At 39.1% G+C, this 126010-nt stretch overlaps 7 protein-coding genes across 12 annotated transcripts in view; 3 read left to right on the plus strand and 4 right to left on the minus strand.

Annotated features, from left to right (window-relative positions):
- The first annotated feature begins 9138 nt into the window (after positions 1-9138).
- ccn4a (cellular communication network factor 4a) lies at positions 9139-20412 on the plus strand. Its single transcript, XM_042506666.2, has 5 exons — positions 9139-9454; positions 14493-14781; positions 16352-16606; positions 19030-19223; positions 19331-20412. The coding sequence occupies exons 1-5, from the start codon at positions 9407-9409 to the stop codon at positions 19628-19630; spliced, it is 1086 nt and encodes a 361-aa protein (XP_042362600.2). The 5' UTR covers positions 9139-9406; the 3' UTR covers positions 19631-20412.
- Positions 20120-37905, minus strand: ndrg1a (N-myc downstream regulated 1a). 2 transcript variants are annotated; one of them, XM_042506665.2, is made up of 16 exons: positions 37750-37905; positions 31867-31941; positions 30469-30504; positions 27680-27785; positions 27300-27420; positions 26939-27001; positions 26778-26838; positions 26030-26116; positions 25405-25461; positions 25204-25307; positions 25031-25087; positions 24856-24907; positions 23861-23908; positions 23358-23393; positions 22960-23011; positions 20120-21643 (listed from the first exon to the last, which is right to left on the minus strand). In XM_042506665.2, the coding sequence occupies exons 2-16, from the start codon at positions 31921-31923 to the stop codon at positions 21384-21386; spliced, it is 1197 nt and encodes a 398-aa protein (XP_042362599.1). In that variant the 5' UTR covers positions 31924-31941; positions 37750-37905; the 3' UTR covers positions 20120-21383. The 2 variants fall into 2 exon arrangements, with proteins under 2 accessions (XP_042362599.1, XP_087947014.1); XM_088090888.1 differs by lacking the exons at positions 30469-30504; positions 31867-31941; positions 37750-37905 and adding an exon at positions 28529-28686.
- Positions 37906-52079: 14174 nt separating this feature from the next.
- Positions 52080-55324, minus strand: LOC121957980 (uncharacterized). Of its 2 annotated transcripts, XM_042506815.2 has the most exons (5): positions 55195-55324; positions 54831-55013; positions 53408-53680; positions 53206-53301; positions 52080-53116 (listed from the first exon to the last, which is right to left on the minus strand). In XM_042506815.2, the coding sequence occupies exons 3-5, from the start codon at positions 53561-53563 to the stop codon at positions 52475-52477; spliced, it is 894 nt and encodes a 297-aa protein (XP_042362749.1). In that variant the 5' UTR covers positions 53564-53680; positions 54831-55013; positions 55195-55324; the 3' UTR covers positions 52080-52474. The 2 variants fall into 2 exon arrangements, with proteins under 2 accessions (XP_042362749.1, XP_087946699.1); XM_088090573.1 differs by lacking the exon at positions 55195-55324 and having other exon boundaries at positions 53408-53511; positions 54831-55188.
- A 4329-nt stretch (positions 55325-59653) lies between these two features.
- Positions 59654-71239, minus strand: LOC121957504 (catenin beta-1-like). 3 transcript variants are annotated; one of them, XM_042506106.2, is made up of 17 exons: positions 71082-71239; positions 70048-70097; positions 68337-68546; positions 67962-68212; positions 67570-67808; positions 65878-66079; positions 65615-65759; positions 65299-65402; positions 64176-64310; positions 63833-64036; positions 63533-63691; positions 62852-62971; positions 62299-62449; positions 62070-62191; positions 61554-61614; positions 60715-60910; positions 59654-60610 (listed from the first exon to the last, which is right to left on the minus strand). In XM_042506106.2, exons 2-16 carry the CDS (start codon positions 70058-70060, stop codon positions 60720-60722), a joined length of 2307 nt encoding a protein of 768 aa, XP_042362040.1. In that variant the 5' UTR covers positions 70061-70097; positions 71082-71239; the 3' UTR covers positions 59654-60610; positions 60715-60719. The 3 variants fall into 3 exon arrangements, with proteins under 3 accessions (XP_042362040.1, XP_042362041.1, XP_087946282.1); XM_042506107.2 differs by lacking the exon at positions 71082-71239 and adding an exon at positions 70829-70940; XM_088090156.1 differs by lacking the exon at positions 71082-71239 and adding an exon at positions 70245-70338.
- Positions 71240-75432: 4193 nt separating this feature from the next.
- dync1li1 (dynein, cytoplasmic 1, light intermediate chain 1) lies at positions 75433-86623 on the minus strand. 2 transcript variants are annotated; one of them, XM_042506960.2, is made up of 14 exons: positions 86431-86623; positions 86120-86193; positions 83192-83308; positions 82854-83084; positions 82404-82558; positions 81788-81881; positions 80988-81123; positions 80788-80899; positions 80483-80542; positions 80314-80358; positions 80116-80203; positions 79881-80003; positions 79658-79675; positions 75433-76820 (listed from the first exon to the last, which is right to left on the minus strand). In XM_042506960.2, exons 1-14 carry the CDS (start codon positions 86532-86534, stop codon positions 76702-76704), a joined length of 1476 nt encoding a protein of 491 aa, XP_042362894.1. In that variant the 5' UTR covers positions 86535-86623; the 3' UTR covers positions 75433-76701. The 2 variants fall into 2 exon arrangements, with proteins under 2 accessions (XP_042362894.1, XP_042362895.1); XM_042506961.2 differs by lacking the exon at positions 79658-79675 and having other exon boundaries at positions 86431-86617.
- Positions 86624-89254: 2631 nt separating this feature from the next.
- On the plus strand, positions 89255-117987 carry cpne4b (copine IVb). The gene is made up of 17 exons (XM_042506160.2): positions 89255-89445; positions 89802-90510; positions 94992-95182; positions 99804-99983; positions 102917-102988; positions 103233-103307; positions 103932-104015; positions 104108-104197; positions 107221-107319; positions 108750-108836; positions 109602-109661; positions 109756-109889; positions 110044-110098; positions 110325-110376; positions 111432-111565; positions 111972-112208; positions 117009-117987. The coding sequence occupies exons 3-17, from the start codon at positions 95012-95014 to the stop codon at positions 117138-117140; spliced, it is 1662 nt and encodes a 553-aa protein (XP_042362094.1). The 5' UTR covers positions 89255-89445; positions 89802-90510; positions 94992-95011; the 3' UTR covers positions 117141-117987.
- Positions 117988-120307: 2320 nt separating this feature from the next.
- mrpl3 (mitochondrial ribosomal protein L3) overlaps positions 120308-126010 on the plus strand; it is a 9578-nt gene continuing 3875 nt past the window's right edge. The window contains exons 1-4 of the mRNA XM_042506616.2: positions 120308-120531; positions 121984-122165; positions 122257-122348; positions 123279-123377. Of these exons, the coding sequence (XP_042362550.1) occupies positions 120458-120531; positions 121984-122165; positions 122257-122348; positions 123279-123377 (447 nt within the window). The 5' untranslated portion in view covers positions 120308-120457. The remainder of the gene's footprint in view (positions 120532-121983; positions 122166-122256; positions 122349-123278; positions 123378-126010) is intronic.

Below are 126010 nucleotides of genomic sequence, written 5' to 3' on the forward strand. Positions count from 1 at the left end.
AAACAACCACCGCAGAAAAATGTTACATCTTATTTCTACTCAAAACATTACTAGTTACGTAATCGTTGTCATCTGACAGAAAAACATTGTCAATAGATTGTTATCATTTATGTAATATGTAACCAGTATGTGTTACCACTAAGTACAGAAAAGGGATGTTACAGGTACATGTAAAGATTGGACCAGATTTAAAAAACACTCCATGAATAATGTGAGCCAAGAGGACGGAAGACCACAGAGAACAGAAACACAACATAACAGAACATTATGATATCACAGTTGACCTTTGACCTCTTGGATATGAACTGTCAAAACTGATTGTTTTATTCTGTTAGACATTTTTGTGAAATTTGAGCATATGAATTCTTGAGTTACGGCCAAAGACATGTTTTATGAGGCCACCGTGACCTTTACCACCAAAATCTAATCAGTTCAACTTCGAGTCCAAAGACCAAATTTGTAGAAATTTCCTCAAAGCATTTTTGAGATATGACGTTGACAAGAACATGCTGGACAGACGGACGGACAACCCAAAAATATAATGCCTCCTGCCTTGACTATCGCTGGTGTGGAGGCATAAAAATAAACCGTGTGCACATTTAAAAATGAAAGACTCAAGTATGTGATTCAATATCTCTTTAAGAAGTGGGACTGCTACGAAGGAAGGTATGTATGTTGTCTTTCCTCTGAGCTGTGTGTGTGTGTGTGTGTGTGTGTGTGTGTGTGTGTGTGTTTGTGTGTGTGTACAGTTAAACTCTACCACGCTTGATGTAGGTGTTAACCTTACAGCCTCCTCACTGTGGTGGCAGGTTCAGGGCTCTTGTGGGCTGGAGTCTCCATCCAGCACTTGAAAATGGTTCTCTGACATTGTCTCCAAATCTCTGAAATCTCGTCTAATGACCCTGAGATTTTCTCCAAAGTCTTGACTCGTCTTCGAGGAACTCCAAAAAAAAAAAAAAAACGACCTATAAATGAGAAGAGATTGTTACCTTTATGCTGATTCTAAGAACTAGAGAAAACAGCCAATGAAATCAACGTAATATTCCATTAACAACTTCTGTTGTACAACATCTGTAGTTCAAGGGGCGTAGCTTTTGTTTCAACATTTGGGGGGGGGGGGTGTATTCATATCCACTAATTTTGACATTTCAAACTTTTTTGCATCAATTTACAGTGAAAACTAGGGATGCACGACAATGGACTTTTGGCAATGCTCAATATGTCAATATGTGACAATTTATTTGGCCGATATCCGATGCCAATATCACTATATACACTTTTTATCCCCCCTCCTAATTTTAATGATTTTCAAATCTCTTGTGTAGTGAAATTCATATTATGCATCATGATGACCTGCCAGCAGATAGATATAAAACACAATGCCTTTAAGTGTATGTAATATTCACTCCTTGTGCAAGAAAGATACTTCAGTTTAGGATTGATTGTATTGTACATCTTCACTTTGTCAGTAAAAAAGAGTCGGCTTGTTGGTTTGTGTTAGGCGGATATCATCATGTGTTGATGATTTGCTCTTACAATCATGCATCCCTATTAAACTTAAGTCTCAAAAACCACTATTTTACTCATATCCTAACAAAATAAATAGTTTAGAAGGCTACACTTGTAGTAAATACTCAATCGCAGTTATGGTACATAATATAAAACACAAACAGTATACATTTAGTAAATACAACACACCTTTGAAATATTTATGAATTACCTTTTGGCAGTAAACAAAAATCCCCATGTTAATGGTATAACTCACAAGCAAAATATCTTAACCAGCAGCCAAACTATAGCTATTAACTCAAGAAAGCATAAAAAATGTGCATGAAAGCAAAACAATATTTTTACTATACCAACATAACAAAACATACTGCTTACTGGAAGTATTTTTAAACGGATTAAATGTCATGCTTTCCTGTCGCCCACAGCCATAATTTAGCACTGGAGCTAGCGGACGTTAATCGCTAATGTTTTTAGCACATGTGAATGGAGTTTAACACAACGAAAATTAGCATCAGGACTAGCGGATGATTCAACTCACCTGAGGGCAAATCCGCATTGAAAAAGGCGTCTGGCCTGGTGCACAGACAGCGCACTCTTTTTTTTTAAATCCACAAAGTAGTTTATATTGTCAACACAGAACACAAATTCACTCATGAAAACGGGTTTCTGCTGCTTTAAACCGCATTTCTTTCAACTTTAATTACCATGTTTTTCGCTCAAATTCAACCAAACCCGATCTATTATAAAGCCTCACCAACGAAATCTAACCTGATTTATGATGGGCGGGATAAACAATCTCATTGGACAACGATAACGATACCAGATTATAATTGGTTGCTCATCAAAATCAACAATGGACAATCATTTTCTACATAATAATATTTTAATAAAGTTAAATTAAGTGTTGTTGTTTTTTTATCTTTTACATTTTAAGTATTTAATCACATATTACCATTATTATGGATAAATTATCAAGGCTTAATTTATCAATTAACTTTTTAATCCTTTTTTACCATGGCAAAAAGTTACAGTTGATTTGCATAACTTGTAAAACCAAAATAAAAACTTTTCTGTAATACAAGTAGGCTTACAGTCCAACAAGTAGAAAATGAAGTACCTGAAAGCCACACTTGAATAAAAGTACAGATATCTTACAAGAATAGTCTGACAGTGTCTGATATTTACTGTCATTCTATCATTGAAATAATTTCTGAACAAAAGTGCATGAAACTGTGATGCAATCAGCCTTTGCAAACCAAAAGCTGACACAAACCAGAGACAAAACTATTACAATTTTTTTTTTTTTTTTTTTTAAATGGCTTGGACTAAAGATTGCACTCCTGATTAATCTGTTATTGTCAAGGTGTAGTTAAGAGGAGATATTAATGCAGGAAATGGAAATGTAAGATAAAAATGTTTCCCTAGAATTATAGATCTGGCCACGCTGGGTCAGCCAGAGGAAATTAACTGCTTGGCAGAGAATAATGATAGACATTAAAGGCCCTAAATCATTTTAATCACAAGCAAATTATTATTCAGCTTTTGTGTGGAAATGTCTGCATGCATTTGCACAAAACACACCACTTTTCATACAAAGTCTATTATACAGAGCCGACAGCATTGGAACAAAAAGTAATATAAAAGTTGTTTTTGGCAGGGTGGTGACTTGCTAAATGTTTGCAGGATGTGTTTGGATTTTCCACTTCACAACAAACACAGATGTGGAAACTTCATTTTTATATAAACATTTCTCCTCAACTGCACAGGTGGGGAGTCTTTCACAAGTTAATTGTGTAAGGAATAATGTCAAAGGAACAATACATCTATTATTAATATGTATTTTTTCACCCAACCCAAGGCAATAAAACATGCTGCAAGCATTTCATGTAATCAATCAAATGTTTAAATAGCTGACTGTCATTATTGTAAGCTTAGTTTTATTTGAACTGTACCTGAGTGCTTTTAGCTTTACAGGGCCAACAATGTTAGAAGTACAGTATTAACTATAAGGCCACCATGGTAAACAGTGTAAGAAGCAAAAGTATGGACACACATCCAATCCAAACTTGGCGCACATGCTGAACCCAAACATGAGTGAAAATTAAAAAGGCAAAAAATGTCTCACACACTGAAGGGCTCCAGTTATCGCTTATTTAATTCATCAAAGTTTCGAGAACAACCAATTTTCATCAGACACATGATAATCAGTGTTAGCATATACCTGCAAGCTGCATATGGAATCGCTCACCATTAAACCGCTTGGAGTTCATGTAGGATTCTCATATCTGTGAGAGCCCAGCAGATGTTTTCCTCAGTCCATGAGACCACAGCTATATAAAGGCAGTATAATTACTGGACTGGTCTGAGAACAGCTTGCCATGCCCTTTCTCTGACACACACACACACACACACACACACACACACACACACACACACACACAAATACAAACAGGCCACTCACACAGTTTCAGCACAAAGGCCTACATATGGCTCAATCAAGTTTAAAGTTATAGTTTGAGATTTGAGGAAACACGCAAATGTGCTTTCTTGCTGAGTTGAGTTGAATTGAGTTACATGAGAAGATCACAATGCTCATGTCTGTATGGTGAATAGAGCTTAACATACAGACTGTTTGAGGTAACAAAAGTTTTGTTTGCCAACCAGCGCCTCTTGTGCTTGTTTGTTTAATTTGCGCAATAACTAAAGTGCACAAACAACATGTGGTTTTACAGAGACTTTTTTTGCAGTCACTTCCTGATGAATTTAGGAGATATACTAACTATTTCATCACATGGACCTTAAATTAACTTTGAAAAACCCCTTTTTGGAGGACTGATTGTTCTGAACTTGAGCTATTTCAAGCTGCAGAGAAAATACACTCCACTGTTTTAAAAAGTTTACAGTCTATTACGAGGCCACTGGCTGAAGAGGGAAAAGAAGATCACACATCTTTCCCACACTAGTGGTGTGCGGTGGAGGAACTCTTTTTTTTTAAGTATCACCTCAGCAGTTTTTGGTCGCCTCAAGGTGTTGTAAATTCAGTCTCCCATTCTAAGGAGGATTACCGACTCCACTTGACTTTGAAGCTCGAAGATTTCCAAAACACTGTTTGACTTCAAGGCTTCTCTGTGAGTTGAGGGGATTTTAATGAGGGGATTTTGACTCAAGTCATAGATGGTCGGCTCCCATAATCAGGCCATCTATCACACTTTTATACCTGGAGTGCTCTACTGGCTCTTTCACTCTCATGGGACCAATAGTGCACAGTGCTCAGGGTCTGTTTTATTCTGCGTTTCATACAAAAATGTGATGCATCCAAAGAGTGAAGTGGTGCAAATGCTAACAATGTGTGACCCACTGAGTCGAAACAATTGACCTCACGTTTGAAGCTTTTGTGGGTGCAGACCATGAGCGTTTAAACAGAAGTGGATTCAGCATTTGAGGCGACCCCGTTCATTTCCATGGAAGTTGCTTTGTATTTTGGTCCTGCGCCATTGTTCTGGCCCAAAATTCCAAAGCCCCACTGGTCTGAAAAACATCTCATTGGACCAAAAGGTCATTTCTCAGACAGCCCATCATTCAAAAAACAAACAGCCATTCCTCCAAAGTGTGTTCTCCAAAAATACACACTCTCTGTAGTTAGTTTCAGTTTCCCAGTGGCCCAGTCTTTGGTTTTTTCACTGCCTCTTTGTGTTGTCTCCCAGCTGCGTTACAGCCAACGATCCCAGGTGTTTTAACTGACCCTTCGTAGTTTTTCCCAGCAGCATTTGAGCCACCATACCTGGATGTTTTTCACTGACTCATCCTTGCTTCTTCAGCGGCTTTTGTGCTACAAAACAGGGATGTTTTAATCCAAAACATGATCTTTTCCTAATCATCAATAATATGTCTTTGGTGCCTAAACCTAACCTCAGTGTTGTCAAGAAATGTAAAGTTTCAATGTAATAATGTACAAATATAATGTATCTGTGGTTTACAGAAATGTATAATGCTGATGTTTTTGCCATTGGGTTGTTTAACTGCAGGGAGAGTGCATTTTTGGAAAAACATTAAGTTTGAGAAATGGGTGTCTGTTTTTAGGATAATGGGCTGCTGGAGAAATGGGCTTTTGGTCCAGCTGAACATTTTTTGGACTTAAGGGAACTTCAGAATTTTGGGCTGGCGGGCAGTAAATGGGTATGGTCCTCTATGTTTTGTTTTCTAACTTTTGCCAAGAAACCAAATAATCAGATAATAAATTAAATCATGATTTGCTACACTAGTGCTCTTTGTTTCTGCTCTTACATGCTGTTAAGCCTTTCCTTTAAACAACCTTCACCTTTAAACTTTGACTAAATCATCAAACACTTTCAGTCAGCTGACAAACTGAGCCCTATATCCAGCTCATGTGAGAACAAAGCAGTAGTTGCCCCAGATCTGGCTTTCATTAAGAGATATTTTTGCCAAAAGCACCACAACAGACACATGAAAAACACAGAGGAGTTGGCACGCAGCGCGACTTTGATTGACGTCACCTAATGATGCATATAGGTCCATGTGAAGCCAAGCAGTTAACACGAACTACCGCTGTCGTATCAGAGCAGAAAATGGAGGACAGACGCTGACATGAGCGTGAATGATATCACCTGTGGTTTGAAACGTTTCGTTCCTGTCTCTGTATGGTTTCAGTGGAGGAATGGCAAGGCCGTTGGTGTGTAAGAGAGCCAGTTTGTGACAGATAAGAGAGAGGTTATAAGATTAAGGAGAGAAGGAAACATACAGACTGAGATAATGAGTAATGCACATGAATCATATATGACAAAACGCAAAATTTCAAGATCACAAAATGAGCTCACTGACCTTGCAGATATATTACTGACATATTACTAGGATGAACTTATTGGATGGTCAAAGCTTAATGTCACTGTGACGTAACAAAACATGCTTTTGGCTATAAGTCAAGAATTCATATGCAAATTATGGCAAATTTCATACGTGTAATACGATACAATTATTAAGCGATGACATTTTGTATCCAAAAGGTCAAAGGTCAACTTCATTGTGATTATAACATAACATAATGCTGTAAAAAACACTTTTCTGGCCTTTTTTCATAAATGAGGAACAGAAGGGGGGACATTTGTTCAGATACTGAATCGGTGACACTAATCCTGGGTGCCCACCTTGAAACTGTGCTGATTGTATAGATCTTCTGTGCTGCTGAAGGGAAGATGTGTATGAGGCACCCATGTTTTCACAGATATGGATGTTAACCTTGACCAGTTTGCAAAATCAAAAGCAAATCAAATAGGGTTAATGACATTCAATAGCACAGAAAAGCATACAATTATAAAACGTATGCTGTCTTAATTACAGTCCCAGGGGATTCCTAGTTTACAATGGAAGACATCACCACTGTTACATTAAGAGCATTTACATTAGGATTTTAAAAATATCACTAATGAAACAAAAAAATCAAACATTGAGGAATTATACTAAATATTAGATTGCACAGGAGAGGGGAATACAAATGTTACAAATATACCAGTGAACTGAAGTGAACTGAAGTGAGGTGGATGGAAATGGATTGCAGTGGGGGAAAGAAAGAGAGCAATAGAAAGTGACAGAAATGGAAAAGTAAAGATGGGGAGAAATTGAGCATGAGAGAAAGAGAGTAGCAGAGACAGACAGAGTGGGTACATTGTGCTGTGGAGTCGGATCGGGTCGTCCCGGTCAGAGCAGAGAGAGAAGCGCTGCTCAGATCAGCTCCGAGGCTGACAGCTCTGTGACAGGGATTAGAGGACTGCCTGTAAATAATAGGGGTTCAGACCTGGGGCACCTTGCTCCTTGACAAAGTGCTCATTTCTCATCTGTCACTCTTTCCCTCTTTCTCTTGCTCTGTTGCCTACAGTGCCTATAATTCTTAGAGTTTAGATTATTTTCAGTGATACTTTCATCAGCACAGCAGTGACATGAGAGGTCCAGCAGAACTGGAGTAAGAGACAGTTTCCATATGGTTTAACACCAACATAAAGTGGAATTCTTTTGGCAATCATTTGCGTCATCTCAAAGAGAAACATTCAAATTTCCAGGAAAATGAAAGACAAGCAAAGTAGCAGACTTTGAGATAGATGACATCATTGATTTAAACTCAACATCTGTTGGCCAGACGTGGCTCCAGCCTTAAAATAGGTTCTGTAGGTAGGAGGTAGGCAACCTGTGGGGTGTATTTGTTCACTCCTTTTAAAAGCAAATGTTCATTTGAAGAATTTATGTGCAGTTGAGATAATTTGTGGTGTGGTTTAAAAGGGACCCCTCAACCCAATATCAAAAATGCACATCTTTTGGTGTGAGTTGCCAAGTATTAGATATCAGCCATACAGATATCTGCCTTCTCTTGAATATATTGGAACTTGATGGTACTCGGCTTGTGGTGCTCAAAGCGCCAAAAAATACATTTGAAAAACTCAACAGCAATGACTCTTTCCAAAAATCATGACCTGGTTTCTTGAGATAGTCAACAGACCTTATTGTGAGCAGTTTAATGTAGGAACTATTGTCTTCCTTACAAACTTCACCCATTGATCGTATCACTGTGTAGAAGGAATCATGCATTTACTGCTAGCTTCCCCCCCAGCACTGAACTATCTATAACACTGTAGCTCAGCAGAGGAGGATGTCATAATGTTTACATTTCACACTGTCTCGAGCACAAGCCCCTTATCCATAAATAGATGCACACTTCCTTATGCCCAATGATACGGTCAGCGGGTGAAGTTTGGTAGAAAGAAAATAGTCACTGCATGAAACTGCTCAAAACACGGTCTGTGAATTATCTTGGGTAACTAGGTCATGATTACTGGAAAGAGAAATTCCTGTTGAGTATTTCAAAAGTATCATTTTGGCGCTTTGAGCACCACAAGCCAAGTGCCATTTAGTTCCATCATATTAAAAAAAGGCAGACATCTTCACAGACAATATTTCAAACAATTGGCAACTCACATCAAAACATTCTGGATTGATAAACAGCATTACAGGAAAGAAGAAAAATATGTATTTTGGATTTGGGGTTGAACTGTCCCTTTAAAGTGCAAACAAAGAATGCATAGCCTACTCCAGGACTTGACTCCAGCCAACAATCAACAATAGGTAGATTGCAATTTAGCGCAATAATTACAATACAGTGAGAAAAGTTAAAGAAGGGATCCATTTTTGGCTTGGATTATACCATTATTGGGCATTTATACCACAAAACACATTATATGCAAGACCAACAGTCAAGTCCACTGTGAGACGTATTAATAGAGTATAAGATGTGCAGATGCCCATTTGTACTAGACATTTAAGAGTTGTTGAAGAGGGAATTGAGCATTGTAAAGAATATAAATGAATGTTTTTTTTAATGTAGGCCTATTTTTGCGCAAAACGAGGACTGTGGTTTTGTGAGCCTATCACTTAGGTTACTCTGAAATCATGAAAGGATATCTCAGGGCTAACATGGGGATGAGAAGTCATTAAAGCAACCAACAACTCTTTGAATATACATGTGTGCATATGAATAACACGTGTGTCAAAGGGACCTCTGCCCGGCCCGCAGTGTCTTTGCGTTTCCAGACACGCCCTGTAACCACCGCGGCTGCCAGTGCTGCTGCTGAGGAGGAGGATCGGGTGAAAGTGGAGCGGAGGGAAAGAAAAGGAGAAACCGTCCCCTGTCAGAAGTATGCGGGGCTCGTCCTCTCAGACCTTACGTCAGCCCGGACTCTTTATCAGGCTGTCAGCCCCGGTCAGGACGCAGACAGAGGTGAATGAGGATGACTGCGACGGGACGAGGATGTAGCTCACCTGCGGAGAGCGGCGTGTCGCGCGTTTAAAACGGGACTAATTCTGGATTCAATGCATTTGCAGTTCCGCACCAGTGATGAGTTGGCTCCTGTTGTGGATTCTAACTGCAGCCGGGATTCAACAGGTGGGATGGAGGATATGTTTTAAAAAATACTTTATATTGTGCAGTTTGCGTACTTGGCTCACTTTGAGGATGAAGAGGACGAAAATACGCATCTCTGTGCTCATTTAGTAGTGTCATTGTTCCCATTATACAACCGAAAGCTACTATAAACTGCCTGTGTGGACTTCACAGTAAGTTTTAGTGGCTTTTTTTGATATCTTATTCTACCAAAACTATGCACTGTAACATCTGACAAGTTTATTTTACTTTGAAAATATACAATATACAATATACTTATTTCCAGGAAACATGTAATTAGCCTATAACTATTCATCTTAATTTATGTTATTGGCCTACGTTGTATCTAATTTTTACGTTTACTTAAAATTTTGTTATACTTAGGCTACTTAATTTTATGAAGTTTTTGCAACATAAAATGACAAGTTTAATAAAAATCAATCTTTCTACGTTTTAGAAACTTCAGTAATCCAGTATTACTTTATTCAGTAAATAAAGTAAGGTTTACTGTGCTTTATATCTCTATTCTGTTGGCTGCATGCTAGTCAAGCATATTTGCATTTTCTTAAACATGTGAAGGAAACAGAACTTGCAGATCGCTTTACTTCATCATTTGGAAAATCTTTGTGATGATCAAGTTAAGTCAGACTAACTCGCTTGACTGAAGTAGCAAACACTTTGAAAAGACAATGTCATATCACTTGTCATTTTTATGTTGCAACAACTTCACAAAATTAAGTAAATATAGCTAAATTTCAAATAAAGTAAACATGAATTAAGATTTATAGGTATATTACTTTCCTTTTACAAGGCAATCGTTTTCAAAGACTATTTTAAGTAAGATCAACCTGTCCGATTTCACAGTTTAGGAGGCTTTAGGAGGCTATTTGATATCCTTGTAGAGACTTTTGGGACGCTCAATGGCGAGTTACAGTGTCTGTGTCGTCTGTCAAGGTAACCTAAATTAATGTAATGACATGAAAACTTAGTTGGCCATAGATTTGTGGATGTGGCAGTTTTCTAAATGGCAAGTTTTCTTGACTTGTGAGAAGGTAATTTTGGTTGAATGAACCGCATTATTCCCTATGAATGTTTCTGAAAAGAAGTCGTTTTGTCATCAATCATCGCGCTGTTTAACTTGCAGTGAGATGTTGGCAGTTGCCACACTGCAGCTTCACATTCCCATCGTTTGTTATATTTCAGTGCCCCCTCGTGGTTACATAGGAAACTGCTTTTTAATGGCTTCATTAATGCATCATGTATTTCCACAGACCCCCACCTATTAGTCTGTGGATCAGCTTTTGGAAATTGCGGATAGCGTGAAAGAAAAAAAAAGAAGCTAAAACAATCAAAGAAACAAAGAATAAAACAAAACAAGCAAACACCCAAAAAAAAATAATAATAAAAAAACAGCCATTTTTAAAAGACATTTAGCAACTGGGAAAGTTAGCAACTCAGTGTTGGAAAGGCTACTTTTGAAATGTAATAGGTTACAGATTACAAGTTAACCTGTTAAAAATGTAAATAATTTAACCATTTTAAATACTCCATAAAGTCATATTACAACATTAGAATGCTTTTTGGTACCTTTTCAAACTTTTTAAACTGGGTTTTAAAACTTAAAATGTCAGAAAAAAGGCTACACAAAAGAAGGCATCCCTGCACAATACTTACATGTATCTAGTTACTCCCCAACAATGGTAATACTGGTTAAAATATACTGAAAATATCCATCCAAATGATGACATTGTGTAAAAATTAGGTCATAATAATGCATTATTTCATATGGGATGTCATTACTTTGAGTTTAGACAATATAATAATTTTGTCACAATACTGGAATTTCTAACATCATTGAAATACCTTGAAAATATCAATATTCAATACTATTTTCAAAAATTTGACAGTGAGGGCATACAAATAAAACATTTCATGGTCAGATATATATAAGAAGGGCATAACATAACAACAACTTCTCTTCTTGGTTAGTGACAAAGAAAAGCAGAATGACTGTAGAAAACATCAACAATAAGAGAGAGCGAGAAAGTGCAGCTGATACCAATGTATCAAACTGTTGAAAATGAATGCGATAACTGTTAATATTCAGAATCAGCATAAACTGGTAGATATGTTTGACAATACTATAATGTAATGCAATGTAGCAATGCTATTTTTTACATTCTTATTATTTTCATGTAATTTTTTGAAGTATGAACATGTTTTACACTGTTTATTGCCACGTTCCATGATGCCTCCTTTAAGTGACACAAGCTTTTGGAGGCAAATTTAAGAAGAAAATACCCAAGTGACAGTTTGTCCATTTACTTTCTGGCCTTTTTTTCTCTTGAGAAAGTGATCATAGTTCATCCAACCTGACAGGTCGAAAAAGATCAAACCAGCACGAAAAGGATGATCATCAGTCTTTGTCACTTCTCATAACAGAGAAAAGAAAACACTATTAACTAGCCATCACCAAAATATAACAGCTATTCAAGGTCACACTGGAAAATGTGAAAGAGATGATGACATTAAAAAGTAATGTCACAAATAGCTAAATGTAAATATGAATATTTTTAGGCCACCAAATAATTTGAGCGTCTTCCTCTCTTTGCAGTCTTGCTAGTTTTCTCAAATATCTGTTTCTCTAATTCAGTTAGTGCTCTGTTACTCTGCCCTTTTCCCAACAGTGATTAAATACTTTTGAAATAAAATAACGAATTTAGTCAGCAAAGATAAACAATGTCAGGCTGATGATTGCATTAGGTTTAGCCCATGTTTTCATAATTAACTTAAAAATTCCCGCCTCCCTCTCTCTCTCTGTCTCTCTCAGCTTTTGAGCTGTGTTTGTTTTTTTGTTTTTTGTTTTTTTACAATTGTCTTTAAATTAGCCTGATAGCTGTGGGCTAAATTAACTCTTCTGATGAATGACTTAGTGGCACGGCCATGATTAAAACTCATTTATCTGCAATGGCATTCAACACTGTGCACAGCGGTTATTAATATAGCCATAATTCCATTTAAGTGCCAAGAACAAACTCAGGGATGTGACAAAGGGTATACAGCTGGCATGAGATTATTAAGCATGTTTCCTCAAAATTAATTGCAGATAAAGTGTGCATACACATATGTGTGTATGTATGCGCCTTTTATGGGTCAGAGGCTCCTCACTAAAGTGTAGCGCACTGAGCATATTGATGATATCATGATTTATGAGTATACAGACAGTATTGGACCTGCAGTGTGTTGTTTGCCTCCCTGTCTCGACCGTTCACAATGTGACAGTAATGATGGACATGTTAACGTGTCTGCTACAGCTTCACTGTGTCATAATCATTGCGACTTTATGGTGTCAATTTCTTAGTTACACCCTATGTATTTCGGCTTCTAAATTAATTTGAGATAGCCGCCCACAGACACCATGGGATTTGACCAACTCGCTGTATTACTTACTGTTTTTGTTTGATGATCCCGCCTTCTTAGGGCGTCGTTTGACTGCAGGATGTTAGGAGAGTTAATGTGTGAGGCTCAACTGATTTGCCAGGTTGTCACATTCAAACGAAATTAAAATACAACAAAGTTTAAATCAATGGGGGAAAAAAAACCTTGGATTTATCAAACAATAAAACAGATTTGACCAAAAACATGGTGGTTGAAAACTGTATCCTCTTCCACACCTTCCCTATTGACTAATTTGACACACCTGTCTTTAATGAGAGGATCCTGAGATGCCAGGTGAGGTGATGCATTCAAGTGATCCTCCAAAAAAGCTTATTAGTAATAGTATGCATGTTTAACAACAAGTTCTGCCTACCACACAATACATTTCTTTTCAATGCATTACTCTGAATGCACCATTGGCCTTGACCGGCAAAGCTTTGACTCGAGTCTGATTTAATCTATCCTTGCTCATTCATTCAGTGCCTTTGCAGCTTTACATTATGACACGTAGGGATTCATGAACCGGCCGACATTCAGCAGGCCTTGTACATACCAGACGTTGAAAAAAATCAGTCAAAAAGATCGGTTAGTTCATTTTCAGCCATCACTAATGTATTTAGAGTCAACTCTCCTTTGTCTGAGAAACGAATCTCAGCGTCTCACTCACTCAACGATGACCCAGAGACAATGATCTCCTGGCATTTTCTCAAGCACACCATGTTCTCAAAACAAGCAGGATTAAATTTGGCTCCTAAAGAGTGATCTCTGTTGTCAGAAAGAAAAAACACATTCTAATTCAAAATAACACAAGCTTCCTCTGCTGAGACTCCTGCATCCACTGTCCAAAGCTAACCTCCAAGTGCTAGGCTGTTAATGTGGCTCATGTGGCCTGTTTCAGCGAAAACATCTGCCTTTAAGAGCCGCAGAGCTGTTTGCTGTGTCATCTGGTCGTCACATAGCAGCATGAGTCAAAACACACAGAGGTGGGGACTTCGTTGATTAAGTTTCATTGGCAGGATTTTGTGACTGTTCAGCACAGTTTCAGTTTTTAAAATTTGATGATGGAACACTTCCAGAGTGTTAAGTACGTACAAGACTCGACTGTGTCATGATTTAATAAGATTATCTCCACTGGGTGTTTAATTAATTTTTATAGGCTTAATTGATTTATTACACAGCGTGAGCAGACGTTAGTGACTACGTTTCACCCGTGTGAAACAATGGTGTTTAGGATCAGCAGCTTTCTGAAACGGGGTTACCAAAGAGGGCAGGATATGAAAGAATTCAGGATTAAGGATATTAAGAATATTGCCTCGCCACATGTGGTCAAATACCTTTCATGTAATAAAAAATGGCATTTTGATCTTGCACAAACAAAGAGAAGGAGGAGCTTCGGAAGCCCATGACTTTGTGTGACCAAAGCTGATATTGTATTTTCAATGTACTGAAGGTTTATTCATGAACTGATTGCATAATGAAGAAACAATTGATCATATTGTGAACAAAAACAAAATATTTTGGTTAAATTGGCTAGTTAAACTGCATGTATTTTTGTTGTTAAGCCTGTCTTTTAGGCCTAATTTGTCCCCTCTCCTCTCTCCAGGCCTACTCCCAGAATTCCACTGCCATGCCGCCTGCCATAGCCTTCACATCCCCAGCTGTGGACCAGTACAACCGCACGCAGTACTGCAAGTGGCCCTGCGAGTGCCCCAAGGTCACCCCTGTCTGTCCGCCGGGCGTGAGCCTCCTCATGGACGGCTGTGACTGCTGCAAGACTTGCGCACGGCAGGTGGGCGAGGTGTGCAACGAGGCAGACACATGTGACTATCACAAGGGACTGTACTGTGACTACAGCTCGGACAAGCCTAGGTACGAAAAAGGAGTGTGTGCATGTAAGTGTCACTCACCAAAACCGACAAAACAACAACAACAACAGGTTTTAGCATATTTTCTGAGGTTTTCAGTTACACTGTCCACACAGTGGCATCGACTGCAAATTAACACACTGTATTTGTGTAGAGCAGGTGTTTGCTGTGGTACAAGTACTGGTTGTCCTAGCAACACTACAGGTGTCACTTGACCAGAATACTGATGTTTTTTTTAATGATGTTTACTTGGTACCACAGGCAGCAGCATGCAAGCCACTCTTTTAATATCTCAGATTTTTGTTTGTTATTTCAGTAGTTTGTAGTTGAATTTTGACTGCATATTTTAATGTGCAGAGCTCTGTTTGTTGATGTTACAAAAAGGGCCATACAGATCATTTGTAATAGCTAGTTACCATATATTGTCAGACAGATATTTCTTGTGGTGGTAGTAATTATGACAGGAGCAAAGAGCAACAACGTTGCTAAAGAGCCACGTTGGCAGGAGTTTGGGGTGGATGGATGGATCTGTCACCAACCGATCATCACTGGAAACCCGATTTGTCCTATTCTCTGGCTAAGGGGCTATCCTGACCCTAACCATTCAAGGTCAGTGTCAAGCCCTAATTTTTTTTTTTCCAAATAGGATGGCAAAGGCATGACATACCTTACTCTGCCTCTGATTGGTTCGCCCTAATATTCTTAGAAATATGTATTATTCTAGTAGTAGGGCAGGTTATGCCTTCGCCATCCAAGGGGGAAAAAAAGTCAACCCCAACCATATTTGCAAATGTGAGGAACAAATCAGATTTCCAGTGTGGATCTGGTAGCCACATGGTCAAACAAACACATGACTTTCACAGAGGAGAACCACTGTTTGTGTCCAGTGTGACACCAAAAATCAATGCTGACTTATTTTTATAACGTACTGAACCTATGTCATGTAAGCTGCATAGTGTAAGGTACAGAACAGACATACTTTTTTTTAACCCACACCTTGATCTTCTCCTAAACCTAACCAAGATGTTAACAAGATACTAACCACATGTTTTAAGCTGACACTGTTAAAAGAAGGTATGAGGACATGTTGTCATTACTGCTGAATTTCATCACTTCAAACACAATGCCAACAGTTTAATGTCCACATATGTAATGTGGATTGTATTATAAACCACATATGGAAGTAACTTGTTAACATCAAAAGCCTGACTTCCATATGTTTTTGGGGCTACTTACACATGGGAAATAATATCCAACTCCCAGGCATACAAGAAAAGACTTTCGTATTCAGAATATTGTTTGAAAACATCACTAGTCTTGGACTTAGCCATAATATGAGCCAAAAATTATGCCTAAATCTATTTTAGACATTCCATATATTTCACTTTCACACCAAAATAAAAATTGTTGGATTACACATTACAATATAGTCACTTGAATTGTTTTTTATATTTTATCACTTTATTACTCATAGCAATGCTAATGTGCTATATCAGCCTGCAACATAACTGCTTTTTACCTCTATTGCTTCCAATTGTTTGCAGTTTGCCTTTCATTTCTCTATAATATGTGACTGCCTGTCGTTCCTCTCCGCCAGATATGGTGGGTACAGGCTGCGAGCATGATGGTGTGATCTACCGCAACGGGCAGAGCTTCAAGCCCAGCTGTAAATACCAGTGTGTGTGTGTGAACGGTGCCATTGGCTGCGTGGCACTGTGTACCGAGTCCCAGCCTCCGCGGGTGTGGTGCCAAACCCCACGGCGGGTCAAAGTCAAGGGACAATGCTGTGAGCGATGGATCTGTGATGAACCCAAAAGAGGGCGCAAGACGGCGCCACGACATGCAGTAGAGGGTAGGACGCCTTTGATATAAACACACTAGAGTGGGGTGGGGAGTACTGCATTCTGTTGTTTTATCTTGCAAAAGCTCTTTTTTTTTACAATTCCCAATAGCACTGCCAAATCACCTAATTTCCCTCCAGCGCATTGAAATGCATCACAGTTGAGTCTGAAAACATCAAGGCAAGCTAAATCAAAGGGAATGCTTCAAGTATTGTAAGAGAACACAAAACGTAGGTAATGCTGGGTAAACTAGGGAATCGTTCATTTGCGTTATAATAATGCTTTTGCAAACTTATTTTTAGGTTCAGGAGGCTTTTTAAAGCACTGTGATGTGGAGAATATAGTTTACTTCATTCATAAGTAGATACAGTTCTCTGAGAGCTAAATCAAGTTTTAAGAGGCCAGTCAGCGGTGGAAGAAGTATTTAGATCCCTTACTTAAAGAAAAGTACTAATGCCACCCTGTGAAAACACTCTGTTAAAAGCAAAAGTCCTGCATTGGAAATGGCACTTAAGTAAAAGTATGTATAATCAGGAAAATGTACTTAAAGTATTAAAAGTAAAAGTACGCAAAGCAGAGAAAAACATCTAAAAAAAAACCGTCAAAATTATAAAAAAGATAAAACACTCAAAAAACCTCAAAAATATATTTTTTAAAAAGGCTCAAATATTTATCAAAATAGTTGGCTAGTAATTTTCCGTGAATCAACAGATTAGGTTAATCAACTAATTGTTGCGGGTGTGCTTATATAGCCTGTTTGGTCACTTAATTAACAACAAAACACCATATAAACATGACGGTGAGATAACTATAGCAAATTTATGAGTACAATACTTCTCTCTGAAATGTAGTGGAGTAAATGTATAAAGTAGCATGAAAATAAAGTTAAGTACAAGTACTTCACATAATACTTAAGTATAGTACTTCAGTAAATATACTTAAATTCCACCACTGAGGCCAAAAAATGCAAAGTGTGGCCTTGTGTTTACTTCACAAAGTTTCAGCTCTCTGGATTTTACTGACAAAACATTAATGTTAGTTTCTAAGTTTATATTTTGTAGAAGAAAGAATTTATATTGTTTTTCAGTAGTGGGTGGATATGATTGGATTTGATAAGTAGCAGCAGCTGTGTTTGACACTGACAGTACAAACATCTGCAGTTATGCGAGTACAGTTTGCAGTCCAGGAGGATCATGTGGTCTGTGTGTGTGTGTGTGTGTGTGTGTGTGTGTGTGTGTGTGTGTGTGTGTGTGTGTGTGTGTGTGTGTGCAGGGACAGACCAATCCCTTCCTGTGGAAGCCCTCACACTGTTTTTTGGGTCATGTCCAGTTTCCAGTCATTTACTGCAGCAGTGCTGTGGAGGGATCAATGTGAACGAAGGTCTCTTTGTGTTGCATTAGAATACAAATCAGATCCAGATTAAGAAACTAACATGCTTTAAAGGTTGAGATTAAAAACAGGGACAGTAGGGGGCGGTGAAGTGTTCCTGTGCTTCTCTAGAGGGCTGTTGAGTTGGGTTTTTTTTTTTTTTTGGTTTTTTTTGGTCAGTTTAAATAATTCTGTTGATATCTTTACCATTATAAAGGTCCAGTGTGTAATATTTAGTGGAATCTAGTGGTCAGGATTGCAGTTTGTAACCAGCTGAAACTTCTTCTGGTTATAATTCCTTCAGTGTTCATTGGTTAAGAGGTTTTTACTGGGAGCTGAATTATCTGCAGAGGTCTCTTCCTCTGCAAAACACATGGACGATTTAAACCAGTTAAAACACTAAATAAAGCAGCTTCACTTTAAAAATTAGTGTTTTCCAACACTGATATTGGCAGAGGGTCACAGAAGGAACCCTTTAAATTAGAGTGAAGGGTAATATAAATTACTTAAGAGAGAAGCTGGGAGAGGGAAAAACAAGGACACTTATCTGATGGCCACAGCGAAGAAGTCCACCACTGCCTCCAAACAGGCTCAAGATTAAGATGAAGAATTGCTCCATTTCACCTGCTCCAGGGATCAGCACACCTTTAGAATCCTTGGTTTACTCCATCCAGCTGGTCTTTGTCTTAACAGCTGCTCACTTTACTTTTGACTTTATATGTTTGAGCAAAGATGACCAAAACTGAATTAAGCTTTGAATTTCTTCACCTTGAGCCACTCTCACTCCTGTTTTCCAGAATGCTGCTTAGTTGATTTTTCCTTCTCCCAGGTCACAGGTGTGCCTCATTTATCTCCTTTCACTCCACCCACTGCCTTACTCTCCTGCAAATAGCTGTTATGCACTTTTCAGTCATTTTCCCCTTTCTACACCCTAAAATCCTACTGGACCTTTAAGTTGGCATGACACAATGTTTGCAATCAAAACAAGATGCATCAGTATGTATCAAAAATTAAATGTAGCAGTGCAGACGCAGTGTATTTATTTTACTTCTCTGTGCTGATCCAGCCCTCCCAGCTGAGACCAGGAGCTGGCACAAGAACTGCATCACCCAGACTACCTCATGGAGCCCCTGCTCAAAGACCTGTGGCCGTGGCCTGTCCCTGAGGATCTCCAATGCCAACGAGCAGTGTGAACTGGTCAAAGAGTCACGCCTTTGCAACCTGCGGCCCTGTGAGGTCGACATCACCAAACACATCAAGGTAGGAATTCTGTTTAATATCTTAAACATGATGATTCGATTGCTGAAAAATGGATGTTAAAAAAAGTTTCCCAGACTTTAAATCTTTATGCTTCCTTCCTCAATCAGCCGGGAAAGAAATGTCTGAACATCTACAGGGAAGAACTGCCCTCAAACCTCACCATCTCTGGCTGCACCAGCAGGAAGCAGTACAGGCCCAAATACTGCGGCGTCTGCACAGACGAGCGCTGCTGCATCCCCTACAAATCCAAAACTATTGACGTGGAGTTCGAATGCCCCAACGGGACAGGATTCACCTGGAAGATGCTGTGGGTCCAAGCCTGCTTCTGCAATCTCAGCTGCAAAAACCCAAACGACATCTTCGCCGATCTGGAGAGTTACTATGGTTACCCAGAAGTAGTGAACTAACAGGTGCCAATTGAATCAAATTTAAAAAACATTTTCAATGTAATATTTCATATTTGTGATGTGTATGTACAAGGGATTTTCTATGGTCTTTTTTTCCTATTGGAAAAATCTGTAAATATGAAATATATATGTGTCTCCAGATTGGATTCATAAAGCATGGTGTGCTTTTGAAGAATATTTGAAGAACTGCTTTGCAAATGAAAAAAAAAAAAACAGCCAGTGAGTGTGTGAAACATTGAGGGCTTAATTTATTCATAGTGTTTTGTGACTACATATGTAATGTTCTTGAGATGCTTTCGAGAGCAGTCAACATTGTCTGTCTTTAAACTCACATGTTAAATAATAAGGCTTTATTGTAGATATTTTCCTTCATATTTTATAATATTTACTTTATAATAAATGTTAAAAGGACAAAAATGGACTGGGATGCCAAAGCCTTATTCTAGGACCATGTGTCCAAATATGCAATAATGACAGGGTCAAGGAAGATCAGTTACAAGTTTTTTTATTGTCATTTTTTTAATAAATACAAACTGTTATGTCATTTTAATGCTTTTCTACAGCATTAGACGGTTGTGCATCGCATCTTTACAAAGCTGTGTATGTGTCCTACAAAGCAAAAATGTTGCTGTAGTGCAAGTAAAATACAGGAGTAGAAGGTGTCGGGTAAGTTCTATGGCTATCCTCGTGTTAACATGTGGACCTATCACTTCACTCACCCAAAAAAATCCACAACCACATAGGAGCATCATGTCTAAAAAAAAAACAAAAGAAACTCCATGGCACATCTTTGTTCCATTGTGCTTGATTGCATAGAAATCATCATTAAAAAAAAGAAAAAAAAAGTCTGAAGCCATGATCCATTAATAAAGCATACAATGTAAAAGCTTTTGAATTTTGTATTTCATAGTGTGTTTTGATTAAGCCTACAGCCTTTTTGGAATGTACTAAAAATGATCATTTGATTCCTGAAAATCATTAAAATGACAGATGGTTTGATAAAAACTCAAGGGTAATGGATATTGGCATGGTGAAACAATATTATTTGCTGTATATACATGATATACTTGAAGCCTGTCCCTTAATCTTCAAAGTGACATAGCAATTTGTGAGACAAACTGCTATTTCCATTTATCCAAGTGCCTCTCCATTCCCTCGCCACATCTACAAATCTGCTCCTACGTTCATACAACAACACTTCAGACATGGAAAAAATAAAGAATAAATGATCAAACAATTACAGTGAGAACAGAAAACAGTCATTTACAGTCAGGTATATTTGAGAAAGCTTTGTCAATATGGTAAAAATGGATAAAAACAGGATGAGGGAACGCAGAAATGCAAATTAAAACTTTTTTTTATATGAATGAGAGATTATGAGATACATGTACAAGCTGGTGTAACCACAGCTTTCTCCAACATTCTCCGTTTTGGTGTCCCAAAATGCTGCGTTGCCCCTAACTACACACTCACCTGACCAAGGAGTTCAGGAGCATTTTTTTCATTCAGATGTGTTTAAGTCCCTCAGACAAAACATCTCACATCATATTTTCAAATTGTTGCATCTCAGCTGCACTGAATCATCCGCGCCCATTGTGCGTTTTTAAAATTCCAGGTAAGCTATCTTAATGTCCCTCTCCACATCAGTGTATGTGCGTAGGAATGTGTGTGTCTGTGTGTCTGTTAGAGGCAGCGCAGCACAAACCAAAGGGACCTTGAGAGGTTTGGGGTGCCTGAACAGTGAAGGGTCAGCTTAGCAGGACACTTCAGTGGACTTGGGCACGGCTTGGTCCACGCTGCTGTTGCCTGTGCCGTCCATGGAGCCGTCCGTGTGGGAGCGGCCGCGCTGGTTGTCGGCCGTGTGGCTGCGGCTGCGGCTGCCCTCGTTGGTGTGCGAACGGGAGCGGTTGCCCTCGCTGGTGTGGGAGCGGGAGCGGTTGCCCTCAAAGGAGGTGACGCTGGAGCCAGAGGCGGTGCGGGAGCGGGCCAGGCGGGTCATGCTGGCAGAGGGCACTGAGGAGAGAGTAAAAAGTATTACGCAGAGTATTTTGTAAATGCGCTGAATAACCCCTTTAAAACGTAAGCAAATTGATTTGATTTCTCTAAAAAACATGGGGAGAAGGCAATGAGCAACTAAACAAGAAATGGCCCATACATTAGCAAGAAATGATCAATAAATTACAAGAAAATAACCTAAAACTAAGCAAAATAACAATAGTAGTAAAAAGGAAAGTAAAAATTAAAAAGAAAAAGGACCAAGAAAAATGCTGAAGATTGAAAAAAAATACACGTGTACATTTTTTTCCTGTAACATAATTTGAAAATATAAAATATAATTATAATGCCTCTATATATATTCGTAATTCCCCCTTTTTTAAAAGTAATTTTTAGGGCTTTTTTGACACTTTTTACTAATTTATTGCAGTGTGTAGGACATTTGTTGCAGATGCCCAATGCCTTTTCACAAATGCTTTTGAAAGAAATAAATTCGATTGTGAATAATTTTTTCTCAATTTTTAAAAAAATTCTTACAATTCTATCTCTCTCCCTTTTTTATAAGCAAATTTTAAGGAATATGCTGAACATTTCTTACCAAGTTGCTCACTGCCTTTTTTCCGTGTTTTCGAAAGAAATCAAACCAATTTGTTCAGGATTTTAAACATTTTAAATGCTTAAAAGACATCTGAACACAGCACAAGAAAACCAATGTCGATCCAGGTTACAATGTCTTAAAGTTAAAGTTAATAGTTTTTAAAACCGACAATAATCCTACAAAGTACAATTCATTGTGATAAAGTTCATATAACCACCTAAAAATATATAATATATCTAGAATCAGTTACAACCAACTACGACATTGAAATGCTATTTATATGTTTATGTATAAGTGATGAATATCCAATAATTTAACATGAAACACCATAACTGTGACACAGGTCACTGTACACTGTAATAGTGGGTATTTTTACTTTCAAAATTTAAATACATTTTTTCTGATAATATCTGATTACTTTTTCTTAAGTTCTGTTTTAAATGCATCATTTTGACTCCGGTGATACTACTTTTAATCTTTTTCCACTGCTGTACATACTATGCTGCATACTAGTACAACAAACATCCTGAATAACCTTAAGCTGAGTTCAAGTTAGACCCCAGTAAGCACAAGAGTCATTTATTAACCAGTACCGAAGGGTGAAGAAGAATGTGGGTAAAACTCTGCTTACACTCACGGCACCAGAAATTTTGAAGTGCAATGTTTGAAAAAAATCTATCTTAACATTCCTGAGAAGTACACCAAAGTAAAAACACAGCATGTCTTGAATACTTACTGTATCCCATGCCCTGAATGAAGTACTTGAAAGCTTCTGTCAGTTTGGCAGGCTGCAGACAAAGAAAAAAAACACAAGTACGGAGATAATTAGTCCTCTTGTCATTAATTATCACACTTGTTTACATAACACTGGCAGACTCAATCTCTCATCCTGCAGCTTACTGCTCAGGGTCTGAGATATGACAGCTGCTATGAGCAGGTGCTGCGCAGGGCGGAGGATTACAACCTGACAACTGCGGTTCATGTCTGCTACTTGCTAATGCTCTTAAGTGCAACCTTCTTATGCCATCCACTCCATCCACCTGACCCTCTGCACCGATTATCGAGCCCCGTCGAGCCTGCTCTACAACACTAACAGCGTCTCTGTGTATGTCACACAAACACAGACATACACACCTGGTCAACCTGGGGCATGCCTCCGCAGTCGGCCATCTGGAGAGAGGAGGAGAAACACAAAAAGAGGCTATTAGCATTTAGCACGTTGGCACTTGTACATTCGCACAGCACACGCCCCATTACCCACCATTACAGAGTCCCATTTAAACACCTTGTTCTTGCTACCTCCAATCAGTGTTCCTCTGGACCCTGAACTGTTAACCCCAATAAATGGCGCCCATTTTAGCTCTAACAGACATTTGGTTTCAGTTGTGGGTCATAAAAGGTTGCCAGGGGCCAACACAAGTAGGTCAGTTGCAGCAGATTGCGTCCTCAGAGGCGATATGCATACGCACGGCGACTCTGAGGATGCATTCAGCTCTCCTACCTCTGGTTAATGTGTCACCAGGTAAATGCTGAGCCACTGGAATCTTATCAGCTGATGCGTTTCCATCAAGGCTATTATAATCTGAATGAGGATATGGGACAGGTGTAGGAGGAGGGGGACAAACAGACCCTTTTACCTTGAGTAAGGTGGTCTTTGTTGGGTCCAGTTTGGTGTTGCATTCAACCTGTGGGCACAATTATCACACTTTTATTCAGTAAATCATCTTATCTGATTAGTCATATTTTTTGCAGGCTGAATATATACATTGATTTTCAAATGTAAAATTATCTGGAAATCAGGGTTTAATATAATGATATAATATAATATAATATAGTCCTCTATGGCAAATAAATGCCAACAAATCAGTAACAGTTTTGGGGGTTTGGGGCACGAAGTTACAACAGTCACACAAATCTCTCAACCTGCAACCCTTTGAAACCTGGATCGACATCACTGTTCGTGTGCTGCATTCAGACGCCATTCACAAGTATTTAAACATTGGAAGACGGAGCAAATTAGCAAATTCGTTTGATTTCTTTCAAGAACATGGAAAAAAGGCAATGGGCAAATTGGCAAGAAATGTCCTGCAAAGTGCAAGAAATTAGTAGATTTAGAAAAATCTTTTTTAAAAAGTTAGGGAAAATTTTCCAGAAAACTATATTTTAGATTATCATACTTTTATATTTAAAATTATTTTAGAGAAAACCCATATTTTTTTAGGTAATTTCTATGTTGCAGCTATCTTTTTTTAAAAAAATCTATTTTTTCATTTTTTTGTTAGGTTGTTTTGGTGGGGGGTTGTGCTAATTTTCAGGTCATTTTTCTGTACTAATTTCTTGCTTATTTCTGAGTCATTTCTTATGAAGTTTCTCATTGCCTTCATCCCATGTTTTTTTTTAAGAAGTCAAACAATTTTGTCCAAGTTTCAAAGGGTTAACAGATTAAATCTACGTTGTGTCTCTTAATTTCTGTTCTAAACTTTGCTCTTGCCTATATCATGTTAAACTGTTGTCCATGAGTATTTAATGTTGCATATGTCTTAGACTCAAACAGGTGACTGGAGGGAACAGAAAACACATCCAGCACAAGTTAGCTAGGTTAGACTGTGATTGAGATTGTGTCTTAACTCACCACAGCCTCCACAGCAGGAGAGCTGTCACCAACCATCAGCAGAGAAGGGCACCTGAATAAGAAAGACACATACAATTACATATTTAAAATAAATTTAAAAATTAACTGTGATTTAATCGTTCATAAAATAGTAGTAGTTGTTAATGTTGATGATTGACGCATGATGACAACTTACTTGAGGGTTCTGACGTTGCTTCCAGGGATCGGCCTCTCAATTTCCAAATCCCTCCGACTGTAGAGGGAGACATATGTTTTAGAAAATCTTCTTATTTTAGTTGTTAAAAGTTGAGTCAACCAGTTCAATCTTTGCTTTTACTTTACTTTTTTTCTTTGATGCTTTTGCTTTACCTTTCGTAGGACTTGACAAAGAGATGCAGGTTGAACTGGTTCATGTCATTTAAAATGTGGTGGCGGTATGTTCCAATTAGGTCCTGGTTGTTGTGGATCTCCTCCTGTGGTGACCAAACACAAAATCTGTTACAGTCACCGAGACCTCAAGACCTAGAAGAGCGAGTGAACTGCCCTCTTACTCAAAGGGTTTTTAAATACCTTTCCAAAGAGGTGGGTGATGATCATGTCAGCCATGTCATGGGTCAAGCCGCTGAGCTGAAATCACACATAAGATCTACATTTAGCTTTAAAGCAGCGTTTATGTTCTTGTTAGCTCTGCTAGTCCAAAATTCTCAGTTTCCAGTGGGTTATTGATCTGTAACGCTATGAAGTGTTGGAGATATCGGTCATGAGCTGTAATGTTAGCTAACTCTCTTGTGCTTGGATGATCGGGCAGTATGCACGCTTCCTTTTGTGCAGTGATACAGTTTGTGGGTGTAGTTTGGTAGAAAGAAAATGGTTCCTACATGGAACTGCTCATAAAAAGGTCTGTGGATTATCTTGAGTAATTGGGTCATGATTTCTGGAAAGAGACATTGCTGCTGAGTTTTGTTTTGGGTGTTTTTCATGCACTTTTTGGAGCTTTGAGCACCACAAGCTGAGTGCCATCTAGCTCCACTATAATAGAGACGTCTCTATGACTGATATCTCCCAACACTCGGTTAATAAATAGCACTACAGGTAAGAAGAAAAACATGTATTTTTCATTTTTTGATGGTTTGGGTAAGATAATTATTTGAAAGGTGTTTTCTGTATGTTTATTTTAGTTATTAATGTGTGTTACCTTGTGTGCAGCCCAGTCCATCCATCCCTCAGCACATGGGTTGATGTTAATGAGTAGCAGCCCTTCCACCATGTTCGGGTAGTCCAGCTGAAAACACACACAAAATGAAATAAGTGATTTGTTACTGTATCACAAAATACCATTTTTAGTTAAATATATGTGCGAAAACTGAGTGCTCTCAGTGTTTAGGCTGCCAATGTTTGGGGGTATTCTAAAATCTTAATATGTGTTAATCTTATTAAGGCATGTTCTGGATTAGGATTAGTTTTGTTTTAATGCTTTTAGACAGCTCTGAAGTTTTTTATGTTGCCATTTCAGTTGCTTATAGGATTACATCTTTATTATGATTGCGTAAACGATTTTATAATTGAATTTTTTATTTGTTTTTTAGACATTTTCCATGTGACAAGGAGGCTTTCCTTGTTAAATATGTTTTAAATTTTAAAAAATAACTTATTTTACAATGATGCAAACTAGATTTAGTTGCAGAGAAGGTTGCTGCAAGGAGTTAAAAGCTGTATCTCTGTCAGCCTCGTGTCAACAGAGTGAGACTTCCCACTGCGCACAGTGTTAGTGTTGAGCTGATCTAGAACATTCCTAAGGCTTTTATGGCTCAGCAGGCTCAAGCAATAAGCAGCGTTATATTGCCAAAATCAGCAAAAAGAAGTAACACATTAGCTGGCTCTGGTAATCCTAAAATGATTAAAACTCATAATTATTAAGCCTGATTGAGAGGGGCGAAACTTACAGCGAATCTGGTCAGAATGTAGGCCCCGGCTCCGATGCCCATTCCGATGACACTCTTCAGCCTGCAGCCAAACATATGTGGATACTGTTAGGACAACAGGTTAGAAAAAATCTTAAATTTGAGTGTGAAGGGGTCGGAGTGAAAACTGAAGCTCAACTTACCCAAAGTGCTTCAATACCAGAGGGAGGGTCTCAGAAATCTGGTCCATCGATGGGTACTCATATCTGGGAAACAAAAAGCATATTGTTATAATTAATAGTTAACAGTTTAATAATAACCACTATCTAATCATTGTCCTACTTCTCTGTAGTGTTGATATCAGCCTATAATAGTCAACTGTTATTCACTATCTGCTTTCATATATCATGTTCAGCTCAGGTAGCGTTAACATGAGACGAAGTCCCACCATCAAAGCAGAGATTTAGGTCGCCTTAAGTACATCCGCAGTGATCTACCTGCCGAGTCAAAGGTCGCAGACTGTTTGACATACATTAAGTGTTTGTGTATGTGTGTTTGGCTCACCCAGTGGAAAAGGTGTTAGCTCCCTCATGCTGCCCGGGGGCGTCGACGTGACAAACGGCAAAGTGCTGCATGATCTCTGACATGTCTTCATGGCTGAAGAGTGTGTTCCAGCAGGTTTTGTCTGGAAGGAAAAAGGAAGGAAAAAAGAGTGAGCAATACTTGGCTGATGAGCAGAAATGACCTTTTGTGCAACATGCAGGTGTGGTGACTCATCGTATCACAATATTTGACAAAATGTAATGTAATAGCCTTAACAATATAAAGTTAGCTGGGTGAACCTAATCTGGTCCCACGTGGTACGGTAATTCAAAACACCACAGGCTTTAGGCACAACAACAGATGTTTCACCTAGATTGAGCTGAATAAGGAGCTGAGCTTACGGTTCAGTCCAATGTCATGGTAGGTGAGGATGACGGGTCTGTCCGCCTTGGGGACCCCCTTCATTGTACAACGGACTCTTCCATAAGGAGTCTCCACATCATGCTCCTAGAGATGAAAAGCATGACCAAAATTAGTTATGTGTGGATAACAAAAAACAGTTTAACAAAATGCCAAGTAAACATATCAGGGAATTCATTTTTAAACAAAAAAATGCTGCATGTCAACATTGATACATATCTAAAATCTGTATACATACAATGCACCACATTAAACTAATTGACCAAACAGGATTTTTCATTCTTGCATTTTAGTTTGCAATAATGCATTAATTTTTCCTTTTTTTGCACTATACTTGTTATTATAGTTTCTTATCCTTGATCTGTGCCTTTGTCCTTCCCCAACCCGTTCATAACTGGTAATTTAGAAAGTTGCATATGGCATTTATCCTATTATTTTTAAACCATTGTTGTTTTGTTGTGTATTGTTGTGTTATTTCAATACTTTTATACACCGACACTCAAGATCATATGGCAGAATTGACAATAAAAAGTTGACACTGACTTTTCATTATTGCCTCATCTAGTTGTAAAAATGTTCTTAATGCCATGAAAATGCTTTTTTATTTAGATTTTAAAAACTCCAGCCAAACTAATGAACAGCCAAAACACTATAAAGATTGCCCACATATTAAAATCTGGTCCATTCTTTCCTGTAAGCCACAACACAGAAGTATAAACATATCCTCCATTCAGCACTGACACCTGTTCTACAATTCACGCAGGGAGCATAATCCCACAATCCACTTGAAACTACTCAAACATTTTCAATAAAGCCTTTAGTGTACTCACGCTGACTTCAATCTCAGCAACAATCATTTCCACATCAGAATCCTCCAGAACCATGTTTGCAGGAGTGGAGTTTAACGCTTCTCGCTACTAAAACAAAAGAGTAGTCGCTGCAGTGGCTCCCTGAGCTATAGATCCAAATGGTGTAAGCCTCTTCCCTGCTCTGAGAGCTGAGTTTTATACCCCCGCTGCTTACCAGTTGGCCTAAGCTCCCTGCCTCCCATGGTGCCTTGCAGGCTGGTCAAAACAAGCTAACTCTAGATGAAGAGATCCCTAAATTGGATCAACCAATGTCAGACAGAGGGGCATTGACTACTGTGTTGACATGATGAGTATGTACGGCTTTGGGAAAACATGCTGAATGACTGAGGGAGGGGAAGTCAGCAGCCGTTATTCGATGATGGCTCGGGATTGCCAAACGAATGGCTGAACTAAGGAACTTTCAACTGAAGAATCCTAAAATCTAACATAGCAGCAAAGGCTAGAAAGAGATAAACAATGACAGTAAATGTCCAATATGCTTACATAACCTGTCAGAGAGAATAATACATATCTAAATATAAAAGCTTAGAATCTATTTGTTGGTATTTTCCATAATTGCAGATTTGGGGGCAAAACATTGGACACACCCCCCTCAATATTCTCAGTATATTCCTTTTTGACATGCTTTACATGACAGTGGTTTTATTTTGAAGACATTTATTTACACCATAAACTGACGCAGAAAGGGTGCATTGATGAAAAAAAAAGTTGGTGCATGAAAATTCACCATAATGCAGAAAATTAAGTGTTTGATGCTCAAACTTTGATGATGTTTGATGTTTTCATCTCACTTCAATTATTTTTATTGCAGCAAACTGTAACTTGTGGACTGAAAAAACTTATTGATTTTTTCCCTCCAACTCTTCTGAATGATTCACTCTCATGAATATATATATATATATACACACACACACACACACACACACACACACACACACACACAGGTGACTATGTCAGAACAGTGTTGTTATAGCAGAAAAATGCTTTCCATGCAATTTTATATTTTCACCAAAACAACATTTTGAAATCAAACTGTTTGTGTGCAGACTGAGTCTTAATAAGAAAAATAAAACAATTTGCCCTGTGGTGACCTGACCTGCAGGTTTAGCACACTGTAAACATCTAAGATGATCTCTTGGATGTTTTTCAAACCTGTTTTAACTGCATGGGATCTGCTCTGGAGGAGCGTCCAAGGAGGCGTATAACCTATTTACTGGACACAAGGTAAACATCTAAGGATTCACAGCGCCTCGCTCCGCCCACCCTCCACCTCCAGTGGACACACTTGCACACGTAGGTTACTCGAGCAAGATAATCCCACATCGCGACATGTGCACGTATAAATGCATATGCATTTACTATGAATGTAAGGATATTGTCACCCTCAACTAATCTTACGTCACTAATAGCTAGAAGCTTAGTCCCCGCTGAGATACAGACAATTGCCCTGAATACTTCCGATTAGTCAGCGCTGTCCAAGGTGCTGAGAGGCCCCGACACTCAGCAGCACCCACATACCATCCAAAATGTGTATGTGTTGTAAGTGAAAGGGTTGATGCACTAAAGCTGTGTCATCTGTCCAAAGTGTGTTTCATTACTTTCAGTAGCCGACTAAATTAGTGTTGGTCCAATTAGATTTCAGTCCTAATAAAATCACAGCGGATGAAAGGTCATCACTGAGACAGATGAGCTATTGCAGCAACAGTGTTATTTAGTATTTCTTTTAATCCACCACTAGATGGTACCAAACAAGCTGAACACAAAATACAGAATAAAAATGTCTGCATACGCAAGCAGTAATTGGCATCATTTGGCGACACAAGCTTCAAATACTAAAGCCGGCTCTACAGCTGGTGGGAATGATGACTGCTGGATCTTATTTCGTGTGTCTGCAGACGTACCTTGACAACAAGCTGCTGCACAGCCTCTCTGAGACCCTGCAAGGAAAGAACAGAGTAATGAAAATACTAAACTAATGCGATTACAATGCAACATGCTCTAATTTAATATCCTGAGGGCGCCATCCTGTCACTGAATGTATTTTCACATCCTTACAGTATGGCCTCAGTCATATGAGGCACTGAGTTTCATTTCAAATGCAAAGTTGCTCATTATGTTTTTTTCCTATGTTTTTGAAAAAAACTGAACCAAGTGTTCTCAGGTTTCAGAGGTTTAAATGCCTGTGAAAGTCATCTGAATGCAGCACAAGAAAAGTTCACTTCAATCCCTGTTCTAAGGGGTTTTTTGAATGCCCATCTGGAAAAAAAGAAAAGCATTTTGAGAGTGATTTTCTATAATCATGACTGGAAAACTGTTTCTTTAGTTTTGATGGGGGGATTATGCTTTAACTAAAGACTGGGAAATATATCAATATTATAGCAAAGTGTGTCATGAGAATAGACATCGTCTTAGAATTTGGATATACAGTAAGTGTTGTCTATTCCTGCTTTTAAAGGGTGCATTAAAGTAAAGTGATGTAATTTTCTGAACTTATCAGACTGTTCTAGCTGTTTTATTATTTGCCTTTACTCAGTTATTCATTGTATCCACTTCACTGACAATTGTTCATCAAAAATCTCATGTAAATTTTTGGTGAAGGCACCAATAGTCAACCCTAAAATGCCATCCCAATATCAATGTCTAAGTATTTTGTCAAAATTGTTATTATTATTATTATTATTATTATTATTATTATTATTATTATTATTATTACTTGATTTTCTCTTAATTTCGCCCCGCCATACACAATTATGAAAAGGTAATTGTGAGATGAAGCATTATATTTCTATTTTCTAGTGAACTGCTACACTTGCTTGTACAAAACCAACTTGACACATGTATCCCACAATTGCATATCACTGATTATATATTTTTTTTTAAAAAAAAAAGATGATTAAACATTTCTATTACTCTCTTTAGTGCTCTCTGAATTCTTCCTACTGTAATCTCCTTAAAAAAAAATTCAGTGTTTTAATTACCAAAATAATTAGCCTCAAAATGTGTTTTGTTTCACTTATATTATATTTTGACAGAACTATGTTGTAAATTGTAACAATTGTAATTATAGAGACATGTTATTGTGTATTTCTTTGCAAACAGCACCTGCAGTTTTCCTTTAAAATCTTAACAAATTCTTTTATGCAGCAACCTGATTAAACCAATTGTGTTTAAATGAACTGCAAAAGCAACTTTTGTCAGGTATAAAAATAATGCAAAACTGAGTGATACATTGGACTCAAGCAGGTTTCTGAGAATTCTTTTCCAACACTGTTTGTCTTGGCTCTGTTCAGAGTACCTACCGGCAGTTCCCTGTCCACCAGCAGGGGTTTGGACTCAACAACCTGGATGTCATCCATTTCAAAGAGCTGCAGAGCCTGGGTATCAGAGAGATGACAATGAGATTAGTGCGTGACTGGTTCAACCTGTGTTTCAGACTTTTCCAAATGGAAGATGCTTCAGGTTATATTGGATAATGTGTGGGAAAATATTTGGCTTTACTTAACTCTAGAAAATGCTTAGGCATGTTCTTTTCATTGAACTAACATGAATTTATATTACTCAAACTTCTTTTACAAAAGGTGCAGCAAAGGTTGATTTGCAGACAATAAAATTAAAGATTGCGCAAACACTGGGGTGGGCGTGTTTCTTATTTACACAAAGCTCATAAAAAAAAAGTACCAGACATGATCAAACTCACGTACACACACCCATACACACACCCATACAAGTAAAGAGACACAGGAACAGGCAGAGACTGGTGATCTGATCTGCACTAACATGTGGACCATGTTACAGGCCACACCTGTGAACCGCCTTCAAAAGAGAAAGTCTCACAGACAACCTGGCAGACAGGGTGCACAGGCCAGGGGGCTTATGTGTCTCACTGACAGATAAAGGGAAAATGTGATGTAAATCATTTTTCGCCCTCCTGAATAGGACTGTAAAAAAATATCAATACACTTGAGTTTACAAATATTATGTTTGTGAAACTATATTGATTCTCAAAAATAAAGTATTAATTGTCAATGGTTTACAATTGTATATTTCTTTAACTTGTTTACTTGTGGACCTTTGTCCAGTACTTCTGTACAGCACTTTCGTCAACCTTAGTTGTTTTTAAATATGCTATATAAATAAATTTGACCTTGACCTAAAGAATTCTGCAAGCACTTTTCTGTTTATTTTTTACTGATATAGGAAAATGTTAATTCCTTTGCTCATATTGCGTGAAAGTAGTGCTATAGTGTTGGATGTTCTAACTGCATAAAAAGTCAACTTTTTTTTTTACATATACGGCATCATGATGTCTGTCTACAATAACTTCCCGGTAGAAATCCCCAGTATCACGTACATAAAATCAAATGGTGCTGAGCAAACACTGCCTCAGTTGATTTGTTTTCAGCCACCTATAAAAAGGCACACCTAGGATTTTTTTTAAAGTGTACGCTATATTTAGAATATTTTCACCTCTTTAGCTTACTGTCAGACAGCCTTTTCCAATGAGGAACTGAAGCCGTTATCTTAAAGCCACCCAGCTTTACTTACAAAAACAATAATTTTAATTTGCAGAACTTGGGAGTTGCTGGTCTACCACTGCTATTGTTGGGTAAGGTAAAACAGAGACAATATTCAATATTAATATAATGTACTCTTACACTGATTTACTTAATTTTGGGGTGGTTGTTTTTTGTGGCTAAAATATGTTTTGCTGCAGCCTGTCAACAGCAGTGCATTGCTTAGCATGCTGGTGGATTTAGTTTATCAAAGATGCTAGCAGCAACACAGTAGATAAAATAAGCACAGTAGAAACATCAGACAGGTCGAACCAATGTGTTTGATTGTGTAACAAACATTACAGTGACATCGGAAAATGATAACAGAAATAAACAAGTTTGCAGATTTCACAAATCTCTGCTATTCTAATTAATGGCCAGTTGTCTACCAGGAAGTGATTTTTGTTGTTAGCATGTCTCAAGTGACTCAAGTGACGCAAGTGACTCAAGTGTTTGAGTCTAAAAGTTATTGCTCTTTATTATATGACAGCTCTCCTAACATCAGATTAGCAAAATCATGACGTATTGCCTTGCTTACAATGTTGCAATATATTGAACTGTGACCCCTGTATGATGACACATATCGAATCACCAGATTAGTGTCAGTACACAGACCTACTACTTAAACATGCCTAAAATACCGTGTTGTGGCCTAAATCTTCTACACATTCTTTTTGAAAACAGAGAGCTGCCAGAACTGAATACTGAAGCAGTCCCTCCCTGATAATAGTTTCAAGATTGGGAGCAGTTTTTCTTTAAAAAAAAGAAGAATGTCCTGTCCAAAGATTCATGAGGGAAAAAATAGAAAAGAGGGAGAGACAAACAGAGAAAAATAAAGAAAGGAAAGGGGGAGGATGAAGAGAAGCCAGGCGTACATATTGTGCTGTTGGTCATGTTGGAGGAGAGCGAGCAGGCTGCGGCCCTGCATGCAAATCAAATTAGCCAGTTAAGAGGGCTCTTTGTGCACTGGCACCGGTGGCTCCTGAGAGCCAGGGGCCTGCTCTCCTTCACTGACCCGCACAGACAGGAAGCAGCAGACACTCTGGTTTCCATCAATACACCCCAGCCTCTTTTCAACCCTCTGCTGGCTTTCCCGCTCTGTGTATTCTGCCACTTTTTCTCTGTTTGTCTTGGTTTCTGCTTGGTTGCTATGTTTGCTCTTTACAGACTCATTCCATGTGTTTTGTGCTCTCCGTCTTTCCGTCTGTCTTTGTATACAGCCACAGCAGACAACTAATCAACATCATGACTGCAGAGTGGCTGTCAGAGCAAGAAGTCTTTTCAAGGAAATGATTCATTGCACTTTAAATGTGCAGATGTCTGTCAGAACACGCCTTCAACACACACACACACACACACACACACACACACACACACACACACACACACACACACACACACACACACACACACACACACACACACACACACACACAAGTGCACACATGCTCCTCTGACTGGGAGAAAAGAGACTGGAGCCAGCCGGATCTCACAATAGCTCAGAGGAAGAGGAGTATCAAACAACAGGTTCATTTTTCTGCTGAGGCCTTCAGAAACATGGCCGTCATCGCACTGCAGGAGCTTTGTTGAGGAGGACAAGAGGTCATACCCCATTGAGATTCCACAGCCATGAGAGAGAAGTCATGTTCATGATGCCGAGAAATGAAAGGCCATTTCAGATTAGAAGATAAGGGTGAAAAAAATCAGCAAATGCATCAACACTGGGGGAATCCTCTAAGCTTATTTTCAAACACTACTACGTAAAACCAGACTAGAGAGCTCATTAACAACAAAAACAGAGTGCAGACTTCCTCTGAACTTGGCCACAAATGCCACATGTTAGCAGGTTGGCAGCAGAGACAGAGCCTGGCACGACAGCAGACTGAGACAACTAGGTCACCTGCTGTTTACACCAGCAGTGTGCCTCAAACTGTTGGCCTCACTGAGCTAATGTTTCACCTGGCCAAGAGGAGCGGAGGGAGGGAGGTGTTCGACCTCACAGGATCCTAATCCCAAGCAACCAGACATGAGAGCTGGCTTCTGAAACGTCTTATGTAATGATTTGTCAAATTAATTTCATGGATGTGGAATAACTGGCATGGAAAAACATTCAAAATATACATATAAGTGAGTTTTATGTTGTTTCTTAGATTATCACACATTTAGAAAAACACATTACATAAAAAAGGGAAGTGCTGTTTTTGCAGAGCGTCTTTTTCTCACAGGGATTTTATGTGGCTGCTGCAGCAGGGGGCTCTCTTTAAACTGGCTTCACTCCAAAACTGGCTTGGTGTCATGGCATGGCAACAGTCACACATTGTTTATAACCAAGTCAAACCAGTTTCTGCATGCATATTCACAATTGAAACTAGTGTCTTTTTTTTTTTTTATTATTTAGAAAATGTCAAGCTGTGGGGAAGAAAGCAGACTATTCAGTGAGACAGCTTTGGCCTGGCAGAAGTGAGACTGAGTTATGCAATCATGAACAGGATACTGTGGGAGGATATAGGCTCAGGATGATCCGAAATGTGTAGCCCAAAAGAATACTTTTCGGTTTCACTATTTCTGAAACAAGATTTGGAAATGAATATTTGTTGGCCGATGGTCCCGTGGCAAGATACAATATAATAAAGCCTTTACATGCTCTTGGCATCCAACTGATAATCCATCTTTAAACTGACAATAATTCTCGTGATTAGGTTTTATATGTTGATTCCTGAAAAGCGGACTTTTCGAAAATCCAATGTTTTCACTTGAATGAATAAGAAAGTAGCTTGAGCTTTAGAGAAAAACAACAACAATGATGTGGGCCTACGTAACACATTGGTGCGTGTTTTGCTGCTGTAAATCCACAGATATGACACACTACTTTAAGCCAGAACATCCAAGTTACAAAACAGCATGAGCCCAAACTCTTTCTCTGTTCACCGAGAGAGAGAGGAACATATGCACTGATTAGATTTGGACAGTCTCAATTTTAGGGAGCCAGAATCAAGGCTAGGCCATCCTTCCTCCATTGCCTCCATATAGTTTTAAATCCACGAGGCCGCGGCTTTCCATCTGCAGAAACAATGATTGCTTCCCTAATCTTTGGGAACTCGCTTAATCTGTCAAATCCCTGGTTCTGAAATATCAGCACTGCGGCAGCAGGCCTGCTGGACTAAGCTGTTACAGACCTACATTTTCAGATAGTAAAAAGATATCAAAATGTGGGTGTCTCCATTGCTGCAGTTAGTTGGTGAGTTGGGGGGGGGGTTCAGGGTGGTTTGAGGGGATCACACCATCACCACTTCAAGCAGCTGTTGTTGTTTATTGTGCGATGTATCCTCCTGTATCACCATAGCTAAGCAGACCTCCTGAGATCAGGTTCATAATCTTTTAGATTGAAGTCTGGATTTTACATTAGAATTAGCTGGGAAAGTAAACACGCCCTGAAAACAGGTCAGGATGTTGTTTTGGTAGCATATCTGGGCAGACTGCCAATAAGCTCTAAAATTAATAAAAAACATTTTTTCATATTTTGACTTAACAAGCGCTAACCCCCTCCTTTCCCTCCTCCACCCACCCGCATGTATTTTCTTGTTTGTTTTCTTTATATGGAGGCTAGAAAGCAAAGAGGATTTGTAATGCAATTATGGCTCTCATAATATTTGTAATATTTGCCATAAAAGCTTTCTGCCTCTGTGCGCACGCGTTTACAGCGTCGCTGTGTGAAAAGCATGTTGATTTAGGATAAGGTTTCTCTAGCATTCTTCATACAGGTGTGACCTACCTTAATATAAAACTAAATGCACAGGTGTCGATTTCAAGGGTGAGAATATGTGCTTTTTGTGCCCTCTCAATAAAAACACTGGAGTGACAGAGGACTTTTATCTTGACTATATATATATATATATATATATATATATATATATATATATATATATATAAACTGGCAAGTGAACAGGTTCAAAACATCAACCCAAGTTAAAGTATTTTTCTTATTTTGTATGATAAATGAGTATAACATACATTACTTAAAACATTGCATTTTATGTCTCCATTTACTGGAGGGCCATCGTGATAAGAGCATGCATAACATGAATAAATTATTTGTTTTTATATCAGCATATTCGATATCGGTCAAGAACCCAGTCTCATGGATCCCAAGTTTACACTGTAAATGATGCAAAAAAAAAAAAAAAAAGTTGGAAATGTCAAAATTGATGCACAGAAATTCACTGGAGTGCAGGAAATTAGGTGCTTCATGCTTAAAAATGTCTGGCAGAAGACCCCCAAAGTCCCTCTTGAAAATGTGCCCCCACAAATGTTGAAACAAAAGCTACGCCCCTGAGTCCATGCCACATAAGTTTAAATAAATAAACACAATAAAGTATATATGCGTGTAATTCTCGTGTTTTGCAATTCCTTATATACACAGAAAACACACTCTGAAACATATGTTAAATATTCTTGCTCTGTGTGGTCGAATAAAATCAGCACACATGGACCGAAACTTCAAAATCGTGCTTCAGCAGAGAAAAACAACGTGCTGAGACATGCTGCGAAACTAACACGCAACTAGGAAGTAATCGCCCAGTTCCCTATAAAATAATGAAAACAAGTTAAACATTTGGAGCAGAAACCTACCTGTGGATTAAACTTCTGATTGTCCTTTGATAAACACTCGCGAAATGTGAAAAAAAGTCCACAAAAAAACTTTTTCTCCCTCTTTTCAAACAGCACAAACAGTTGCAGTAACAGACAGACGCGTTGCTTTGTTTATAACGTGCAGTACAAGGCGGACGTATGAGGGAAATTTATAAAGCCTTGGGGGTGTGCAGCCCGGCCCACTTTCCCCCGCTGCTCTCTCTATTGGGCAACAGCAGCTGTGGGATTGATAACGCAGCTTGACTCTTTCCAGCGGTTGCATGATGGGGAAGTTGATGACAGGGACTCGTGGGTGAAAATGCTCGATACGAGTCGATTCCCTCCTCCATGATAAATCACCACAACTGTCACAGTGTTGCCAAACTGCATGTGGATTCCTAGTGACTTCTGTGACTTTCTTTTAAGCATTAAGGCATTTTAAGCACTCACTTTCCTTTTATTATAATTTAAATTAAATACATTTTAATACTTTTTCGTATGGAGTCTGGTAGCTGTTTTCACAATGGTGCTGATGAAACAGTTTAACTGCAAGAGAAATGTGTCTAATTTCATTAATCTCTCTCCGCTATGTGCATTGTGACTGTCATCTTCACACCGTCTCATGTAATACATTTTATTTTCATGGTTAGGTGGTAATTACTTTGGTAGGACAGAGCTTCTTCTTTCCACACTAGACAGACAGGGCGTGGACAGGAATCTTGACATGGCTGTTTGTCTTTTTTACATCGGTGCACTATAATTCACCACGCTCTGACTGAGGACTACAAGTCATCGTGGTATTTTTACACGCTTGCATCCAAGCAGCAGACTTTTTTTTAAAGGTGCGTCTGAGCCATTGTCTGCTGTGGTTGTATGAGGCTGAGGGGGTTAGGAATGCAGCCAGGCCTACAACCTTGATTTGAGGCCAAGAGGAGATAAGTCTGTACAAAGGGAAGCCCTTCCCTCTCCCTGGATCAAACCACTTTTCCTTGATAGCGCACGGCTATTGTCTAATCAAAGTCCGCTAGTCCTACAGAAGCAATAGTCAATATCACAATATGCTACCGTGTTAGCTGAGGTGCAGATTTTATTTGAGGGAAAGCACGAAAGACATGTTATCTGCAACAACCCTCTCCACAAGTGACCTCAAAGAGATATCTAATCTGAAATAAAGCCTGTGTTGAGTGGCCACTTTGTGTTTTGACACCATTCAGCAACAGACGTAATGTGAGGTGTGTGCATAAATGCAGGCCTCAGCATCTTCTAAACATGTTTGGGATTTCAGATCCATTCATTTTACTTACTAAGCATCAACTTCAGTGCTGTGGAAATTTCCACACCTGCAAGTGGCTGACTGTTACACTGCGAATCTGCTAATAAGTGCTAGTATTGGCAATGAGTGTGTGAAAGGTCCTTGTCAGGACACAATAGCCGCACTGTGGGCTTGTAATGTGAGGCCCACGATAGGAACACATCGGACAATAGGCGCGTTTGAGGGGGAAAATATAACCACTATGCTAATGACATGGTCAGTCACTTAGTACAAAACATGGGGAGCAATACTGATGGACAAAAGTCAAACAAAAATATTCGGATCTAAATCGGGTGTCAAACATACGGCCTGCGGGCCAGAGCCGGCCTGCCAAAGGGTCCAGTTCAGCCCTCTTTGCAAAGTGTTAAATTTCAAAGAAGTCCTTAATACTAGAGCCCGACTGATTTTACCTTTAACAAATTAAAAAGTAAACACCATTAAATTGTGAGGAAATTGGCTTTATTCTTTGATTTTTTGGGGGGGTTGCCAGAAATAAAAATTAAATAGATAATAACTGACGTCAGCTGAGGATATCTCTGAGTATATACAGACACAAAAATCGAGCATTTTTATTGTATAGATTTAGAACTACTCCAAAGTAAAAGTTTCACATTTCCATCTTGAAATGACTTCGAATCTGAAAAATGAGGTATTATTAAAAAAACAAAAAAACAAAAAAGGTTCAGGGCATCTCACTTAATCAAAGTTTTCTGTAAAAAAAAAAACTAATGATTTTACTGGTGCGGCCCACTTGACATCAAACTGGGCTATATGTAGCCCCCGAACTAAAATGAGTTTGACCTAAATTAATAAAAACACTACATAGTGACATACGCACATGTGTGTGAGTGAGTTCCTGACCTGACAGACCCTGTTCGGCTATCATTGTGAAACAAAGATAGCATTTGCAGATCTGCCAACTGTGAGAGGTTTAGTGCAGCATACGTAGGTCACAGAGTGTCTCAATACTTGATAAATCGGTGGACTTTCACCTGGCTGATTGCAGTATTTGCTGGCAGCCTCTACAAGGCATTTTAAATGAGGCCAGTGCTCCTCAGGTCCTCAGGGATGGGCTTCACCCATCCACACCTCTCAAGACAAATGATATTGTGAGGAACCTCGGTAAACTGGTATGGGTTGGGACCCTATGGAAATGCTTCAGGTCAGGGAATACTTTTGTTGTATGAATGCTTGTCTCCAAATCTGGGTTGAAAATAGATGTAGCTCCTGTCCTGTTAAGGCCCTGACAAACTAAACTGACATCAGACAAACTACTGGCGACAAAAGCCAGTGAGTTGCCAAGGTAAGCCAAGTTGCCTTACGTTGCCTCTGTTGGCCTTAAAGTTGTACCTGAACACAAAGACTACAGCCGACGGCCAACCAGTGCGTACACTCTGCGTCTGTGTAAGAGGGAAATAAGTGTCTGTAGTCTGAATTTGTCATTATCACAAAGGGAAATGCAAGACCGACAAGAGAGATTCAAGACGCTTGAATAAGAGAACAAATAATATTTACCACACAGTTAATGCAAACAATAGCAAACAGTTATGAACAGTTTCTGCTAAAGAGCCCAATGACTAAAAACTTGGTCCCACCTCTGTGTTATGCACATTATAACGTCTTATTTTAGCCTATTATGTCCTTTTATTTTTATGCACAGTCTTTGAAGCACTTATTTTTTTATTTGATATACAAATAAAGCTATTATTATTTCTATTTATATCATGTGTAGTGAGTTCTGGGAGCTAGGTATTATGTGAAGAGAAATAAGATGAGGTGATGTAAACACAGAACATGTTAGACCTGTCATACTTTAAACAGAAACAGGAAAATACCACGTTTGAAATCTTCTAGAACATTAGAGCAAATTGGATCCTTATTTTTGTGTCCTTAAATTGTCACTTCTTTTTCCTTCTTCTCTTCCTCTAATACAATAGAACCACACTGGACATCCAGCAGTAGCTAAAACTGTCTCCTGCCCTCTGTGTCTGCTCTCTGCCAGTCAGGGGTCACTGTTTGATCTCTAAGTTCATGACCACAATGTTCACCGCAAACAGAGCAGATAATACAAGACAGACAGATTAGGTAGCACCAAAGGTCAAAGCAAGTCCATATCACTGACTACGGCTGAATTGTGTTACAGCAGAAGTATTTAGATAAAAAAAAATACCATTGCGAGCTGTTTTCCTGAAACCTGCTTGTTGCTCACCTTTATTCAATACACACACCCATCCCAGAGTCTTTGTGTTGCCTTCCTCTGAGGCAGATTCAGTCAGTCATGACGGTGACGGTGATGCAACAGGCTTGAAACAGGAATGGGTGATTCAGACGCACATGACATGCAATGTGTCTTTCAGTCACGTAGTAAATGGTGTGTAAATTGAAGTGTGACCAATTCAGAAAGGTATGCCTGCATTGTAGGCCGATCACCAGTTTAAAGAAGAACAGCATTAATGTGGCACTGACACTGTCTGCTGAGGTTAATCTTTACAAACTTTTTTTTTAGTTTAACAAAGAAGTTGAAAAGTTACTTTCTAAAGTTTCCTGTGATGTCCAGATAAGTCATCATGTGCGATTTGTGTTATTTCTTGTTAATGACATCAAAGAACTAGTGGTGACGAAGGCTGACTGTTGCCTCATGTTACTTGTGTCTTGGCCTAAAAGTTGCACGTAAACACACCTTAAAGACTACAGCCAATGGCCAAACAGCATGTATGTTCTGCACCTGCGTAAAAAGAAATGACTTTCCATACCAGCAGGCGGTGGAAGAAAATTAGAAGACCAACAGGATGATTTCAGGATACTTGTTAGCCAGTTTGCACATTAAAAAAACAACCTCATGTAAAAGAATAAACTATATTTAGACCTACTGTGTGCTAACGAGCAATAACAAAAACAAATATGAATCCAAGAGCTAAAAAAACAATCTCATCTAATGTAACTGTTTTGACTTCACGCCCTCTGACTTAAGCTGTTTGCTGGCTTTCCTCACTTCTGTTTTTCTTCTTGTGCACTGGGCTGAACTGCAAATCAGAGTGACTTCATTTGCTGATGGGCTCTGTTGTCTCTGACACTAATTTAACATGCCAAACTGGCCAGCAAAAAAGACAAAGGCATTGTTGTGCAGATGGAAAGGAATACACTGCAAAAATGCTCACAGACGTCCAAACATTCACCAACTGCTAACCGTCAAACTGGTGTGTCAGGGCCCTAAGCTACCTCTCTCGTACTGCTAATTTAATATGATCGTAAACATCCAGTTAGCTTAGTTTAGCATAAATGTTGCAAACATGAGGAAACAGCTCCATCTGGAGGTAACAAAATACACAAACCAGCACCTGCAAAGCTAACAGATTAAGACATTTTATCTCATTTGTTTAGGATGTACAAAAAACGAAATTTCCTGCCTTGCATTTAATGGACAATATTGATCAGACAGATTCTGTTATCATCAAATATGGCCAAGCTCGCTGTTCGCCCCTTTCCCCTTCATACTGAGCAAAGCCAAGATAATTGTCTGCTGATGGGAGGTTTAAATATTTACTGGACAGACATTAGAGTGGCATCAATCTTCTCATCTAACTTTTAGTAAGAAAGTAAAGAACAGTATGTCCCAGTGTGTAAAACAATTCCTTTAAAAAATAAAAAAAAAATGTGTCATACATAAATCACCTTTTCTATATCACGTTTTATTTATTCATGCTTATCGAAACTGACGTACCCTGCTCCTTTCATGGATGATTATAACTAATTGTTTCTGCATTTTGTGGTTTTCTAGCTTAAAAACATATTGTTTTAATCCCTATCAGACAGGACTCAGGTGTTTATGAATTTATGTAACATCTAATTATTACACCGTATTATAGGTCAACAGACAAACAAAGCTTGTGGGTTTTTATTTGGCTGTACAGTCAATTTGGTGGAGGTGTGAGCGCCTGCACGGGCCTGGCTGGCCTATATTCAGTATTGATTATATCTCTAAAAGGTGCAGTAACTGCTATGATAAGACTGTCCTGTTTTCTCTTGATGTTGATAAGGCTGTTACTGAGTGACTAACCAAGCTGGGTGGTAAATGTTACTGTTGTATATGGGTCATTATTGAAGCCTTAATAATATTGTAAGCTTTATTTGTGAGCTCCAGGGGACAAAGGTTAAACTAAGCAGATACCCACAAAATGTGAATGCTGCTTAGGTCTTTACTGTTGACTGAATTTTTACTGCTGTCTGGGGAGAGCTGTAAACTAGGATAAAGAAAATAAATCTGCCTTGCTTCGATAAAGACAGTTCAGAGCCACATAACTACAGGGACAGTCAGCTGACACATTCTCAAAGCAGTGAGACAAACAAGTCTGTGTAATTATTACCGCATCTTACAAAATGAACAGCCCTGTGCCTGTTCTAATGCAAAAAGCAAAGGCACAAGACTAGTGAAACATTAAAGCATGTTCATTCATGTATTCACACTGTTTAACTGATTTGATACAAATTCTTATCTACAATGCAGTCAAGTGACAAGCTCATATGCACACTTGCCCTTTATGTCCCATTTAAAATCCAGTAAATCATTCAGATAAAGGGGGGGAAATCCCCTTTCAGCTATGCAGTGCAGTGGGGTTTGTGGCTGTGTGAATGACCATGCATGCATCTGACTGCGCGCTTTCTGTGTTGCATAAGTAATGAAGATAAACAAACAGTCAGCTAACCTAATCCTCCCAGAGCCACAGTCTGTGTTCATGGCAGTAATGTCTTTATCACCAGCACCAATTTTAGACACAGTAAACATGCAGTGTGGGTGCTGATGACACACTCAAATGAAGCTGGAGTAGCATGCTCAGTGGGCGTCATGTGTAAATCTGTACTACTCTGCTGTGTTGTGTGCTAGAGTTAGGGCACTCGAATCACATGACTTGATATGAGTCAGGCTTAAGTTAAAAAAATTTGAGGAGTTGAGACTTGACTTTGACTCGGTATTCATGACTTGATTTAGACTTGAGACAGATGATTCAAAAAGACATTTGGAAGTTCTATTTTGTTTTTGGAACATAACTGATCTTTTTTTTTGCATTTTAAGAAATTATACAACATAGTAACACTGGAGTTACAGATCATTTAAAAAAAAGAGGGAAAAAAAACAGAAAGCTTAAGATACAAAACAAAACAAAATATATAATATACAAATATTATTATGGACAAATTCTTGTGCAAACCTTGCAATTATTAGGACGCGGCAGACCAGCAGAGGCCAACACATGAGGCAGCTATCATGGAGGGAGCTAGTGCAAAAGAAAATAAAATGTTGGATTCAAGGCTTATGTTGCTGATGAAGGCAGTGAGAAGGGAGCAGCAAGATCTGCACCTCAAAAATCACTGACATGACTGCCACAACATCCAGCTTCATCCATTACTACAAAACCCACAAATATAAGCACATGGATGTTTTATTTTATCAGATTTATTTGCTTACTGGTAGGTCAGTTGTTGGCTAGAAAGTATGACTCATAGCAGGACCTTGACTTGACTTGCCTGAGACTTAAAGGTTTAAGACTTGCTTGTGACTTGCACGTTTGACTTAGACTTCTGCCACTTCTGCCTTGCACAGGTTTGACATCAGTGCTACAAAGGAGTCGCTCAGATGAATACAGATGAGATAAAAATGTAATTGTAACAGGCACAATGAAACAAAGTCATCAATTTGTTGCCAATGTAACTAGTATTTCCCACAGAGTAATAATATTACTTCCTTTCTACACTGTTCACTTTTTCCACGCATGTGGAAATCCCACCTACTTTCAAAGTTATTTTTCTGCATTTACACTTGGCAGGACCAACACATTCCTACAGCAGCAGGTCAGCCAGCGCAGATAAAGTTGGACCGGTTGTAATAGCGGAAGCTGCACCTAGCCAGCCTCTGTTTTGGTTCCTGAGGAAAATATGTGAGGTCAGGATGACAGGACGTCAGCTGGTGGGTGAGACTGCATCAAATATGAACTCAGTGCAGGATCGTTATTGGAGTAAAACATAATCCTGATCACAGGCCTCTTCCTGGATGTATTAAAGGGGCGGTGTGTGCGCTGTGGCATACAGGGGGAAAACTGTGAGTTCCTGCTGTGTTGCAGGTGGGGCCGTGTTTTCACCCAACACAGTTAAAATTAGAGAATGTAGTCTGGAATAATAGGGTTTATGTAGAAATGATGGACTCAGTTGTTTTGATTAGGGGTGAGGGGGGATCCGATATAACAGATATAAGGGATGGTAGTATGTTGTGGATGGAGGAATGGGGTCATCAGCGGGAATAAGGAGGAGAGAGGAGTCACACATTAGGGCAGGGACACTCAATTTACTTTCTCAGATTTTAGGACATTTCCAGGACATCTTTGGGAGTTTAGAAGAATTCTAGGATATTAGGACGTCTCTAGAATTTTAGGAAATTTTAAGATGTTTCTAGGGTTTTTGGATGTTTGGGGGATTTTAGGACAGTAGGGGCTGTGAACCTCTGTCAGGAGATGCAAGGGTTCCTCCACTGTTTTTGTTTTTTTAATAAACAAGCTCTATTTTGATGCTATTTAGCACACTCTTGCATCTTATGTTTACTAAAAGTACAAAAACAATTCCCAGTGTGAATAACTTGATTTTTATTGTGAATTAGAAAATGGTCGAGAGGCCACCCGGCACCCTATTGGGGTGCAGATTTGACCCACAGGCCGTAAATTTAGTATCACTGCTCTAAGGGAAAAGCACATCTCAAAACAGAAAGACAGAAAACTCTAACTCTCAGCACAAAAGTAAATTAAAAGTAAATTAACTCCCACTCTTGCTTTAAAAGATATCTTAGGGGTCAGGGCAGGCGACACTTAATATGGAGACCAAAGCACAACTGTGTGCATATGTGTGTGACGGATGTTTGGACTGACCATGTGTCCTCAAAGTCACAGATTCATTCACGGCCAAGGAAAAGTTACAGTTGATTAACTCAGTGCAGGCTGGAGCACACTGCACTGCTCCAAGGAGTGAATACTGCAATGTACTTTCAATGATTGACAGTTTGTTTTGGGAAAAATTTAGAACAGTGTGATATTGTGTTACATACTTGACTGTCTGGGTTGTTGTTGAAAAACTACTGACCCAGATAGACAAGCTGTCAATTATTCCTTATTAATCATAAAGTGGGGATAAACAAATAGCACACTCTTAAAAAGCAGATAATAAAATCGTACAATATCACTGCTGTAAATCAAAGGTTGCTTCTACACCGCCTGAGGATTCTGTTGGTAAAAGTTATCAAAAGTACTATAAAGTGAATATTGTAAATTATGATTGGCATATTTAAAGGGGCTATCAAAGGCCCAACGATAAGACTGCTCTTTTTTTACTTTGATAAATCATAAAGCACATGTGTTACATAAAGACACAGTTATAAGAGGAAATATCCTTCAGTATAACTATGTGTTCATTAAAAACACAAGCGTAAGTGAACTTTAAAAGCACGTTCAAAGTACACACCGTAAAGGCTTAATTATTGTGTGTAATGATGCCTTCACGGGATTTTGTATGGCTTCTGTCATCAGGCACAAAATTCAATGAATTGGAAAAGGGTAGTTGAGGAGGGAGTAAAGTAACAATACAACATTGTAAAAATACTTAGTTACAGTTCAAAGGCATGCATTTAAATGATTAAAAATACATAATTATAATTAGCAAAATATACTTAATGTATCAAAAGTAAAAGTGCTCTGTGAAGAGATTGAATTGGGTATCATTGATAATAATAATAGTAATAGTAATAATAATAATTTACAGAGATAAAAAAGAAAAATGATGTCACATTTTTAAAACAGTTTAAAACTTAAACAACATGGGACAAAGGGAACTACACATGTGTATTATACTTTTTTATATCATACTGGTATTGCAGAGGCATTCATATGTAAGTGGCTTTAACTGCTTTAATTTGTTGAGTTGAAGCTAATCTTAAAATTTCATATACTTTTGCATGTTTTAATTCATGTGTAAAATCTTAATTTTAAGATGGTAACTAGTTGTTTTTTTTAAAGCAAGTGAGTAATAAATTACAATATTTCCATTTGAAACACAATGGAGTAGAAGTACCTCAAATTATTTTTTAGGTACTTTAAGTAAAAATTCCACCTCTGTAAAAAAATAAGAAATTTGTGATGAACAAATGTGGTGTTGATTGATGATTGATGTTGATTGATAGATATAATAGATTAGAGCAGAGAGAATAGAAATTATAATACAATTTCAAAACAATATACTGTCACTGGTTTAAGTTCAAAATACTATGCATTTAATATAATGAAAATGCCTTTTTAATTGTTTTTATTGATAACAGCTTTCAAAATAAAACATCAACTACAACAAAAACGGGGTTGTGTGGTGTCTGTTGTGCACGGCTCTTGAACGCAGCACAGCCCGCAGGCTGAATGAACAGGCTGTAACCACAGACTGTAAATACTCTTTGGCTGTAACGATGATCTGGTAGTTTGAGGATGACAGCAGCTGCTGTGGGCGGTGCAGGGCGGACCCGGACGAGGAAGACGAGCGAGACGTGACTGGCCCGATTGTTGTTTATTGTGAACGGACGTCAGGGTGGTGCCTGTTTTTATCCCTTGGGTCTGAGTACAGCACCTTTAGGGCTGCTCCTTACTCAGGACATCATGTCATGAGTTCAGTACAGCCTGCAATTAGCTAAGAGGTTATAATCTACTTCTCTTTCCGTTAAGAAAAATCAGCACAACAAAGCCTATACCTGTGTGATAATTTACATTACTCATTTGTTGTATGTATTCAAGGTTCTACATGCTTTAAGGTATATGTGTTTCTCACGGTGTAGTGCTGTAAAGTAACAAAAGTTCACTTTTAATATAAAGTATATTAAACAGAAATAACAATACTATAAAACTATACAATAAAACAATAACATGAAAATAACAACAGGGATCATTCAGCTGCATAATTAGTATTTTTACTTTTGATGCTTAGCATACATTTTATATTTTAACTTCTGAACTTTTATTTGTAATTGAGTGCCTATATTTTGTGGTATTATTACTTTTACTTGAGTATAAGATCTGAGTACTTCCATTTTTCTACCACTGGGTGCTACTGTAATACTCCCTCTGCATTCACAAAGATGTATGGTCTAAAACATTAAATCATAGTAGGCTATTTCTTGTAGTATTTGCTGTAATAGTACAAAGGACCACATGAAGTAATAAAGACTAATGAAATTTTGTTAATTACTCTAGAGACTATATTGTTAAATGGGAGGAAATGGAAGTTTGAGGCTAATATTAGTGCATTTGTCCTCAGTGCAGCAGGTTTCCATGGTGTCTCCCAGCTTACATGTAAACATGCTGGAAAAAAATATCTAGAGTTTAGCCTGAAGCTTGCACATAAACACACACACACACACACTCATACAATGGGTCATGCTAAGAGTTGAGGGCTTGAACACAATTTGATCTTCATTTTTTAATGCAGAGAGGCATATTTTATTTCAGGGGCAACAACTAGCAACAGAACTGCAGTTAGACTGAGGTTAAGGATTTATGTAACCAGTTCACAAACAACGTGACATACATAAAGAGACACTCAAACACAGGATGAGGTCAGGAAATCTTTGACATCCAGAGCAATACTGGCCTGTACAGTAAACACAGTAAGGATCCTCTGTACAATACAGCATGCAGGGGGATTAATGCTTGAACCAGTTTACTCAATCAGTAAACACAAACCAGCAACTCAAGTTAATCCACAACAGTACAACAGTAGACAGACAGACAAGCTCCAGTTTTGTGCAATTAAAGGAAATCAACTCCCTCTGTGGGTACCATTTTCACATATATGTAAAATCTGGGTCTTGTAAACTTTCAAAACAATGTTGTTTGTGTGCCTGGAAGAGGCCTTCACATTGTAAAATAAGACTTGATAAAATGTCCCTAAAGAAGCTGCTCTGAGGGATGAACGGTGGTGTGTAAATGACACAAACACATGTAGAATAGAGTAGAGGAGAGGAAAATGAGTGAAGAAAAGGAAAGACAAGTGTTTTTGTCTCCCGTCCCTCAGTGTGTCACTCAGTCAGTCACATGCTGAGCCCTTCTGTCTGACTGCCAGGCTCTTCTCTCAGAGTGTAATCTCTGTTGACCAGTCAGCGGTGGGAGGGAGGGAGGGAGGGGAAAAAAGATGGAGGGCTGCATCACAATCTAGGTCGTCCACTAGTAATCCCACAGGGTGGAAGTATGTCGTGGGCATACGATGCCAATGCTGAGCTCACCCAACTCCTCTTCCTTGCTCTGTGTCCAGCCAAGTTCTCGACTCATGACAGACCTCCCTCAGTTTGCCTGCGACCGCGAGACTCACATGTTGTGATGTTATCTGTGAGAAATTCCTGACCTTGATAAGGGCTGTCGAGTAGGGCGACGAAATGAATAAGAATGAACATCTGGACTTGACTTCAGATCACTCAACCTACTGAGTTATTTGCTTCATAACACTGAGGCACACAGTGTTTAAAGTTTGCACACACACTGTATGAATTTCAGGCCTATTTACAGCCAATGAGCTGTGGCCACGAGGTTTCAATAAAGGGGAGAAGTTGCACTGCATCATCTGGTAATTATTATTTTATGTTATGTTGGGGCTTTGTGATGTAACAATATGGAATCTGGATCGACATCAGTTTGTGTGTGTTACATTTAGGCACTTTCGCAAACATTTTGTCAACCTTTTAAACCTGAGGGGATTGCTTAAGCTTCCTTTGAAAACATGGCTAAAAAGGCAACAAGCAACTTTGCAAGAAATGTCCTGCATGTGGCAAGATATTTGGAAAAGCTGGCAAGAAAATGAACTGACAATTAGTAATTTAAAAAAAATACAAGACAGAGAAAAGGACAATATTACAGAGAAAAATAGTTTTTACACTTCTAGAAAATATTATAAAATTATTAATAATTACTTTTATTGTAAGGTTTTACTAATTCCATGTTAATTGGGGGTAATTTATTGTAAAGTTGTTCAAAGCCTTACATGTTTTAGATTTGAGATTAAGCCAATTTGTTCAGGTTTCAAAGGGTTAATTGATCGCCTCTAAATTGAGCTTCAGACCATTCAAACTCCTTATATCTAATGTTTGATTGTTATGCTTGGGATAAAAAGAATTGGATAAACTTTGATATGAAAGTTTGATTTGCTAGACAACATAAATCTGACTTTAGACTTCTCAGGTAATCCCTGGCACTTACACACTACTTACAGTCTTCCTTTCCACTTGCTGCTAAGCCTGTCTCGGCGGTATTCATCATGAATGGATTATTGAGCTGGCCTAATGGGCACAGGCCCAGAGGCCCAAAGTGTAAGGGCCTCACCTGGCCTTTACCTGCAAAGTGCCGCTAAAAGTAACACGTGCTGACCAGGAAGAGACTCAAAACGGCCACAAAGAAACACAAAATAACTACAAAAAGGAGCAAAACAACTACAAAAAGAGACAAAATGACAACAGAGAGAAGCAAATTGACCACAAAAAAGATGCATAAGCATGACAAAGAGATGCAAAATGACAAAAAAACAAGCAACACCACAAAGTCTGTAGGCATTTTTCCACTGCTGCTATGTCGCTTCACTGTTCTGTATAAGAGGTACAATGGTGGATTAAAGGGACAAAGTTTTCTCACCTTTCAGCCAGTGGAGGTAGTCTGATACAGTAGAAAGGGACAACCAGTAGGACAGGACTATGGACAGGTGTGACGTTTTGATGGTATGTTGTGCATGCCAACCCACTGCAGGACATTTAAATAGCAGCAGTTAGCAGCAAACTCAAACAAAAAAAAAAAGAGTAACAGCAACTGAAAATATTTGCAAATTGGAAAGAGTGAGATTTGGGAGCTTTTTGCCCTCTGAAAAGAGGACATGATCAGCTGCACTATAACAGACAGTAATGCCATGTTAAGCAATTGTTATTGTTAAGAAAACACTGCTGATGCACAATATATGTCACACTGGAGGCCAAAGCTGTTGTGTCTCGTCTTCCACACCTCTTGATTCCAAGATGCCGTCATGCTGTCTAAATGCAGAGGCAGCATTAGGAAGGGACTTTGTGGTGGCACTATAGCATGATTTCTGTGTTTAAAGAGTTTGTGTGTCCTGCTCTTTATGTGGGAGAGGTGCTGGGGCTTTTTGCATATTTGTGCCCAGGGGCCCATTGTCTCATAATCCTCCCATGCTGCAGTCAAATTCTTGGTGACTTGAGAACAAGACATGGTGATGGAAAGTGAGACACTCTTATGCTTAGCCACCCTCCCTCATGTCCAGGAGAGTTTGTACTCTGAAAGTGTGTCAGTATAATATGTAAAGGGCTACTGTGCAAGCAGAAGTTAATGTTTTTTCTTCATAATCCCCAACTCTGGGCCTTTGTATCCTCACTAAATCCTATACTGTATGGCTGAACGGTCAACTAATGTGATTCTACCCCACATAACCCACAAACTGTTCCAGTATTGATGCATTAGATGCTCTTGCTAAAGGGAAGAAAACATTCTGCTTCTAATTCATCGTTATGCAATTTTGACCATCTATTATTAGCAGTGCAGTGTAATTGTACCAAAGATGTTCAGATGGACTAAGTGGGTCAAGACAATGTACACTGCAGTGCAGATGTACTGCAAATAGAAAAGCAAACAGATGTCAGCCATTACATATTTGCACACTATAACCTTGCCACAGTGGTCAGTCAACTCAGTATTATGTCAACCACTAAACAGAGCATCAAGGAAAAAGGCTGAAGTACAAAATGTTCAAATTTAACAACTGAACCCACAGTTCATAGGGTTTGTAGTTTTTGGAGAGGATAATAATGGCATGCACTATTGAATGTTGTTGTCTGGCTCTGTACACTTTAAACATGGCATGATCTGGACTTTTAGGTGGGTTTAGGGGGAAAATAAAACTATTACAAGACAATCCCAAAATGATTATCGTCAACAAAATCATACTGAAGTCCCAGGACGCATAAGAAACACCTTTAATCATGCTTAGTTTGTCACAAGAGTGTGTTGACATTGCTGTATTTTAAGCTAAACTTTGAAACACCATGCCGCCCTCTTGTGGTCACATGCTGACCTCAAACACAAAATGAAACAAATGGAAAAACTTTCTAAAATGTTCCACTAACCACAAAACACACAGATCATCACAGTAGAGCTTCAGGAGATTTTAACCATTAGCTGTCTGCCTACAGCCATAATTAAATGACACAAAGAGACACACATGAGACCAGTTATGGGCCTTGTGTGATTTGAAAGTGTGTCGGATTTTTAAAAGAAAAATCTTGATGTGTACAGTCTACTCAAAAATGCATAACATATAAAAGTGCAATTCAGAAGTAGGAAAAATGCTTTTTTACAAACGAAAACGGAAAGCCTCATGGGTAAATGCTGAGTAAGTGATGTAATTGCTGTGTGTGCTGGTGAAATAAGGAGCAGCACTGACTCGTGTGTAGACAGGGAGCGAGGACTCAGTACACACATGCATTCTCTTGATGGGCTGAGCAGCTCCGGTCGCAGTGAGTCCATGGTGTGTGTTGCCCTCTGTTGAGCAGATGGGGGAACTTCCAGCATAAGCTTGAAGGAGGAGAGGCTCCTCGGAGTCGCAGCTGAAGCTCCTCTTTGTCCCACCGGGTGTGTGTGTGGAGGGAGGCTGCTGTCCCACTCTGAGCGGCACACTGGACAGAGGAGAAGCTCTGGAGGCCCGAGCAGAGGGACTGTCTCTCTTCAGGAGGGATTCAATGGAGAAGGGACTGCTGAACTTCACCTCACATCTGAGCTGAACAGCTCTGCAGGCTGCAGGTTGAGGAGAGTGCAGAGCTGAGCTGCAGTGCTCTGATGCTCTGCTCCTGTTCTCCGTTTCCACCTTGGAGGCCAACTCAGGGAAGAGATGCAGGATTCCTTTGAAGTGACGACGCACCATCTTTGCTGTGATCTGAATGGGGTCCAGTTTCCAGTAGTTTCTCTTACTGTCCAGAGAATCTGGAACCACTGGGATCTGATGAATACAACACGGGGTCAGAGGTTAAGTGGCTTGATACAATTGTGTTCATTAGAAATATCAAAAGTTGTGGAATGAAAACTCACCTTGACAAAACATTTGTTGGTCGATAAACAAACTCTAATGTTGTTCTCAACAGATTTTCTGTCTTCTGAGATTAAAGGTGCCAGTCTGTCCATCAGCTACAAAACAACAAGTTGAAATTAGAGGTTGGAAATGACAATTGTTGTTGTGACAATTTTCTTAAAGATTTTTCTTAAATTTTGGTAAAAGACAAATCTGTCTTACCTGAGTAAAAGTGAGCATCTTGCCTGGAGCGTCTTGGAGGACAACAGCGATTTTAGCCAGGTAGGTGGTGCTCTTTCTGAACAGACCTCGCTGAGAGCTGCTGGCTGCAACAAAGAGAGGCAGCTGAGCTCCAAACTTCTCAGTCCTGTTCTGCATCTTGTTTGTTGAAGAATCGAAGGAGTCAGGTCCCACAAACACACACACACAGTAGTGTGATCACACCGTCACTGAGAGCAAATGTGGACCTGAAGTGCTCAGCTCTGGATATAAGTCCTGTTGGGACAATAGGACATTAGAGGGTGTGCACTGCAGGTTAATGAGGACCTTTTGAAAAGTCGATGAGCCATTTCAGCCGGAGGTGGAGCCAGCGATCACAGAGAGAGTCCATTTCCAAAAGTTCATCAGCATGTCTATGAGGGTGTTCTGAGAGACTGATCTGTCTCTTTGTTCACATTAGCAGTTTAAGTACCAGACTTTATAACTTTGAATGAGGTAATAGAAGTCTACCACTGCATACACGTTCTTTGTATATCAAGTACTAACCCTGTGTCACACTAAATTCAAGAGGAAAACTTGTTTTGTTTTTTTGCATGCCTCCCAATTGAACAAAGAATCCAAAAAACAAGAAAATTCTTAAACAATTGAAGTTGCATTTAACCACAATAAAACTTTCTAAAGTTTTTGTATATTTGTAAAGTGCTTTGATGATTTACTGTGGACTGGACTGTACTTCTTTTGTACATAACTTTAGATAAAAGTTTCAAATTTAATACATGTGAATATTTGTTTAATGTTACTTTGAATGAATCTGCAAAGCCAAATAAAACTAAATGCCATTACAAGGTCCTAAATAGATAAATAGATGTTTATATATAAAAAAAAAAACATGGAATGATCCCCCAAAATTGAGAGAATTCTTGCTGAATTTGAGTAAATGCTGTCTGCGTTTCACAACAGCAAAACTATTTCTCAAATTCAACATAACATGGGGTGCCTGATATACAAATGAATCATTTGGTGCTGAAGTATTCCTTTAATATTATATATATATATATATTAGAAACATTTATTTATTAGAAGACATTCTGATGGCATTCATGTTTTGTTTGACTTTTGGGCCCCATTAAAAGAAACACCATCAAAAATATACATTTTTTAAATTGGAAGAGGCTTTTATCAAAGTAATACAGAAATAAAATCCAGGCAATAAATCAACAAACTATTACCAAAGAATGTACAAAGTAAAGTCAACTTTTTAAGCTATATTGACATAGTTTGAACAAAGGCAACAAATTCTAAAAAAAAAAAAAAAAAAAAAGCCTAAAAAATGATTAATAGTATATATTTCATTGGTTAACTTTCAAATGTATCTTGAAAGTGCCCTCAAACTTGAACATTTTGGGGTGAAATGTGCAGTACTCACATTGAAGTTGCAGTGGAGAAGCAGGCAAACTCAACTATCTGCAGATGATCCTCCTTCAATTTGTAATACTATGGAAATTTTAACTCCAGAAATGATTACATAAACTTGAACCTACACGATTCCATCTTTCATTTTCTTCGAGCTTGATCCTTGATGTTGTATTTCAGCCTTTCAAAGGCTGCTCTGATAATACACAACACAAAGCTCAGTGACACTGACATTCCAATGAGCAATCTAATCACATTCCAGCAGTTTACACATCCCTCATCACTCCTTTAGTCAAACCCATCACTGCCCTTTGTCCCACACAATGACGGAGGTCATTTACATCACTGATCCCCACTCAGAAGCATTAACATATTACCTTTGCTGAATGCATTGAAAATAAGTTCTGAAGTGACTCTAGTGGAGGGCTGTGAGTCTGCAGAGCAGCTGACTTCACTTGTCTCTGATTGAAGCTGAGCTACTCAGCTGCTCTGGGGTCTGTTCTAAGAGGCAGGTTAGGGGTTAATTATCAATCTATTTATTTTACTCTTTTTCTATTTATAGGTTTTATCCAGCCTATGGTATTCTCAGTTCGTGGTTTTAATGAGTTCTGGTTTTGTTTTTTGTGTTTTTATTCACATGCCTTTGTGCTTGTGTCAATTAAAAAATTTGGGGGTGGAGGTGAAGTCAGGGAAATTGTAAAATAACAATATACCACTAATATGATGCTAGAAACTCACTGACCTAAACCATCAACTGAGAGATGTGAAGATTTTTTTTTTTTTTATCTATCATGCAGCAGGTGAGTAGTGAGTTGCTAATGCAAATGTTGTGCAGTGTGTGGCAGCTGCAGTGTGGCCCCCAAGGAGATGAGAGACTGCAAAAAGGGGCCGAGGGTGAGGTACATCATACTACAATGAACGGGCGTGCGGGACCGTGAGGTGTTTATAGACAGGAATGAGGAGTGCTTGAGGTGTGGTCGTGTTCCTGAACTAAATGTATCGCCCAACAGAAAAAGACCCAGTGTTCGTCTATTGTAATTGTTATTCCCCTCATGAATCACAATGTGCCTTCTGTTAATTGAAAACAGACTGATTATTAGCTGTATTGACATTTTAATTGTACTTTGTTTAGTCTGGCATTGTCAAACTCATTTTAGTTCATGAGACACATACAGCCCAATTTGATTTCAAGTGCCGCACCAGTAAAACCATTGAATAATAACCTATAAAACAACAATGACTGCTGATTATTAGTATAAAGAAGTATATTATGAAAATATTTATCCATTAAAAACCATTTAGATACCTTGGGTTCCACCAACATTGTTTAAAGATAGAAGTCTGATGCAGATTGTTTTGAAGAAAAGCAGCCGATCAACAATATTTCACACATTGTTCAGTATTGGTTAATATGACCACAATAAAGATATGTAACATCTATGTTATGAGTGTGATGATAAACGTTTGTGGAATCAATGTCTAGTGTGTGGACTCTATTTACATTTCTGAATTATGTCAAGGCATTTTGATCATCATTTTATGTAAGCATGTGTAGAAAAAACTGGGGTGGTGGATGGATATGGAAATATGACTGTATGGAATATTTTTATTAAAAGGTACGCTTGAGTTATCGGGCAAGAGCAACAATGACAGTGATCAAGAGGCAATATACTGGTGCAAACACAGTGACATTTATTTGTACAGTGCACCAAGTCAAGCCCACAACATTACAGAGATTAAATAGTCTTAAAATGTTTCTTGGTAAAAGTGGGCTAAAAATAAAGGAAGGTAGAGGGTAGATTTATTGGTCATTTTATAGACAAAGTTTAAATTTTACAAATTAAAAAATAAATAAATAAATAAATAAAGTCATGGCATGGATATAACCCCAAACACAAAAACATGCTTAAATAATGTGCAATAAATAAATAACAGAATAAAAAATCAAATAATAAAAAGTATATATATATATATATATATATATATATATATATATATATATATATAGTATGTCTAATACAAGATCAGTAAACAATGCATATATATATATATTACATTTCTATCCATTTGGATGTAGTAAGAATAAGGATGTTTGCCATAGTCTGTGTAGAACAGCTTGCACTATTAAATAAAACTCAAACTGTGTATTTTAAAACCTGCTGTGTATCAGTGAAATACCACAGTCGTCTGTTCAGTCTGTGTCACTGAATGTGAATGTCGCTCAGATGAGGTGTAAATTACTGGAATGTGACCAAAGACTTACATCCCACTCAGAGCCATTGTGTTCAGTGTATTCAGATATTTAAATGGTTATATTCCAGTGATCACTACAGCCTTACTCTGTCACAGCGATTTACTGTGAAGAGGCAAACTACAGCAGTTTAATCTATTAAATATTTATTATGTATTCTTTCAGTCACCTCTGTGCACAATATTAGAGAAAGTAAAAATATTACATAATAAATTAAAACCGTAGTTTATAAGGAATGCCTTTTACCTTAGTTTTTTTTTTTAGTTTATTAAAAAAGGGAAATGTTAGATTGTGTTAGTAACTAATGTTTGACAGACTGGTATCAAGGCCACTTTTTAAAGGTTTTGATCTAGTCCTGACTCAACCACATTTTTACTCAATCTAGTCTCAAACAAAGAGGGCCCTGGGATTTCTCATAGCACACCTATACACATACATACACATGAACATTATGGCAATAAAAGAGGTGAACGCAGCGCAAACTTAATTTGTTTTCTGTGACAACACACATTACAGCCGGAAACTGCATGCATCGTGGGTAAATGCTGAGTAAGTGATGTAACTGCTGTGTGTGCTGGTGAAATAAGGAGCAGCACTGACTCGTGTGTGGACAGGGAGAGAGGACTCAGTACACACATGCATCTCTTTGATGTGCTGAGCAGCTCCATCAGCAGTGAGTCCATGGTGTGTGCTGCCCCCTGCTGAGCACATGGGGGAAACTTCCAGCTAAAGCTTGAAGGACACACACACACACACACACACACACACACACACAGGACAGTAGAGGGTGTGCACTGCAGGTTAATGAGGCCCTTTGTTCCGTTAATGGGGTGAAAGCATCAGGGTGGGGGCCAAAGGACCGCTGACCACAGGTTTTCAACCGTTAAAATAACTGCTCCTTTTTTGGGAGGTTAATTTAACAATTACTTGCAGAAATAAACAACTGGCTTTGTGCATAAGTCCCACCTCCTATACTGATATTTACTCACATTTTCAGTTAATTTTAGTATAAGACAACTAATATCATGACATAAATAAAGGGAGTAGTTATCTTAGTAATGTCCTTTTCTGTTCATGGTATGTTATCATTTACTGTCTTGACTGGATAGCGTTGATATTTAAAGTCAGACAGAGTGTGTGCGTCTAAGAAAAGTTGAAGTATCATAGCATGATATTAAGATTTTCCTGTACCGCAGATGACTAAGAACATGCATGTTCACACTATTATAGTGTGAAAAGTGTGTGAAAGGCCTGTTTTTAGAGCCTTTTATACTGTATCACCTCCAGGCAGGCTGTTTTTAAAGGAATGACACTTATTCTTAACCTTTTGAAACCTGAGTACCTGGCTTGATTTCTTTCAATAACATGAAATAAGGCAATGAGCATCTTTACAAGAAATTACCTAAAAATAAACAAAAAAAAAATTAATAAAAAGTTAGGCCTACAAGAAACAAAATTAGCAACAAAAAACTTAAAAATAAATAGTAAATTAAAATAGGAAATGGCCTGAAAAAAGTGCTAAATCAAAATAATATAAGATATTTTTCTATATTATAATTTTAAATATATAATTCTAACAATTTTATATACAATCTTCTTGATATTTTTCACTTTTTTCATACCTGTCAAGTTATTTTCTCTGTCTCTTCATTAATTTAAGGGCATTTTTTGCCACCTGTTACTGATTTCTTGTAATTTTCTGGACATTTCATGCCAAGTTTCTTATCACCTTTTTCCAATGTTTTCAAAAGAAATCAAATCAATGTGCTCATATTTGAAAGGTTTCAATGGTTGTGAAAGGCATCTGAACACAGCGCAAGAAACTGATGTCCACCCAGGTTTCAGAGGGTTAACCCTCTGAACCCTGAGCGAATTGGCTTGTTTTGAAAACATGGGGAAAATAAGACATGTTCTGCAAATTGCAAGAAATTTGTAGATTTGGAGAAATTACCAAAAAACTAGAATTCTAATACTCATAATTATATATTTAAAAACACGGCACCATGTGCATCCACACAGGGAATCTATTTTATTGCCAAATACAAAATACCTTACAAATACCTGGTTTCATCTATGATGATAATATTGATCAAGCAAATTCCGCCTCATTTTAAACTTTTATGTATCGCAGCTTTGATATTTTGTCTGTGGTCATACGAGAGCTACGACTGTAAAGACTGGAAGTGGCAAACATGGACAAATACACAAACCTTTCTACGCTAAGAATTACTGCTAGAATTTAGTTAGATTGATTTCAAAATAGTAACTAAAGTAGCACTTTCACATTATAATTTCATTAATGCCCCATCACTTTGTAAAACACATGCACATGCACTTCTGTAAAACAGAACATGGGCACTCACAGATATACTCTCTTTTTAGTTCCTGTGGCCAAAAAAACCCAAATTTGTTTCAGCTAGAAGCCACTGTGAGTTTTTCTGAGTGCTGACCGTTTGTTTTGATCTCTGACACAACTGTGCACCTCAAGCTTTGCATCTGTGCACGCTGCTGTATCTCACCATATCAAAGAGGTAAACAAGCACTACGTCACACGGAAGGACAGAAGACACAGGACAGAGACTAAATCAAATAAAATGCCATTTTATTGTTCAGCCGTGTCACAACCTCGTCTCCAAAATAAGCACAGCAGGACTACAACTGGTTCATCAACCTAGCTACCCTTGATAGCACATAAAACTGGGTTTTATTAGACCACCAATGATAGCATTAAAGACTTTTCTATCAGACATCCAATGATAGCATACAAAATAGTTGTTAACCTACCAGTGATACTGTATATAAAACACTTGTCTCTAGATTTATCCCCAACCCACCCTCAATTTCACCCCTCTCCCTCTTTAGAACATTTGTGACACTGACATACTTTATGCTTAAACAAGCACATATTAAGAATGCATAATTCTCCATTTTTGAGATTATAAAAAAAACTACACAATGTTACACTTTAAGTCAGAGTACAATTCAACTGATTATTAGTGTTCTACACATTCGGCCATAAACCAAAGGAACATTGTATAATATCACTATAACTTAACACTACATGTAATATACGTTTAAAAAAAAAAATTACAAATGATTAGCATTGAAGAGAATATGAAGATGGCTAGTGCGAAGGCAAGCTGGGTCAGTACCATAACAGAGAATGAGTAATACAAAAAGAAATAAAAAAATAGAATAAGAAAAATAGAAACAAAAAACTGATAAGAATACAGGCAAGGCTAAAACATATGTGTTTCAAACTTTTAAGATCCACCTCATGTGCACTCATCCATATAGGTAACCTGCTCCAAGACCTCCATTGTGTGATTCCACATCTCTCTGATACTTTAACCCCTTCTTATCCCCCCCCCGCTTCAACTTGCTTTAACATTCCCATGGCAACCATCTTCTTTGTTTTCTTGTGTCAGGCACTTTCCAAGACCTCTTATTTCTCTCTTTACCTTCAACAACTCTACAGGCCAATCATAATGCTGCTTCAGACAATACAGGCCAATCACAATGCAGGTTCTATCAGAATACAACTGCAAAAGAGCACAGGACAAAACGTTCAGAACGTTGCTATTTACAGCAATAATTAATTTACTGTGAACTTGAAAATTGCATCTTCTGTGGGAGTCTTTCTTACCAATCCTACAGGTCGGTGTCAAACCAGGCCAGCTGGTTGCTGTCCATCAGGTCTTGGGTGTGGCCAAGGTCTGGCAATGGATCAGTGTGGTGACCCAGGTCGGGCAGAGTGTCAGCATGGTAGTCAGCACCTTCCATCATGGGGTCCAAAAGGGAGTCCTGGCCGTAAGCTGCTGGGTAGGCCCGGTAAGCTCCATCTGAAAAAAGGCAAATGAAAAAAACAAACAACTTATTAAATTGGTGAAAGCGGTTTCAATAACACATCAACACTCAAATAGATTTTGTTTTATTCTTAAAAAAATGCAGAGTTATCACAGTCATTGCTGGGTGGCACAAATTGAAAAATTCAGGGTTCCCACAGATTTTTCCAATGATTTAAAAACAAAAAATTCCAATTTATTTTACCCAATTAACAACTTAATTTTAGTATTTTAAAAGATGTAGACCTAGAAAGTCACACTTCCGAGGCCTTTGTGAATAAGCAAACGGCCAATGCTTGCCATCTTTACTCGGGAAGAAGACAATCCTGCCATCAACCAGCTGGTTATGCTTAAAGAGCAGACCAGCAAAATGGGTGCTTTTAAAACATTAAGGTCATCCCTCTTCTTGCAGGACCGATAACGATCTAGTTAACTGTCACACAATGGCATTTTTATATTCTAAACACTAAATAAAACAATGTATATTCAAAACTTTGGATATTGCAAGATAGAGACAGGATGCCATAAAAATAAGTTTAAATAAACCCATAAAGAAATAGCATAAACCAAAAGATGATGAAATATTAGGCGAGAAAAAGCGTAGGGATTTCATTTCATTAGAGATGAAGCAGGCACTCACCATCCTGCCTGTATGCCAGAGGGTCTCCCTGAGCTCCCATATCCAGTCCCAGGTCCCCAGTCTGTAAAAGGCAAAAAAGTGATGAGTAAAGCCCGACATAAGCCAGCCGACGCAGAGCAGTAGATGTCTTTGTCTCAATTCTACAGGACATTACTAATTGTAACCAGTTGTATCCTTAGCCAACATTAAGTACACATTTTACATTTGGCTAATGTATGAAGATATTAGACTCAAAAATCTGCTAAGAAGTCTGTATGTTTGTGACCACTGCTAATTGATATTCAGAACACTTTATTGCCTGTTGTGACAGAAAACCATCTTAGACATGGCTCAACATACACTGCAAAACAAACTCTGACAATAAACATACTGCATTTGTTCCTAAAAAAACTGAATAAATAACTAATACAATCATTTAGACAGAATAAAAACCACAATATACTACCGTATGTACAGTGGCACAGTACACAGAATATACATTTATCTGATTATCAACTTGTGCGTGCATGTGTGTACCTCGTTCCAGGCCATGGGCTCAGTTCTGAACAAGGAGCTGGTCAGCTCCACTGACAGACGTTTCTTGTAGTCCTGGGGCTTGTCCTCAGACATGCGGAAAAGGACAGCTGCAGCATAGGTTGCTACAACAGACAATGCACAGCAACACAAGTCAAGTACGCTCAGTGTCAGCGGGACCACCGACAATCAGACTTGTGTGCACAGTCTGCGTTTGTGCATGTGTACTCACCGACGCCCTCGTTGCGGGAGTGCAGCAGCTCGGTGAGGGGCGCGGTGGCTCCTTCAGCTTCGATTGCCTCGGCAGCTTCTTTGTCCTGAGCCAGTTCACACAGCACACCTGCTGCCACACGCTGGATGTTCTCCACTGGAGAATACAGCAACTGGAGACAGTTGAGAGGAAGGTAAGATGTTTGATAAACACAAACATGAGTTGGTGACATGTATGTGGTGAAAGCATAAGACCGAGGGAGATATGGGAGAACTGAAGTTGGTAACTTACAGATTTAGTATTTTCAACAATTTCATTTCAATTTGAAAGAAAAGTTCACCCTAAAATGCTATAAAAAGTCTTAAACTGAATGTCTTTCATTTTTTTGGCTGTCCCACTCTTCTTAACATTAATTAATTTAAAAATTTCTGGGAACATAAAAAGTCTTTGAAAGTGAGTTCTGTATACAATTACTTTTACTTTTAGGTGAACTATTCATTTGATTGCTAAAAGTTTTAAACTAAGAAACTAACAGACAGTCAGTGTTTGTCTGTAATAAGACTGGGAGATTTACCTGGACAAAGAGTGGAATGGTGTTGAGCCCTCTGATCACAATTCTGTTGTGGACGTCCCGGGCCAGGATGTGCAGAGCTCCTGTGCAGCCTTCCACTATTTCCTCCATACGCACACCCTCCTGTATGTGTTTAAGTGCGGAAAAAAGACAAATCAAACACACAAACAATTCAAAATGTCAGGGACCCCACAGACAGAATTGTTTGTTTTTTTTTTTAAAGAAAAAAATTAAGAAAAAAAACTCGATTTCTATAAAAAACAGCAAAAAAAAAAATACACAAGAAAAAAGGCCATTTAAAAAGTGGACAAAAACAGCCATTAGAAAAAAAGAGAACATGCCTGTTTCTTTGAAAATGGCAGGTAAAATAAATATAAAATACAGCCATTAAAAGTTGTATGCCTCTCCCCTACCAAAATGGCTGAAAAAAACCCAACAATAACCGATAAACCTCGTGGGCTACATGAAGGGACAGACAGAACGCAGGGAGAAAAAGAAGACACGTCACAAAAACAACCAAAACGCTGTCACACCTTGACACATATTAGAGCTACATTATATTGTCAGCTATAGAAAATAGATTCAACGTAAAGTTACACTAATGTAGTTTAATTTTCCAGTAATTCCATGATCCTGAGGAATTTAAACAAAGAAACTTGAAGGGCTGTTGGCTTAGTTACACACCACAAACTGCTGCTGGTTGCCTCCCATGCTGGTGCGCCTCTGGGTGTCCTGGTGAGCCCTGACAAGCAGTTGGACCAGTCTGGGAATGGCTCCCTGCTCCCGCAGAGCACTGTGGTTGGCTGGGCAAAGAGCCAGATTGCGGATAAGACCAACTGTGGCCTAGACGGGGAACATTAAAGATAGTTTATTTAGTTAGAATTAAGTGATTTTTTAATCGACAATGTCAGCATATGCAAAGCTGATCCACGGTATGTTCTGGGATAAATGTGCGGTTGCGGAGAAACTGAGATGGTTAATGACCTTGATTAGTGGCCAGTGGGACGGAGGGTGCAGTAGTTTGACCACCACAGGCAGGCCGTAATGAAGGCGCACAGCATTCTGGGCCATCTCAGCATCCTGGTGGCGGGAGGTCAGGTGACGCAGGGCACAGACTGCTGGCTCTGTGATGTCCTCTCTGTCACCAGCCCGGAGCACTGTTCGCACCAGAGCCTCAATGCCTCCAACCTGATGACAACGTGATGAGATCAGTAAGTGCTATTACGTCACAACAAAAACAAGACCGTGGCCGAAGAATTTGTACCAGAATATACAGTCTACATCCCACAGAGACACAGTTCAAAGAGGTTGCGTGTAGAACGTGTACCTGGCAGACCATGAGTTTGTTACTATAGTTGTTGCAGGTCAGATTGGAGAGGATGCCAGCAGCACATGTCACTACATTGATGTCATCACTGCCCAGCAGCTGGACCAGGGTCCCCAGGAGACCCTCCATTCCCTCCTGGAGAGAGCAGAGGACACATTGGAAGGGACAGAAGAAAACAAGTGAGGAGAGCAGAATGGATGCATCCTGAAAGACTTAAGATTTTTTTGGTATCTTATAAGTGGATTTCATGAGTGAGTTAAACTGTCCAAACACAACTAGAGGCTCCTGTATGTTGTATGTATGTAGTTGTCATACTTCATATTATTGAGAAATTGATGTCCTACGGTGTGTATTGGTACTTTTAGCTACACACCTTGGACATTTGATACATAGATTACTGAGCAAGTGTTCTTATCATTGAACCTGAGGAAATCATAAGTTGTTGGCATTTGTGACTACTGAGAGTGTGTTGAACCTCAGGATTTCTACAACTGAAGGAAAGGTTATATCTAAGACTTTTTTAAAAATCAGTCAGAGCAAAACCAAATATCAACTTTACAATAACCAAAACTGAAGAAACTAAAAACATGAACCGTACCAGTTACTTAGGTGATTGACAATTTTGCCCAATGTAGCTTAGTGAGGAGGGGGTAGAGCAGAACAAGGAAATACCTGGCATTTGGTGGCTTTTGTTGGGTGATTTTAAGTTTCTTACTCTGCATCTGGGATTCAACTGTCTTGATTTCCATCGTGCTGAATTTGAAAAGCTTTTTGCATTAAATACACACAGCCTCCTTGCATGACTTGTACTAGTTTCAGCCATGCTGTAAAATCTTGGTTAAATAGACAATTTGATTGACTTTGCACTTATCCATGTCATCCAGTTATGATAGAGGCATTTGGTAAATTATATTAAAATACCAGTCTGACATTTTATATCGTAATGTCAGAAAAACATGATACATAAAATCCTACTTCCCCCTCTCTGCCCCAGCCCCCTTAGCATTTTTAAGACTTTTGAAAGATTGAGTTATGACATTTTAATACCAATTAAGACCTTATTTGTAGATTAATGAATTCAATGCCATTTAAAACTTTTTAAGGATCCACAGGAACCCTGTACCTGTTTAGTGGCAGCATCTGAAAGATTCCTCAGAGTCCAGAGGCAGTTCTGGACCAGACGCTGGCTGGGGTCTGTCAGGTGAAGTCCCAAAGCCTGCATGCCACCTGCGCACGCACACACGCACACGCACACACACAAAAGCCACAGCACCACAAACAAATTTATTACGTCAGAGGACTTTCCCCGTAGTGAAAACCCACAACAACAAAATGTATCAAACACCTGTAATAATGCCCACAGCTGTACTGCAACAAGTTAGACCAAAACACTCTGTATTTTTGATTGTATTGTGTTTCCGTTCCATTTCTGTACGTACCAGCCTCTACAATGGCAGGCTTGTTGCTTGAGCAAACAGAGAGCACCTTGAGCACTCTGCTTGTGGTCCACAGCAGTTTCTCATATGTGAAGGTCCTCATGATGTTGACCAGGGCCTGGGGACCACCACTGGCCAGAATGATCAGCTAAAACAAAACAAAATTATGTTTATACATGCTAAAAAGATCAGCTACACATCAAGGGATTTACAACCTGGATAGAGTGAAAGTGAATGCATGCAAACATATATTTATCTGCCAATACCTTGCTTTCTTGGTTGCCATATGCAAGAATCTGCAGACAGTCAGTAGTGATTGCCAGGAACTTGACATTGGTATTAGACAACAGTGCCACCATCTTCTGCAGTCCTCCAGCCAGGCGCACTGCCATCTTTGCCCCTTCCTGATGCAACAACAGGTTGTGGAGTGTGGTGATGGCGTAGAACAGCACACTGTCCACTGGTGAGCTAGGAAATAATCCAAATAATATCAAGTAATCAGACAACAGTCCAAAACATCTTTTAAAGCCATTTCTTAGGGACAAATTCGCTTATTTGTCACATAAATTTGAATTTTACGGTTCAAGTCATCAGTCAGCTGTGAATGTGGGTGCAGCAGTGTTGTTGGGAGGAATTCACATTTTAAATAAATAGTTAGAATAAAATTAGCTATAAACATCTACATCTTAAGTCCCCGGGAGAGCGCGGTGCCCAGACTGTTGTTGCTGTGAAGCACTGTAAGAGTACAACACAATTTGTCATACTCTATTCTAATCTGCTTTACTAATACAACATTCAATGAATAATGGACACATTAACAACATTTTGAGAGTACTCAAAGTAGAACAAAGGAACTCAAATCACAGCAGATTTGATGGAAACCATAAAATAACTTTATAATGTAGACCATCAAAAATGTTTTTCAGCCATTTTTCACTCATGGTAGATTAATCATCTATACTGCCGCCTGCATTCACATCTATTTTGTGATCACCTGTTTGTAGTCCAATAAAATCAGGTACTTTATCATCCGCTCTCGTTCAACCGTTCCATCCTGTATTTGAAGTGTTGTAATATGATCCCAGGTGCAAAATCAAACACAGCACATGTAATATCCAACATGTTGCTACTTGCCAGCCAGCTTACTGTAGTGGCTGTGTATTGCTGCTTATCAGAGATAAAAAAAGACTTAGGTAAGGAAGGAATACATTTTAGAAGTTTCAAATTTGCAACATTTTGGAGTATTCTGTTCTTTGAAGATGTAGCTGGTTAGTGAAGATTTGGAGTTATTTGAAGAAATTTATCACCGTGCTTTTCTCACATCAAAGTAAAGCGGCGATTAGCCAGTTTTGGTTTCACGCCGTCTCATACTTGCTCTTTTGTTATGACTGTTAAGGTGTGCTCCTCAATGCAGGTGATGGTTGGCAAACCAGGCCCATGCTTTGTGAAAGCTATACATTTAATATTAATTTTTATTTACAGTTGACTCACTATTTGCTTAATCCTGCCTGACTGGCTCAGAGCTGTTGCAGCAGTATGATTGTTGCATTTTATTTTTTCACCAGTGTCCAGCCTTCACTGGTAACATATTCAGAGAAAGGGAAAAAGGGGCAGTGAGGGAGTGTGTGAGACACACAAAATGAACACATTTTAGTTTATTCATGCCACTGTCTTAAAGGCCTATGTAAGAACACTGCAGCCTGCTGGATAGATTTGAGCCTATACAACAAACATATCTTGCCAATAAGTAGCCAATAGGACGCAGTCAACAGTCATTTCATACAGTGCAGTATTTTATACCAACACTAATTTTAGCAACAGACATCTAACAAATAACTGTATGCCACTTTTTTTGCACTCACTGCAAAATCCTTTTTTCTAGTTGCTAGCTTCGGACACTGACACTGTTTGGACACTGATACTGCACATATACAGATAAGAGCAGCACAAATTCTTACCCCAGCATCTTGACCAGGGCAGGAATTCCTCCAGACTTGAAGATTGCAAGAAGCCCCTCACGATGGTGGGAAAGGTTGTGCAGGGTGCCAGCGGAGCAGCGAGCTGTCTCCACGTCACCAGTGTTCTGCATGGCACGAACAACGGCTGAAACCATTTGTGGGGAGCGCATCAGGGCGTGGCGCGATGCCTCCTTCTTTGACAACTGATGCACCATTACAGCTGCTTTATTCACAACAACCTGGGACAGAGACAATGTTTGTTAGGTATAAATGGTAAAGCACATATTGTAAACTACATTGCAGATAACTTCCATGATATAACATGCTACTCAACAGGCACCATTTGGGCTTTGAGTGTGTTCATGTTATAATTCACTCATTAGTATACGTACCTGGTCCTCGTCATTGAGCAGTTTGGTAAGCTCAGGGATGGCACGAGTGGCCAATTCAGCATCATCTTGATAGTTAATGAGATTGACCACAGCATGTTTCAGCATCTGCGAAGGTTCTGCCAGGCGCTGCACGGCTGTCGGGTGGGCAGCATCCAGCTGGGTAGGTGGAATCTGAATACCCTCTTCCAAGGTCTCGGGGAACATGGCAGCACGCACACGCTGGGCCCGGGTCATGGCGTACCCCTCAATGTCTGAAAATATAGCAATATGACAAAAAATATCATCAAAGAAATGTTTCAATCATCTCAGATTTATGCCATAGCAGCTATCCCAATGTTGCGAACATCATGATAATTATATCAGTATTTCATGTACCTGTAGGCTCAGGAGTGAAGGGCTGGTTGAATTCCCAGTCGTAGAGAGTTGGATCATCCTCCTCAGCATCAGGGTTTCCCTTGCCACTCAGAGACGGTGCTGTGGTGGTGACTCCAGACTGGATGCCTGAATCCAGGTAGGACTGCTGCTGCCACTGGCTCACTGCAGCCTTACTGTCTCCCATTGCCATGTCCAACTCCATCAAATCAGCTGCACAAAAGGGGAAAAAGGTGAAATACATGGAATGACAGATTAGAAGGACTAATCTTTACTTTACCTAATTCCCTTTAACTTAGTCTCTTGCTTGAAGTCAAGAGTGAACTTAAATGTTACAGTAATCTTACAAATATCTTAACATGCGTAATCTTGAGTTAATTCAGAAAGAAGATGTAGGAATTGAAGAAGTTGTAGTTGTCAAATGAGAGTACCAAAATATGAATCCTGTTCGGTAAGTACATCTAACTCACGACCTGCTGGGTGTTTTCCAGAGCTTCTTCTCGTGTTCCTCATACATTCACTCATCTCACACAAGTGTAAGGACTTTCATCTTCCATATTGTCAAACTTCCCTTAATCAATATTCTTTGAAAAACAGAGGACCATCTCTTTGGATAACCTACTTCCATGACTACAATCAATAGCAATATGTAGGGATCTCACCACACCAACTCTGGATTCTAACTTCTCCTGCACAGTGGCTACACTTTTTAATTTTCTTTTTCTGTCTTTTATATGCAGTGTTGCAATGTAACAAGTAAACATGCTTCATTAAAGTACTGAAGTTTATCTGTATTAAATTTGAGTTCAAATATTCCTGTTAATTTTCACTTTTACATAAAAATGTATACCTTTACACCACTTCATTTGCCCTAAGCATTTAGGTACTTACTACAAAGAAGGGTAGGAGGAGAGGAGAGGGAAAGGAGATGAAGGGACAAATGAAGGAAGTGAAGGAAGGAAAAATGGATTTTGCTCTTCAAACCCTTTAAGTTGTATAAAAAATAAATAAATAAATAATGTATGCATCATTTTTACAATGATGTACATGTTAAGAAGAAATAAACTTTTAAATTCTCACTATGTCTCAATTCTGCTTTTTTTGTCAACAGAATTAACTTGTACTTTAGCTTTCAATACTTGATTACATTTAATATTCTAAAATTACTTTTGATCCCAGATCAAGCTATTGCACTGGATGGGTGAATCTTGTTCAGAGCTGACAGGGCACAAGACTCTGAAGTAAATTCAAAAAATGCACTGCAGGAATTTTATGATGACATCAGCAGCAACATGTCCAAGCAACCAGAGTGAATTTTCATAGTAGCTGGTGATTTTAATCAACTCATCCTTCAACTCCACCCATGATAATAACAATAATCATACACAGGACTTATACAGCGCTTTTCAAGGTACTCAGATGTAGCAGGATGAAGGACACATTTTAACTTTATTTTTTAAACTATGTTTAAAAAGCATAGCTTAAAAATGACTAATAAATCTACTTGTACCTTGATACTTAAGTGTGGTAAAATCAGATATTTAAAGACTTTTACTCAATTAAAATTATAATAGGTGGCTTCAACTTCTACCAAAGTCATTTTCTGGTAAGAAATCTGTATTTTAACTCAAGAATTGCTTTCAGGGTCTTCACCCACCACTGTATGTAAGTGCAAATAGACTAAACTAAATGAAAGTAAGTTTTTCATACTTACACTGGGTAGCCATTGTTCTTGCCTGCCCTCAGCCAGCACAGCAGATAAATCTGCGTAAAAGAAACAAGTACACAGGAGAGAATAAGACAACTCAACCTTGACTTCTTGTTTGCCAAAGCCAAACAGTACAGAAATGTTTATGCGTTTCTCCTACGTGGTCTCAATAATAAACCCGCTGTCTTCTGCGCTAACGTTACCTGTACCAGCTCCCTGCGATTCAGACGCTTGTTTGGCTGGCTAACGTAGCTATGAGGGGAAATGCCGAGCCTCCACCTCCAGCCGAGAGAGCAAAGCGGTGGGTATTTCCAGGCCAGCACGAACACAATTCACCATTCAGCGGCAAAGAACATCAAAGGCATATTTCTCCCCCTCCCCCTACCACGGCCAAGTTCCGACCTCGCAGCTTGGGTTTCCAATGAGAGAAACTACCCCCTCCGCCCCGCAATCACTTCCATGACTCCTCCTCTCGTGGTGGAGAGTAACAAGCTGCTTAATCAAAACTAAATCCCCCACCGAACTGTATGACTTAGATTACCAGCAAATTTCCTGAAGGACGTAAATTTCAAGACCGAAGCGCTAGCACGTATTAGCAATCGCTGCTAGCTAACAGGTTGGCTAGCTTACCTTGAAAGCTCGCTAAGCTAACCTAACGTGCGTAGCTAACCCCTCCGCTAGTTAGCTTCTAGCTAACATAAACAAACACAGTTTAAGGCTTCACTCACAAAGCCTAAATTGTTAAGACTCGCCCGAACCAGTTTTCAAAGTCATTATCGTTACAAACCAGTTCATCATCCGAGTCGTGACTTTGAAGCGAAGCCTCCAAATGTTTAATTCTTGTTTGATTAGCTTAGCTAACCAGGACGTATGAAAAGTAGATCCAAGCGCCACCGTACAAAACCTGCTGTGCTGCCAGCCAAATCAGAAAACCCCACCGGAGCCCCCTCCCTGGCCAAAGATGATTTTCTTTGGCGAAGCGAGCATTGACGCGCTGTAAATCCGTTATATAATAGATGTAGTGAACATAGTATCTTTACCAGAGTCGAGCGGCTCCTCCGTGGTTCTTGCCAGGAAAATTTTCTCCTTTCTCTTGGCTGGAAATGGGAAAAGGGCTGCTAGGTGAACCACCCGTAGAAGTCCGAACCACACCCGCTGTTGCTCCGCCGAAGATGTTGCTTCCGCCTGTGCGATCGAACATCAAGATGGCGAGGGAAAAAAATACAGTATTCTGCCGCACTCGAAAAAAATAGGGCGCCGTTTTAAATAAAGTTTTAGCATAAAAAACAGTTATTTAACGGCCAGTGGCAGATATTGATATATTGCTATGTTTAGAGAAGTCAGCCATTTCAGTTTTGAGATTTTTCACACACGTCAATAAAAAAATATGTGCTGCAGTGGTGGGGAGGGCAGGGAGCCTTCATTAGAGAGGAATGTGATTCATGAGCTGCTGTGATATGATAGAGGGAGTTCATTAAGGGACTGTACTTAATTTATCAGAGGAGGGGGTGGCTGGGGTGTGACTCACCCTCCCTCCACCATTAATAGACTTATATATTTTTTACAAAAACAGACAGCTAATTTCTATACAAATGCAAATCCTCCTGAAAAAGGATGTATGTTGTAGAACTATCCGTAATTGAAAATTCTACAATATTTTCTGTTTTTACAGTTTTTGTTTTATTTTTAAGAAAACATGTATTTTGAACAAGATGGTGGCTTTTGGGGGTAAAATAAATACTGTGCATAGTGCATTTATTGGCCCTCGTCTCTGGAATAGTCTTCTGGAGGAGGTCATACTCTCCGACTCAGTTGACAGCTTCAAACACAATCTTAAAACTCTTTATTTTAGACTTACATTCCTGTAGCTTTTGTTTAAGTAACTGGTATCAAATCTGACCTTTTCTCTCTTTCATTTGAAGTGTATGTGTCTCTGTGTGTGTGTGTGTATGTGTCTCTCTGTGTGTGTGTGTGTGTGTGTGTGTGTGTGTGTGTGTGTATGTAGTTGTGTACTTGTATCTTCTTGTATCTACTTGATCTTATTGTCTTTTATTTGTACTTATATTTTATGTAAAGCACTTTGAGTTGCTTGCTTGCTGTATGAACTGTGCTATACAAATACAGTTCTTCTTTTTGTTATTATTAAAATGTATTTGCCTCCCCCATTTGCCCCCCCACATTATGAGTGATGATAGGGACTATATCATTAATTTTTGCCTCATTAGATTAAGTCATCGTTTTTGTTAAATGTGAAAGGTGCCCATCAGCCATCCTTCTTCATGTCTTACTCTTGCTCACAGTTGAACTGGGACTAATTTTGCAAAACAAACTGCAGTGGTTAAAGGAAGAAAAAGAAAAATTATGCACATACCACTAATAAACCATATAGGAAGTTGTAGAATGTCAAGACTGAATTTAAATTTTCTATAAAAAGACATAATCTACTCCCTCCACACATAAAGTGCCCATCCTTAAAAAAGCATTGATTAGGCAAATAAGTAAAAACATGCAATGGCCAGAATAACATGATCCTGTGCCATAGCTTAAATGACATTTGATTATTTGCCTCCATAGTTGTTTTTGTCATGATATGAACTGCACAGCTTGTGACAACTGAAGAGTTCCCTTCACCACGAATTGATTGAAGACAGCTATAAGTCTGCTATATAAGTTACTTTGTGTGACTTTAAGAGGCTTAACTACATTGTTTATTCTGGGTATTGTAAAAAGAAATGCTTATGTACGCATCTCCATTTATTCATAGACTAACTAATCAAATTGCAAAGCACATTCCAGTCTGCTATCTAACATCTACATAACTTCATTTAACATACTTGAGCATTTACCCCAGGTTCTTATAATTAAATACACACAAATGTACAACAATCAACCAATAGGGTAGCTTGTTTTACCTATTATTATAGGTATATGAAAAGAAAATGTATTGATATTGAATCAAAACAATGAAAAGATAAAGTGTCATACATAGCACAGTGCATGTTCATGCGTCTGATGCGTGCCATTGAGGTCAAAGTCCAAAGTGTCACAGGGAAGCACAATAGTGTTACTGCAAGAAAATGGAAAAGGAAACTTATAACCTGTTATACTATAATCATTAATTGGAACATTTTATATTCATAGCATCTCTCAAACTGGGATAGAAATGTGTGTTAGGTTCATAAAAAAAAGTTACATGTCTGCAAAGGGTATGAAAAATATCAGTGAGGAAGAGAAATAACTTAGACCAAAAGCTACCAGAGCAAATGGAAATGTGACAATATTTCTCCATACACTTTTTAAACCGAATCTATCATAATATATCTATCTATTCAACTGTGGCAAAGAGGAGCAAGTCTGTTTTATTTACCCAAGTAATGAAAAATAGGCTACAGCATGGTAAACAGAGAAGACAATTTAAAGAACCACTGCATGTCTGCAGTGTGCCATCAGAAAGTTAGACTGGACAGGAATCTCTTCCACACACATAACAAGATAGAAATGCAGACCCCTTTCTTACACGAGTATTCATTCATTTTGAAAAAAGCTGCTAATATTCCTTTAAATCTGTCATGCATGTGCATGTTTGGTAAGAGACCAGTGTTACAATGATAATGACAACATAGAGAATGACAGTTTAAAGTAAGATGCACATAAACTTTGTTCTTTTGAAGATAAAGAGAAATTATTTGGACATAAGATATAGAAAATGGAATATACCGTAAATAAATAATATAAATCCTCCCATAATGCCCACACATGGTTGACAAAATAACAGAAACCACTTACAATGCATAAACCCTGCAGCAAAAATAGGCTACCTCAGTGTCGGTGAGGCTCATAAATTTGAGTTATCTTTAGGGCTAGTGAGTAGGCCCTAACCAATACTGATTGTGACGCACTTAATGGCCTTATAAATGGAAGTTTAATTGAATCAATTCATCTGAGAGTCAACAAAAACTCGGAAGTGCACTTTTGTATGCACAACAACTGTTTTTTAAGGTGTTTGTTACTCTGTGCCTCCAGCGTCTGGTCTTCCATTACCCCTTTGTTTCTGCCTGAGTAAGACTGTACTCAGCAGAAGCACCTATAAAGCACTATCTGTTTGTTATATCTTAGCCATCCATATGCCAGTTTTCTTACATTTGTGTGTTTTCTAAATCATTTCCAATAATTTCATTCTTTGACAAGAATACCTGTGCCTTAAATCAACAAAAGGTCACTACAGCAGTTGAAAGTTTACCAATAGGGTTGAGTATCATTTTAAAAAATACAATACCAGTGCCAATACTGGTACCCCTAAAGTCCAGCCCGGGGCTAATTATGGCCCTCTTACAGATTTTAAATAGCCCATGGTTTGTCTTACAAAATATACTATATGTGGCCCGCTACACAATATTGGTTAATCAAGCTCTCAGCATTTTGACATTTTTTACGCTCATGGCAGGATTATCATACAGCTGTAGACATTCACAAAGTATAAACTATGTAGGCAGAAGTGTATGTTTTCATGAAGAGACACTAAACAAGCAAACAAAGAAAGAAGCATAACAGCGTCAACAGTGAGGGCCACTGCTCTTAGGAGCTGACAACGTTTTCAAGTGAATATAAAACAGTTGCGTTTTTCTAATCTGTATGCGATTTTTTTCTTTTAGTGACCCATATGATGCAAGAAGCAACTGGCCCCAGAGTTTTTTCACATTATCTAATATGGCCCCCATTCAAAAAACTTTGGACATCCCTGCCTTAAATAGATTGCAATACAGATAGCCATAACAATACTCTTAAAACATTTTGGCGACATCTTAGTATACAGAACTGCTAACTCCATCAATACACTGTGCTCCACTCCACCACACCGGACTGTATGGGTTGGGGCTGCTGCTGCAGGAGTGAGAGCTCCGCACCAAGGACCAATTAGTTGTCATCTTTGATGCACACACATTGACAGGACTAACTGTTTGTTGGGACCATTTATTAACTCTGTGTTGGATGTTAGCTACTGCAGCTGTGTTAGCTTGTGCTAACCAGGCAGATGTCGACTAACAGTTTGCCAGGAGGAGAAAGACAGCAGCAACAGAAAGTTTGCAGATGGGGCAAGGAGCCTGGATGGTCTGGAATAGGACCTCTGGTGCAAAAAGGATTGATTGCAGGTATTTTTTGACTGGAGACATTTCTATACTACTTGGCACTGGGCCACTTTGGCCTATACCTTAAAAGTACTGAATACTGACACCCAGCCCTACTTACCAACATGGGTTTAACCTGTTATCTAACTGAAGAATCCTCAGCTATAAGAAGGTTTTGTTCAATTTTGTTCTGTGTAAGTGTGGAGAAGAAGAAAAAACACTGGTAAAAAACAAAAAAACAAAACAAAAAGAGAAGCCAGGTGGATGAATCCGAATAAATACACCTTTTATTTGACTGATTAACAGATCTGATTATACAAACGCCAACACAGAGCTCTGAAATAACAGGACCAATCAGCGAGACAATGACTGTACATTCTTGGTGTGACCCTCCCTTGTTCTGACCCCCTTACCCACCCACCACCCCGCCCGCAGTAACTACTGAACTGAAACACGAGTGCCTCTTTCTGTACAAGTAAAGCTCAGCTACCCACCCACCCGCCTACCCTCTACAACCCTCCCCGTTCAGTGCACTGTCTGTTATCTACAGGTCTGAGCAGTGTCTATAGGGGGATGTTTGGCCAAATGTAGAACTGGGTGCCATCAAGATGGACCTTAAGGGCCCTCTACACAGGACTAGCGCTTGAGTGTGAACTTCCTTTTTTTTGTCATGTTTGGTTTGTGTAGTCTAGCAGACAGTGCTGCTGTAATAATAGTGTATGCACTGTTTTAAGAGCTTGTAGTGTAAGAGCATAGTAATGTTTTTGCCTTTTGGTTGAAATGCAAACAGCCAAAAATCTCTCGACATACAACTAGGTTAAAGTAACTTCCTTAATTCTCTCCGTCAGCCTCATTCTCTCTCACATGCGCACACACACACACACACACACACACACACACACGCAAATACTGGTATGTTTGTCCCTTCATGTTAAAAAACAAGACTGTTTGCAAATTTGTTTCAGGCATTTTTTTTTTTTTTTGTTCTCAATCTCTTCTTCTGGTCAAGTGTGACTTGCCCCACGCACATTAAACACACAATCACACAATCATCCCTATAGTACCCTAAGTGCAGTTTCCTCAACATGCACCATGTAGCAGTTCCTACAGTAAAAACACCTTCTGCACCATCACAAGAAATGGATGGATAACACACTCTCGCTTTCATTCCAGTAATCAATCTTTTTCAACCCACCTCTCACTTCCTCTCATCCCAACCTCCACACCCCCCACTGGTCCCCCATACCCATTTTCTCTCATGTAACAGACAGTCTTGTATGTAACAGTGACAAATACTCGCAATCAGAGCAACAGCCAGGAGGAGAGGAGAGAGGGGGGGGAAGCAGAACGAGGGGTAGGGGGAAAGGGTGAGTTCTTCTCCTTGAGGAGAAAGTGAAAGATGATGGGGAGGGGAAAACCGTGTGCCTCTTTTCTCCCCGCATCTTTGTGATGGAGTGGAGGGTGAGAGTGGAGGGAGGGTGGACCAAGGGAGGTGGAAGGTGGGGGAAGGGAGCAGGATGTGGTGCGTTGGTCTTCATGTGTCCTGGCCGTCGGTGGCAGGGGTGTCGTTGGCATTGGGCAAGTCTGAGTCAGTCTCCCGGCTGGATATGCGGTCCAGCTCCGCCTGTACATCGCTCAGGCCCAGCTTTGAACCTGCATCGAGCATGGGTATATACAAATATACAAATCAGCACTACACCATGGCAAAGATGTGTTTTAGCCAGTGAAATAAACACAGCAGTGAGTGGTTAAGGCACAATGCAACACGTACAAAGGCATTTACACATGATTAAAATAAGAGCTGGGTTCAATACTGATATTAACAAAATATTACTGGAATAATATTAACAGGGTTTTAGTATTATTCATCCGGCTTTTTAAATCCATCTGGTACAATAATCTCAGAAGACAGGGCTGGTTTCAGTGGTCTCATTGTTTCTCATCTCATTTGTGAGAGGATGAACAGCTGCAAGAGCACTTAGCTGACAGAGGAGATGGAGAAGAGGTGGTAAAATAGTTTGGCTTGACTTCGTTGATTTAAATAGTTTTTGTTAATGTTTATCAGTGACATTGAATTTAGATAATATGGGATCATTTGTTCACTTCCAGGTTTTTGTTCTATTAGGGCTGTACCATATAGAGCCATACAGAGTTTGAGATTTTGTACAGCTTCAGCATTCATTGATTTGTACTTGTCGCAAGAGACTTTTGTTGTGTTTCTTTATGGCTGCATGACAGGCCTGCAATTTACTCAGTATGCTGTATGCTTCATAAAGTAGTACCAGTATGACTTGCTGTGTGTGTAGTTACCTAATTTAAAGCAGACCAAAGTGGAAGACGGATCTTATGTACTGCAACTTTTAGCACCTGACAGTTTTGAAATTGCATTGTAAACGTAAGGCTACAAGTAATGATTATTTTCATTATCACTTATTATCAATTAATTTGCCCATTATTTTTTTGATTAATCTTTTGTTAATAAAATATCAGAAAATAGGAAAAAATGTAATCTCAAATGAAACCAGCAAATGTTTGACTTCTTTCCTTAAAAACTAAAACTATTATTTGATTAACAAAATAGCTGTTGATTAACTTTTTGTTGATTAATTATTCGATAAATCGTCGCAGCTCTAGTTAGAAGAATTGTTCTGTCTAAATGATCTACCTTCATCCATTTGAAATATGAGGAATGGATATCGGGTATATGTATATAGTATCAAGATAACATTTTATCATACATCACCCAACCTTAGTTAGAATCATGTGCAATGTTTGTAGCAGATGTTAGTCGTGAGAAATGCAATGCAACATGCCAAAAAATATATAGAGGAGCAGAATGGAGACAGGGTATTAGGAGGGGAGGCATTAAGGGTGCAATTGTTATTAAATCATTGGTCAATCAAATAAAATGATCCCGGCATGACTGGCACTTTTTCCCCCGAAGCAAATTGAGGTGAAAAGAGTGCAGCTCTTAAACATGTTGGTCTTTCTGCAGGTAATTTTTACACAGTTCTGGATCTTGCAACGATTGTGAAATAAATACAAGTATTCATATACATATAAACCAGGTCAAATGAAACTTTAGACCCTGAAATAATATTTTTTGGTTGGTGTTTAGGCTTTAAAATCTGCAATTGAAGAAACTACCTGCATTCCTAACAACAAAGATAAGGTACATGGTGCAAAAGTAATTTAATAGCCATGGGATCATCTCCTGAACCACAACTTAATTCCTCAGTTCTTGTTTTAAAGATTTTCCTATAATCAAATCTCATTATGTAAATAAACAAATTGACATAATTTGTAGCCCGCAACCAGGTCTGTGTGTGTGTGGGTGTGTGTGTACACAAGAAGTGAACAGGTGATACAGGAAGCTTGATCCCTGCATTGTTCCTCCACATGTGCTGGAGAAAGTTGAAGGCTTGGGGAAGGGAAAGGGGTCAAAGGAAATAAAGGGATGCTTCTTAGAATGAACAAAGACATACACAAGCAATAATGAATGAGAAATATCTCTCTCACACACACCTTAACGTGGCCAGCATCCTCTGACTAGTGCATACACATACACACACATTATGAGTGATGTTACCAGTGAGACTGCACAACACACTATGAGCATAGTTAAAGGGAAACTTCTGTACCTTTAAACCTGGACCAGATTTTCCCATGTTTTTGTGTCTAAGTAAACTGGTCCAGTTATGAGTGAGAGCGCTGCAGCCAAGCAGCAGTCAAACAGGCTGTAATGTAGCTATTAAGGGCATATGTGCATAGTCATTTTACGTCCACTGAAAGTACTTGTTTTTGCCACTGACAGGCTCAGATTGTTATGGTAAGTGTGTGACAACATTACGGAAAGGATCCTTACAGTGAAAAACCTTCAGCATCAGACTCCCTTTAAATAAAAAGTAATTTTAGCATGTATAGAGCCAAAACATTTTCAAATCTAATCTCTTTTTTTTCCTCAACCAAGCCAGAGTTGGTAATTGTTGGAACAGTGGAGAGACGAACCGAGGCAGTTTTTGTTTGTTATTTTGTTTCTGTCGACTGAAGTGTGTTTTACAATGATACGATTATTGTTTATTTAAATGAAATCTGGTGGGTTTGGTGAGAGCAGTTTTGGAACTGTTTCTGGTTTAAAAAAAAATAAAAGAAAAAATGTCTTTCAAAAAAAGGTTAATCTCTCTCTTTCATAATATTGTCATACACCAGCAATAACAATCTGAACCCATCAGTGGCAAAAACAAGCACTTTCAGTGGATGCAAATTGACGGTGTATAATTGCACATTAACTTTACATTGCAGTCTGTTTTGGCTTCAAAAATTCTTGTCTCCATTAGTGACTAAGACACAAAAATGGAAAAAAAGAGTCTAGCTTTAAAAAATACCAAAGGTACCCTTTAAGAATGAAAAGTCAGTCACACAGAGCTACAAACAGGCAGAAAGATGATGGGTGTTTGCTTGGACTCAGACCCTTTCATGATTTTCTTTACCATGTGTTATGTTCATGTCTGGAGTAGAGGACAGGAGAGCAAAGAGGCGAGAAAATGAAGGATGGCAGATGGGAAGTGAAAACCAAAAAGAAGCTGAGTGGTAAAAGGTAACTGAAAGTGGCATTAAAGCCAAAAAATGATTGAATAAATGAGCACTTTTCCTCTATCCTAAAAAAAAATCAGTGTTTCACTGATAATCTCTGCCACCAGTGTGTCTTCTTACCTGACTTGCGTACTGTTCCTGGAGTGTTGTTACCGCCACCTGGCGTCCCAGGACCCCCTGTCCCAGCTTTCTTTGTCAGTAGACTGTTGAAGAAATTGGCCAGCACACCCTCACTGGTCTGACCTGCAGGAGAGCGGGACTAAAGTTAAAAAAACCCCACATAGACACACAAAGCAGTGCACCGACTGATCAGTGCTCATAAATTTAGGTTGCAGTGATGGAATGCATTACACACCTGACTGTGGCATGGCGTTTGCTACGTTAGCCGCAGCTGAGCGATTACTCGTCCTTGGGGAGCCGGTGGGTGCTCTGCTGGTGGTGTCCTGAGAACGATGACAGTTTATTTCACACATGATCAGTGGGGGGAGCTTTACTTTCTCTTATGAGCCAAAACTAGCAAAAAAAATAAAAATAAAAATAAAAAGGCACTCACCACTGGTCGCCCTGCTGTCACAGCGGGCTGTTTGGCCAGCAGCGACTGCAAATTAAAGCACAATATGCACACTCACTCCAACTAGTATTGAAGTGACAAATCAGGACCCTCAAGTCAGATTTAATCTGAATACCATCACACACCAAACACAACAGAATTTTTTTCTGACCTGCAGTTTTACCAGAAACACTTGGTCATCTTCTGCTTGAATCTCCTTTTCATGTACAATCTGGTGACAAGTGAGAAAAAATATATTTCAAAAGTTACTTCAAGTCTTTCATTAAAACTCTACAGCAACTATTAAATTATATTGGAAAAAACTGTCATGATCCCCGCAGGGATATTGGCTACATCTTGACACATTGGCTGTGAATAATGAAGCAGAAAGTAATGATATATTATATTACAGATGTCATCAATCTGTTCCCTAAGAGGATCTTTTAAAGTGAGCAGCTTTTTAGTGAGAGTCTTTACCTTTCTGACTGGCGGTTTGACTATTACTTCCTCATAGCTGTCATCTGATTTTACTGTCTGGAAGTTCTCGTGAAGAATGGCAATCTTCTTCTCATTGTCCCAACCTGATGGACTAAGAGAGACGCAGAGGAAGGGTTACAAACCAAATACAGGTGGCCTCACAGACCTGCATGCATACACACATGTAAAGGCGTGCTTACATGAAGACGGCGTCTCTTTCCACCACTTGTGCCGGGCAGTGGAAGGGAAAGCCGTAGAGTCTGTGGACCAGATATTTGTACAGGATGTCCAGGTTTTTCATCTCCTTCACTGATGTGTAAACCAGAGACGCCCCGTCTGACACGACTGTCAAGGACATTTTCAACACCGTGATTTCTAAATTCACAACCAAACATTAATACCACAGCGACAAAAAAACCTACATCTCTTCATAACAGTAGCACCACAGAAGCACAGGTTCTAGCTTTGACTAAGTGCTACCAGTCAATAAAAAGCAGTGTGTGATCATGGCTCATTTCAAACACTATAACCTTGAAAAGCTAATACCGCCTTTACTCAGCATTTACTGAAGAAATCACTCTGAAAAACAAACTTTTTCAGCACTACTGGGTTATCTATCTGCTTTATGGAACTCTCTTTGCAGCAAAGCAATATTAATGACAACGGTTCAGCTTACAGTGGCCAAAATACTGCAATAAGAAAACTGATGGCAACTTTGCCTTTGACCTAAGAACAAAGCACCTTGTTCTACTGGTCACTCAGATGTATCAACATCCTTCATCAGTTGGACATTAGAGTACAAGCCAAAATGTGAATGAATGCCTTAAATTTCTGCATCAGAAGGGAAAACTGCAGAGTCAGTGGTATTGATCAACAGCCCCATTAAAACTCCTGCGTTTACTGTTCTGTGACCAAAAGTTTCATTTTGTTTTCTGACCCTACACATTCTTGTTTGTGCACTCTATAGCTCACAGCAGAGACAACGTAAAGTGAAGGATACACTGCAGACAGAAACGTCTGATATGAGACTGGATGAAGTCCAGGTGTTCGTCTCTGTAGTCGTGCTCCTTCTCCAGTGTGCTGATGGCGTCGCACTGAGGACAGAAAAGTAGGCGTCAGACACAGGTGAATGTATGCAGGTAGAGGCAATGAAAAAAAGTCAAATAAAAATGACACATTGTTTTCTAAATAATGAACAGCACAAGAACCAAGTACACTCAGATTTTAAGATAAATATGTTTCCACACATGCGCTTAGGGTTTCTAAAGCTTAAGAAATTAGATTTAAGACATCTAAGACTTTTTAAATACCACTTGGAATAAAATATAAGACCAATATTACAATAACTAATACTTATGGAAATAAACATGAACCTGAAACATGAATCAATTACTTAACTTTCTTTTTAAATAATACATGTTACCTATTCTATTGACATTTTACAACGCAACAAGCTACCATTTTTCAGGCTTTAAGTATTTATTTAAGACATTTTAATATAAAAATTAAGACTGTTTTTTCAATCAGAAATGAATGAAATTACTTAAACAACTTTTCAAGGATCTGCAGGAACCCTATTTGTTCATAATCCAACAACAGTGAGTGAATGTGTGTACCTTGGTGCAGACCACCACCATTGGTATTCCCAGGTTGTGTGTGAGTGTGTTGTCTCCTAACGGCAGGAGCACGCTCTCCTCCTCTTCACTCCTCCTCTGCGGGGTGCCATCCTCCCCACTGCCCGGCTCTGTGTACTCCTGGAACTGTTTTACAACTACACACACACACACACACACAAACAAACAAACAAACACACACAAAATTAAAAAAACAAAATGGGAAGCAAAAAGTAAGACCTGGGTTATAATTTTAAACATGTGGCATTATTACTCATAAATGACATGCTAGGACAAAATCCAGGTTAATGGTCCAATGTAAAGCTTTCAAAAAGGTCTTTGATAAAGAAGTGTCTTCATACTGCTTAGAACATTTCCATAAAAAAACACTGACATATACTCTGTTTTAAACTTCATCTACCAGTCAGCCCGACTGCTGTCAGTATGACTCACGTCTGTGCTCCAGCTCCCGCAGCGTTTCCGGGGCGACCCGGAGTTTGTCGATGTGTTCCCTAGCGACAGCAGCCCACTTCTGAAGAGAGTCAAGGGCGTTCCACGGCCGCGACATGTCAACCGTTATCAGCAGCAACGTGTTCCCGATGGAGTCCACTGGCACAGCTACACCCTGCAGACCTTTGTGGTAAAGGTCTCCGTCTAACACCCAGGCATTACACCTAGTGTGGTCTAAACACACACATCAGTATAAACACATTACATCAGAGGTACTCTGTAGAGGGATAAAAAAGACTACATGAAAATTTGTCCATGGACTGCTAAAAGTTGCTGGTTACCATCAATGTCGTCGTCATGGACACTGAAGTAAAGGTATTCCAGGCCACGCCCTTTCATGAACTCTTCAACCCCTTGTAGCTTTGCAACCAAGGTGGTCTTCCCCGAACCCACCTCACCTAAACATGCAACCACAAAATCAGTATAAAAAAAATAAAATTAAAAAACTCCAAAACAAAACCGAGTAAAAGACCGCAGACTAATTATGGCGAGTAGCATTGTACATGTCAGCATCCACTGCTATACAGATAAGAATATTGCATTTTAGTGCTGAAACAGTAAATGTTATAGTTTTTGTTTTTTTCTTCTTCAGAAAAATAAGGAAGCAAGAATTCAAATTTGACAAAAGCATGGTGAACTGCTGCCAACACACCACTCCACTGCTTAAGGTGTACAGTTTGTCCATGCATGCTGCTGCCCTCTCATGCTATGAGACACATCGCAGGGTTAGTAGAAATGATATATGTGCAAAAATGTGCACCACACACTGTCCAAAATTAGGACTGCACAAAAATGCACAAATACAGGACTGATGACTGATAATAAAGATGAATGTTTTGTAATTCATTTGTTAATCACTTGGTTTGTAAAGTGCCAAAACATTGTGGCAAATGCCCATCACAATTTCCTGAATGGCAACCAACAGGCCACAACCTTAAGATATCTAGTTTACTGTCATAATGAACAAATAAAAGCATCATATCCTTACAACTGAGAAGCCTGAAAGATAATGTGTTTTTGCTTAACAAAATGACTAAATTGACTAATTGATTATCAAAATAGTTGCAGAAAAATTTTCTGCCAATCACCAAATCCATTTATGAAGTAATCGTTTCATCTCTGGACAATATATATGTGTAGCACTGTCGCTTAACCTAGTGGTTATTTTTTTTAATAATCATTTTGTTTTTTGGTCTATAAAAAGAAAATAATAAAAAAAAACATTGAATCAATGTTTCCCAAAGCCCAGGATGATGTTATCAAGTGTCTTGTTTTGTCCGCAACCCAAAGATATTCAGTTTACTGTCACAGAAGAGTAAAGTATCCAGAAAATATTAAAATATAAGAAGCTGGAATCAGAGAAAAACGCAAACTGATTGATCTATTATCAAATTACTTTTAAATTGCTGACCACTAACATGTTAATCATTGCAGCTCTATGTAGCAAACACATATTGTATATTATACAATATTTTCCTTTGACTTGAGCAACACAGCTTCATCATACAGAGTTTGCAGTTTTCATCAAGAATCAAAAGCACTTATATACTATATATTTGACAATGGACTCTTTGTGCTTTAGTCCTGGCATTATGGCCAACCTCAACGCTGAGGTGACATTGTTATTGTGCATGTTAGAAGGGTCAAGGCTGCATCCATTCTTGCACTATGCCTTATTATGTCGACAGGGGGACTCAATGCACCATAAAGCAGAGCTTGCTGATGTTGTCATGGACAGCACAACAGACTGCTGGCTTTAAAGCTATACATCGGCAACCACCTCGCTGATTAGCTGGAATGGGTAGCAGGCTGCGGATTATCCTGGGCGGATGTGTGTGTTTGTGTGTGTGTGCAGCAGCGGGGCACGAGGACAGAGCGAGACGGGGAGGCACCCTCTCTGTTTCAGTCACATAAAAAACACAGGCTGATGGTTTGTCTTGTCCGCTCAGCATCATCGGCTACTAGCATCACTGGATGCTACGATGACTTGCAGTGTTTCAAAGCGGCCCGATTCTCTCTCGTGAGATGATGCTAAGGTGACGACGCTGAAGTTAGCTTCCGATTCGTCGCTTCCGATTCAGCAGTTAATGGGAGCGTTAAAAGGAAACATAAATTACATTGTTAAACGACGTATTCTCAGCTTTTTGCACATCTTACTGTAGTGAAAGCATGTTAGACGTTTTAAGTAAAGCCGCAATGATGTCTAAAACCCACTTTCGCATTTGTGAAACCTTCATTCTATTTGTGAAAATGCATTTCACTGCACTGAAGACTGCATTGAACCAGGTCCAGATCAACAACTGCTGTACTTAGAGAGGTCAGATTTGGACTAGATTATCCCAGAGAGCCTACATATGATTTAAAAACCAATTTCAGATTTTTAAAACCTTTTTTTTCTATTTGAACCCCCCCCAGTAATTTCTCCCGTGTTTTCCCACAAATACAGCAAAGGTTTCACAAATTTGAAACTGTGTTTTAAATCATGATGATGTAGTCTCCAGATAAGTCTCATCCAAGTATAGTGATTTATCAGAGAGACCTGGTCCAATGTGGTCTACATGGGAAAAATGCAGTAAAAGTATTTACTAGTACTTTTTTGCATGTTCACAAATAGAACATATGTTCCACAAATCTGGAATTGTGTTTTAAATCATCCTTAGCCTTTCTGGGATAATCTAGTTCAGATTTGACCCGCTGGAGTATATCAGTTTTGTGATCTGGACCTGGATCAATGTGGTCTACATGGAAAAAGGCAGTGGAATCTCCTTTTGTTAATACATTATCACAAACAGAGTAAAGGTTTCACAAATTTGAAAATAGGTTGCAGACAGGGTTGAGCCTTTACTTAATATGCTTTCACCACAAAGAAGGTGCAAAAAGCAAAGAACCGGTCGTTAAGCAATACTAAATATGTTTCCCTTTACTCTCCCAGTTACTGCCGAATGGGGAGCTACAATTTTTAAACTAACTTCAGCGCCATCTCATAAAATAATGGTTAGGTGTGTGCGTTGTACGCGCGCGCCCATGCTCGTGCGAAAATACACCTGTCTCTCTCTGCTAGCACTCGCTAGCCAGGCTTGAACACAAAAGCACAATTAGTCCAGAGTAAGCTAGCTCACTAGCTATTGAGCAGTATTAAGTCTTTCAGGATGCACAGGATGAGATGAAGCTAACGATGCTTATTGGCTAGACTGCAGACAGATACCCACCCATGACCAGGACATTTTTCCCAGACGGTAGCTTAGACCTTGAATGGGTTGACACTTCACTCAGGATGGTGGACCTGCAGAGAGAGCAGCCCCGTTACAACACGGCCAAACAAGGCTTCTTCATTCATTAACAAACTGACAGCGAGCAGCTAAAGCGAGCTAGTGCTGCTGTGTCACCAGTCTGCTGGTGCTGATGCTAGCTAGCCTCGTTAGCAAGCTAGCTGTCAAACCATCCTCATCCCAGCACAATGGACCCTCTGCGCCCACAAACACTGCTCCTAATAACGCGTCTTAAATAACGTTTCGCCCACCATAAGTCCTGTCCGTCATCCTCCTCTGGGTTGGAGTTCTCCAGCGTGCTCTTAGGTCCAGTTGAGGTGGAGGATAATAATGCACTCCTCCCTGAAGTCGCCATCTTCGCAGGGCTTGTAAACCGAGCAGAGCCCCCGGATGTAGCAGCAGCGTGCTAACCTAGCCTGGTGCACCGCACGCCGGGGCCGGGGCGTGGTCCGCCCGCACAAAGCTGGGGTCCCTGCTCCAGACATGACATGATCTCATCCGCAAAGTGACACATCTGCACAGACCAATCACGTCAAGTTATGTGCATGAGGAGAGTCCACATCTGAGTATATTATTATGTAGACTGGCTTCAAACATCTTCAGTTATCCAATAATTCCATCATTTATTTATTAAATTTCAAGGTGCGATGCGGTTTTAAGGTGCAATTATTCTTTGTACTCTGTTTTAACTACAGTAATTCAACTACAGCAATACTCTGTGCAAGTATTCAAATGTGTAATGTCCTTCAACTCTTGAATTTAGGCTATATTTAACTGTTTGAAATCTGGGAAAATTGTGTTGATTTCTTTCAAAAACATGGGGAGAAGGCAATGAATAACTTCACAAGACATGGCCCAAAAATAAGCAGGAAATTAGGTATACTGAAAAAGAAAAAAAAATGTTACAAGAAAATCACCTGAAAATAACTAAAAAAAGAAATGTCACAAAAAAACAAACAAGAAAATTGCCTCCAAAAAGTGCTGAAAGCTGTTTAAAAAAACAGTATACTTTTTTCTGTGACATAATTTTAGATATGTAATTGTAGTAACTATAAATATAGTTATTAACCCCCCCCCCCTTTTTTTATACCCCACCCTTTTATATCCACTTATTTTGTGGTCATTTTCTTGTCATTTTTTTACCACTGTCTTGAAAATGCCAATGTGAAAAGCTTCTGAATGCAGGATAAGAAAATGAACCAGATTTGAAAGGGTATCACACATATGTTCTATTTCTGACTTTACATACTTGTTTTATACATTGTATTGTAGCATAAGGCACACAGTTTCATGTTTTTACACACTTTACTCACTCAGCACATTATACATATCTATAAATTAAAAATATTTAGATACTAGTGGTAGTTGTTTTTATTATTATTACTGTGTTTAGTATCTACTTTATGTTTTTACATACTCTGTGCTGGTATTTATTTCTACTTTATGTAATTCTCTACGCTTGGCATCAGAGCGATTATAACAAACTGCAATTTTACCCAGGAATCAATTAAGTATTTCTGATTCTGATACTAAATTAATGTATTACTCTAGTTGCTCTTGTGGTACAAAATCTAGGTTATTATGACAATTTTAGGCTATATACAATATTTTTGCTACAATGTATACCCTTCCAGGCCGGTTCATCAGAGTAAATTATCAGGAGAAATGGGTTTTCACAAGAGCCACGCAAATCCGTTTCAGACTAAATATCCTCTTAAATCAATGCGTTGATTTGTGCATAATATGGCTCTGGGCCTAAGCTTACAGGATAGAGATAAAGCTGTAATACCATGTAGGAATTGGATTCACTTCAAATTGACTATTATGCATAGACTAGAAGCTGAGATTAAGAGCATCAGTGATTTTACAACAGGTTTGACAATGTGATGATGTGATAACATAGGGGACAGAAGGGAATTAATCCAATAATACAGCCTTTTAAATTATAGCTAAATACACTAATTTAGTTTGGAGTTTATTCAAAATCAGAGCATGTTCAGCACAGATCTAAATATTAGTACAGCACCTTTCATGCAGGTTAGTGCAATTCCAAGCATAGGCGGATTAAAAGACAATGGGCCCCTGGGACACAGATATGCAAAAGGCCCCACCACCTCTTCTACATACAGACTACATACAGAGGAGCAGGACACACAGACTTAGTGATGGTTGAAACTCTATGGTATGCATTTCTTTGCAGTCATTACGTATCTTTTTGTGGTTATGTGTCTCTTTGGGGTAATTTTGTGTCTTATTGTTTGGATGATTTGAGTCTCTTTGGGTTCATTTTGTGTCTTATTGTTTGGATGATTTGAGTCTCTTTGGGGTCATTCTGTGTCTTATTGTTTGGATGATTTGTGTCTCTTTGGGGTAATTTTCTGTCTCTGTGGTTGTTTTACCTGTTTTTACTGTTATTTTTTGTCTCTCTTTGCAGTTCATTTCCATCTTTTTGTTCTAATTTTGAGTCTCTTTAATTTAAGCTTGTTCACTAATTCATAATTCCAGGTAATTTACAGTTGACTTGATAAACCAATAATAACACAGTACAAATATAAACTGGAGACCAATCTAAACTAAAATTACAATGATTTTTTAAAAAAGTAGTGGAAGATACATCACATCCTGACAGCTGACTGACAGAAGATTGACAGAAGCTGCAATGAGGGATGACAGCACATTAAAATGACAGATGACCAGTCGAATGGTAATAACAGGTATATGAATCATTTAAGTGAACAAAACAATGGTAGAGATTATCAACAAAAAAAACCAACAACCAGAAAATAATGATGCAGAAATGCATCTGTAGGCTAATTTAGCATGTAAAATTTTTGAATCCACAAGGCATGCAGTTATAACTCAAATGTTACACATTGCAAAGTACGCTGCTGTTGGCAGAGCGCTCTGGGTTGATCTCAGTCTCTACCAAATTTGGTGAATGGCATTTTGTTTTATCTCCACAGTAACAAATACATGAGAAGCAGGGCCAAAGTACAGCGCACGCCGTAATGAAGTGGTGGTATGTCCCAACTGTGTGCATACTGCATGTAACACTACAAGGGCAGCTGCAGTGCCAACTAAAAGTAAAAAGAAAAAGTATGCAGATCGGAACGCACCCGTGGACTATGAGAGGACGGCGAAGGGCCCAAAGAGACTGCTTGTGCATAGGGCCAAGAAATTGTTGCTACACCCCTGGAGCCATCCCCTGCAGCAGTGATCAGTGGGTCCTAGTCCTAATGTGGGTCGCAGATTCATACTGATGGACTGTAAGTGACTTGTGAACATGTCAAGTTTGTAAAAGCACACTTAATTTTGAAGTAAAGACCTACAAACTTTGATAAGGGCCTCATTTATTACATGAACCTGTTTTTTCTTTCCAGTACAGCAACTATTTTATTGTCCTGTTCTTGGTATTATTTGGCCTGTTAACATGCTGTGCCTTGTTAGTTTTTATATGACCAGTCTTGCAGCATTAATATGCACTTTTTGGTTGCAGTGCAATACAGTTACTGAATTTTAAGTAATTGCACTTTATTCTTGCAATGTTTTATTTCACTGTGTTGTGAGCCCATGTGTTTATTTATTTATTGTGTAAAATTGAACATTCTGTCATTTATCTTAGATGTAGACCCTGAGCAAATGTAATGACTGAGGAGAAATCTGGACCCCGTGGCTGGACCAGTTGGAAACCACTGCCCCATATAGGACCTTATATATTCTGATTATGTCAGCAGCAAAATCACTTCACACACTGTGATCACACGTTTTAAATTCGTCTGAACCAATGAATCTGGCGGGCACAGCGTGAACTTTAAATTAACTACAGTGTGGTCTCAGGTGTGCGGTCATCGCTTATTATAAAACCGCTGAAGCACATCGTAGCCAATCAAAGCTGAGACCCGGAAAATCAGTTTTACAGGCCACGTGTCAGTTCACAGTGACAACCACGAGATGGCGCTGACGCTCCGCGCGCTGAGGCCCGCCGGTCCCTGGACACTGTGCGCTCTCTGCGGCCCCCGGTGGAGCAAGCGGATTACAAACTCTAGTTAAGTGGCGCACCGTCCTCCTCCTCCTCCCCATCTTTCACCCAGAGTAAACCCAGGCGCACGGAGCGCATCCTCACCGTGCTCGCCCTGAGGGAATTAGAAAGCAGCTCTGTTTGGCTGTCAGCGCCAAAGCCGTCCGAGCTCTGCAGTGTGAAGAAAACATATAGACAAAAGAGTGAGGAGACAGAGATGGGTCCGAAGGCGGTGGTGAGGCATCCGTGATTGTCAAGTAAACGGCGGTGAAGTTGCTCGGCTCCGCTCGGATCTTTTCTCCAGGTCGTTGAGGTGAGTTTTCTCTCTGCAGGAGATAGGAGCAGCCCGGATGGTGCATGTCTTAACCCGCTGCATGACAGAGAGAGCTGGAGACTCTAAACATTTGGACATCTTTTCTGTATTGGTTTATAAGTGGAAGTCATATATGATGACATCAGTTGTTCATAGTCTGATTTATCATTTTTATTCTTTACCAGCTTGTTGTGGATTTATTAATTTATGCAGAATAAAACAGAACATAAAACTATCATTTTACTATCAGGTAATATGTTTATATGAAATCCACACTGACTTGAGAGATCATGTCTTTGGAGGAAATACTGGAAAATACCATTGTAGTCTACTCTTAGAAAACCTCTGCTTTAATTTATTTTGGCTGGAGTGTTATAAGACGAGATAAGCCCTATGGGAGGGGGAGATCTGCTCCATTCTCTGTCTGCATCTCTTCTCCTCTCTCCCCTCGCTCTCACTTGCCTGCTTGCCTTTCCCCCAGTCTTTTCTCTCTCTCCATCCCTCTAATCCCCCCTCTCACAACCACTGTCTCCCTCACTCTCACTGCCTCTGTCAGCTCTAATAACACTGTGAGTTTGCAACACCAGACTGCCTCACTTCTGATACTCCTCTGTGTCTCTCCTCACCCCCAGCTGCCTTTTTGCAATGTCCACTCTCAGCTGAGCATGTTGCTGTCACCTGTTATGATTAATATTCCATGTAGGGTCTATGCATAACATGCCACACTTTGCTGCCTGTGCTGTGTCTGGATGCCGACTCCTCTCTGTGCCTGATAATCAATATGTGGCAGAGCAATTACAGTACTTGAATGTTATGGATCTTCCTATTGGCTGAATCATTAATGTCACATCTGCCACAGTCACTCAACACACGTGCACATGTGAAGGTGAATGGTCACACACACAATGACAGGTTTGCACACAAACACACACAGTCAAGGGTCAAGGCAATTGAGCTCTGAGTCGTGATTGATTGTTACAGTGTGGAGAATACGAGCTGACGGTGAGGAGCCGTGGAATGATTATTAGACATCTTACACCACCCGGCAATCAATCATTCTGGTTTTTGTTTGGGCATTTTTTTGATTTATGCACACGTTTTTGAGCACACAAACCAATTTGTTTCAAAGCCTTTTATTCTGCAATTTTATTCTGTTTATGACAGCAAGAGCAATACAGTAAAACATTGCAATTCTCTGCAGGAACATGTACTGTCAAATGTTACATGCCCTATGATTCTGTAAGCTTAACTACCTGTTCATCAGGGGGAAAACACCAAAAATTTGTCAAAACACATCTTCCGCTTCAACCATTTCCACTAATGCATTTAATTAGAATTCAAATTATCAAAATAAACCAGTTGTAAGCATTGACAAAACCACTTTTGGGACTTTTTCTCCCCCCAAGAAGCTATTGAAATCTTGTGCTGAAGTGCAATATGAAAATTCATTGTCACCTCTGGCAATGTGCAACACATGTGGTAGCTGATTCTTTGCTGTACTGTAAAGGCACATCTCGCACACAGTGGTTGCAGAAATCTTCTACATCCTCCATCACTTATCAGTGTCATCTGCTGTCAGTCACCCGGAACAGACAGGCATCTGCTGCTTCCCGCACACACACTCACACCAGCAGATATGTAACCACTGTGCACAGGGGGTCACATACAGCAATACAACTATACACACCACCTACACACAGGTCACACACCTGCCCTGTGGCTCTGCCCAGTCCACACCCGTTCGTCTGGAGCTATACAGCAAATTCACTGAGCTTAGCTAAAAATAATCACCACCAGCCAAGACACACATGGAACATGAATTATGGAAGACAGAGGGAGAGAGAGAGACATTCAGGTCAGATTCAGACCCAGTTCCAAGAGCTTTGCTCCCTAAGGATGATACTACTATACTGCGGCATTAATATTCAGTTTGTACCATCTAGCTCATCAGACCTGCGGTTATCCTTTAGTTTGGACTAACTGGACATGAAGCTACCTGAGGTACAGCTCAGTTCTCCACGTTCAATATAGGCTGGGAGAATGTATCTATGTATTTTGAGATTAATAATACATGCAATGCAGTGTTTCCAGTGTTGTAGTATTATATTTATAACTGGATCCTGCTTTGTAGGCTTTGAGTAAAGAGCACATGGTGGGAGGTCATTAAACGTATCATTGATGATGCCACAATGCATTTTTAAGTGTTCTTTCTACTGTACTGTACTAAGTGTACTGTTAATTTTCGACAGGGGTCGATACTAGTGTCATCTTTCCATTAAATATGAAGCTGCAGTCAGGAGATGGTTAGCTTAGCTTAGCATAAAGACTGGTGGCAGGGGAACAGATGTGCTTTGTTGTAAGGTAGCCAAATCCAATTAAAGTTCACTTATGGGTTTTTTACAAAAAGAATGGACAAGATATAATGTGTTAATTAAAGGGAAATTTTGGTATTTTTCAACCTAGACTTATTTTCCGATATTTTGTGTCTAAATGGCCGACGGGAACAACATTTTTTGATGTTTGATAATGTCAGTCTAGTATTGACAGAGAGGGCTGCAGCTGCAAAATGAGCTGCGCTGTAATCGTTTGGAGCAATATGGCACTGTTATGTATATTGGTTTTGCTAGTGACAGGCTCAGATTGTTATTATAAGTGCCCCATAACATTATGGAGTGTAATTATGGTGTCAGTCTATCCTCATGCTACGTTTTGTATGATATCCAACGGAAATGCACACTCAACAATTCATATGATATCATATGACATCATAATGTTCAAATTCTGGTGCATTTATTTGGATAGGAAAAGTACATGAGAGCAGCCTGCCGGAAACATCTGAAAAACTGGCTAAATGAAAGCTTAACTGCTTTAACTAAAGATGCTAAGAGCTCAAATACATTGCTAGAAAAGCTGTAATAGTGTAAAAAGAGGAAGTTGATGTCAAGTGAAAAGGTTAATGAAAGAAATGCTTAATGCACTGAAGAAAATAAGTAAAACAAATTGAATCAGAACATAAACGCACTTGAAGAGCATTCAATTTTGACATTTTGAATGGTTTCTGTAGCTTCAAGTATGCAGGGGTACTAGTCAATCAAAAAATGCACAGGAGAAGTAGCCTACTACCAGTAGTGTTAGTAACCATAATGTTGCCCTGTTACACTTCTAATACCAATCTCAGCCTGCCATTGGAGAAAACAAGCATTTTTAGTGGGTGTAGATTGATGGTGAGATATTGCCCCATAGGAGATGACATTGCATCCCTTTAAGCGGCCGCAGCGCTCTCGCTCAATACTGGACCAATTTCAAAAATCGTTGCTCCCATAAATCACTTAGACACACAAAAATAGGAAAATAGGGTCCCAGTTGAAAAATACCAAAATTTCCCTTTAATGAGTTTTGTTTTCACCTTTAGACAGAGCAGAACTTCTTAATAATTACATCTTGTGGTCATATTAAAGGTGGGTGGAGTTATGCTGGGAATTACGTTAAGTCACAAGAGCCCATGTATTATTATGAATTATAAAGGTGTAGCTTTTACATTCAAACAGGTGCAGCAAAGCTAAAAGAAAAGTGAAGAAGATGTAAATCAAGCTGAGTCTGCACACGCCCACACAGGTCTAATTAAGCCGGGTTATTTAAAATACCTGTGTGGGCGTTTAATGGATGTGCAGGGTATTTAAGATCATAAGAGTGCCCCATAACGCGTTGAACATTATTGCCATGCGTGTGTCATACTGACCATCACTGCTGTATATAAAAACTCCCATAAGATGTGTTGTATCGTTAAACTACTAGATAAAATAGCTAGACTTTGTGTAGGAATTCAAGAGATTTCACCTTGAATAAATGAAAAGCAGCAGATCGTTTCAGCCTTCATTATGGTGAGGGGTCATTTTCTTTGCAGCTTTTGCTGTAAAATGTGATTTAAACTCATTTCATGATTAACAATTCATTACACATTATAATGGGGAAAAAAACCCTCTGTCGCAGCGATTAGATGCTTGACAGTATTCTATTTGGGGACTGTGAACATTATACCCTCTGTGGAAACCTGAGGAGAAACCCCGCCGATTTGTTCTCGTTACTCAGCAGAGCTCCCCTTATGTATGTGTATGTATATGTCTCTGTGTGTGTGTGTGTGTGTGTGTGTGTGCACGTATGCATTGGTACACAGAATGAGTACATACATCAAAATGCATGTTTGAATCAACGTGTACATGCATAATTGTGTGTGTTTGTGTTCATGCTGTATGGTATGTATGCGTTTGTGTGTATTTGGGGACCTTGTCTGATACTCAGTAGCTTCAGAGTCCTGACCTTGAACACTTTGAGTGCTGTCTGCTTAGTCAGGGCCACTGCATCTGCTCCTGTCAAAGCAAACAACAGTTCAAATGTACTGCAGTGAATGTTTTTTTTTTTTTTAATGATCTATCTATCTTCAGATTAACCCTGTCTTTCATCATTTCTCTCTCTCCTCGCAGTGTGTGATTGTGTGTTCAGCATGAGTAACATCTATGAGTCTGCGGAGGCCACGCTGGGCTTCATCAGCTCTCCATGCCTGACCAAAGTGGAGCTGAGAGTGGCCTGCCGGGGGATCTCAGACCGCGATGCCCTCTCCAAACCAGACCCTTGTGTTGTGCTGAAGATGCAGTCGCACGGGCAATGGTTTGAGGTAAAATAATGGGGTGGGATGCAGGGTTGAAGCGGAGCGTGTCTTTACTTCAAACAGACTGTTTCATGAAAAAGAAAATGTAAGACAGCCTGAACAACAGCTGAATGCATGTCCATGCAGTCTGACATCTATCCATATTGTATATTGTTGCTCTGTTATGAACTCAGGTGCCATTTGGACAATGTTTTTTTTCTTTGCAGTGGTAGTGCCTATAGAACTGATTGCCACTGATAAAAGATTTCCAACAATCACCGTATAATATAACAATATGGATTTTGAACCTTTTCACAAACAATTTGCCTTGGATTTATGTAGAGGATTTTTTTTGCTTCTACTATGAGTTGATCAAACCTTCAGCCAAATATCAATGAAAAGAAGTGTTTTCAAAATGAGCTTATTGTGCCTATTCAACATTATTTTTATAATCTATTCCATAAATCCGTGACCTGATGTACCAGTCAGACTGTAAGTGTCTTCATCTGCTCTACAGGTTTCTGCTGAAGATAATTATCTTCGCCAGGCAAAGCCTGGAGGGGATCATGCGTTTAGTTGTGTGTGTGCGTGATTGTGTGTGCTTGTGTGTGTGTGTCTGTCAGAGCCTATCTCGCAAACTATTGGACCAATCAGCCTCATATATTGTGTGTACATATATAACTGTGTGCTCTAGGATCTCTTGTGGTTGTTGCTCTGTAGCCTAAAGAGAAAGTTAATACCGTTGAAAGTCCAAAGATTTTGGACGGTGTGTTGAAATGCATCCATCATCATAATTCTATTGTATTCACATACAGTGCCTGTTAGCAGGAAAACTCTGCCCTTTGCAACCTGCCATGGCTTTGTTAAAAGTAGACAAGATATGTATTGTTATCCAATTTTGTAATGCTTCTAAAATGTGCAGCGGTGCATCTGCTGGAATTACAAGGATTGCTTAGAATGACTGATCAACCCGGGTGGCTGCCTGTTGCAGATCTGCTGACTATCTACTGACTGCACTTTTCTATTTTTTTTTAATCAAATTTTCCATATTTGAAATTATTCAGCCATGTCATAGAATTCCTGTTTGACTAAATGATTGTGTGTAATCAAGGACCTACACTGTCATGCCGAGCTGTGATTGTGTCGCTAACTTTCTCACCCTAAATTGCGAGTTATGTTTGGTTCTAATAAATTATGGATGATAATTGTCACAGAAGGCAACAGAAATCACAACTTTTATGAATTGGTGCACAGATTGTCTATTCAAATGCTTTTATCACTTTGAAACGGAAAGTCTGCTGGTTTTGTGTCTCTGCTCATCTTTGCTTTTCAAAACAAGTTGTCTTCCCCAGTAATTCTGATATTAAAATAATGAGATTTTTTTTTCCTGGATTCATAGGCAATTTCATTGGGCTCATGGTACACAATAAAACTTATATACTCACTTATAAACTCAAATATACAGAGACAACATCTTCCTAGAACAGATTGTTTATCAGTTGAAATTGGCAAAGAAATAGAAAACTGTCGGTGCTTTCCTCTAGTAAGTGTTCCACTTCCTCTCCTTTTATCTCCAGCACCCACTACCCGCTCGTTCAGAGACTTCAGATGGAATCTCCTTCTTTAAGAAACATCTTATTCCCACTGAAGTCTCACCGGTGGCAGCAGCACTTGTATTAGCTGAACTTTGTAAGAACCCAAATCTTAAGGAATTTCATTGGATCTTTTTCTTATTCTTTCCTTTATTTCTGGGAGAGGTAGTGCACTGTCTCCCTTTTAAATATGTAGATGCCAACACACCCACGCATGCACGCACATCCTCACACATACAGTGCAACAGTGACCCACTCTAATGGACGTACATGGATTCAAACACATCGCTCATTTACACAAACTGTCACAGGCACCAAACACACACACACACACACACACCACACACACGCACAATCTATTTCCACAGGGGCTCAAGATCAAGTGTTCAGAAAGTAGTACAGCATTATTCTGTCTTTGGAGACTCCACAAAAAGCTACTTTGTGCAGCATACTGTGTGTGTGTGTGTGTGTGTGTGTGTATGTGGGAGAGAGTGTGCATGTGCATGAATTTGTGTGAGATGTGTTACAATAAGCCCCTCTGTGGGAGTGAGGGAATGGACAAATGTTATCACTGCTGATCAGATTCAGAGTCTCTTAATTGGATAATTGCTGAGAATGTGTTCAAGCCACTGGATGTAAATGTGTGTGTGTGTGTGTGTGTGAGAGAGAGAGAGTGTGAGTGTGTGTGTGTTTATGCTTTCATGATTCGTTTTGCTTTGATGAGATGCCAGTCTATTGAGGTACGTGTCAAAAAAAGGCGAAATCTGTTTATGTGTGTGTTTGTTTGAGTCTGCGGGTGTGCCATTCACTTTTGTGTCAGCATGTGTCTTTGTATGTGTGTGTGTGTGTGTGTGTGTGTGTGTGTGTGTATGTGTGTGTGTGTCAAAGGGTTATCAACAATAAAAGGGACGCAGTTGTTGCTGCAAGTGTTGGATAGGTTTTGTTGGCAGCACTAAGCCACACTTTTGTTTGGCTTTCTATTCCTTTCTGCATCAGGCATTCAGACAGAAGAAAATGTGAGATCAATATTACTATAGTCGCTTCTTTGTGTCGTCAAACAGCTTACTCAGTTTTAGCCATCAAAAAAAAAAAAAATCTATACTCGCAGTCCTGAAGTTGATAAGTGTAAACAATTTGGTAATGGATATTTGTGGTAATTGCTGCAGTGCTGAAAAGTCTGCTGAGGTTCACAATCAATGCACAGTGGCAGCGTGTTGGATGTTGAATGAAATCTTCATACCTCAGTTCACTTTGGAAAGACCATAAAAAAGTGAAACTGTCAACAATAGAGTAGCACTTTTATGAAATAAAATATTGAATAAATAATCATATAATAAATATACAAAACTATGTAAAATGTTGATTTCTGAAGTCCTTTGGACCTGAGCCTTTTACTTGAAAATATTTGAAACCTTCCCTGAAGCCCAAAAAATAAAAATAATTATATTTTATTTCAAAAGTGTGCGATGAATCAAATAATTTCCCCTCATTTCCTTAAATAACTAACATGAATGCTATCCATTACCAACAAGTTGCCACTTAATTTAACTTAATCAACTTTGTTTTAACCAATTGGACAACATCTATCCAAGTTGTAGGGGGAACCCATGAAGAACAAACATTACTGAGGACCAGCTGGAAAAAATACAGGAAATAGTTATGTTTCAGTACAAAAACTACATGGTGATTGACAAAAAACGCATTGCAAAATACAAAACGTGTTGGGCAATTATTACAGATGCAACTTCGAGCTTTACCATTCAAGGCTGTGCAAAGAGCAGTTAGTCAAGGCTAATATTAACATAGTTACTGCTTAAATGCTTAGCTAAACAGCAAAGTAACCTTGTAACAAAGCAACTTGTTTTAAGAAATGAATACAATTTTTGAAAAGTGTTTGTGATTTTTGTAAATTTATTATACTATTACTGTGTTGTTAAAATGGCACTACATCAGTGGAAGAGCACATTGTAACTAGTTAAGGATTCAAAACTCAAAGCTTAAGACTTGAGACCTAAGATTTAGTCGTTACTTATAGGCTGACCAATGCTTTTAACAGCATTTTAATCATTTTAATATAAATTTTCATGTGACTTTATAAAAAAAGTTGCTGGGAACTTACTGTATATGATGATGATGTTGAATGTTTCAGTTTTGATTAAACATTTCCTAAAGGCATTTAAGCAAAGTTTTATATTGGAGTTTGTTATAAACAAATTCTAAATAGTGACGGAAAGATTTTCATTTTTATTGTACGTGCATATTGGTTCCAAATATCAGTTATCTGTCTCATTAACTATTGATAATCGATATTGGTATTGGCCCTGAAAAACCAATATCGGTCGACCCCTAGTTTACATTACAATTTAAAGCCCATGAACACACCAAGGTCAAAAGAATGACTGTCAAAGGAGCACGTGAATGCACTGTTTGCCTTGGTTTGTGGAGGTCTTGACTCAAGACTGATTCAATCACTTCTCGTTCACTCACCGTAGCAGGCAGCGTGAGCTGCACCTTATGATAACAGCGAATGGGAAAAGTGACTTGTTTCACATCAGACAGTAAAAAGAGTTAAAAAAAATGTTTTCTTTGTTCATTTTTGCCCATCACTATGAGCTGTTTGTCATTATATGATTTGACCAATCTGCATGAAAGACATCAGTGGTCTCACAAATCATTATAAGGTACTTAAGTAGTTGATGTTTAATTGGAAATATAAAAAAGTAATAAAACCATTAAACAGACTGATTCCCATAGAAATGAATGATGGAAATCAACTTGACACTTTAGTTTTATTATTTTATTATTTGTTATAGTGTTTCTACCTGCCAGATGCCTTTCCATTTACCAGCACTTCTATAATTTACAGCCCTGGGATCTTTGAGAAAATTGAAACCCATAGCAATAGTTATGTTAATTTAGTGTAGAATAATTTATTATTATTATTTTAAGCTTAACCTGGAGTGTGTGTGTGTGTGTGTGTGTGTGTGTGTGTGTGTGTGTGTATGCGTGTCCATACACCCCTGCCTCTGTGCACCTGTATACACACGTGTTTACAGGTGGACCGCACAGAGGTGATTCGCAGCAGTAGTGGCCCAGTGTTCTCCAAGATTTTTCTGGTGGATTACTACTTCGAGGAGGTCCAGAGGCTCCGTTTTGAACTGCATGACATCAGCTCTGGCAACAATGGCCTCCGTGACGCTGACTTCCTGGGAGCCATGGAGTGCACCTTAGGACAGGTCAGTGTGTCTTTCGACAGGTCAGCGCTACAGCTTGACCAAATGTGGAAGCATGTGTGAAACACGCAGGTTAGTTAAGCATTCATGATGTGTGTGAGTAAGAAAGCTTCTGGACACTCTGTAATCACGCCATGTTACACCGCTCGCTATTGCTGTCTCTCTCTATTGTTCACTATTGCACAACACAGACGTCCCCTAGAGGAAAAGCTTCTAAAAATATGAAAACGCATGTTAGGCGGGTCGCTGCACAAGCTAAGTGGTGCATGTGAGTGAAATTTGGAGTTCACTTCTGAACACGCATAACAACAAGTTCACTATAAGAACCTGAAGTGCATGATGAGAGCATGCATCTACAGGTGAATACATGAAAGAAGTGCAGTTAAGTGCATCAGTGTGTGCACTTACAACAAGCAAATTGCATTTAAAACCAGTATATCACCTACCGTAGGTGCTGTGTTTACCAGTGCAGAGCATGGAGGTCCGTGTCAGACCTATGCATGCATGGCAGCAGCCTGCTTGCTTTGAGCATAAGAGTTACAGTGCGGATTATATAATCCTTTGTAAAGTTAACTGAGCTTGTTGGGATTTGAAACGTCTGTATCAGGTAATGTGTGCTTTGATTAGGGTGAGGGAGCAACTTTAAGATTACAGCTTAAGCCGTGAATGGAATCCTAATGTGATCTTTTCACTTCGTGTCTCTATCTGCATTTACACTGAGCTTTCCTTGTCCTTGAGTGCTTTGTTACGTAAAGCCCTGATGGCGCTTTATGTTTCAAAGCATTTCCATGTGCATATGCTAATACATATGGCCTTTTTTCTCTCACTTAGTGGTGTTGTTGCACCTCTTAATGATGTAGCTGTAATCAATATTTAAAGATCTGCTTTATTTATGTGTTTCACTTAATATCCGAGAGCGTTTAAGAAGAAAATTGCAGTCGTGCTAATTAACAAGTTGATTTCAGGAAATCCCCAGTTAAGTCACAATGAGAGGAAGGAAACCACTGAAGTGTTTGAATCCACTTTTCATTGTCAGAGATGCTATCAGCTATTATAAAGCTGGTGGATTTTCAATAGTTGGGAGAACTGAGATAATTGACAAGGAGGAAGGTGATTATGAAGGCAAGAACCAGGGAGGTTTACTGAAAGGGGATAACAAGTTGCTGACATTTTGTCTGTGTCTAAACAACAATATTCTGGAGGCTACAGCCTGTCCAGCAGAGTGCTGTTAAGAAAAAGACAGTGTTATATAAGTGCAATGGAAGCACCAGAGGCACATGAGAATCTCACTAAGTGGTAGTAATTGATCTGTTAATATTTTGTTTCTGTACTGGATGTTCGGTGGCAGCTCCCCATAGTTGCTGGTGCCATCACTGGGGAATGTAGCCGGGGGGAAGGCATGTCACAGGTGCATTGTGTCAGTGATATTGCCACAGACAGCATGTGAGCAATTATACAAGCCATGGCCTTAAAGTTTCTCAATCAATATTTATATTTAATCAATGGAACGCGTTACAACTTTTATGTGTTAGAACCACAGAGGATTATCCACCAACTTTACAGTGCCCCTCTTTATTGCATCTTTCATCTTTTTTTTGATGGGCTAGATAACACAGTAGAGCATTTAGCAGCTTAATTGCCTGATATTTTTCTCGAGTGCTGTTGGAGACCAAGATTGAGTCAAAAGGATGGTGAAAATTGGACTTACAATTAATTAGTTAATTCTCCATAGACAAGGCTTCAAATGAATGCTAATTTTGCTCCGTTTGTAGGTGATAGACAACAGTTTGCTAACAAATTTGCCACATCAGTTTCAAAGTAATATCCCAGAACCGTACCATGTTTACATGTTTTTGTGTGTTATTTTGGTGCTATGTCTGTGATTTTTTGGTGATTTTTTTGGTGCTATGTCTGTGATTTTTATAGCTAATTCTTGGATGCGTACTGCTTATGATCTAGCAGCTAGTTGCTACCTTTTTATTAAATCCTGACCTCGCCTGCATGTTTATTTTTGGCTAGGGGCTCAGGAACATCCTGAACACTGGATTGGTTAGTTTTAGGCAAGAGAAACTGGTGAGAGTAAGGGTAAGGATTTCAGGGTAAGCCAATCAGAGGAAAAGTCTTGAACATGGCAAAACAAAAAGAAAGTAGGAAAATACAAGCAGAGGGCAAAGTCTCTGCATTAAAATACACCTCCACTCACGTCTAGTGGGTCATGGCTGATGAATGAGAGGGATTACTTTCTTTTTTTTTCTTTAATAAAATCCTGTATACTGTACCTTTAAAGCTTTCAAAACCAACTGTTATATCAAAACTAGACAAAAATGACCCGACATCATATCTCTGCACTCTGCACTGCACTAATTATTCAAGATGAAAGAAAGTAAGTGTATATGTATACATTTCAGTAATTGGCCCTCAATTCAAAGCACCTCGGTATCACTTTTGCTCTTTGGATTAACACCGAATCAAATATGTAACTCCAAAAGCATCGATGGTACTGCTTATCCCACTGAGAATCAACACCTCACTGTGCAGCTCTTAGCAGCTTCCAGAGGCTTAAAGCCTATTTTATTGGTCCATCTGTCTGTGTAGTGAACACCCAGAGGATGTCACCGTCCTCCCCATGTAAACCTGAGCAGAACATTTGAACATTTATAGCTTGTGTAACACCTGGCCAGCCCAAAATAGTAATAGGTGAAAAGAGAGCAGGAGATGGCAGATCAAACACAACGCCTGAGAAAATTACATTTGACAGGTGGTGAGAAAGGTGACATCTGCACGCTGCACATTGGATGTGTAAAGTTGGCAGTTGTATGCTACCATTAAGGAGAAGAGCGAGGTAACACCGGGGTGACACTGACAGGGCGAGCTTGTCCCTCTGAGACGAAAAACTGGAATATGTGAGCTGATTTTGTGGAATCTGTTTGTTTCAGATCGTCTCTCAGAGGAAACTGTCCAAAGCTCTTCTCAAGCAGGGAAACACTGCTGGAAAGTCCTCCATAACGGTATGACATTGTTTCCAGAGTCACACAGACACACACACACACGAGAATCACACACACCACCTCTTGCACTCAGACACTCTGAAGATAATTAATTTGATGATGTTGGCTGTTCAATCTGTTCTGTTACTCATTTCCATCTCATTTTCTCTTACCTCTTCCTTCTACCTCTCTACCTCTCTCTCTCTCTGCCTCCCCCTCCTCCTCATCTTCCCCCTTTCTTTTGCTCTCCACCCTCACTGTAAAGGTGACAGCAGAGGAGTTGTCTGGTAATGACGATTATGTTGAACTCTCCTTCAGCGCTCGTAAACTAGATGACAAGGTTTGTGCAAGTGTCAAAAGGTTAAAAAAATCTGTGTTTTTTCTTTAGATATGAGAGGAATTAATATTCAGTTATATGAGTTTGGATGTGTAGGCTATGGAGCAGGTGTGTGTGTGTGTGTGTGTGTGTGTGTGTGTGTGTGTGTGTGTGTGTGTGTGTGTGTGTGTGTGTGTGTGTGTGTTTGTGTTTGTGAGGAAGTACGTGGGTGGAGGGCTGTGGGAATTGGCGATGAAGCAACTCACTCACAATACACAAAAGTACAATCTGGCATTAGAGGAGGCCTGCTGAGATAGGTGGGCACCCTCCTCTCCCCAATAACCCTCTCCTATCTCAGCCACCCCACCACACACACAGATAACTACATTAATTTTCAGCCTCCACACACACGCGCGCACACGTCCACGGATGACTAATCCAAACAAGTTGTGCCTTAGGGGAAAAATGGAAGACAGCAGAGGGAGGGGCGGATAAATTGGAGAGGACAGGAAAAGGATGGGTGGAAGACACAAGGAAGAAAAGGAGAAAAATGGGGTGAAATAATGATTCTGTAAGTGTATGAATGATTTATGATGATCAAAGGCAGTTCTGAGGCAATGCCTTACATGCGTGTTTTACCCTCTAAAGGATTTCTTCAGCAAGTCAGACCCTTTCCTGGAGATTTTTAGAATAAATGATGACGGGACTGAGTCGCTTGTGCACAGAACTGAGGTAATTACATGCACACTTAAACACATGTTGAGATTTTATTTATTTCTTCAAATCTGCGGTTAACAAAAACTGTGATGTTTTGTACACTGCAGACGGTCATGAACAACCTGAGCCCAGTTTGGAAATCCTTCAAAGTTTCCTTGAACACTCTCTGCAGTGGTGACCATGACAGAGAGCTAAAGGTAAGTCTGCAAATGAACTCTTTTTTTTGGTTAGTAATGATAGCTGCAAAACTTAGTATAACTTTCTAGTAACTAGTATCATTCAACAAATGAAGAAAATTGGTAGTGCTGCACTGGGTCAAGAAACTAGTTGTTAGTGATACTAAAAAACAGGTGCTCTTCAAGGATAGGGCAAGTCATAAGAATAAAAAAGAATGACTGTCCAGATTACTTAATGCAAAAGTCCATGGTTGGCAGTCTTTAAAGAATCCGATGTTGATTGCAAGTAAAAATCCTTTATTAATACATAGATGACCAACACATTTCAATTCAAACAGTCTTCATCAGGGTATAAAAACCCTTTTATACCCCCTTTGGCCCAATAACAAAGACCCATTGTAAGTAATAATATTTTATTAACACATGGATGACTAAATGTGTTAGGCTTAAATATTTTTATCTGGGTAGATAAACCACAATGTAAAGAGGCTGTAATGGATGAGAGGAGCACCTGCTTTGAGTGAATGCAAACTTTTAGACACAGCACAATGAATGGTTAAGTTTCAAGTTCGAAGGTGTATATATTTAAACAGTGACCCTAATGAACATTTCAACTCCAAAACTATAAAAGCTTTTTGTGGCAGTTTCATTTGTGGCATGCTGCCCCAAATACATGAATGTGTGGGAAACCCTGTCATGTAAACAAACCACAGAGGCTACCTATCAGCTGTGCGGTTCACTAGAGACATAACTACATAAAAGATGGGTGCGTGGACTTGACTCTCTCTACATTTATACTTTTTAAAAGAAAACTATGCTGTGATATAATATATATAATAATTTTTTTTTTTTTCCTCTAGACATTTAAAAAATGATTTTCTAAATCTACTAATTTCTTGAAATTTGTGGTACATGTCTTAAGAACTTGCTCATTGCCTTTTTCCCAGGTTTTTGAAATAAATTGCACCAATTTGCTCAAAGGTTTAAATACTTGTGACAGACATCTGAAGCAGCCCTAGGAACGTGATGACACTCCAGGTTTCAAAGGGTTAAATACCTAACTTATTTACAAGTAATTAAGTAAAAATCCTTAAGACTGCCTTCATCAGGGTCTTCATCAAGGTATACAAGCTCTTTTATATCCTGCTAAAGACTGATTTTCAGTAAAAAAAAAAAAAAAAATCTTTAAGTAACAGTTGTTACAGTAACAGTGTCTTAAGTGCTTTTTAAAATGCCAACCTACACCGTGGACTTGAACACAAAGCATGCTGGACTTTAATTGGTTTTGTTTTTTTCGTTATATAATATGCAACAATTTGAGCGCGCTGAACCTTGGCAACAGTTCCCTTTGTTATTTAGGTTCCCCACAGGAGACACAATGCGCATTTAGAGGTAGAGGCTAAAAAACATCACCTGAAGGCCTGCAGGTGTTTCTTTGCAAGGTGTTTTTTTATGCAGCATACAAATGATGAGATTTGTAAAACATAAACAAAGTGCAACACACCCAGGAGCGAGTCAAACAATGCAAGCAGGCAAAAAGGGGCCTCGATCATCACCTTAGTTTATCCTCTCCGAGTCATGAGTTGAGCCCAACTAATGTGCTGTCTTTCCTGTCATCCTGATGCCTGATGTGTTATTTAAAGAGCCGGACGGGTGTGAAAGAGCTCAGTGGTTGTCCTAAACTCTCACCTTTACTTGCCAGAATAGATCTAGTATGTGAGTGCGTTTGTGTGTGTGTGGTGGCAACACATTAGCTCCGAACAGTTATTCTTACCATGAATAAACATGAGCTTGTTCATTAAATATTCAGAGGCGTCTTAACTCTGCATGGCTCCTGACAGCAGGAGAAAGGGCTCACACATTCACACGCACGCCATTGGCTATGGTTTCCAGGGCTACCTGTTTGAAGCATCAGAGCTATAGTGAGAAATGGCAGGACAGAGATTTCTATTCAGACCAGTGCTTCCTTTTCACAGGGCTCTTAACTGACCAATGCATAAATGCATAACCCTCGGCTGCAGGCTCTGTCTGTCTCTTGCCTTGTATTTCTCCTCATCCGTTTCCTCCACCTCTCTACTTTTTCGTCTGTCCCTCTGTTGGTTTCTCTCCGTCAGTTAGCATTCAGTGGATGGAATGGCGATTCTTCTTTTTTTTAATTACTCTCTTGCATAGCACTCAACTGATGCAAAAATCTAGCGCTCGCTACCTCACACACAAAAATGATTTTCAGAAACACAGACATGCATACAATCCACAAATGATCACATACACAGGCAAACACAGCACACTTCAGGGGCAGGCACTTGTCAGCTTAAGTAGGAGACAGGAAATAAGAGGACTGCTGTCAGTCGTTGTTTTTAATCAAGCATTGTTGGATTGGTTCTGATCGCTTGTTGTTGTGAGGGTGACCTCGGGCGAGAAGGTCAAAAAGCTCAACAGCAAAATGACTCATTCACAGTCATTTAACCTTTGTGAATGTAGAGCATCACTCTCTCTCTGCATTAACAAGCGTCTCTATTGACAAACTTTATTGAATATTATTGATTGCACAGACTCCGTTGGACAATCCAGATATTGGTGCCTTTTGTCACCTTTTCATATTACAGGCTTGTTTCTTTATGATGTGCGGAGCCTTGACCGGCTGACCTGCACATTTCACTGGGGATTGAGGCCATTTTTCTTGTCTGGCAGCTCCTTTGAGAGAAACAAACTATTACGCCTAAACCAAAACACACATACACACACAGACACACACTCATATAAAGCTGTCTCTTAAGCCACGTCCCTCTCAGCATCCTCAGATTAATATTTCACCGCTCCATTGCCCCCCCACCAACACTGCCTTATCAATCATTCAGCATGGCATTTCCCTGCATGCCATGAGTGCGTGTGTGTGTGTGTGTGTGTGTGTGTGTGTGTGTGTGTGTGTGTGTGTGTGTGTGCGTGCGTGCGTGGGTGTGTGTGTGTTTAGGTGACAGTGTTTCAGCTGCGCTCTAACTGAATAAGTGTGTGCGCCTGTGCGTGTCTCTTTGTGTCTGTTCCAGTGCACAGTTTGGGACTGGGACTCTAATGGAAAACACGACTTTATTGGGGAGTTTCAGACCACCTTTAAGGAGATGAGAGCAGAGCAGGAGGGCAAACAGGTGAGCACACCCAAGGGAATGGAATGAGTGACAACTGTACATCGACTCATTACGAATGTATTTAGATGGACAGTGGTTTGATGATACTTGGATCTTTGTCAGTTTAAAATGTTTAAAATGGTAATTACATCTACCAATAAGCTCGTCTGCTCTTGGATACCAGCTGAGTTGAGAACCTAGTCATTGTCATTGTTTTGCAAGTCAAAAATAAGTCTTTGCTCATAAATCCTAACTCAAATACCAAGTCAAAGCTGGCAACCCTCCAGACAAATCCCAAGTTCTAAACTTTGAGTTTCAAGCCCTAAACAAGTCATAATGTGCTCTTTATCACATACAATGCAATTTAATGACTATGTATTAATTTATTACATTTCTAAAATCCTGAATGCTGTTTTAAATTTGTACATTTGTTAAAACAAGTTTGTTGGAAGTTGTTTTGTCTTCATCTGCAATTTTCAACCCACCTGTTTTGCATGCTGCAATTACTTTTTTGTTGAACACCATGAACAAATTTATCTATGACATAATTTTTTTTCCAACTGGTGCTCAGTAACATAACAGTTTGTCATGGTTTTCTCCTGAATCTTGATTGGATGCTGTCAGATTGGTTCAAACCATAGACTGTATAAAAATAATGGATGTAGCCACCATTACGTTACCTATTGGTTTGTGGACTGCCATTTTTAAACCTTAAGTTTGGCACTTGGGCTGTCGCCACTCAGGATTTTTGGATCCAGAAGTGACTGAATTTGGATGAGAGGGTGGAGCTGTGGAGGAGTGGATTTGACTCATGGACTTGTATCGACACCTCACAAACAGCCTGTCACTTCCCGTACAGTTATCATTAATGTTGTAATTAGCTAAAGAGACTACAGACTTCTTCTTATTTATTTATTTATTTATTTATTTTGTACCAGGCTGCAAACATGTTTATTTGCACTGTAAATTTGGTCATTTTAACAGGGGGACTCTGTTTTGAAACCAGCCTTAAGTGGTCATTCGATGAATTGAAGTTTTTGGCACTTTTGCATTGGCTTCATTGCTCAGCCTTGGACAACTACAAGTCAAGCTGCAAGTCTGTCTGATTTTGACAAGTGATGTCTAAAGTCATCAAATATGTCTGAGACGAGTCAAGCCATGTGACTCCATGTGTGTCCACACGCCTGCCTCGGAGTCATAAATAACTTCATGAGAATACTGAATCAAAAATATGCCAAAAAACATCTATGATTTGAGAGAATAAAAACATTTTACATATCAAAAAGATGTAATATTTGGCCAGAAAAATGTCTGCGCATAAGCACCTGTTAACAATACGTGTGTTACAATGAAAATTATGGGCAGCTATCAAAAATCAGCTTTATCATGCAGATTTAGCCCTTCCAGTTGACATAACAATGACTTAAATGTTTGTGTGTGTGTGTGTCTAGCTTCAATGGGAGTGCATAAACCCTAAATACCAGATGAAGAAGAAGAATTACAGAAACTCTGGCGTTGTCATTCTCAACCACTGTAAGGTGAAGTAACACATAATTGTCATCGTAACTTTCTACTTCCTGTCATCCCTCCCTCCAGAAGGGTTTCATATAGGTCAAGTAGGGCTGCAAATAATGACTTTTTCATTCATTAATAAAGTTACTCTAAGGAGTTTTGTTATAAACAAATGCAAATTATGTTTACATTCAGTGTTTCGTGAAGTGGATTTAAAAAAAAATGTAATTCTACATTAGATAGATCTGTGTTTGCTTTCTGGCAGTGTTCTTTTTCACCACCCTGATTGACACATTTCTACACTTCTCAATGCACTACCGTCACCAGCTGTCAGTTAATGGAATAGTGTGAAACCAGTGTAAAATCATTGTTCCAAAGCGTTACTAGTGTCCAAAAAACAACAAAGGGTACCATTAATGTGTCAGTTAATTGTGAAGTTGATTAGTAGTTCACTGTTAAAATGTCACATAACAGTGACAAAGGACGATGTCCTCACATTGCCTCATTTGTCCAACCTACAGTCCAAAGCCAAAGATATTAAATGTACAATCAAATAAAACAGAGATAAGCAGCAAATGCTCAGATCTGAACTGCAGCCAGTTAATTTTGGGACATTTTAACCAAAAACTATTTATCGCTTATTAATGCTTAATTTTGTGACATCAACTCAATTAATTATTTCGGCACTTATCTCATGCGTCACTATGTATCAAGCACAGCTACAGCCACCTCATTCAGCTTTTATTGTATCCTGACTTGACTCCATAAATCTCTACCTGCCCCCCTGACAGATCATCAAAATGTATTCCTTCCTGGACTACATCATGGGAGGCTGTCAAATTCAGTTCACAGTCAGTTTTGTCACTTATAATCTCCTCAATATTTAAAGCAGCACGTTGTCGTCTGTCCATGCCCGCTCATGCTGTGTGTGTGTTTCTGTCCCAGGTGGCAATAGACTTCACAGCGTCCAACGGGGATCCCAGAAACAGCTGCTCCCTCCACTACATCCACCCCTACCAGCCCAATGAGTACCTGAAAGCGCTGGTGGCTGTAGGGGAGATCTGCCAAGACTATGACAGGTAGAAACCACTTCATCAATCATCATTTATCTAATCCTGACACAAACAAACACACTAGCTTTTCCCTTTCAAGGCTTTTGCCCATTATTTGTCCTTGGCTCTGAACCTTTTCTCCATCGTTTCCAGTGACTCATGCGCCTTGCTCTTTCTCTAGTGATAAAATGTTCCCTGCGTTTGGTTTCGGAGCCCTGATACCACCTGACTTCAAGGTAGGATTTGTGGGATGTGTGTATGTGTGGTTTTTGCATTAGCAGGGGGAGTTCTGGTTACTTCAGATTTAGATTTTTAGATCTCTCTCTGAGGCACAGCTTGCTTTTGATCAACATGAAAAGAGAATGCATCTGTCAACCTGTAAATTGGACTGAACATGTTGTGCCGAGTGACGGGTTTAACGTGGCGGTAAAAGGCCCCTGTGTTCTCTGCCCCCGCATGAAGGTTTCACACGATTTCGCCGTGAACTTCGACGAGGACAATCCCGAATGTGCTGGTGAGCTATCACGCAAACAAACACACACTTCATTCACAGATTCCTCGGCTCACAAAAACTTTTCTTCATGCACCGCAGAGCCAAAACACTCTGACGGCATCACTGCTGCACGTCTTTTAATCTCTCCCTCGCTGTCAGTCCCATATTTTTCTCCCTCTGTATCTATCCCCACTCTCTGTTTCTTCCCCTAACACACACTTAAGCACACACATACAGCTGGGAGATTTGTCACTATGCTGCAGGAAGTATTTCAGGCTCTAAGATACAGAGAAAAACAACACTAATCTGTATGTGTGAAATGGGCTTCTGCGCTCTTCTCCCAACATAGCTGTGTTCCTGCCGTGAAAGTGTGTGTCTGTGTGTGTGTGTGTGTGTGTCTGTGTGTGTGTGTGTGTGTGTGTGTGTGTGTGTGAGCTTGTGTTTGTGTGGACTCAGTGCTTTATGAAAAATGCCCAGTCACCTTGAAGTGCAATCACATGCATAGATTCATTTTAGCAGATACTTTTGCAAGTATAAGAATTAAGTCTTGGTGAGGTCAGTGCACAGCAATACAGAGACAGATCGACAGGAAGACAGATAGTAATTGGAAAAAGGACATCAATCAATCAATCAATCAATCACCCCCCCACAAACAAAAGCAAGGAACCACATGAATAAAAACAATACCTTGTAATTAAGTAAAACACTAAAGTAAGAGCATCTATTAAAACCAGGAACTAAGGAAACGCTGCCATAAGGGAGGAAACACCAGAGGCAGGATAAAACCTTTAGATAGAAAGATAAAAAAATAAATCAATCATTAAATTATGAATAATAATAAATAAATAAGTAAAATACTCTAAACAGTGGATAAGAGGTAAATGAAAGGATAAGAGCACAAAGTAAAATAATACATATGTTAAAAGGAATCAAATGATCTACCAACTGCCAAAACAGACTAAAATGTATAAATAAATGGTCAATAGATAAAAAGTTGAAGTTAATCAATTAAAAGCTAGACTAAAAAGGTAGGCCTCGGTAGGTCTGTTTTTAAAGGACATGTGCATGTGTTGCAGGGATTCAGGGCGTGGTGGAGGCCTACCAGAATTGCCTCCCTAAGATCCAGCTTTACGGGCCCACCAACATCGCCCCAATCATCCAGAAAGTGGCCTCGTCTGCCTCAGAGGAGATGCACACCAAAGAGGCCATGGTGAGAGAGAAAATGAGAAAAGATGAAAAAAGATGAAGTCTGGACCATTTTGGTTCAGTTGTTGTGACTGTTGGTGTTGGCACAAAGGGGGACAAGGGAAAAGACAAATGGCAATGAAAAGCCAAAAAGTGAGATATCAGAGTGGGTAAAAAGATGGGATGAAGAGGAGATGCATTGAAAAGAGGGAGGAAGTGATTGATATTAATTTAATTCCAGTCATAAATTTTAGAGCACAAATTCCTCCCTGCCTTAATGCCTCCCGCTTCTCTCTGGCTCTCTGGTGGATTAGAATGAGTTTTATTCAAATTAGGCCCTGACAAGAAGGCACTTTTAACACATAAAAGTCATTGAACATCTATTCTTCCCTCCTCCCTTCCACCCATAACTTTCTCCCCTTCCCCGCCAGGAATATTTCATCCTGCTGATCCTGACAGACGGCGTCATCACCGACATGGCGGACACGCGGGAGGCCATCGTGCACGCCTCCCACCTGCCCATGTCGGTCATTATTGTCGGCGTGGGCAACGCAGACTTCACAGACATGCAGATATTGGATGGGGACGATGGGATCCTGCGTTCACCAAAGGGCGAGCCCGTCCTCCGTGACATCGTCCAGTTCGTCCCCTTCAAGGACTTCAAACACGTGGGTGGCACTTGGGAGGAGTTGTAAAGGAAGTCTTGTATTTTTGGAATAATCACAGAGCTGTGATAAATGCATCCCAGGCCAAAAATATGACTACTTCTCCAGGGAGGTCAGGCAACATCGTATACAAATGGGGCAATATATGAGAATGCAGCAGAATGAGTTTTGTGACATATTTCTGCACTAGATGCTGTTTTCAGCTATTTTTGTACCTTGTGTGGTTACTTCTTCACAGCGAGCATAACTATAGTGGATACAGAGCCGCTTACTTTAAAACTGGAGCTCTCTCAAGCTGAATAACAACATTAAAGGGCATAAGAAATGTGAGGTCATAAAAGAGGAGATAGTCATGAAACGTTAAGAGAATTCACATCAAGGCCACAGACTTTTAAAAAAGGCCTTTCAGCTGGGCTAAGCGTTGCTTTAAAATTTTCAATACTGTCGCCAGAATAACACCTGAGGTTCTGAAATGATATGAAAAAATGGTGCTTTCACGTTTTTACAATCCTTATTTTCTTTTGTTTGGTTGAAGATTTGACTCAGTCTTCACTTATCACCCCCCAGAAGTGTGTGGCGGCATATTTTTCTGCAGAGACTGTTTCCTCTGCCTGTATTCTTACATTTTCTTTGTATTTATTGGGGGCTTCTGGGTTTATGACCGTGTTCTCTCACTGCGCTCAGGTGAGGTCGGGGCTTTTTAAAAAGGTCACAACCAGGTGCCAGACTTTGAGCAGCAGCCATCCAAGAGACAAAACGTCAAAAAAACAGAAATATAGCAAGGTGAAAACCAAATGAGAGTGGAACCCCCAGAAGAAAAAAGTTGTCCCCATAGCAAAAGCTGAAGTTTTCACTTTTACAATTCACATCAGGACTTCCACATGGGCTTTCAGAAATTCACTGCAGATTACACTGTAACCACAAGGCTCATGCACATTGCAATAATTACACTGATCAGCAAAAGTCACATTTGATAGCTTTTTACGATTAGTTAAAACAGTTTTAATTAATTCCATAGCTGTAGCTATGTTATGGTTATGTATGGTTATTGACACATTAGTTCGATGATACTCAAAAGTACATTATCTGTACCGGATACTCATTTCATCTGAGTACTCGCCTCAACCATACAATGTGGGAATTGTCAACTGCTGTTTGTAAAAAGTATCACCAGGGAAAGTGAAAGTAAAAGCAAACCCTGGGTTCACTCTTGATTTTGGAGTGAGCTTTGTCCATGTAGCATTTTGCCTCCTATATTTTTTGGTGCTATGTCCACAGTTGTCGTAACTCCCTCTTGGCTGTGTGACGCTTACGGTCTGACACATGGTCACTACCTTTTTAGAAAGTCCTGACCTGCAAACACAGGTACACAGCAAAATATGAAGAAAATAAGAAACTCTGTAGATGAATATATCGCCACACACCTCTAGTGGGTCATAAGTGATGATTGGGGGATTAACTGTGTATGAGTCTATATCATAGCCTATAAAATAATGGATGTAGCTACTGTGACATCACACATTGGTTTGTGTACTCCCATTTTGAAACCGTGAGTTTGGCACTTCAGCTGTTGCCATCTTAGTCTTTTTGGAGCAGAAGTGACAACATTTGGATGAGGGGGGTGAGCTGTGGAGGGCGAGGGATGGATTTGACTGATACACTGTGTTGACGCCTGTCACTTAAAGCAGTTCACCCTTAATTACGCGCAACTTTAAGCCTTAATGAAATGTATTAATGTCATGAGTGGGGAAATTAGCTATGAGGACCAAAACCGTTTTCTGTATAAGGCTTTAAACATGTTTATTTACACTGTAAAGATAGGAATTTTAACATGGGGGTCTGGGAAGATTGATTCATTTTTGGAGCCAGCCTCAAGTGGCCGTTAAAGGAACTGCAGATTTTGGCACTTTTGCATTGGCTTCATTTTTCAGTCCTTGAGGTTTGCCACGTAATCTATGTGTTGTTTTAAAATTAAAAGAATGACTGTGTCTCCACCATGCCTGTAAAAGGTTGGCTCACCAGTGAACATTATGAGAAAATCTGGCCCACAGTTGAATTTAACTGCTAAAATCTGATATGGAGGAATTATGTGGAAAAGTGTGCTCAAAGAGTGAGTCAACATTTTTATTTTTCATTACTGAAAAAGTATTGAGGTTTGATACCAAGTTGTGCTATAAGTTAATGATAGACCAAGGGCAGACCAACCAACCAAAACTATTTGAAAAGTTATACTTCAACAGCGGCTCTGTCTGCGTGTTGTGTTGGGTGGGTGTATGTGTGTGTTAGGTGGGTGTCAAGAAGCGCTGTATTCAGGGGGTAAAGAGTGTGTGTGTGTGGGCGTAAGAGGCTTGGTGTGCTCGTCAAAATACATCAGTTATCTGGTCCCTCTGTGTGTGTGTGTGTGTCTGGTGGCATTAATTCATTTGCTTGACAGGGTCTGTTTGGTCGAGTCTGCTATGGTGAGTTTGGTCTGTGACAGGTTGAGAAATCAACCAATTACACCCCAGCTAAACAGAAAGAGAGATGGGCGAATGTAAGAAGGAGAAGAAACAAATAGTTTACCTAAAAGTACATAGAATGACAAGTCAGAGAGGAGAGGTGAAGAAAAAATCTGGAGTGAAGAGAGGAGGAAGATGGAGGGAGGAGGCTGGAGGGCGGTCAACAGGAGACCGGAGCTAAAGACAAAAGGGAGCGAGGGAGTGTGTGACAGAGGTGGAGAGGTGATTTTCTGCTCTGTCGTTTCTTTTCAGAAGGGATTAGCAGGACGGAGCTGCTGTGAGACAGGCAGAGTGGGGGATAACAGGTAGATAGGAGCAGAGGAGAGGGTGGAAATGAGAGGAGGAAGAGGAGGGAGGGGGGTCGGGGTGGGCGCACTTTGATGGTGCATTGTCTCTGGGAATTATGTGAGACGGAGTACGACAGACTCTCTGACTTTGATGATTCGGAAGTGCGTGCAGTGTGGAAGCGTGTGTGTGTGTTCATGCAGATGAGTGGCTGACCAATACGTATGCACAATAATGTGTGTGTGTTCATGTGCGAATAGGATTCTTTTTTTGGAGCCAAATGACAAGTATAGTTATTTGTGGTTTTGTATTATTTTAATATTTTATACTGTCACTGTGCAGTCATAAAGAATAGTCTTCCATGTATTACTTCATTTATTATTAAAGTCTTTTTTTAACAAGCAAAAATCAACCTAGTTTGAACCCTTTGAAACCTGAGCACATTGGCCAATTTTAAAACAAAAAACAGAAGTTACAAATTATGAGCTACAAGAAATTTACCCAAAATCTAGCAGAAAAAAAAGATAAGAAAAGAAGAAAAAAGGCAAAAAAGCTTAAAATGAATAAATAAAAATAAAACAATACATATACAGATAAAATAGTTCATTAATTAATAATAATAACAATAACAACAACAATTCTTATAATTATAATTGTAATTATAAATATAGTTTTTGGGACACCCCCCCTCCTATCTATTTTTAGAAATATAATTAACTTAAATAATTACTAAACTAAAATAATTTCTCTCGCTCGCTTTCTGTTTTCAGGTCATTTTCTTGTCACCTTTTCCTAATTTCCTGGTTTCAAGGTTTCAACGTTTTTTATTAATGTAGCACAAAAAACAGATGTCGTTCCAGGTTTCAAACGGCTGATCATCTGATGGATTTTGAAAGGCTTTTTTTGTGAACAACTGTTTTTAATTAATCATTTATTGTTTAACAAAAAAGAAAAAGGCAATAGACAGATACATAGAGGTAAAGAAATAATAATCCCAGTGTCGAACCACCCAAAAACCCTCCTCCCATAACCTAAAATCTGGTGGAAATAATAGATCAGAATAAAATGAATAATAAAAAGCACTTAGCTGAGATGATTGTGACAATACAAGGCTAGAATGATCTCAGTTTTACAACATGCATCCTGGTGATGAATCATTCCAATTATTGCTGTCAAGGAAAGTATTTTTTCTATTCAGTATGGAGGTTTCTAACATAAACTTTCATTTTCTTTAGCTGCTATAGTTTCTGAAAGGAATATATACATTTTCCATTAATATTTTGATAGGATTCTTTGACCTTTAATCACAAAGATTTGCCATCAAAATTGGAATAACCTCTTTGCATATGACATAATGTGTGCTGTTCAGATGGAGGGCAAGCAACTGGAGGCAAGGACTACCAACACTGCACTACATGATTTGTAATGTTGAGGTGAAGTGCAAGTGGAGAAAAAGGGTGGAGAAGCTCAGGTGAGGGGAATAAGGGGATGAGGCAGAAGAACAGGCAGGGAGCTGATGGGCTGGCAACAATGAGGAGCAGGGAAGGACGAACCAGGCTGATATAAGACAGGTGTGACAGAAAACAGGTGGGAAACAGACAAAGGCAGGAAGTAACACAAGACATGACACATGGGAAGATAACCTACAACATAACCTACAACAGTAAATCAACTACATGGTTTAATGTACATGATCATTTACTTTTGTATGTAAAGAGTGCACAGTCATATATTGTTTTTGATGATTAGACAGGATATGATGTGCTTTTCTCCTGTGCCATTTTGTCGAGCATATATGTAGCAAGCCATCTATGGCAACAGAGGACAAAAAGGTGACAGCAGGTATGTTTTGAGGTTGTCAAATGAGCTTGTCTGATCACATCAGTCTCAGTAGTCCAGACCTTTGGCAGCATCAGTCTCAACAGCATATTTTAGCATTCAAGAATCATGCATGGTTGGTGATGTGTGTTCATTTGTGACCCCTCTCCTCCTCTCTCTCCGTCTGTTTCTGTGTTTCCAGGCCTCCCCTGCCGCGCTGGCTAAGAGTGTTTTGGCAGAAGTCCCCAACCAGGTGGTGGATTACTACAACGCTAAAGGCATCAAACCCAAGTGTATGTCGGACTATGAGTCCACAAGAACCTTCAGCCCCTGACAATGGACTACATGCAAACATACACCGCAATACACACGTGTATATATCATATATATATAAACATAATGTACTGTATAATACATATACACGTGTAAAAGCACAAGCACATACACACACACACACACACACACACACACACAAACATCAAAACAATATACAAACAGTAGTCTAGCTCAGAGAATTAGCTTGTTCTGGTGAAACAATTTGAATACTCCATTGATGACTATTGCATGTTTGGCCACAATGGCACCACCTGGGAAATTATTACTATCTACTGTATATCAAAAAGATGTTTATAGAATAAGAGCAGCCTTCTGAACCAGCATGCAGACTCAGACCATAGCCCACCCAGAGAAATGACACTCCTACCTTATTTAGATAACTAGCAAGTACACGAACCAAAAGATCTGTAGGTAGGAAAAGCCAAAAATATGTGATTGCATAGCCCGAAATGCTTAGAATTAGCATTGCAAATGTTATTTATGGGAATGGTAGTGTCCCTGTTAGTGTACTGCATAAATGCATGAATAATTCAGCTCCTGCTAATATCCAATCTCCAGTACCCGCTTGCTAGTTATGAAATAAAGTATCTCTGTCATTTGAGTGACATTCAGGGTTGTCTTGGGTGTTTCGGGGTTCTTTTCTACAGATTTGTTTGAGATTTTGCTAAATGGAAATGAACAACTGAATAATTGTAATAATTTCTTAATAACCTTCTTACACTGTAAAGAGTTTTGGAAGGATAGCAAAGCGTGTGTGTGTGTGGTAGACACTCATCTGTGAGCTGAAAACTGTTTTTTTCTGTATTCTGCATGTTGATTATAATAAAGACACTTTGGTTTTCTCATTCTAGTGTTATGTGATGTTTGTGTGCAGTTGTACGTGTGTTAATCATGCACATACATATGTTCACATTGTTGCAAAGATGGGAATTTCCTCCTTTTTGGGGACGAAAACTGTGCCATTTTATATCATATCATGGTTTTTGGATAAGGGCAGGTCATCCCCCCAGTACAGAAGAAGAAGAGGACTTTTATTTTGACAAATTAAAGATATTTACATCATGAATTTATGCAGAAAATTAAGTGTTTGACATTTAACATGTTCTGATGGAGGACCCCCAACCCCTGTGTTACTAGGCCCTGGATTAGGATTTGAAATAGGGCTTGAGATGTAAAAAATATGGCCAGTGTAAGGTTAAATCTCCAAGGAATTCATGTAAAACAATGTAATTTCCTCCCATTAATGTACTAAATGTGCAATGAACAGCATGCACATACCTGTGCTACAAGACTCCTTAATTCAAAATTTACAAAAAAATAATGTCAAAACAGAACAAACAGAACACTGACAATACTAAGATAATATCCTTCCAAATGTGTCTCACTTTCTGCATCTTCCTATTAAGTTTACTACAAACTCTGGACACATGGTACCAACGCACCAGAGACCAGTTCCACTGATTATCACAACACAAATGACAAACTCTGGCTACCTAAGCTGTGAGAAGAACAGCGAAAATGGTGTATTTGGGGTTTGACCAGCCCCTATTTGCCACAACCCAGCTCATCGAGTGGAAAAAAAAGGGAGACGCACAGGAAAAAATTTACCAATGAAATTATTTGACTAAATGTTCTCCAAACAAACAAACTGCACAAACAGGTAAGAGAAATCTGTAGAGTCAGTAGTGTCAGGAATGGGTGAGTGAAAATGTGCTGTAGGGGTGTTGTGCTGCAAAAACGAAGGAAGCAAAGGTGTGGTGAGGAGGTCTGCCAGCCGAAGACTGACTGCTGCTGCTTTTATGTGCACAGGGCACACTGGGCCCAGGTGTGTCCGTCCTATGACACTGACTGGGCTCATCAAGTCTGCTGCCCGGGAAAGAGACAACAATCAGCAGCAGCAGAGGAACCTAGCAAATGAGCTGTCACACCACGTCATTAAGTGACTAAACTAGAAATTTTGTGTGTGTGTGTGTGTGTGTGTGTGTGTGTGTGTGTGTGTGTGTTCAGACACACAGTGTGGATATATAATCTTGAATAACAGATAAAGCAGGTGGCAGCCTGTTGATTTCTTTTTTTTTCTTCCAACTTGTAAGCTTCTGTTTCTCAGTTTGCCACTGAGCTTGCAAACTATTTGTATATGCAGACATCCACTGAGGTTAGATATCACACACCTCTGTCGCTCTGTCTCTCTCGTGAACAGCCCCCTGAGCCGACAGTGTTATTTTTGTGTGTGGCAGTTTTAAATATTATGCTAGTTTATGACACCTTCATCCACAACATCTCTCTTTCCCATTCTCTTCGTCTCCCACACAGACATCATTAAAATGCAAGAATACATTATCTTCTGAATCTCTATATAGTTAATTAAAGTGAACCAAAGTTGGGCTGTCCTGAGAGTACACTCCATACGTGCCTCAGTCTCTGACGGTCAGATCAGTATTCAACACACAGTGTCCCTGATATCTGTTTCAGAGACCACCCACATCAGAAGAGAGTCATAAAAAGTTATATAAAGGCTAGGAGGAGCCACTAATAATTCACAGAAATCATACTCTAACTTCTATACTGTTCTCCTCTGGTATAGTATAAGTTCTAACATTTTTTTAAAGCTGTATCTTTTATGTTCAAATGGTTTAACAGTTGTTTGTTTTTTTTTTCTTTTTTTGGTTACACAGCAGTATATTGTTATAACTACGGAAACTATCAGAAAGGAGCCCCAAATCAATAGACTTATTTTACATGATATTTCAAGACTTGAAATTTGTTTACCATTGTTGTTGTTATTATTATTATTATTATTATTATTATTATTATTATCAGTTAATAATTGTTTTTAGAAATTCAAAATATTAACTTGTCCAGAACAACTGGCATCTGTTGATGAAGATCGTGTAATATGACGGACCATTAAAAACTACTACTCAAACCTAAAGGTGAAATTGTTATGTCAATTGCTGATTCCAAGGTCAAGAATGAACTTTGAAATTCAACATTTAGTATCGTTTTTGTTTTGCATTAAGCCGTCAACAGCATTAGGGTCTATACAAACAAATAAACATTATAGTTTAATCTCTTTTTGGAAATCAAATAGCTTGGAAAATTAAGAAAATGTACAACGTATAGTAGGAACCTTTTCATGACACTGCGCAGCGGAACTGTTATTATCACGTACCGGAAGTAGCCAGGGTGACATTAAGGACAGAAGGCATGGTTGATGTGTTGTGGCCATAACAGATCCATGGTTGTGGTTCTCCATGCACCTTTAGACTGTGTAGTTTTCATATTTATGCGTAAGTCTATAAATTAAAGAGCGCAATGGCGGCGTGGAGCGGTCGTTTTCTTCTTCAGCGGGGAAATCGACTCATTTGTCTCCGAGCAGCGGCTGAAAGGTAGCTAATGCTAACTGGCTAGGTTTCCTATGTAGGATAAATTAAGGAAACTGCGGTATATAGCTTTGCTAAACAACGCGGTTTTGGTTAAAATAACTACACAGTTTTGCAGTTTAATTTTGTCCTTTGCTCTCTTTGAGATGGGCCTTTAATTCGCTAATTTACACACGCCAGTGTTATCATTTTCTCATCGGAAAGTAACGCTAACGGTTGCTTGAATCTGCTGCAGAGTGACTTATAAATAATGTTAACTCAGCTTATAACTTAGCTGCAAAAAACATTTTCTGCGCTTTCTCCAAATCTGTGTTTTTCAGTTGTTGGTGACAAGTTATCCTGGATGTTGTGTAGTATTTCATTGCATTCAAACATTTTTGTAGATTACCGGTTCTACATGTGAAATACTTCATGTTAATTTGTACTCTGTTATAAAGGACAAAACTGATGAACCACTCCACAGTCCACGTCTACAGTAACAAATGAGTAATGTGATGATAACCATCTGCAAGCAGACGTGGGCAGACTTAAATATGACAAAGTTCATCGAGGTTTATTCCTGTGTAACTTTTTTAATTCTGTCTTTGGCTCGTCATTAAGCAGTGCCATTTATGCACATAAGATGCACAAACTGTCCGTGTGAATGTGTGACTTAATGGTTACTCATCAGCAAGGACACTACAGTGACTTAACTGACTTTATAAACTACAGCGGCAGAGCAGTATTAAGTCTGAAGCAGCAAGGCACTTCCAGTGTAGGTTTTTTAGTAAATGCATACATTGTTAATGGTGATCCTTGGTAAATAAAAAGGAGCAATTTTATTATTAGTTATTTAACTACAGGTAAATGTGAAAACATCTCAAGTCAGCTTGTTGCTTGATACAGCCTGGTACCATTGTAGACTCAATATGTTTGAGTTTGGGGCTGTTTGTCAGACAAAGAAAAGGCTTCTGAAGTTCTCATCTTGTACTCTGGGAAATTGCGATGGGCATATCTAATTATTTTCTGACATTTCATTGACTCAAATGTATTATTATAATTAATAATTGATTAATTATTCTACATATATTTAAGAAAATGTGGTTATTAAATAGGGCAAAATAATTGCTTGTTGCAGCCCTAAAATAAATTAGTATATACTGCATATACTCATACCACTGACACGGCCATTATTAGCAAACCTTAAAAAAATCAGCATGTTATTATTAATATTATTATTAATAACATATTTCTACATGTTTTATTTTTTTCAATTTTTAGTGGTGATATTGAATGAAAATATGCAAAATTCAGCAAAATTAATTTTTTTTGTGCCTGTAACGTGATAGATTTTTTTTTTTTTTATGTGCAGAGTTGTACACAGATTCTGTGTGAGCCTGATTATTAGTCTAGTTCTGGGCATAAATGATGGACTTCCAAGTAGATAATGATTCCTCATTCCCTATGTTTTTCTTGCAGTCCTGCCCATGTGGTGGGTTGTTTTAGGACAGTAAAAACCACCACGTGGTTTGAGGAGCACCTCACAAAAGATAATCAGGAATACATGAGGAAGAACATGGCAGAAGAATACAGGAGACAAACAGATGAAAAGCTCAACCCGCTCAAAGATGAGCCCTGGCAGCGTCATGAGTGGACAGAGGGTAAGTTTCATGATTAGTGAGAGTTGCTTACATCATGACTCCTCCTGTGGGTTCGCATTTTAACCGTCTTTTCATCTATCTCTCCTCCCAGGTAGTCGAAGAGTTGGGTTGGTAGCAGTCAAATTGGGTATGGCTCCTATCTGGACAAAAACAGGAGAAAGACTTGTAGCAACCATGTTGCAGGTAGCACACAGACACACAAAGACACCTGTTACCATTTCTGTAGTGCCTTAGCTTTGCATCAAAACAGCTGCGCATATTCTACAGGAATGATGACGAGCGTTTGTCATCCATAATGAAATGACCAGCAGGTCAGAAAAGCAGTTAGATAAATTGGATTGTTCTGTCGAGTGTCGGGGGAACAATAGCAAATATTGAACACCTTGAAATCTCACCTGCAGGCTTTGATCATACAAGGTGCAAAGAGGAGATATTCACTGACAGGTTTATTCAGATCACGCTTTAATTTCATCGACTAATCTGTCAGCGAGGCAAATTGATGGCAAACCACTGATGTGTGTTCACTCTGCTCTATATTGATAACGACATACTGTAGTGGGTAGCATAACAAACTCTTATTGCAATTTCATTAAAATGTCAACGGCAATAGTCAGACATTTTTTCTTAATTTGTCATCACCTCTACTTTATATCAGACTCAAGGCCATACAGAAGGTTCTACTCCCATCTGCTGATTCACTTTTTTCACATTTAGTCATTTGTTTCTTTTCAGAGGATATAGGAACAGTTTGTGCTAGATGAAAAGTAGAACATTTAAATTTACTCTGAGGGTGAAGTACTCCCACCACCTTGGCACATGTTCTTTCTGAAGTGAAAGTAATAGTGCGTCACAATGCGGTACAGAGCACAGGCTTGATTTTTGCTTTATTTTCCTCTGCTTTTCTTGTCGTCTGATTTTCTTAGATAGTCACGTCTTTTGTGTTAGCCAGTGGCCCCATTATTAAAATGTTTTACACCAGGGAGTTTCATCTAATTGTGCACATCTTTTATGTTGGTCATGTAGGTGGTTATATAGGTCAGGAGGAAACAAGCACAGTGAAAACTGCAATCAGGCTATGACTTTTGTTAATCTAGCCTCTGTTCTTGATTCCAGGTGCAAGACTGCCATGTAATAAAGCACCTGTCCAAGGAGGAATTTAACGGACACACTGCTGCCCTTGTGGTTGGAGGGAAAAACGTATCACCATTCTATGTAAGAAATGGCTGCTAAAATCAAAAATATGTCTGATGTTTTTATCTTAGTTGTGAAATTGTGTGTGTTGGCAGAAAGACACAGTAGGCAGGTGTTTTCAGTGAAAAAGCCACTGTGCTCCAACTGATCTGCACCAAACAGTAGATAGATACTGTTAAACACCAGCTGGTGTATAAAGTGGAGCATTTATCTGCTGAAGAGACAGATATTTCCCTCAGGAGACCAAATGGTGTCAAAAATAGTCATCGCAGGTTAAAAATGAAAATTTAGCAAAACAAAGATATCATTTGGTTTTTTTAAAAGTAATAACCCTGTTAGAATGATCATGGAAAACTGAAGTACCCCTTCTTTGTTACACCATAAGAGGCCCAAGCAAACATGAAAAAAAAAACAAAAAAAACACACCTGGATGCTAGTTTTGATATATTAGTCTGGTGGAGTGGGATATATGTTATACATCTATATTCACCTAAAGTTTGCCAGTGTTAGCCATCATTAGGCTACTGGTCGTACCAGACAAAGCGAGGCTGTAGCAGCAAAATCCCTGAGCACTGAACTCAGCTGTGGTATGTTATTGCCTCTGAATTCAACTTTTTATTCAAGGGTGGGGATTTGTCATTTTTCTAAAAAGTTACACCATCTCACCCAAAGCAAAAATAAAAGTTTTTAAAATGAGTTGGAAAAGCTTCTTTGTATACATGACATTTTTATGATGAAATATTATCATTAAAAACAACATTTTGTGTGTGTTTAGTAATGGGGCAACAGTACTGATAATCAGCAGCTCTGCCAGCACAAAAATCTAATTATTGTGTGCTTATTTATTTTCTTCCCCTAATAGTTTGAGAAATTAGTAACATTACTCAACTTTTAGTCTCAGAAAATTTAAGAAAATTAGAAATGTTGGCCTTTGACCCAAGAAGCTTGTCATCGTCAGACCAATCAGCCGATTGGCGTAATGTAGGTATAGTTGCAGCTGCCGGAGTAGCTACGTGACCCTCCTATCATCTGTCCACAATAAGCCTTCTTTGCTCATTGGTACAGAAGTGGAAGCAAGTTAGCATTTAGAATCTTTAAAGTCTAAGGTTAAAAGAGAAGTGGTTAAAGTTAAGGTGGGGAGAAGTTTTTAGGTTACATCCCTACTTAAAAGGTGACTCTTATCTTCGTGTCTAATGAATTAAGTAAATTAATAAGTGGATCATTAGTACTATTTATTCACTACACGAGACATGTAGCAGAGTTCAAATCACAGTCACGTATGTGGGTTTGTCTTATGAACGGGTCGTTTGAAGGGGGCATGTCATGTAGGCTTCAAACAGAGTATGGCTGCAGCTGTACGTCAGTATTTATTCAGTTCTTTGAACTTTGATCAAGTTTGAGGCAGAGCGGTGACAACTCTTTCACATCACGATTTTGACTTCACAAAAACTAGTGTGCCTTTTTGATAAAAAAAATCTTAACTCGTTGCAGCGTTCAGTTCATGCTGAATTTTAACGTTTGAGAATATCACATCTAATGGAGCTGCAACATATAGTCCATTAATTGTTAAATTGTAAAAACGATCAAAGTTAAGTTATTCTGCAACTATTTTGATAATCAATAAATCATTTCAGTGATTGAAGGAAAAATGTCAAAAAATGCTGGTTTCAGCTTTTTAATGTGAGAATTTGCTGCTTTTCTTTGTCATTTATGATACTAAATGAAGAGTTTGGAGTTTTGAATGGAGGAAATTGAAGGAAATTAAATCTGTCACTTTGGGTTTTGGAAACTGTGATTAGCATTTTTAACAATTCCTTGACACTTTATACATTAAACAGTTAATCGCATAATCGTGAAGATAATCAACTGATTAGTCGATAATTTAAATGATGATTAGTTGCAGTCCTAATATGTAATCATGCCAGTCACTTTGCTCTCAACACCAGCAGAGCCGCCGGTGCCAAATACTTTATCACACTACAACATCCATTTTTGCTCATTTTAGTTCTGGCTACATTTCATAATCATGCGGAAAAAAAATCTAATCAGTGTGACAGCTTTATGGAAGCATAACTGAATTTTGTCATTTCCCTGTAGCATTGAGCTCATATCAGGCCTCCCAGTTTTAGGACCTTTTATGAATACAGATCTGTAGCCAGGAAATTATACCCAACCATCAGTGAGTATATTTCATCTTAGATGTTGAAATAAACGGCATTTCATCGCTGCTACGTCCCACTTACAGTGAGAAGCACATTTGAAATGTGTCTTTCATGCTCGTAATGAACTCCCATCACCGCCTCAGACTGCATCTCTGACCTCTATAACCTGAGGTGACAGCAACACTGGCTCTTCAGTTTCTTCTGTGAGCTTTAACGTGCTTCTCAAGAGACAGTTTGAGATTTTTTTTCCAAGGAGATCGCCTCTTGGTATGTATGAGGAGGATTTTTTCCTTTTTAATATGTTACATCCGTCTTTTAAGGTTAAAAAAGATAAACAAGGATGAATAAATCAAAGTGTAATTTATTCATTGATGGATGCTTGATGGGCCGGTGTGGAATGTGAAGTTGTTTAGGATCCATCTCACACAGCCACATCACTCTCCAGTCAGGCAGAGTTTGTTGGAGTGAGAAGCTTTGGCAGGCTGATTTTCA

This window comes from Plectropomus leopardus, chromosome 17 (genome assembly GCF_026936395.1).
Source record: "Plectropomus leopardus strain MGB_pleo_1.0 chromosome 17, ASM2693639v1, whole genome shotgun sequence".
NCBI lineage: Eukaryota > Metazoa > Chordata > Actinopteri > Perciformes > Serranidae > Plectropomus > Plectropomus leopardus.

Bases quoted from the DNA above. Each gene is read 5' to 3' on its own strand.
- ccn4a (XM_042506666.2), top strand. From the start codon at position 9,407: ATGAGTTGGCTCCTGTTGTGGATTCTAACTGCAGCCGGGATTCAACAG. The intron at 14,782-16,351 runs GTAAGTGTCACT...CCTCTCCGCCAG, and splicing joins CGAAAAAGGAGTGTGTGCAT to ATATGGTGGGTACAGGCTGC. The intron at 16,607-19,029 runs GTAGGACGCCTT...GTGCTGATCCAG, and splicing joins GCCACGACATGCAGTAGAGG to CCCTCCCAGCTGAGACCAGG.
- ndrg1a (XM_042506665.2), bottom strand. From the start codon at position 31,923: ATGGATGACATCCAGGTTGTTGAGTCCAAACCCCTGCTGGTGGACAGG. The intron at 24,908-25,030 runs GTAAGTTGTCAT...TTTCTTATTCAG, and splicing joins AGCAACGTCAGAACCCTCAA to GTGCCCTTCTCTGCTGATGG. The intron at 23,012-23,357 runs GTGTGTATGTCT...CTTTGTCTGCAG, and splicing joins GCATGCCCCAGGTTGACCAG to CCTGCCAAACTGACAGAAGC.
- LOC121957980 (XM_042506815.2), bottom strand. From the start codon at position 53,563: ATGCAGAACAGGACTGAGAAGTTTGGAGCTCAGCTGCCTCTCTTTGTT. The intron at 53,302-53,407 runs GTAAGACAGATT...GTTGTTTTGTAG, and splicing joins AGATGCTCACTTTTACTCAG to CTGATGGACAGACTGGCACC. The intron at 53,117-53,205 runs GTGAGTTTTCAT...TGTATTCATCAG, and splicing joins CCAACAAATGTTTTGTCAAG to ATCCCAGTGGTTCCAGATTC.
- LOC121957504 (XM_042506106.2), bottom strand. The intron at 62,192-62,298 runs GTGAGTACACAT...TGTCTGTTGTAG, and splicing joins CTCCCGCAACGAGGGCGTCG to CAACCTATGCTGCAGCTGTC. The intron at 60,911-61,553 runs GTGAGTGCCTGC...GCCTTTTTTCAG, and splicing joins TCTGGCATACAGGCAGGATG to ATGGAGCTTACCGGGCCTAC.
- dync1li1 (XM_042506960.2), bottom strand. From the start codon at position 86,534: ATGGCGACTTCAGGGAGGAGTGCATTATTATCCTCCACCTCAACTGGA. The intron at 81,882-82,403 runs GTACACACATTC...TTCTGTCCTCAG, and splicing joins TGGTGGTGGTCTGCACCAAG to TGCGACGCCATCAGCACACT. The intron at 80,359-80,482 runs GTCAGAAAAAAA...TTTAATTTGCAG, and splicing joins TGTTTCTGGTAAAACTGCAG to TCGCTGCTGGCCAAACAGCC.
- cpne4b (XM_042506160.2), top strand. From the start codon at position 95,012: ATGAGTAACATCTATGAGTCTGCGGAGGCCACGCTGGGCTTCATCAGC. The intron at 104,198-107,220 runs GTAAGTCTGCAA...TGTCTGTTCCAG, and splicing joins ACCATGACAGAGAGCTAAAG to TGCACAGTTTGGGACTGGGA. The intron at 110,099-110,324 runs GTAGGATTTGTG...CCCCGCATGAAG, and splicing joins TGATACCACCTGACTTCAAG to GTTTCACACGATTTCGCCGT.